The following is a 143,111-nucleotide window of genomic DNA, read 5'->3' as shown; positions in this document are numbered from 1 at the left end:
ATTATTTTTTTGGTAAATTAATGCAATTGATTGATAACTTGAATATTACATTAAACTTAACATTTGCTTCTCCAATTTTTGAAGCAAATAATTTTAGAATATATGTTGCTCATTAGTTTGGCATGTCAGCCACGTAAAATGATCGAAAATAATTTTAATTTAATAATTATTGATGCCTAGTTTGGAATTGCTTGTATTTTATGTTATCTGCGCAATGTAGATAATGTTGGATAAGACAAATCTATGTGTTGATCAAGATCAATTCATTGATGTTGATTGTGAACATCAGAAATGACACTCTATTTTCATAAATTTTCTATATAAACAACCTTATACTAAAGCTTCTGGACAGTAAAGAAACTAACTTACACTAATGATTTGTATATGAAAATAATGTACATTAGTCGTATTTGTGCACAAAACTTGAATTGCATTCCTAAGTTATAATATCAATCTATCAAAATCACACTAAACTAGATTTGATAATCTTGTCTTTAAAGAAATTTTTTTCACTATTGGAAGTTAAATTGACAAGGATATGTAACTAATATGTGTATTTTTGTTATTACGGTTCATCAAATGATAAGGTATCATAGAAAAAGAAACCAAAATTTTATATTTTGCTATATTATGTCTTACTCTTAATTTATTAGACATAAGTTTCAACTTTTTGATTAAAATTTAGATCACTAATCCAGTTACCCTGGCGTTCTATCTGTTGAATATTCTTGTAACCAAATTTTGAATAATTAAAAAATTATTTCTGATATTTAAAAATAATAACTAGCTTAACTTTGTTTTAACTATGTTTTGAGAGTAGGATTTCAGTGTTGGGAAAATTTATTTAACATCTTGTATCTTTTATCAATGGATATTGAAAACATTTGAACAACCGTCATCTCTTATTAGTTATTACCATAAGTTTTTGATAGCTTATATTTCTATTATATTGTTATTTTATTCATTTCTTTTTATTTATTAATTACATGATATAAGTAAGAGTTTATCTAACCAAAGAATATCTGGTAAATTAGATTATTGAACTAATCATTGTCTAATAAAAAAAATTATTTATTACATAATATAGCAAAATATAAAATTATTTTCATGTTTTTTTTCCTTCTAAGTTATCAATTTTTTTACCTTAGGAAATTTATCTTAGTTCCAACTTAAGACGTGACGGTCAAGATTCATTTATTTTTATATATTTAGGTATATTATTAACAATCTTGTGATACCAGTACACTAATTTGACTAATTAGTAACCACAAATTAAAAGATGTATAATATATTAATATTTATATTTTTTATAACAACTGTTGGTAAATGAATTGTAGTTGTACGTACGTCATGACAAACAATGTAATTGTTCCTATCTGCTGTATTAAAATTCAAGATAGTCTATTGTTTATTATTCTTTAGACAATTTTTGGAATTAAAAACAAAATGTTTTTACAACCTTGATGCAGTCCTGTAAAGTATTTGAATAACAGTATTCAAATACTTTTCTAAGTACTGAATAACTTTAAATACTTTCAGCATAAAGTATTTTCAATTCCTTTTATTTGTATTGAATACTTTGATTTTATTTTTATTTGAAATATTTAATTGGAAAAATATTGCCAAGTGCCAACTACAATTTTTTGATAATAATTTTATTTAAAATTCTGTATTTGTGTTAGCAGATTTTCTAAAAATAGATATTCAATAACAGTATTTCCTTTTGTATTATTAGATAGGTAAGTGTTGATCTATGATATGCTGATTATGCAGGATTACGGGGATAATATATATTGTTCCGTTATAAAACTTAAAACGTTTTATTAAATTTATTAATTTAATGACTTGTAGTTGGTAGTTCCTAAATAAGAAAGTATTATTTTTAAGTTTTTACAGTTAATTCATTTCATAAATAAAAATTAATTATCTACTTTGAGTTTTAATATGATTAATTCTAATCATAATACTGAATTTTAAAAACATGTTTCTAAAATAAATATTTAATTAATAAATAAAATATAATGATCAGACCTTTTTTTTTTTTTTAGGGTTAGGGCTTCGACAACTGAGGTCATTAAACACGTGGGTTATTGGCAGAATTTTGAATGGTCACCCGTAGGTTTCTGCCATGCCCGGTTGGGGGGTGGCGACCTCCTCTCTCCAGACACCGCGAAATGCTCAAAGAGCATGCCGCCCGTGACCGAGATTTGAATTGGCGACTGCGTGCATCATAACCGACGCCTTAGTCCGCTTGGCCACTCCACCCCTAATTACAGACCTTTGATTGATTGTAATACCTTCGTTAATTAAAAACCTAAAGTATTTGAAATACTATACAAATTGAGTAGTATCTTAAATACTTTTTAACAATATTCTTTACAGGTCTGCCTATATGGTTGGTATTCTCAAAATACCTGTTGGCTACATAAGAGTGAATCTTTAAATAATTTATATATAAATGTATTTCTTTACATAAATATATTTCATATAAAATAATATTAGCATTAGATAAACCATAAAAAAAATATACTTTACAGAGTCATCAAACAATAAAAATAACAGGTTGATCTACATCATATTATCAAACTTGACAGTAAATTTTATTTTCTGGAAGTCAATAGGACAGATTTTTTTTTTAATGACTTAATATGATTATTTTTTAATAGATATGTGTATCCTCCCTGCATATTTGTTGAATATAACAACTTAGTTCTAAAATGTAAAGACTATTAATAAATTTCAAATAATTATTTACTGTGCTTGAGAAAAAAAGTAAAAACCCAACACAGTTTATAAATCAATAAATTAAAAAAAAAAAAACAAATTAACTTTTAATTACACATAAATTAATTTATATTGTATTTCATGAACGAAAAAAAAAATTCTAACATATTAACAACATTGAAAAAAGAAAAATATATATTAATTCAAAGACATTTTTATAAATTGTGTGGAATACTTTAGTAATTTAAAGATTTCAGTGATCAATGTTATATATACAGACAAGTTATTTTATTTAAAAAACATTACCGTAGAAAAACATCAAATATAGGCACACATGCATACTTATATTTTAGACTAATTAAGATAATTAATTATCATATAAAAGGATAATAATATCAAAGTTAATGTTATGAGTTTTTATCAATATTCCAAAGAATCATAACATACTTTATTTGTTACTTGAAGTTATTTACAATACAATTTCTAGACTAAATATAGAAGAAATCTACAACGATCTTTTTTGTTTTCATTTCATAAAATGTATCGAGCAATTTTAAATTATGGAGACTGGATATAAATATATATATTATATTAATTTAATTTACATTAAAAAGAAAAAAACCTAAAATCTGTACAAATGTATTGTGGAAAAGTAATGCATATTAATACATGTTCCCATTACCAATGCCGGCATTGTAGCTAAGTGGCAGTGGAAACAAACCAACATTTGTATGGCGATAACTAGCCCTATCTTGGTGCATAGCACCAATTGTAGGTCTTTCAACATGCTGCAACATTGGATTGGGATACTTGTCAATAACATGATTAGCTCTGACTAATTGGTACATGATTTGTGGATTTTTAGCCCCTAAACATACAAAAGAGAAAAATATTAGTAAACAAATGAGTGTTAACAGATTATTGACAAATAACAAATATTAAATCATAAAAAACAAAAAAACCTTTAAACCGAAATCCAAAAAACTATAAAGCAATTGAAAATAAGGTTGGGTATAGGGAATATAACGAGATATGGGTTGACAGTACTTGAAGACATGATATTAAACAAATCTAAATGATTTGTATTCATTATGCAAAGTTGCAAGCAAAATTTTACTTCAATTACCTCAATAACCTTCATAACCTGATAAATAATACAAACAAAAAATATCCATTCAAATATAAACATTATAATATATTATTAATACAATAACACAAACATGGCAATAAGAAAAAACGCAACCAATTTGTTTTTTAAATATTACGATTGAAAAACATATATGGTTGATTTAATCAAACACAATATAAAACAATATTTTTATATCTTAGAGAACAGAGTTCGTCTCAGGAGTGAAAAACAGCATAATGGTTATTTTGTGGTTCAACCCATCCCACTAAAACAACCACCTCTTCAATAACTCAAAATGTTGAATGAACATTAAATAACTCTACTAATTAAAGAATGCATAAAACTAATATCAAGCTGAATAAATTAATGTAACAATGTAGTTAATTATTAAGCTATAAATACAATACTGGAAGTTGCAGCCAAAGAAACAAAAATTCAATGCCAATTATTATGCACTGTTCAATTAAGAAAAACTATTTTAAAAATATAAACAATGGTTCAGTTGCGCACAGTAGATTTTTCACAAGGGTGTTGAAAATATATATCTCACGGTACCCACCCACCCCACGAGTAAAATCTGAGTTTATACTCTTTATACAATTAATATTAAATTAAACAAATATTTATCAAAATAACATCCGAATTCACTCAGAACCAGTCACACTCACCCACCCATTCTCTGAGGGGTGTCAGTCGACACCCCTGACCCCCCAGTGGGCGCCATTGCAATGGTTGAGACCAATCTAATTTTTAATAAGGTTTTTGTTATTAGGTACAAGTCACAGCATCATTAACGACGATATTATCTTATTTTACAATTATTAAATTTATGTTTTATATTGTAATTAATCAATTAAATGTTGACTAATCACATGTTTTAACATTTTAAAGAAATCACCTATTTTATTTTATTACTATGGCCCGGATTTATATGCAATAAAATCTATAAAATATACAGATTCATATCATAAACATTCAAGATCATTTTTATTACAAATTACAAATTAAACTATACAATATTGAGTAAAACTATTACACAATCTAAATATATGTAAAAAAGTTAATTAAAAAATAATAATACAAAATACATTTTTTTAATGACATGTTAAGAATGTGTACATAATATACTGTTATTTAATAATCATAATCAGTGCTGTAGTGGAGGGTATACGGCACTAAACTCTGTATACTTTCTGGTTATATCTAATAAAATCCGTAAACTTTCTGATTAAGGTCATATACTCTCTGTAGTAGTAAAATTACCAAAATAATATAAAGATAAAAGTCATTAGATTATTATTAATATTTTTGATAGAAAAACTAAGAATGTTAAGAATCATTTAAGATAGACAATTTGTATAAAACATAATTTATATAGTTTTAATTTTAATTTGTACAATTAATGTATGTGTGTTGTGTTATTTACCCTCTACTAAAGTGATACCTAATAATAGTATAAATGTTTAATATTATAACTCATAGTATACCCTCTGCTTTTTTTAGGACTACAGCACTGGTCACAATATAATAAATTTACCACAAGAAAATCCAATATTTTTTGTTGAACATCAATAACTTACCAGTGTACATTATCATAGGTTATTTACAATCAAAAGTAGGTATTTGTACAGACGTAAATATGATTATTTATTAATAAACAAAGATGGAATTAAAATGATTATAATTTTTTTTTTTTTTAAGGCTTCAGTAACAAGTTTTATTAGCCTAATATAGTTTACATAACATTGTCTTGGGTTTACATTGACTTAGGGGTAGTTAATTTTTTTACATGATGGTTTATAATTTTTATTTTTTATATTAATAGCTAGTGGTATTGTTGATTTGTTGTCTTATATACTTGTTGTGAGATCCGCAATTTCGATAAAGTTGGTTATGGTTTTTTCTTGACCTGGTCAGAATGCTCCTTTGAGTGAGATGGTGTTTATGTTAGATTTTGTTGAGACGTTTTTTAAATGGAGCATTCTAGGACGTTATGTTTATCAGTAATTATTTTACTGATAAACACAACGTCATAGAACGTCCCACTCATTATTATAGTTGTAGAATATGCGATGCTTATGTAACTATCAATAAATATGCAAAAACAAATTAACTATAATATCTAGTGTCTAAAACTCTAAACATTATGAAACGTTGACATATCAAAATTATTCTAGGTGAATTGTAGAAGAATATGCATTTGCATATAAATCCGGGTTCTATTCATTAGTTATATCTAATAATTATCTATATTACATTTTTAAATTATCTTCTCCAAGATTTTTAAAATATATCCTCGCCCTAATAAAACTTTAGTTTATTATAACTTTTAAATGTAAAATTTAGGGAAATAGAAAAGTATTTTGAACTATTTTTAATTTAATATTTTCCAATAAATTATTTATTAACTTTTAAACCACCACCATTTATAATTTATGTTTTGCACATTTACAAGATATACAGTATCTAGACAAATATTTTAAATATTATTACAGGTTTAACTCCCTAACCTCACTATGCTATTATCAAACAACAGTTGTTAGATGTGTTATAAGTGATAACTATCTTGATATAACTAAATTTTTAATAATTTGTATTTCAATAATTTTATAAATATTAAACATGAAACATTAATAGAATATTGAATAGGTACACGATTATTAAGTTAATCAACTATATTACATAAATATTTAAATACCTGAGACAACTAAAAATATAATTTAAATAATTAACCAATAATAAACATAGAATAAAAACTAAATCGACTTAAAAGTTAGCTACACTTGCATGTGTTGTTTCTGTCTTACAAACATAAAACATTGCAAAAAGTGTTTTGAAAAGAGCACTCAAGTTGTAATCCAACTAAGCAACCAAATTTTCACAATATTAAGAGGGAAATATTTATTGTTTAACATTGTTTTTTATTTTTTGATATCACAAATACAAAAAAAGTTTTAACTGTTTAAGAATTCATTATTTTTTAGTTTTTCAAACTTGAATAACGTTTTTTTAGTTCTGATATTGAAAAAATAAAACAATGTTGCACTGTAAATATTCTCTTAATAGTGTGAAAATTTAGCTGCTAGCTTGGATTACAGCTTGAGTGGTTCTTTCCCGCACAAAACAGTTTTCACAATGTATTACATTTGTGCGACAGAAACAACACATGCAGGTGTAGTGTTTACTTATATAAAAAGGTTTTATTGATTGTCAAGAAATGTCTAAAAAAGCTTGATATTATAAAAAAATAGTATATGAAATTCTTAATACCTTTTCATATAGTAAGTATATTGTTTTATAATGTAACTGTTTATTAATCACATAAAACACTGTAATACCATTGATTATAAATACTAGTATTTATAATCAATGGTAATATGAATGATATAAATATTAAATAGATGATAGAAAACAAATGTACATATTGGGTAAGAATGTAAGATTATCAATATTTTATTTAATTCAAATCATCAATTAAAAATCAGAGAAACAGAAAACTTACAATTACATTATGAACTTTTGCTAATCAATGCAATATATATAATAATAAAATAACAAATACGCAAATATTTAAAATAAGTATAACTTAAAAATTCTTCTTAATTATATAAAGTTACATAATAGTTCATTAGTAATAATTTATATTGTATATATTATATTCTTGTTCAATACAAAATTTACTCGTTAGATATTAAAGGACTATGTTTTAAATTATTCATGAATATTTTTACGACATTTACATGTCAACTATTATTTGTATTTCATAGATAAATTACCTATAGATATCCAAATATAAATAATTACCATACAATTTAATGTATCATAATAGGCCTATGTTTAGATACAATTGATGATACTTACAGAAAACCGATGAGCCAGAATTCAATGTATTACATTTTGTTTCTGATCTATGACATGTAACTTCGAAGACATTGAAACAGATTATTGATAGGGGGGAAATGTTAGGTTTTTTTCTTTTTTCTTTTGTTATCTAGTAGCTTAAGTATGTGAGGGTGTCATTTGTACCTCTGTGCGCTAAACCGGTTTGCAGACCAGCCAAATAAGCTGCTTTCTGTTTGCCGTGTTCCTCTGCTATTTTTACTGATAGATGCTCTGTGCATCCTTCCAATAAAACACCATTTAGTTGAATAATTGCTTTCTGGGCATCTTCTTTTTTGTTGTAACTATAATATGACATAAATAAATATATATAACGTACATTTAATGGCATCACCCTAAATATTTTATAATACATATATTATCTAACTATGAATAGTAAAAATGGATAGTATTTACTAGACATAAAATTAATTTACCTTAACTATTTGTACATTGATTTTAATTGTTAATTCTGTCATAAGATTTGTTTATTTAAGAAGAGTTTTCTTAAACTATCGGTAAAATATTAAAAACCATGTCATAATACAATATAATCTTATATTTAAAAAAATATCGATTTGTATAACAAAATGTAAATTGTAAATATGTAAAAATTTTGTATTAAGCTAATAACCTGTGTAGTTGATGTTTAACTAATAAAAAAAAAATAATAATAATCTGTATTAAATTTTCTTTTTCAATCAATTATAAAAATAAAAATAAAAAATATTCATTGATGTTCATTTGGTTAAAATAAATATAACTAATATTCCAGTAAAGGATAAATAGACTAACACAAAGAGTAACTATATATTATCCAATTTTTTTTTTTTATTAGATTAATACTTTTAATACATATAAAACACGAATTTAATATCTTACCGAACAAAAGCTACTCCTCTGGGAAGTCCACTGTATTTATCTTTAAGTATATTTTTTTGAACAATTTGACCATAAGGAGCAAATAAATCTTCAAGTTCTCTCTCTGTTATTGATCTAAAATAATTTTAAAAATATTTTTTTAAAGTATTACATTTAAGTTTAGAACATTATTTCTATTTTACCTTGGTAAATTTTGAACATAAAGGTTTGTATCTTTGATATCTTCTCCAGCAGGTCGAGCATAAGATACTTTTAAACGTTTATTTTCAACTTGGAGACCGTTCATCACTTCAATAGCTCTAGAAGCATCTTCAGGACGAACAAAGTTGACAAAGCCAAAACCAAAACTATAACCAGTCTAAAAAACAATACAATATTAATTTAATAGGAATGAAGTTAGTAGTCATTACTATTCGAATCTACACTGAAATTGTAGTAGATATATCAGTATTTAAATTAAAATAATAAACTTAGTTATTAGCAATTTTAATACATGTCTAGTTTTTAAATTTTTTTTCTTTAAAAGGTACCTTATTAGGTACTAATCCAAATATTAATATAATTCATAAACAAATAAATAGAATTCTATTCATACCTATATTATTTGTCAATAGAAAATTCCACCTAAAATGTACAATTTAATTAGGTATCAAGCATTTTAGAAAAATAAAAATAATATAAAATAATCAAACTCCTAATTAATTAGCTGTAAAATAGTTCAAACAGTAGGTAACAATTCAAATATTTAAATAATTTTGAACATAGGTCCCTTAATGGATTAAGTATATAGAATACATAGTTTATATATTATGTTAATATTAGGTTGATAAATAAATAATAATAGGTAACCCTACCGTACCACCCCACACACAATGGCCTATGTTGCCGTGAGTTCTCCTTACAAAAAAAATAAAAAATAAAAATAGGTAACTATAAATTGAGTATAAAGGAAGTTTCACAAGAATTTACCCGTTGCGATATCTCACGAAATAATTATTTCATTTTTTAATTTATTTTAATGTTTGGTAATAAAGTTAAAAAATATATATTTTTATTTAATTATATCCGAAAAATTGATTACCTATAGCCATTTTGTAGGGTTTAATTTTCTGAAAATATTGACGTTTTAAATCAAAAATCAGGAAATTAATGAAAATAAAATTTTGAAACTTCAATATTTTTATAAAAATAAACTCTAAAAAATGGATATAGTAATTTTTTTTAGAAATAATAAAATAAAAAAATAGATTTTTTACTAATAATTTAAAATAAAATATTGTAGTTCTTATCCCGTCGAGTCTTATTACAAAACCAAAACTCAGATATCTCCATTATTTTGGGAGATATCATTATGGGTAAATCCTCGTGGGATATCCTGAATATTATTATGAAATTGGCAGGAATATTAGATCAAATAGTATCAGCGTTATCACTGAAAACTATTGCAATCATAAAGAACATTTTCCACAGTTCATACTCTGTAATTTATGTGTAGGTACCATAGAAAGGTACTTTAAAAAATTAAGTTTTTTATTTAAATTATTTACATCTACCAGGCTTCTAACTCAACATTATCATGTAGAATTGAATGATAGTATTTAATTTTTACTTCTTAAGAAACATAGGTAGGTTATATGTAATCAAAAATCAAATTAAAAAGCATTCAACCCAGACAACTGCTTTAATAAGTATAAACTGAAATATTTATTTTAAACTGAAACAATGATCATTTTCAACAAAAACAATATATTCATAATTCATATTTAGGCAAAGCTATACCTAGCAATACCTAATTAAATTTAATTAGGTATTATCGTGTTGGAAACATTAATTCCATATTATTGTGATAGATATATTTAGCCAGTTATTACCTAAACAATGAAAAAATGATTTCTAGAACAAGTAACAAATGTGGTTTAGCTCACAAACAATTTTTTTCAAAATATACATCTATTGCATACACAAATTAAACGTCCAAATCTCGATTCAAATAGAAACAGTCAGGTCAAGCAAAACCTTGAGCGCTAATCTATATCCAATTGAATGATGAAAGTATATCTAGATACTTAGTTTTTAGACTAAATTGAGGAAAAAAGTTTGGTAAAGTTTACAATGCTGATCCGCTACAAATTTCACTTACCTAATCAAACAATCTTAAACGAACGTAATTCCCCGTGGAATTCTTAAGAAAAACGCTTGTGGGACATGTCCATTAAAAAAATTGATATACCAACCAATATAATTTTATGACTTAGTTAACGCCTTGTTTTTGAAGTTATAATATTAAAAAAAGACCCAAAACCCCCAAACTACCGGCTCAGCTTTTGGTGGCATCTGAGACCACTCCTACGATTGTAGGACTTTGACGTCAACTCACTTTGACGTCTTTCATCACCCGACACGCTTCGATTTGTCCGATCTGGGTGAACATTTGGTGTAGTTTTTTGTCGGTCATCGACTGCGGTAGGTAGTTGATTATCAAGTTCGTCATGCTGGTGTCTTGTGGCTCCATTTTGGCGTTCGTTGAGGGGACTGTTTTAGTTGTTACTGTTGCTGATGCCGCTGCTGAGGTCGGCACCGCGTTAATCGCGTAAGGCGTACGGAGGAGGAGGCGGCGGTGTCGACGGCTACTGGTGGTGCTGTTGTTGTTGTTGTTGTTGTTGTTACAGCCACTGCTACTGCCGCTACTACTGCTGCTATTGCTATGGTCCTGTTTCACAGGCGGTGGTTGCGGCGGCGGCGGCGACGACAACGACGACGACGACGACGACGACGACGACAACAACAGACCTTTATCGGGGATGATTAGGGTGACGGCGTTGGTTGTCGTACGCGCGACGAAACGGTTTTGTTTTCGCGGGGCAATGGTTGGTGATTCACGCGGCGACGGCGGACACGACGAATTATGACGGTAGGAAGTGCATGAGGGGGGAATCGCCTGTGGAAAAAAAATTGGGGAAAAAAAAATAAGAAGAAACGCACACGGGAAAACTGCCTATAGATCAACTACGATCAAAAGTGAAGTAGTGAGCTTGGCTACACGAACCGGGTGGTGATGACGGGGAGCGCGGGTCCGTCCGGTTGGGAAAGCGGGGGCGGGGCACGGATCGATAGAGCTACGCGAGCGCAGTGGTGCCAACGACGCGACGACCAGCAGCCACCACGAACTACAATATAAAGAAAAAGAATAAAGATCCACGGTCGTGAACGGGGGCATGGGGCACGACTAGTGCAGTATTGACGTATACCTGTTCCGTCTGGTCTCCCTGGTATACCAGACTACTGTACTGTTCCACTGTGCACTGACCACCTTTCCATCTTTGGCAACTTTCAAATTTACAAGTATCCTTGTTCATTCTTGAGCTGCTGCTCTTCAGTCTGAACTCACTCGATCCGTAAAAAAATGGCTAAACTTGTCTCGGATGTCGACGGCTGACCGGCCGAGTAGCATTTACTACAAGTGCCGGACGGCAGACAGCGCGCGATGGTGAAAGCCAAGAAGCCAAGAAGTGATTCACTGAACAGCGGACACTGCTCTAGTGTTTCAGTTCATATTTCATAGAAAAGAGATAAGATCTATTTGATTATGACTAGGGCTCGGATTTTGTAGCAAAATAAAGCATTTTAAGTAGCTAAAAAAAGCATTAAAAAATTTAATTCTAAAAAGCAAATTTCAATTATACCTACATAAAATTAAATATTAAAAAAGGAATTTACAACCATATATTTAGTCAAGTGACTTTCATTAAAACTCATTCTATTGGATAATTTATTGGATTTAATTTAGATAATTTTCCCTTTCCTTGAGTCTTAAATACAACTATAGATAATTGTAGATAAAACATTTCGACACAATAACGACAGTTATTTTATCAGTCATGTTTTTACTACTGGTTTTTTCACTGGTTTTATAATTTCTGGTAATAATAATATTGTCCAAGACGTATAATATACATAGAAATAAGCTGTTTTCAAGAAAAATATGTAACAATCAAGAAAAAATAATCAAATAGGGGGAAAGCAATAAAAAGCAGATTTTATGGAAAAAAGCAAAAAAAAGTTTACTTCATTAAAATCAGAACGATTCAAAACGTATTTATATATAAGAATTATCTTTCTATCACACTCCCCTCAAAAGAAGCATTTGCTACAAAATCCGAGACCTAATTATGACATAATCAGGCCCGGATTAAGGCGTAAGCAGTGTAGGCTTCAGCCTACACAACCACGGATTTAGGGGCACGGGCACCGCATACTATCCTGATGTTATTTTAAATTTTTATTTTAATATATCGGAAATTTGAAATAGTAATAATCAATCATATATAATATTGTTATAATATATATTAATATTATTAATATTTATTATCTATGTAATCAATAATAAAAAAAAGAAAAGTACCTATAAATTAATGGTTCGTTATTTTTTATAATATGATTATTTTATATTTTTATATTTAATTTTATGTTTTTAATTGTTTTCACATATTATATACATGTACATATTGTGGCTAATAAAACTAAAATAATATTTTATTATTCAATCAAATATCGAGTAGAGAAATGTGTACAATATTTTTTTTAAATAGGAGCACTAAATTTTTTACAGCCTATGGGCACTGTAGATCTTAATCCGGGCCTGGACTTATAGTACATTATTGGTACCACAGAAAACAATACGGTACTGACCACCGGGCTGCCCAGCGATCACGTCTGAATTATCACTTTTTGGCGTTGATTAGTTATAATAGGGTTGGGATTTAAATTCCCTAAAAAACCTCAAAAAATGCAGGGTAAAAATGCGTTTAAATTATAATAGCTTTAACATTAAAAAAAAATAATAATAATAAATGTAGTACGGTAGCGTATTTTTTTCGTTTTCTTATGTATATATGGAACTACATATGGTGTAATAAAATTAATAATACATAGGTATACAACGGCTATAATTTGAGTGGAATGAACTAGCTAAAGTAATAAAATTGTTATCGACGATAACTGTTGCCGTGCTGTATAATTTATTATTCGTTCCGTCGTATTTTTAAAAACTTTGAAAAATGCTCTAGAAACTAAGAAAATGCACTAAAATTGTCAAAAAATGCAAAAAAATAAATACTTTCTACCTAGGCTACGCGATAATAATATTTGATAAATGGTTGTTCTAAAACTTAGAGACATATTTCAGTGTCGTATCTAGGCATTGTCAAGGTGGGCGGTGGCCAAGGGCGTAGTTTAAAATGATCGAACTAGGGGCGCAATTTTTATACCATTTAAATACTAAAAATTTATTATAAATTTATAACATTGGTTGCCAAGGGCGCACATAAAAAGCTAGTTACGGCACTGCATATTGAAAAATGCTTGTTATAATGTCATTAGTAGGAACCTATTCAAATCGAATCGAATAAATTTTTTAATTAGCATAATAATTGACATATTATTGTGGGACAGCATTCAGGGCTAATCACAATAATGGAAGTAATAACTATTATATGCAGCTCAATTTTTCTCTTGACGGTCAAACTTAATGTGAAGAGGATTCCACCCACGATATTTTATCTTCATCTAACATAAGTGCGACATAGAATTTTAGAGGTGTTCTCTGTCAAACGAAAAAATCTATATAATGAAGAGATGAAAATTCTGAATTGGTCATCAAGTCTACTTGACTAATGGGTTTTCCCTAATTCTTAGTATTTATCCCAATTTTCTAGAAACATTGAATTGAAAAAGAGTAAAAAAATTTTGCCTATTTAAATTTTTAGATATGACAAATAAAATTACAAAAATATATCGATTTCATTTAGTAGTCCTGACGACAAATTCATATCGATTTTTAGAATTGTTATCGCTACTGGCTATAACCCACCTTTTTAAAATTTTAAGTTCATATAGTAAAATGTATTTTTGTGTATTTAGTGTTCTGTGTTCAGATATAGAAATCAATAACATTAGAACTTCAAATTTGAACAAATTTTTAATTAATTAAATACTAATATTGTACTTGATAAAAAACAACTTATTCTGATTTATAGTTATTTTAATGAAATTATTATTCAGAATTCACTAAATAAATTATTTTAAGCTTAAAATTAAAATACTTGAGATTAATTATTATTACATTTTATTACATTGTATAACTAAAAAATAATAATATCAAAACTAAAATAATTTATTCATAAAATTTGACAATACCTAATTATGACACAGTAATAATTATATATACAATATACATAAACATACCTATTATGGTTGTATACTTGTAGAACAATATTTATTGCAACATGCAAATAAAAGTAATATACAATAATGATACTATACTACTGCAGTATATATTACATATTACATTATATGCATAGGTAATCTTAACAATAATAAGTTTTCTATTTAACTAAAAAAAAATTATAAGAGTGATATCTACATTATTACTTCAAACTTAAATCAAGTAATTAAAATTTATAATGAAGTGATGATGATGATGGTGGTATCCAAGGTTTATTAACTGCATTTGGATTTTTTTTTTTACCTAAAGTTTTAAAAGGCAGTTAATTTTATAGAATATAAACATTATTTAAATTAAGTATACATTTGTTATACCTTCCTCTTATACCATATAACCAAAGGCACAATTACAATAAAAAAAAGTTAAGAGTGCAAACTAAGCATTTTATCATTTTAGTTTACTTTTTCTTAGGAAGAAGTTTTTGTTACACAAACAAGAACATTATTTGAGGGTGTTAATTTTGAAATTGGGTGTCCTCTAAGCGCCTATGTATATAACATACCATGGTTATTACTCAAGAGAACATCCCTGCTGCATTATGCAATATGCAATATGCAATATGCAATATGCAATATGCAGTATGTATTACAAACACTTACAGACATGCATAACTCTAAAATAAAGGTTCAGCTGTTCCAATTGTGTGTTGTTAGCTTTAAAGAGAACTATCTAATATTAGTATACTTAAAAGAAAGAATATTTTCTATATTGTATATACCTATACAAAAATATTATAATTTAAAAATTCTAATTTAGTCTAAAAATTTAAATATTATAAAAACTAAAAAAACACAGATAATGTTTAATTATAATAAATAAAAAGAACACAACATTGAAACGGCTGAACTATTATTTTTTGTGTAGTTAAATTTTATAACGGAGACCACATATGAGATTGGAGTGATTAACTCATAATTTAATATTCATAAAATCTTGATTAATTACCAGTACATTTAGAAACAGTAGTCTGGTTTCGTACATTTAGATGTTTTTTAACTGCAGCTTTATTTTCCAAATATACAAATGGATTTTCAATTCTTAATTCATTATCATGAGTAGAAGTTAATGATATTGAATTATTTAGAGGATAACAATTTGGTTTGTCTTCGTTAGAAATATCTGCAATCATAATTAAATTTAATCATATTTTTGAGAAAACAAATATTTTTATATTTTGCCATTAGGTGTTATGACAGTTACTGTAGGATATATTTTTGTGAATTTAAACTCAATTATAAATCATTTGATCTGAACGATAGGCTGACAAGCTACACTACTAACTATATTAAAATATTAAAATAAATGTAGCAATAAAAGAAAGCTATTCTAGTAAAAGTGATTCAGCAGATTCAGTAGTGTCTCAGCCAGACCGAGTTCGATCCTCGACCATCAGGCGGCATTTTTCTCCGGGCAAGTCACGGTGTCCGGAGAATAAGTGCCGCCATCCCCCACTCCGGGGCATGGCAGAAACCTACAGGGGTGCCCCAATAGAAATTCTGCCAAACAGGCGTCCGAACTAGGCCTTTGGGCCTACTTCCGGACATAGCGCCATACGAGAAAAAAAAAAGTAGATTTAGTTAATATTTTACAAAAATGTTACATTTGAAAATAGCATTGTGTGTATAAGATATAATAATATATTTAAAAAGTTTCAAGCACCAACAAGGCCACAAATAATATTATTAAATTATAACTAAAAACATTATTTTTTGCTAAAATAACTAATATAAACTGTGTTTATATATGTTTCACATATTTTTTGTAACAGTATGAAGATTAACTATTTTTGAGTAACCCTAAATTCAATTTTCTAATTGTTTGTCATTTGCAAAAATTTGATTTTTTGTATAAATCTCTGTTTATATAAACTACATAAAAATAGAAATATTTAAACAGCTTCAAAAATTTATGATTGAAAAACGAAATATTATCATAAAATCAATACATTTATCGCTCAGCTTTGAATCTAAAACTAGCCACTAAATTTTACACGGTAAAATTATATTGAATAGTAATAAAGTTACATATCAATAATATTATTATAAATAATGGTATAACATAATGCCTATTTGTTTAATATATTTTAAGTTAACAATTTGAGAAATGTAAAACCAATATACTTACTTAGAGGAATGATATTTTGATCACAAATTTCATCAATTAATGAATCAGCGTGACAATCAAACCAATTTAGACGCCTGAATTCAATTATTTCATGCAACCACTTTTCATTAATATCAGTCAGATGTGGTGTTTTAAAACGCTTCGAACATATTAATTTTGGAAAAGATTCATTTTTTTTTTGTTCCATATAATTACAGTAACATTCCCTAATCTTAGGACTTAACATATCAGTTGGTGCTAATTTAATATATTCACAATTTTTAGTTTTTACAGGAACACTGTTTTTTATATGTTTTTTATCAATCCAGGGTTTTGATGAACAATTTTCAATTGGAGTATCATTAATGATTTTTTTTTTACATACAGAGCAGCCCAGACGACTTTTTTTTGTGTTTAAGTCGGGTGCTGTTGAATATCCTTTGATTCTCATAACTCTAGTTAAACATATATCAACTTCAACAAACCTAAAAAATCTAAAAAATACAAATATATAGAATACATTAAATAAACTATTTTGACGTTTTAAAAATGTATGTTTGTAAGTAATTTGATATTTAACATTAAATTGTTCTAAAATATTATTATTATTAAATTAAAATGTACCAATTTTTTTTTTTTTACATTTTAATTAACTATTTGGTGTGTTTTAAAATATTATTTTGATTATTTTAAGTAACGCAAAATTATTATTATTCCTTTTATAATTTGGAAAAGGTCACATAACAGATTAGTAGACCTAGATTATATTCAGTAAATCTAAATTTACTTTACCTTAAATAGTTTTATTTTATAATGAATCAAATTTTTCATCAAGCATATTGTCTAATTTTTGATGTCTAGCCATATTTGATAAGACTGCATCTAAACTAGTAGTTTTCTTCTTAGCACTTCCTTTTAATTCTTTTTTACCATCCATACGATTTAAGTTCATGTGCGATATGTCTTCTTCAAAATCAAAATCGGATTGATCCAGTGATCTATAATAAATTGTATTTTTTGATTTTTAAATAAACGAATTTAAATATTTAACAAGTCTATCATACTCTGCAATATCACAAAGCTCATTAGTATTACTCTGAGATACTTGACTATCATCAGGTGTTAATTCTCTTCGTCCAGGACAAGTCCATTCTAGTTTTAAAGATGTAACATTAGCCGATTCCAAAGTTTTGTACAATGAATAAATTTCAGATGGTTCAGGATAACATTCATTCATCTACAAATTAAAAATATATTTAAATATAGAATTTAACAATACCTATTATAAAAGAAATGTAATCTAGTAAAAAAAAATAATAATTTTGAGTTTTGAATAAATATTTAAATTATGAGGTATAACTTTATGACTTCTAATTTCTACACATATCTTACAGTTTTTAGATATGTTGCCATAGGTACAGTTATCAATGCTAATGATAATACACAAATAATGATCAATAGTTTAATAATATTTTATAATTTTGCTATAATTAGGTACAGAGTTAAAATAAAGCTATACAATTAGATTATATTATTTGAAATTTCAAATTTGTCACAATAACAACTTACAAATCAAATAAAAAACAACTAAAAATTTTCAAAAAATTTTTTATTTCATGATTGTTAAATTAGTTTTTAATGTTCATATTGATAAGTATTTATTTCACTTCACTTTAAAATATATATAAGTCACCATAATTATTATTATTTATTACGGTTTTCATAAAAACTTAAACAATAAAACTAACATAAATTGTCTAGTCAAAATTAAACTATAAATATTTATTTTGTTTTATAAAAATTATTTAAATTTTCTAGTATAATTACCTGATTTTGTATAAAACCATAATTTTCATCATCAGAACATTCTATTATATCTTGGGTAGAAAAATTATCAGACATTATTTTTTTATAAATATCAAGAGTTATAGCTAAACGTAAAAGTGAAAATATATTAAATTGTTAACTCTTGACTTATCCACAAAACTTGAAGTATAAACCATAAAAATATATTAGATAACAACTAATTATTTATAATTTGAGTTAACCCAAGCATTTTAAATATATTTTAAAGTGAATTTGTTTTTGTAAAAATATAACATAATGTTATAATCATAACAAATGCTGTAAATGATAATACGGGAATTTCGGGAAACTCAAACCTAATCAATGAAGACCAACAAACCATGGCTTATCTTAGGCCATGCAACAATGCCTTAAACATCACCATTATTGCCTATATTAGCGCCTTAAAGTAAAATAGTATTTCCCGCCTAGATAATAATAATTTATACCACTTTTTATTATGATTCAAATAGTTAATAGACACCCTGTGGCCTGTAGTCCCTCGTTGATCGTTCTGATTTTGTAAACGTCCAAGTCAAAAATATACTACAGTACACCTTGTTACAAGTACTGTACAGCTTTAAGATGATGTTAATAAATATATCGTTCTGGTTTAAGTCTTAGTGAACCTTCGCCAGTCATCAATAGGCAATAAATTGTATTTATAGACTCATAGTATGTATTTTATTATGTAATTGTTTCTTTTTTTTCACAAATCAATTTAACTCACATTCTTTAAGTGTATTAGATATATATGTATATTTTTCAAATGGCATAAAAATATTGTGTTCGGTCAAGTATTGTCGAAACAGTGGAAATGATTTCCCACTTTTGGTATTCTACAGATTTCCTTGTAATGTAAAAATGTAAGTTTATAGCATAAGTAGGCATATTAGATACTATGATTCATTGGTTAGACAGTACCCAAGCGTTATACAGATTAATTCAGATCTAAATGACTAGATTTTAACTGTGACGGACTATGTAATTTAAATATAACATTCTAACACTACTTTAAAAAAAATTCCGGTTTGCCAGTCGATATAGTACAGATTAAAAATAATATTACCAATACCAATATTTTAATGAAATGGTATTTGGACGTTTCCCTCCTGAACCAATAAATATATTTTTACACATAATAATAGATAGGAAAATTGGTTCCTTGGTTCACCCGAAATAAAAGATTATCATATCGAAATCTATCGATTATCATTAACGATACCATAATCTAACGTTATGGTTTTATATACATTTGTTAGTTATTACCCTTTTTAATAGATAATGAATAGTGATTGGTAAATAAAAGTCACGTGAAAGTGTTACAGAATTATATTAATTACAATTTACATTAATTTATTTTTAACAATTTGTGTAACTGTTATTTGATGGAAAATTTCGTAAACAGTTGGTACATAATGTATTCATCTGCATTTGTAATTTGTATACGTATAAACGTATTGCATAATATTGCTTAATGCTTTTGTATTGGCATTCGGCAATAGTGTTATTATTACGTATTATTAAATTATATATTTATTTATTATTTTAATCTTTCGTTAAATTTATTGATTTGCACCGCATATTATTATTGTTGAAAATTTTGCGTGAGGGGAAACGTCCTGGATTTCAATATAATGGCGTGTTGCGTTTTGGCTTCACCGGCCAACGGGGATGTCCGATGTGGTGATTTCAATCGTTCGGGATGAAAACATTTAATTTAAATTACAGCCTTTAAAAGCCAATAACAATATTAAAAATTAAAAAGAAAGAATAATATGCCGAACCCAAACTTCGCGCTTCAGCGGTTCTACCGCAGTGTCACCGGCGCCAGCATTATTACGGCGCGCCAGTCGCAATTCGGCGGCGCCCGTACGGGCGGCACTGGGTCAAAATGTATTTTAGCGACCGGCGCTCTTGCGACTTGCGTATAGCACTGCTTTTACAATTTTACATATTATTTGTAATTTGTACATAAATACATAATACATACACACACGCAGCTGACACGGTAACAAAGTCACAAACACATTTCGTCTGGCGGCTTATCGTCGAAAGTTGCACGTTGACATTCATAATAATATAGTCAAAGTCAATACATTATATTATTATCATATTATCGCAATATCACACGTAGAATCGTGTCGCGTGACACTTTTTACCGCAGCCTTCTATTGCCTCAGTCCCTGTTATCTATACTCGTCCGACACTCACCCTCCGCTAGCACGTTTAAAAGTGTAACGTAAATATAAATAAAAATATATTATAATAAATATTATCTGCTCGCTGACGGTGTGCCGACGTCGCGTCTCTCACGCAAAGGGTTGCAGCTCGCTCGGGCCAACGCGTCTCACGTCGAACGTTTTCTAATTTCGTAAATTTTGTTTCCTGGGAGCTGTTCCCCACCTCACATCCAAAAAACTAACATCGTGAGTCGGTTGGCGCGCGCGCGGGTCAACGTAGTCGTCGACGTCTGTTTTTGTGCGAGTTTCGCGGCGCGCGCACACGCGGCTCGCGGTTGTGAGTGTGCGTGTGGATGTGTGGGACGTGTTAAGTGTTTTGGTGTGTGTGTGTGTGTTGGTGTGTTTTGCGCCATAGCCGGTGGACAGGCGCGAGAGTGCGCGTGCCGCGTGTGAGAGCGCGTATCTGTGTGTTTTAGCGACTACGTTGTGCGAGTGCGTGCGTACGGACGACCCAAAGGAACCAACCGACGGGACCACACGAACTCGAACGTCCACTCATTAGTGCATACAACTCACTGACGGTTTAGTTCAGTGGAATTGGGTCGGTCTTCGAAAATTCGTCTGCAATAATATATTCGCGCGGTGAACGATATTGTAATATAGACAAGTACACACACCGGAGGAACGACCCAATCGAGTATCCGTTAAATGGCTTTTCTGAAAATATCTACATCCCGTAAGTGCAGTCAAATATTATTGCAAGATCCGTTCAGGAACGACGTGTACGCTCGACTAGTGCGGTCGCTAACAACCAATGCTAATGGACCCGCTGAACAGCATCAGCAGCGCAGGAACAGCAGCGTGGTGTCCAGCTCGTCAGCTGCCACCTACGAAGCGAGGCCCAAATTCGATCCACTGGACACGTCGTTTGCAAACCCGGAGGCCACGTTCAAGAGCAAGACCACCTGGGAGATATTTAGAGCTTACATAGTTTACCAGCTATGCTCGTCCAGTTATCTCGTCGAGAACAACATGCAGGTAAACATGTCTCTTCGATTCAATCCGTAACAATACCTACTGTCAATCTAAACACGGTTAGGTTCATCGTCATTCTTGGAGTCTTATGTGCTTGGGCTGCTCGCTCACGTAACACTGTGCAGTGGCTGGTGGCTTATGCAATCTATAGGTACCCACTTGATGTATTAAGCTACACACTTGTCACTTGAGTACAGTTAAGTGTTCTCATATCTTTTGACGTTATGGTTTTTAACTTCAATATTGTTGAGTCTATTTATATGGATTATTTTATTAAGTATTTTAGTGGACAACACATGCATAGAATATTCAATGTGATGAGACAAAATTTATGTATTTATGTATATTAATGTTTTGGTACCCAGGAACCCACATATTGTTTAGAAATTACCATACACTACTTTGCAGTTTGCACATATTTTAATTACATTAAACATGCTTGTAATTGTTATATTCTTAGGTATCTAATCAATTCTAACATTAAACTTAAGTATTTATGTTTATCTACATATTAATTATTCAATACAGATTTCCAATGTTACTTATTTGTTTTTAAAGTTGCAAAATCAAAGTGATTTTTCTCAGATTTTTGTTCAGTTATTAATTTATTTGAAGTTAACAGGCCTGTTTTCTACCTCTTTCAACTAAATTTTTTCTTATGTTTCTAATCTATTATTGATATTAAAAAGGTACAATTTATGAAGTCTACATTTTTATTGATTTAATTTATGGTAGAGGTTATCTGTAAAATAATTAAAAACATTAAAAAAATAATAAGTTATAGGTCAATTGGTCAATTATTATGTGTTATATTAATTACATATTAATTTTTGTTCTCATATAATAGATTTTAATTTAAAAAAAATTGATAATATTATTATTATTATGAGTCATTATATTTAAAAATATGTTCTCTGTATTTATTAATATTATGAACAATATGGCTGGTTGGCTGAGTATAGACAGAACCCATGTATCAAATTCATGAAAAATAAAAGATAGGTCTGTACGCCTCATTTGGCATATGTCAGAACATATATTTTAGATGCTTTGTCACTTATTGTTTAAAATTGTTTAGGTACCTATTGAAGATTATAGAATAGATAAGACATAGTTGAAGAAAAGTAAAAGCTTTTTTATTCCCGTTATTAATGGGCTTATTATTCCAATTGTACCTAGGTACATCATTTATTTTAATTTTAAAATGTAAGTTAAGTAGTTTATTTACCTCAACTATTCTAAACACACTATGTCATGTTGATTCAATACTCAGTTTAATCTGGGATCTAGATCATTTCTTCGCCGATCACAATATTTATTAAGTAATAGGTACCTACTAGTTTTATGCTTAAATTTGTATTTTCTATATTTAAGATATTTTTGAAAATTATAATAATTTTCAATGTATTATATAATAAAAATTAAATTTATAGATATGAAACCCAAAAGCTTAAAACTTCAAAATGATGATTAAAATTATAGATCTTAGTGAAATAATTGTTTTCACCTTATTATTATTAACCCGTAACTAAAATGTTTTTAAAATGCCAACCCTATATTATATTCATTGCTAATAATCTATTGTATGATAAGTTAAAATATTCAATATAATAATCAAATAATTATATAAATTAAAAAAGATATTTAAATAGGAGTATAATGAATTAAAAAATAAATTACGTTTTTAAAATGTACTAATATTGATTTAAGATAAGTGGTAGGTTATTTAATTCTATATCATAATTTGTTTATTTAATTACCTATAGGTACCTCTTGACTTTATTTTTTTCTTTCTAAAGAATTAGAATAGATCAAGAAATAGAGATCTACTTAACTCTACAACTAAAAAATTATTTATATTAAAAATACCTATACTTAGGTACCTAATAATAAAATTGAAATTGAATAATTTATTATTTTCTATATTTTAGTTTATATTTATTTGAAATTGATTAAAAGTAATATGTCTAATATATTCAATTTTCTTAGAAATTTAAAATTATAGGCAATGATATTTACGAATGTGACCTTGAAAATGCTATGATTATTATCAAATTAAAATAGAATTATGATGAAACAAATTTTGTAACATACCTAAGTACTATCTCTATATTAATCTCAATTTTAATGCAAAAAATTCAATTGATGAATAGTTAGGTCCATAATAATACAGATAATAATATATTTAGGTATTATAAATTTTTACCATTACAATTTAATAAGTACCTACATTGTTTAATACTTTGATTACCTTAATAAATTAATGATTTTTATGTAGTAACTATAAACATTCATATTTATATTTTATATTATAAAAAAATCTCAATATTTATGTTTTATATATTTATCAACATCTTATAACCATTATTTTAGTTTTAATAAAAATCAGTGTTGGCCTGGCCAGGGCTGTAAACAATATAACCGTGGCTTTGAGCTTAATTTTATGTTATATCATTTATTGGTTGACAATGTGCTTCAAGACATTTTGTCAACTACCTGGGACTAGAATTTGTATAGAACCATATTTAACTATTTATTCAAACGAAAATTTTTAAGAAACTAAATAATTTTAAATTTCAACTCTCAATGAATATACACTAGAGATAACTATGATAGTTAGCTGAGAAGGCAAAACTATATTGCTGCATAACTTCATGCGAATGTGACATTACATTACTATTTAATATTTTTATGTCAATGACAACTGGAATGTTGTCATATCCATTTAATTGACCCAAAAGTTTGTCCATTTAATGTTGCTAGAATAATTTTTACTATAGTATATACTTATTATGTATTTTATAACTTTTTTTAGCTAATGAAACTTTGCAAAGCAGTTTTTGGTGAAAAATTATTCACATTAATGATGAAAATGACATTTTATGGTCATTTTGTTGCGGGAGAAGATCAATATCGTATTGTTCCTACTTTGAAACGTTTAAGATCTTTTGGTGTTAAACCAATTTTAGATTATTCTGTTGAAGAAGATCTTAGTCAAGAAGAAGCTGAAAAACGTGAAGTTGAGTAAGTATGGATTTATTACATATTCATTTTATTAGATTAGATAAATAAGATATTTACAAGGATGATAGAATTAAATATTAATTACAATTTATACTTATAGCTATTTAGCCTGAATCATTGATTTATAAAAGTTGAAAGATTATCACGGAAAATATTATTAAGATATCAGATCTTTTATTTACTTCATCATATTTTGTTAAGCTTATCTACTTTATAGAATACAAATATTTCTTAAACCAGTAATATAAAAAAAAACAATAGATAGCAATTATGTTTTAGTATAATTCAACAAAAGATCAATATAATAATATTCCATTTTAGACTCTTTGTTATCCAATTTCCTAAAAATTCCTTAGGCACCTACATTTTTTTTTTACGACCTATATGAAACTTAATACTTATCTAAAACTAAAAGATCTTTTTAAGTTTTAACTGTGTTAACATTAAATTCTACTTATATAATTTAGCATATTATTAACTATTTTATATCATAAAACTAAGTTTTAAGTTAATTCAGATTTTACATTAAATTGATCTACGCCTAAAAGCAAGTTATGATAATTTTTAAATTTTAATATCATACTCTTATAACTAAATACAAATATAAAAAAAAAAAAAAAATGAGGTAATTTAATTTATTTAAAATTGTATAATGAACTTGTCAAATAAAACTATTCAACTATTCTATGCACTGTAAGGCAGGGACAACAATTACAATTTGTGCAATCTAAAGAACATATAAGAATCAAGTTTTATAGACATGACACCAATTATGAATTAGTGAACTCAGTTTCATTAAGTATTTATTCCATAAGGAAAAATATTTTGTTAATTTTTTTTTCCTTTATATACAATTAATTAATGCCAAGGACAAAATTTTATGTATTGTGTATATGGGTTACCTTTTTACTATACCTTTTATATTATCTACTTTTTTTTTTATCTTAGGTAAATTAATATGTTAGGTAATTAAATCTATTAATATGTAGATAATTATTTCACGGACATTGTTGTGTGTTTAAACGTAAATACATTGGTTATGTACAAGGTGTCCCTCGAGGATTTACCAATTGCGATATTCCACTAAATAATGGAGATATCAAAATTCTGATTTTGTAATAAGACTCTCAGGGATAAGAACTATAATTATTTCATTTTTAAATTTATTTTAATGTTTTGGTAAAAAACTTAAAAAGTATATTTTTTAGTTTAATTATTTCAAAAAATTAAAAATAACCATTTTGTGGTTTATTTTTCTGAAAATATTGACGTTTCAAAATTGTATTTTCATTAATTTCCTGATTTTTAATATTTTTTATAATTTTGAAAAAAATAAAATATGATTTTAATTTGGTACACTGAAAGTGTTCGGCCGGCGCGTCACATGTTTGACTAACACTCCGGTGTTAAATAATTAACAATTTTTCTCAAAATTAAAAATCAGGAAAATGATGAAAATACAATTTTGAAATGTTATTATTTCCAGAAAAATAAACTACAAAATGGCTATAAATGTTTGTTTTGGAAATAATTAGATAAAAAAAATAATATAATATTTTTAACTTTTCTACTAAGAAATAAAAATAAAATATGAAGTAATTGTAGTCTTATCGCTGTGAGTTTTATTACAAAACCAACATTTTGATATCTCCACTATTTCGGGAGATATCGCAATGGGTAAATCCTCTTGGCCCAAAAGAATCTTGGGACACCTGTATCAGAATCCATTACTTAAACATTCGTTCATATATTCGTTAACTATATTCGTTCGTGCATTTGAATTCTGAATATTATACCCTGTTCAACTTAAGAAACGTAGTCAGCTACGACAGGTTTTCGTCGGACCACAGTTAGGCGACATCCGCTTGTCATCCCCACAATTATTTGTATACCTAGCGTTTAGTATTGCCACGCCCCTGGGCACAAGTCTGCTGCTGTTACGTTTCTTAACTTGACAGAGTCGAGATGCTGCTGTACTGTAGTCCTGTAGTGGGTATTTTTTATCAAACTGCCATAGAACCGAACTACGCAACCCATATTAGCGTCATACTCGTAGCCTTAAACGTGCTTTTGTTATATGATAAAAAATATTTTTGGCCCCTTTCTTATAACTCGTATTATATATTCGTATTAAAATAATATATCCAAGTTAAAACGTTACTCGTAATATAATAGGTACTTAAAAGTTAAAAGATATAATTTTAATATTTTTTGACCATTAACGGTGATAAATGATAATAATATATTATGCAAAATATAAATTACAAGATATGGAACATTTATTTGTTTCCTCATATTTTTATACAATAATTTCGATAACTTTTCAACCTTATTTAAAAATGTTTATATTTAAATCTAGACACACGCCACAAGGTTATTTTTACATACATTATCTTACGGCTATGGTTCTTCGTTCTCTGAAGATAGGTTGGATAGTAAAAAATTATACTTTTCAGGAATTATTCCTTTCCAGTTAATGCGTTTAAAATATTGAAATAGTAGGTCATTTGTTGATCTTCCCACATTGGCCAACCCCAAACGTCAGCCCCCCATAAAAATAATTTGAATAGCAATTATTATTACGCAAATTTCATAAATCTATTTCTGTCCCACCAATACAATCTTATATCTACGTTGCACAAAATTGCATTGTCGTATATTTTATTTTATTTATTAGGGTTTTAACTTGAAATTCACTATATATTTTTAAACATAGTACCTACACTCCACAGCATACACTTTACAACAACTTAAGTGTCATATAAAATTATGGGTTACGAGAGTACATGGTGTTCGAATTGTATTATTAGAGCTAGGTACGTACATTACTTCCCATTGTTAAGCGTAAAGTAGAAATTGGGCTCACAATTCACTTGGGACGAATGGGCTGGCTTACAGTTACTTTAATGACCACGGATATATGCATAAAACTGTAAATCATCAGTTTCACTTCATACTCAATCTGTATAATCTACGAGACGTTTTAAAGTCAAATAAAAATACGTGGTTCCACCAAAATTTTTGCAACATCTCAAATGATGGATAAATAGTGACTCTAACTCAATGCCTCTAAGAACCTTTTCGAACAATTCTTTGATGACATGAAAAGATTTTCTTTGATGAAAAAATACTCAGATGACCTATTGTGGGGTGGAATAATTTTGATAACACACAACGCCAAAAACTGTTGCAGTAGATCGATCCATTTTCCATGTAATTAACACACGACGCGAATATCATAAAAAACGCATGTGAAATCACAGACAATATTCTTACCTTTAGGTTTAAATATAGGTCAGTTAATTATTTTATTAAAGGATACTAGGTACTCACAAATTTAATTGTTGGCTAGTGGTTCAAATTTGTAAGACGGACACTCACGGGTGTGGCCTCATTTTTTAATTTTATTAGGTACTTACATTTCTGAAATTTAACACTGACAGTTAGTATTTAAATGAATCTATATGTTACATTTCTTATTTTTTTTTTTTGAAAATGTGAATTTCTTTAATAATAAATATAGAAGACCTAAATTCATTTTTTATAAATTTATAGCCTATGTTTTTGTATAATATATAAACTATCTGTACATACTGTTTTAGTGTTTTAGTTATAAAATGATTTAAAATCGAATTACTAATGAGTTTCAAAAGGCCTAGTTAAAAAAAGTATTTTTTTTAAATACCATTTTATTAATTTATCTCAAATTATATTTTACTTCAATATTAATTGGTATGCTCTTATTAATAATTACTCTATTATATTTATAAGTTTTATAGAAGGTTAATAATATGTAATTAATTCTGTTCTAGTACATAAAATTTGTTTTTCTAAATTTACTTAATTAGGTATATACTGGCCGTCTGATCACCTGTATATTATATAACATATTATGTTAAATGTGCTTGCAGACAATTTGCGTGTAATATACACATTCCAGTAAACTATGTTATACACAATATTTCAATTTAGTCAATAATAATGGTTATGCTATTTATTTATTTAATTAACAGCGTAACTAAGAGTATACGTATAAAACATATATAACGTCATAACGTTATAATTTATTATAAAATTGAATCTTAATGTTGTTAGTAATAGTTTTTAAAATATATTTATTATTAGATAATGCTATCTTAGAATGTATGTATCAAGGTATAGTTTATATTATTTTATTTCAATGAAAACTGTATTATGTAGGTATTTATAAGTAGAATTATATATATATATATAAGTATATAACTTTATGACATTACAATAACTATTTTAGACCTATTGTATGGGATTTATTAACATTTAATATTTATTTTTAGATCAAGCATGTCAGAAATTGAAAAAAGAGACCAAAATGCTGCTAAAAAAGAAGGTAAACTTTTATTAACCATCTTAAAGTTGTAATTCAAACATCAGTTATTTGAATTTTATTTAACTGCTCGGTTAATGTGTTGTCAACAAATGGACAAATTTGTGTTTAATAAGTCTGTGTTCATTTTTTAATCTACTAAACAAGCATAAGATAATATTATTTTGAATTTTCTTTCCATGAGAAATCTTGGCCAGATGCGATTAAAATAGATTTTTTCTTTCATAATTTTTTGTCACTTATACAATTAGAATCAACTATAAATTATAATTATTTAATAATGATATTAATACTTAATTTCTTAAATGGAGTAATCGGTCCGGGTGTAAAACTCCATTACCTGGTGTATAAGATATCTCACGTAATTTCACTATAGTTAGTAAAGTATATTATGTTCAATTAAGGTAGGTCAATTGAGTTTTGATAATTGGGTGTGTTGTCTATTTAAATTGATGCATAAAAAATACATAATATGTTGCAAACTTATATTATTATTTAATAAAAATATTATAATATCTCTAGCAGAAAATAAAGCTTCTAGCAAAGTTTATATTATTGTCTATAGATTATTTTCATGTTTTGTTTTCTTTTAATAAATATCAGTTAAAATAAGAAAATTGATTTTTAAATACAGGTTACTCAAAAAAAGTATTTAAAGAACGCATTTGAATGTTTACTTAAGAAGTATATTAATACTTTTGAATTATTTTATGCATGTACTTTACAAAACTGAAGACTAGAAAAAAAATGACAATTTTTTTTTTTTGATTTCTTAATATCTACAATATTATTTTAACTAAAATAATTTTGTAAAATATTTGATAACCGTCTTATGCCTAAAATAACTGTATAGTACTGTAAAATTAAATCTGTAAAAGTGTCTATTACACTATTAATAATTTTGAGTACATCTGATAACAAGTAATCTGAAATACTGATTTACCATACCTGCATTTTTCCATGGTTATCCGTTTGTTATACAGAGAAAAAACTTGCTGGTCCTACTATTAAGTGTTTTCCATTTTAATTAATTTTATGTTTGATTTGATTAACGCATGCATTTTTGTTTTTGGGTGGTTCCTATTTGACAGGTTCTGTTTTAGCGGAAACAGTTGGAGGTTCTCTACCACAGTACCACGTGGATAAACAGTTCGCGGATAGAAGGTACAAGGTGCAGAGTGCTCGAACATATTTCTATCTGAATGAAGCTACTTGTGAACGTAACATGGAAGTATTCACCAACTGCCTACACGCAGTAGCCGGTAAGATTGATTAAACATTTTAATTATTAATGAATGAATAAACATAAAATAAAACCTTGTAAAATGTGTTAGATAAGTAGAAAATATTCAATTAATATACGTAATGGATACAATTGAGCACGCATACTCTTAATTTATCAGATTACTTAAACGATGATGATTTCTAAATATTATGTTGCTATTTGTATATAGTGTTATATAACGGTTAAAACTGACACTAAATAAAAAAAAACAAAAATGACACTTATAACAATTTAAAACTGCAATATTCTTAAAGATAATAAATATTTTGGAAGTATACCAAACATACGTATTCTGTTTTACTTTAAAAACTTATCGAATAGAAATGTCAAAAGTTGTATTAACACAACGTAGTCGTACTTACACTAAGTTTTGTTTTGTGACCAAACCAATGCCTAATAATAGAATAAGTCATTAGTCGTTGGTCAGTGCTTTATTGCGGGTCAAGGAGTAATCTAGAAAACATTTTTCTTTTCAATTTACTGACCTATTTTGTGATCTTTAGACAATTTTTTTGATATTTTGGAAGGACATGTTTTTCTTTTCATATAAATCTATCTAAAAAAAATATATTCTATGATATTAGTGATATTACATATAACCACAGATTAAACTGATGTATGGATTAATTATTAATCTATGATATAACTATTATAAGTTATTAGCATTGCATTGTTCATTTTCAATCACTTGAAAACAGATTTATGTAATATAATATAAAATTATATTTATTTTTAACCCGATAACACTTAGTTTTTAATTACAAAATTAGTTATCTGATATGTTACATAAATTCCTTATAGTACAGACAGTACAGTAAAATTATTGTTTTTAATGCAAATTGTCTATTTTGATTAATAAAATGTTAAAGGGAAATATTGCAGGTATTAGTTGATAATTTATCACTGTATAATATTATATACCATTTAAACGTATTTATATTTAATTTTTTTGAGAATGGGTTTTTTTTCTCCGTAAATAAATAAAAAATAAATACCGCTATAAAAATAAAATAGATTCAGAGATTCTTTTACTTGTTCTAAATATAAAATGCTTGCTGTTCATTTTGTATAACTAAGTATATGCTATAATTAAAATTACAAACAAATCAAAAATCCTTATAATGGAATTATCGTAAACTTGTTCTAATCCAATTGAAGTTTAATTGAGTATAGTAAACAGATATACAATTGATAATTAATCATTATCAAAAAATATGTCTGTCAATATTATAGGTATCCGTATCACATTTACAAACGTTTAAACTTAAATGGGTACTAAATTACTTGAATTTATGGTTTTGACCTGTATGCCTGACTGACATATTGTGTTATACAATTCCGTTTTCATAATATTTCTCTGCAAGTTTTACACTTTTCACGAAATTACTAAAATCTTTTGATGGCCATCTCCAACAATATTGTTTGTTCTATGTAAATAATAATTAATTTTAAATGCTTATAACAATAATGTTTATATTATATCATGTTGACAGTGCCGCGTTAATCTATGTTGCCGACTCGAGGCAAATAAAAATATGCTGCCTTTATGAAAATTATAACTTAGATTATATATTTATTTTATGTCGATCCTCAAAAATTTGCCGCTCCTGCACAATTGTCTCCCGTTTAACGCGGCTCTGCATGTTGATCGTTTTAAACTATTTTACTTTGATTTAAATTATAAAGTTAAATTTTGTATTCTATAGTATATTTTTTTAAATCATATTTGTAAGAATTTAAAAGGTTATAAGTGGCCAGCGTTCCACTTGTTTTTCCTCTGTTATCTATACTCATGATAAAGCAAATTGGGGCTCGACGGAACCAACCTTGTGTTGAGGTGTTTTTACTTATTAGTTATTACCTTAGACTTTAGAGTGAATTATTTATCATAAAACTAAGTTAAGAAATAAGAACATTACTTGCCTTTGCATATTGAATTTCTTATGATATTTAAATATAACTGTAAAAATCAATTATGGGTAATTTTTGATACATTGACTGCCGTGAGGGTCATTTTTGTCCCTCAGTAAAATTTTTAAGTGGGCCATGAGGGGTCAATTTGTCCCTCAAGGCTATGTTGTCTTTGTCGACTCGTGGGATCAAATAGCCTCTCAGTAACCGTAAAAATAACGCACTATCAGATTCTCTGTTATCTATAGAACAAAATGCTCCATTTAGCATTTAAATATTTGTATATCTAATAAAGTTATAAATAATAAATAAATTAAAGGAGGTTGTACCTAATTAATCATTACATGTTAATTATAAACCTTCAATTTTTAATTGTTTTTACCGTTTTTAGTATCAAATATAATAAATAATATTTTAGATAAACGCAATTTATCAGCTATTTCTTATCACTACATTTACTATAAAAAATACATGTAATCATTAATTAATGTTAAAACTATGTTTTAAATTTGTAAAGTTCCTACAAGTTTGTCATGCGTTTTTGATTCTCATTCACTTAAAAATAAAACATAAATATTTCCTTATATTAGGTACCTATATGTTTTTATTGTTTTCACGAAGGTTAATAATTGTTAAAGTGCCAAAGTTGTTAAGTTTTTAAACTTCTTTTGTTGTAGGTTGAGATAAAAATTGTATTATTAAAAAAAGGGGCTGATTATTTTATTATGTTTTACAAATTTATAAAACTTAATTAATTTCTTTTGTTATAACAATTGTACTATTTATATTTTGGTTTTGTTATTGGTTGAATAAACAAGATTAAATTCTAATAATTATGTCATATATTTATACATTATGTTATATTTCAATATGTCTTACTAATTAAAAATGCAGATATATTTTTTTTTTCATACTGAAATAGGCATGGTATTTAATGTGTTTTAAAATCTTAACCTTCTAGTTTAATAATAAATCAATTTACTCAAATATTAAAGATAACAACAGTAAATTGTTTTGCTGGACTCATAATGATGGGTACCAAATTTCCTATTTCAGGGAAGGGGTGCGGTAGAGTATGAAAACATTTAATGGTGTAACAAATTGGTCTCTTACATTCTTTTATTTATAACATTTATAAATATATTCTACTATATAAAACAAAATTGAAAATATGCTTTGTAATTTAAATGAAAGTAAAATTTTAAGATTACCTTCTTCGTTTTAGATTACCTAGTGGTATTATGCTGAGTGCGACAGCAGTATAAAGTGTTGATGTTGGATAGTGCATTGGTAATCATAAATCATACGTAGAAAATAACTAGGGGGTTGATTAAGCTTTAATGTTCATTTAAACCTATGGCCACTAAAGCTGCTCCTCATTATTAATTCCAACAACATAATTTACGTTTTAAAACTACACAATTGATATAAGTTCAAAAATAATTAGGGGCCTACTTTAAAAAATTATTAAGTCATTAAATGAATTAAATTAGAGCTAATTTAATATCTGCTCAAATATTTGTTAATAACTTTAATTAGTTAAAAATAGCGTGTTAAATGTTTTTGTTAAAACTGGAAGATGGTACGGTGCGATGTGGATGACGGGTGATAAAAACTGTTAAAGGTTAATGTCAAATTTATGAGCGTTTCTGGTTGAAAATTTTATAATAATTACAATTATTAGATATATTTAGACACTTTTTAAATTGTAATAGAAAGGTGTCGCTAAAACCTATATCATATTATCTAAGTTGATATTTACACTCAGTATTATTATTTATAACATATAACTAATAAATAATAGTCAACTGTCCATTATCCACGGAATAGGGGGTTGCACCCTGTTAATTTGTTAAATACAAATTGAAACAATTATGTTACTAGTTATCTAAATGTTAAAATAAATATATTATGAGGATGTCAACATTGTGTTGTGTTGTCTTTGTCTTTTGCAAACTTACAACTTAGCAAAAACTGTTTGGCGCAGTACAGCTTTACTCCTGTATTTTTAGAAGAATTGCCATAATTTCAGAATGCATAGAGAAAAGCTTAATCTGCCTTTTGGCGTTTTTATAATTTTGATAACATGAATACAATTAAAGCAATCAGTTTGAGAATGTAAGTTGTTTTTTGTTTTTTTCATTTAATTATTATATACAATGTATGTAATATTGGTTAGTGCTATCAAAAATATTAAAACGCTACAATACAAATAAAGTTATTCCTATACATTGAAAAATTATGGTAAATCTACTCTAAATACAGTGGTAGTAAACTTATTCAGCGCAAAACAATTTTTGCTATGTTGTACTTTTGTTACATATAGACCACACATGCGGGTGTAGGGTCCTCTTAAAGATAATTAGATGAGTTCACATTGTATTTTATTTAAACAATATAAAATATACTAAATATAAAACATTTACATTTATTTTTTCACAAAAAAACACTATTTTTAATACTGTACAGTGAGCTAAATAGTTTGGTAAAGTAAATAATTAATATTAATAATTATTCATATGATTAAATATTATAATTTTATATTTAGTATTTTGATAATAAACAGGTTTGAAACCCTTTTGAAAATGTTAACAAATTACATAATTTTAATAATTAGATACAATAACACTCATAACAGATTATTAAATTAAATTAAATTAAAATTATTTATATTATTGTTTAGGTGCTACCTATGGAACAGGAATTACAGCAATCAAATTAACAGCTCTTGGACGTCCTCAACTTTTGGTAAATTTTAAATTATAAATCATTATAATATTATTTATTTGCTACTACTTACTACAAATTTAATGTGTTTTTTCTTACTGACATCCCAACACATTTTAATAATTCTACATTCCTACCCCGTATTTCCAATTTTTGGAATGGATTCATAACTGGAAACGATAAATACTTACAAAATTAATAAGCTAAAGTAATCCATATTATTATAATCAAAATAAAATTAGTAAATTCCTATTCATTATTATCGACAGTTTTGAACATCTAATAACATTTCTTAAAATTTGAATCAATTTTCACTACTTTCAAAGAAATACTTAGATTTGAAATAGAGTTTTTGGGTAAGTTTTTATGTGTAATCTTGTCTTAGTAATACAACATGGCAAATTTTACATTAACAATAATCAATTTTACTCTGTTAGTGTTTAAATGTTAGTGAATTGGCCTATTACAAAGTTTAAATGTAAGATTATTATTTAGGACATCTCGGAGGCTTTTATTTATATTTTAATTTACAAAAAAATTAGTTTTATAATGCACATAACTTAGGTTATAATTTAAATAAATTAATGAAAACTTCTGCCCAGATTATTGTTAACTAAAATTTTACTTTATTGTATGTTTCCGGGATGGAGGGCAATTACACATGCAGGGTTACATAGTGCTTAAAACAATATAATTTCAATTATTATTAAATGTTAATACACATCAAACTAAAAATACTAATTTTATATTACAGTTGCAATTGTCAGAAGTAATTATGAGGGCTCGTACATTAGCTAGTGAAATTATGGGTGGCAAAGGTAATGTGATTGGTCAGCATCTCACTCTTGAGGAGTTAGACAAACGTTTGTTCCAAGCTGGAATCAAGGATACTAAAAAATTTTTGGAAAAAGTCACCAAAGACAGTGAAGGGTAAAATTTAGAGATTTAAAACATTTGTTTTTATTTAAAACATTGACATTATTATTTTTTGTTAAGTGTTATTCATTTATTCCCTTGGAGTGGTTTGTTAGATGAAAATTCTGAACTAAGTGATTCGTTCCGTGTCCCTTGCTTAAAAGAAGGCCGTATGGTCAGACTATTATCTCAATTGTCTAAAAAAGAAGAGGAAATGTTCCGTAATATGGTTCATCGACTCAATACATTAGTTCAGGTAATAAATACAATTTTAGTTAATTTATTAATTATATCATAAGTTATACCAAATAGACATAAATTATATTTTTGTATAACACTTTTAAATAGACTGCTAAAGATCTAGATGTTCGTATAATGATTGATGCTGAACAAACATATTTTCAACCAGCTATATCTAGATTGACTCTTGAATTGATGCAAAAGTATAATACGGAAAAAGCTATTGTGTTTAATACATACCAATGTTACCTTAAAGAAACACTTAACGAAGTCAAGACTGATTTAAATCAAGCTAAGAGACAAAAATTCTATTTTGGAGCCAAACTTGTGCGGGGTGCATATATTGATCAGGTAATCAAATTTTTAAATTGTAATGTCACAATCTTGTATTTTTTAATTTAATAAATATTAATGATGTTTTAATTTTTAATAGTACTTATTTATATCTTAAGGGGATTCGATACCGTGATTTTCTGTCTTTGTCTAGCACATGCGCATTATAAGATTTTAGCCGTATTTTTTGCCAAACATACCGATGGAAATAGTGAAGAAGCAACAAGAATTATAAAAACAGATTTAAATTTGTCGTCAAGACTACTTGAGTTTGACTTTTCAACATTTTTGATATTATCTTCCAAATTCTAATTAATGTTATGCTTATGTTATATTAAAAATTGTAATTTTTAAATTTTTGTTGAAGTTAAAATCAAAAATGCGGGAAAGTCGATTTCAAGTAGATTTGATGACAAATTCAAATATGTTTTTATAATTTTTATCGCTTCGCTATAGCCATCAGTATGTTTGGCAAAAAATACGGCTAAAATCCTATGACGCGCATGTGCTAGACAATGACAGAAAATTACGGTATTGAATCCCCTTAATAAATGTGAATAAGCAGGTTGGCATATTTTAACAGTGATAAAAAATAATAATCTAGAGGGGTTTATATTTTTTTGATAATTGTTAATGTTATTTATTGGCTTGGTTAATATTAAATTATTTCAGTAGCATAAAAAATATGAATTATTTTAAAGGAGAGGGCAAGAGCTGCTGCACTGGGCTATGCTGATCCAACCAATCCATCATATGAAGCTACGACAGAAACCTATCACCAAACGCTGACTGAGTGTTTAACACGTATTAAGGAACTGAAAGATAAAGGTGATGTGTGCAGCAAGATTGGTATAATGGTTGCATCACATAACGAAGATACAGTCCGCTTCGCATTATCACAGTGAGTAAAATTAACATATTCCTAATATTCATATTAATATATTTATTTATGTCATTTTGACATTATTTCCAATACTAAAAGTGAACCTTTCAATGTTATACCTAAAATGTAATGCGGTAGGTAAAAATCAAAACGGGGTTAGAAATGGTTAGGCTACGTTTGTTAATTTGATAAATTTTGCAGAGACACATAGAATAGTGTCTAAAAAAACATTTCCAACGCCAACCAATACAAGTGCGATTACTGGAATAAAATGCAGAAATGGATATTACACAAAACAATAAAACAAAACAACAGTACTCATCATTTATGAAAACCACCACCAACTTAATAATTTAAAATTTGTTTCATAAAACATTTTTCGTTTTTGTTTTCCTCGCTTATCAGAATGAAAGAAATCGGAATCTCACCTGAAGACAAAGTTATCTGCTTCGGACAGCTGCTTGGCATGTGTGACTTCATCACGTTCCCCTTGGGTATGTTACATAAAAAATATTTTCATAATAAACATTACTCTGTTGAGCATTAAAGTAGTAAAATGTTTGTTGAAATTTACAGGCCAAGCAGGATATTCGGCGTACAAGTATATACCATATGGCCCAGTCAACGAAGTTCTACCATATCTGTCTCGCCGAGCAATGGAGAATAAGGGTGTGCTAAAGAAGTTGGTCAAGGAAAAACAATTACTGAGAAAAGAACTTTTCAGACGTATACTGCGTGGACAGTTCTTTTACAAACCTTCTGGAAATTATACGCCAGTTTAAAAAACAACATATAAGCCTTAATATCATATAGTAAGCGCAAGTCTCTCTAATGGTATGCCGATTAGTCTTATGTTTTTACTATTCTCCCTCCAATATAAACTTAACTTTACTTAATTGTATGACTGATTATATCTGAATAGACAGTGATTTTCAGCATTACGAGCAATAATAGTTTGATTTTATTTCAGAACCACATGTTGTTACCTAAACATGTAAACTTGTACTTAAAAGTAATGAAACAATATGTTTATAAAATTCCATTTTCCTTTTTTTCATACCAAATGAAATTTAAACTACCAATATGTTCATATAATTTTAAAATCGGTTGACATTGAACTGCGCTTTTAAATTTATGCTGGCCTTTATTCGTAGAAGACAGTTTATTACTATAAATTATTACTATTATAAATAAATAAATGAATTGTATAAGTATAAAATAATATAAACATAAAAAAATAGTTAAATTACACGTTTTTGTAAAAAAAAAATTTTTATGTAATTTTATTTTATAAAAAAAAAAAAACTAGTTCTACGCTAATAATGATAATAATATTGAGCTACTGAAATATAAAGTCGTAATGAGTTGTGCCTATATAAGTGAGAATATGTTTTGTTAAATATTAATATTTATAAAAAAATATTGTTGTCTTTTTTTCAGCCATAGTAATTATCATTAACTATGATAATAGTATTAATAGTGTTAAATATTATTCAGTATTTGTCTGAAAATTGGACTATAAATGGTCATAAATTTGATATAACTTTTTTTCTTATTAGTACAATTATCAAAATAGATGGAAAATATTCAGTCACTATTTTAAATTATAATACATGTATTATGACACAGGTCATCATGTTTAGTATAAAATAGTTGAAAACTTGAAATTTACTTATTGAACAAGCTCATTATAACTTAATCACTATCATAGACAATTATTATAATATGAATTGTATGACTTATGATTTACAAATGATGAATCAATAATAAAATAAGATCATTATAATTCTATAGATCAGAGGTATTCAAACTGTGCGTCGCGGCTCCCAAGGGCGTCGCGAGAGTTTGCAAGGGAGCCATGTCAAAGCACCGACAACCAACATCATACCTAGGTCTTGTATAATTATTATAAATATTATTTGAAATCATTATGGAAATGAAAACAACACACCTTACGATTCGACCATTTGAAGTCTTATTTCTAATCACTATTATTATAACCCATATAGCATATTTCCCATTTTGTATCCGTGTGTTGTTTTAATTTTTTTTAAATAATTTGGGAGCCGTAAAAATATTTTGAAAACCCAAAGGAGCCGCGCGCTGAAAAAGTTTGAATACCTCTGCTATAGATCTATTCATTATACCATCGTTTCTTAAACTGTGTTCCGCATACATCACTTCAGGGTTTTGCGAAGCTTAAGTAATTTTTAAAAAAATTTCAAGAAAATTACTTTAAAATATCCATTGTGGAAAAAAATACTTGTACATTAAATAATAATGTATAAGCCATATGGAATAATCTATAGTTCTACTTAATAATATAATTAATTTACAAATAATCCTAAAAAAAGTAGGAGTACCACAAATAAAAAAGTTTAAGAAATTTACTTATACCAATAAAAGAAAATACAGGTGCATTATACAAGTTAATTTTTTCATTTACAAATGTATCTAAGGCTTAACTCTTTCCGGAATAATAGTCAGTACAGCATAATTTTTCCAGTTAATACCTAAAAAAAAGTACATTTTTATTTTTTTCAATTGTGGTTAGTTTTGCTGATCACCATAGCTAGTTAGTTAATAAACCACCTGATGTCATGAATTTATTAAAATTGACTACTATTATGGTTCAGTGCTATTTAAAAATATTTTTTATTTAATGATTTAAAAAATTTAAAAAATTTAACCAAAAATATGCCACATATCTAAGGCACCATTTTTATTTGCCACCCTGTTCTGAATGAGTTAACTGAATACTAGACTTTAGTTTGCAAGATAATAGAGTAATCTGATATTAAATTTTTAAACAAACCAAAAAATACCTACCAGAGATTCTGGTTTAAAGACTATGACTAAAGCTAATTGTGTAGGTAACTTACATATTATATTTAAACATCAACACTTCCATTTTTTTAGTTATTTATGCTTAATTTAGATATCAGCTTGCTACATCATATAAATATGATTGATTAAGTTAAGCATTCAAACAATGACCAAATAAATTATCATTCACTTTATTTAAATTTAAATTTTTTTCATATAAAAAATTCAATAGATTTAATATAGAACAAACCATTACAATTACTTACACACTGTTATAGTAGTACTTACAATTACTTAAATGTATTTTCCAAATTGAAACTTAATATATAAATCACATTACGTTATAATAACAGAATAGTCTTTATTTGGCACAATTACATGTACTGACATTTTATTATACATATTTTTTTAAAATTATATTTCCATGATTATGAAGATACAGATTATTCTTCATAATAATGGAAATATAATTTTATTATACATATTTTTTTTAAATTATATTTCCATGATTATGAAGAATAATCTGTATCTTCTGATGGGTCATCATGATCAGTGTCTGTATCAGTACAACTCAAGTCGCTGATAGTGGTAACAACAGGGCGATTTGTATTTGCTTCGATATCACAATTGTCGTCCTTCTTCCACCCTTTTTGTTTCATTAGTTTCATGTCATCTTTAGTCAGCACACGTACAATTTCACCACGTACCTTATCTCCTTCAGCTATTGGTTCAATAACAACATAATCATTACGTTTCACCCACACATTTCGTCGGAATTTAGCTGGCATTGAAACAAGAAATGTTTCATTGTCTTCTACTGAGAATACTTCATGAAGATTGTTGCCACGACCAGCAACTATGCGAACAATGCGCTGATCATCTATTGGACCATTCCATTCAGCAGTGAGCATTTCTTTCTGCACATGTTTACGTTTAGTTGCCCTAGACATTCTGTAAAAAATAACACCTAATAAACAAAATATTTACAAAATCATTTTTTATATTAACATAAATCTTAAATATAAATTTATTATTTTAGTTCAGTCTTTCATCTTATCAGTTTTCCTTTTTTTCTTTTTAAACATGCCAATGTTTCCACCAGACAACTCAATAGCTTTTATAATGTCTAATGATTCTCCAATTGGCACTCCATAGCCTTTTAATAATCCATGTGGGTTAGATGGTGTAACACAATCACTTAGAGCATCTTTTCTAAGAGCTGTATCAACTTCAACGGAGCTGAAAAATGCTACTGACTGTGGCAAATCAGTCATACCTAATTTTTTAACACAAAATGCTCTTACTAGTAAGTTTGTTACGTGTAAAGCTAATGCAGTCTGATAACGATGTTCATCTGGTACTAAATAACGTATTTCATCATGAAAGCTTAGGCAAAACCGTACATTAGGATGGATTAACCAACGCATGCAGACCAACATCAAATGAAGGAAATCAACAGCACCACTTTGCACGACCCAATTTATTCTGGTAGGTATAAATTTATCTATATCTACTCCATTCATTTCTAAAGCTCGACTAAGTCTAGATTCTAAAAATGGTGTTTTTGGTTGTTTTGAACATGCGATTTGTTCAAGACTGTTGAACATTGCTGATTCTGAACCTCCACTCCATATAGGTTTTTTAAACAATTCATCAACACTCTTATTATAAATGGTACACAACTCTTGAGCACCTAGTCGGGAATGCTCTCTTTTTTTAACTTCTGGTAAGACAGTGTCATGAAGTTTGTATATTCTGTTTCCTTTTGTCATATTAAACATGGCTATTGCTTTTTGCTTTGCTTGTGCAGGACTTAAGTCGGGATTGAACTGCTTTAATAATCGTTCTGAAAATGGTTTTCCTGCCCCATAAATTCTAGCATAATTTAATACTTTTGCATTATCTCTTGTAATTCCAATAGCTTTAGCAGTTGTACTGTGCATATCAGTTCCATCACTTTTCCTACCAGAGAGTGTCATCCACCCAAAAGCTGTAGCACCGTGCTCTTTTGCATAATAAGAATCTCCAATAACAGATGCTATCCACAGTTCTTGAGAATCGACATCTGCTCCAACTAATGAATAACCTGGAGGTGATTGAATCATACTACGTAATTCTGATCCAACACGTTCATCGATAGCATTAGCAGCAGTCATCCATGTTCTTTCAACTGCTCTACGAGTTAACGTTCCACAAACAACAACCTGTGGTATGATGGCACCATATCCTTGTGATTTATCAGTCCAAACAACAATTTGTCCTTCAACTCGTTCTCTGTTGTTCCTCCAATAAGATAGCATACGTGATATTTCTATAATGTGCTCAGCATTACTGTCCTTTCCAGATAGTCCATTTTGAGAAAATTTATTTAAGAAATCTCGTGCAAGTGGATTTCCGACATTTAAATGATTTCCATCTTTATGTGGAAGTTTCAACATACCACAGCCTGTTGATAAATTTTCTTTGCAAGGTTTATTCCTTATAGTTCTTAGGTTTTTTTTTTTGAAAATACATTCATACTTAACTAAATTAGTTTGAACGGTTTCATGAAGTTCAGTATTATTAATTTTTATTTGACAGTCACAAGATACATTACTTTTAATATAGTGGTCTTTTAATTCTTTAAGTGGTACCAATTCAGCATCTGGAAGTTTTATATCAGTCTCATATGGTACAAGTTGGCCCCAACCATGTCCCCTTACATAATGTAAAGGGAGGGATTTCCACATAAGAGAAAGCAGTTTAGGAACAAGGTGCATACCAGAGCTTATAAGTATTGGACCAGGAACCCAATGTGGGTCTTTGGGAGGCGCACACAATTTTCTATACCATTCTGGATAGCCAGCTAGATGAGGTGTTTTAAGTGGCAATCGTTCACTTGTTGCCATCAATGGTTTGAACATTTTTTCTAATTCAAAGAATCTCTTTTCATAAATGTCTTCGGGTTCTATAGGTTTATTTTCTACTGTAATCTCGGGTTTCTTTATTTTTTCTTTTTTTAGTTTCAACACCTTAGATGTCCAATTTTGGTCCCAGAGCCACAAATCTCTCTTATAGTTGTCATTATACATTAATTGACAAGCTTGATTTGCTTGTTGTGAAAGTAAAAATTTGGATTCAATGTCTAGATCTTCATATATTTCATTTGAAGTGTCCAGATACCTTTTCCAATTTGAATTTACTGGCAAATACGATGTACCCAATTCTAAAATACCCGCTAACGTAACAGGATGAGGAAAACGTTCTAAAAATAAAGGCCAGAGTTTTCTCAAAACTTCAGTGGTAGCTCTAACATCATTTGCACAGTAGGTCATTAAATTTTGAAAATCATTATTAATATCTTGTAATGAACCTTTAACAAATGTATCACGATCACTCTTGGACAACTGAGTCTTACAATATAATTTATACACTTCATTTAAACTATTTAATGAGCTGTGTTGTTGCCAAGATTCATCTTCAATAACATCTTTTGATTTTAATAATGTTTTCTGATAACTAGTGATTCCACTTATGGCAATATGCAGAGACATAGTGTCTATAAATCTAAGAGCTGTACGATTTAGCCAATATTGTTCCATAATTCTAGCTCTATCATAAGCAACATGATGGCCTACACACAACTTGGGAGTGTTCGACCATTCGGTGATTTTCTCTTTGGATCTAATTGATGTCTCTAATGGAATGAGATCTTTACACGAATAACCAAGATATCTACCTGACCTGGTATTGCAGCTGATCAAGTCTTTACTAACCCAACTATACCAAGCTTCTGATGTAACAGCAGTGGCTAAGGTAGGTAATTCACCTTCTTTACAACATACTTCAACATCAAAAATCATTACTTTCTCTTTAGGATAATCACATGGTTCAATTTCTTTTCCATACCTAGTCCAGCCTTCTCTGAACACCCATTCTTTAGGCATTTCTGGAATTCTATGTTTTAAAAATTCATTCATCAAAATTGAATACGGTTCACTTTGCATTTTACCAATTTCATAAAAGTGATCAACTATGTTTCCCTCCAATGGAGGCAATTGGAGTTCAATATCGGGCACCTTGTGCAATGCCGATGGCAAATCATATTTGGACAGCTCATTTAGGGCCATCTTCAGAACATTTTCATCAGTGGTATGAGACTCGTTGAAAAGCTGTTCGTACAAGTTGGCCGACAACATTTGAATGTTCAACGGGTTTTTACGAAATTCGGTCTTCTCCATTGGTTTCAAACGCGGTATTTTAGTCAACGAGTCCGACACAACAATTTCTTCTTCTCGAGATTTCTCAGCCAACAGCTCGTTTATTATGCCAGGTCGATGGAATTTAGATACGGTACAGTATTTTCCTCGGCCGCGCACACATTGCGAATAATAAACGTTAGCACGTTTCCAATACATTCCAATGCACTATATAATTTAAATTATCAAAACACGTGCGTTACATGTACATAGAACCTATAATTTCAAGGTTTTTAATTCCGATTAACAGCACTTACCTTTGCAGATCAATCAATAATCCTGAAACATTTATAACATGTAATTAATATTATTACAAAAAATATTTGAATGACTATGATATATTTACATTCTTATTTATTTATTTTCGTCAACTTGAATTCAAAGTGGTTAAAGGTTAAACGATGAAAATAATAAATTAATAAATAACATTATTACAGATATCAAATATCAATATACAATATCCATTAAAATTCTTGGAACTACGAATAATATAGCCAATGACGATTGGCGAAAAACACGACAAAACTCTCAAGTCCGTTCCTAAGTTCAAGTTAGTTTACTATTAGACTATAATGATAGTGATACTAAGATAAGGATCGGGATGATACATTTTAGACTTAATTAGTCTTTTACGGTTTAGTAGTTTACATTTAAGTAGTGAACTTTAAAATCATCACGTTTTGGTATTAAATAAATTATTTTTTAAACCTAAGTCGGTATTTTTACAATTTTAATTTTGCTTTCATCAAATCTTTGTATTTATTGTACAAATGTGATATTTTAAAACCGTTCTTGGCCAATCATTGTACCTATGATATAGTATTCAAGTGGAATCATATAATATAATATTACACGGTAATATTATTTACACCATTGTATTTTTTTCTACAAAATGACCGGTAAGCCTATTTGATTGTTTTCTTTAGATTTTTTTGATCGATACATTTTAATAATCGCGTTAATAATCATTATGTTTGAACATAATTACAAATTACAATATCACAAGAAATTAACAATAGATAGCTATTTACCTAAACTTTTATGTTTTATAAATAAAAAATGTATCTTTGCTTACAATATTTATTATCACATTAAAAAAGTATTCATTCTGACATGATTATTTTAATTTAAATTTTTTTAGATAATACGTTATTAGATTTGTCTAGTCAAGAATTGCGAAAGTTGCCAAAAAATGAAAACAGTCATATTATTAAAGTCTTAGATGTACGAAAAAACTGCTTACAGAAACTGGAAAATGTTGAACAATTTACTGAACTTAATGAAGTAAATAGTTTTAAAAATAATATTTAACATTATTTTATAAAAGCTTTTAACTAAATATAAATACATTTTTAAAGTTGATTGCAAGCCATAATCAGATGATGAGAATGTATACAGTTGCAAAATTATCAAAACTTGTAAAATTAGATTTATCTAATAATCATTTGATGAGTATTGAAGGGCTCAGAGATCTAGTAAATCTTTCATCGCTTAATTTATCCAATAATAAAATCAAAGTATGTGTTATTCTTCAATCAAATTTATAATTTTTATTATCGTGGTTTTTTTTTTTTAGATTATTGAACATTTATCAACCAATGTCAACTTAGTGCACATTGACTTGTCTTTCAACAGCATATCATACATTACCAATTTAAGTCATCTTTTAAAACTTGAAGTATGTTGAATAAATTTTAAATAGATCATTGTCAATGTTATGCATATGATATGCACTATAATTATGTATTACACCTATGAAATATTTAAACTAACATTTTATCATACTTACAGAGGCTTTTCTTGCATTCAAATAATATTTGTCATTTAACCAACTGTCAACATTTCCTTCCAGTCAACCTGCTAACTCTTACTTTAGCCAATAACAAACTTAATGATTTGAATGAAATATCCCAGCTTTGTCGTCTTGGTTTGTTAAGAGAAATAACTTTAACTGGTAATAGTTGTCTAGAAGGATACACATTTAACTACAGACCATTTATAGTTAATTGGTGCCCTAGTGTGAAAATAGTTGATGGTTATGCTGTGGATGATATTGAAAAGTAAGTATTTGAAAAGTCCATGCAAATTATACTTGGTAATCATTGTTAATGTGTGTTTCCAACCACAAAATAATGTATAAAAATTAAAATTGTTTTCTTGTATCTATATCTAATTTTTTGAAAATCTGCTGCTGATATAGAGACAACATTTGTAAAACTATTAAGTAAATCACATTAATTTTCAGTTTAAAAGCTGAGTGGCTGTATAGCCAAGGTCAAGGACGAAAATTTCATACTGGACAACATGCTGCTCTTATTCACTATTTAACAGAAACATGCCCAATTACTAGTCATACTTTAGAGACCGAGCAAGAAAGAAAACTAAGACTAGTTTTAAGCAAAGCTCAACAATATAGAGAGCAACTACATAGTATGTATAATATAACTTGAATTAGAGTAAATTGTTATTGTCATATATTATTTTACTTTGCCTTTAATAGGAACAAGTACACCAAATATTAAAGAATCAGGACAAGAATCATTGATGACCAGAAGTCTAGATCCTAGTGTATTGAAGTCTACAACACAAAGACTATCTACTGGATCAGAAAGCTGCCAAGGAACACCTAATAGTATGTCTCGCAGTGTCCATTTACCATTGACTGAAGCCAATTCTTTTGTCCAATCTCCACCTCTACCAGCTGCCAGCACTATGTTGCCGATAATAGACTCATTACCTAGTCCACTGACGCCAAGTGTACCTAAACAAAGACCTATAATTGGTCTTCAAACTCCGGCTGGTGAAGAGTCTCGGGCACCTACTATGGAAAAATTACGAATGATTAAAAATAAAGCATCACAAATGAACGGTATTGATAACAAAGGTAAATTAAAATATAAATAATTATTTTATACTGTTTATTTTATTTATTTGTATGGTATTAATATTTTATATAGATTTACACCAATCAGCCGTTGTAATACAAAAAATGTGGAGAGGATATCGTACTAGAAATTTGGATAAAAATGTATCTAATATATATCAACATGTACAAATGATACGTTTCAATCAATACATTAAGTAAGACATTTCATCTAAATGTTTTTTTCTTTTTTTTTTTAATTATATAAGTTTGGGATTTTTAGGCAAATGAGCAAAGATTTAGTAGATACCAAAAGTACTCTCGAAAAAGAACATAAATTAGTAGTATTACAAATGCAAGCTATAAACGAGTTATGGAAAAAGGTATTTATATTAATATAATTTATTTGATATAATGACACATTCACTATATTTATAATTACATTAAATGGTTCTAAAAATATGGTGTGTGGACGTGTGGTAGGTCACTAGTAGCAATAGTTTAAAAAAAAACAAAAATACGATTTAAAACAGTATTAAACTAATACCAAAATAATGAACTCATTGTCCATCATTCACCATATTCTGATAATATTAATTTTTTTTTCACATACACATTATAAAAGTCTTCAGAGTATTGTGTTATTTAATTGATTTAGATTTATTTAAAAGCAAAATTAACATTTATTTTTTAAATGTTGTTTAAAATATAATTACTATTATTATTTAATTACAGCTAAGACCAATAACTTTTTTGAAAATTATTTCTAGGTCTACAAAAAACAAAATATTGTTGAAAATAATGTACTATTTTTAAATCTCTTTTATATTTTAATTGTTGAGTATGGCAACATTTATTTTTAATTTTATATTCTTGAACGGAATATTTTATGAAATCTTGTGATACACACAAATCTAATTTTAGATGAGTAGTTAAACAATACTTATAACTCATAAACTAGTAACTACTCTGCTATAATTAAATTGTTATAATCAGAAAAATAAAATAAGAAATTTAAATAGGTTAGGTTAATATAGAATATTTAAATTTTTTGTGAAACCTCCAATATAATTTTTTCATATATTTAAAAATTAATAAATTAATACTGTTGATGTTTAAAGGTTAACACAATGGACAACAAATTAGGCAGTGAAAATAATGGCAATTCCAAGTGTCTGACATGCTCTTCATTGGATATTAAGGTACTTAATATTGTGATTATTTTACGTTTTTAGAGTAAAAATAACTAATTGTTATGAGAGAAATGTATTACTATTGTGATTTTATAACAATGTTTATTTCATTTTTCATTATGAATAATTAACTAATCATACATTTTTACAAATCTAAGGTCTTAATAACCTTAGCTAAAAATTATTAATCATTTTTAGGTGGTATTTTGAAATATTATTTTTTTTTTAATTTTCTAAGTTTATAGAAATACCAAAAATCAGCAAAAAAAATTAAAACAAAGTTGAAAACCTTATGTTTTCTTTTAGATTTCTAACTTAATAACTATTAAACATTTTACTTTAAGATAACTAAATTTATCCTTCTATTTGTTTAAAAAATTTAAGTATGATAAAGTATATTAATATTGTGGATTTTTTCTTATTAAAACACAGTTAAAGAAAAAAAAAACATTTACATATTTTTTAAGGTTCAACAGCTGCAGGAGTCAATGGATCATGTATTACGGTGTGTAAGCCCTTTATCGCAGAGTGTTGCAGAAACACAAACAGATATCACTGCTGTACAGACACCAGTTGAAGAAAGTTGTCCGAACACCAACATAATAACTAGGCCCAATTTCCTTCCCCTCTCTAAATCGTGTACAAATCAAGTTGTAAAAACTACTAACGCAACTGCAATACCTTCAGATATCTAAATTATTAATCTATAAAATCAGAACTGTCCAAAATATCTATTGTATAATAATTTTGTACTCATTGTTGAAAAACCATGAATACTGTTTCAATGATCTAGTCAAAACTGATTAAACTTAATTATTCCTTTAAATAAAATATATTTATTATATCTATTTTAAATTTAAGAAATTTATTATTATAATACATAATAATAATAATAATAATGTATAATACATAATCTATGTTATAATGTATTCTTATAGGTTTTTTACGATGATAATATATAATGAAAATAATTTTATAAGCGTTCTGTTGATTTATCTATAACGGAGTTCAGTGTTTATTCACGTCCACAAGTTGCTATACAAGTCGAATTTTTGATTACCCAAAGGAATACCTTGGCCCCTGTGTACCTTACATGATATGTGTGAACTTCCGTAACTTGAATTTTCAATAACTTGAATTTTTTTTTTGTCCCCAACTGATTCGAGTTCTCTAGGTTCCGCTGTCTATATATGGCATGTGTTATTAATAATTATTGCTCTCTGATAAATATATACTTCGTTATTGCCCAATTTATACTGTGATCAACTACATTTTTAATAGATTTTGTTTGAGGATATACAAGATTTTATTTTCAATAATATTAGGTAAAAAAATACAACACTTTTTTAAGAAACAGGAGACTTATGTTAAGTATAGAATAATTTAATTACTGATAATTAATTGGAAGGTGATGCTCAATTTTATCACCAAAAAATGTTTTTTACTTAAATTTATCACAATTTTCCCTTTATATGTATACATTATGTTTAAAATAAACACTGAATTATACTAAAACTAATTCAATAAATAATCTATAACTTACAAAACATAAACAAGTTACATAATCTTAAATAATACATGTATAAATATAAATTTTTAACATAATACCTACTACTACAATAATATGTGATACATCAAGACTACATTCTATTTCAAGACTTGATCGTTTAAGTTGAAAAGGAAACCTATTACCTTGAATCACTCAGATTGTGAATTAAAACTACAAATAAAATAAAATTATTTTTGGATGGGGTATTTGACATAAAATACCAACTGAGTACAGAATAATAAAATATTATAAATTAATAATTATAATTCATTATTTCACTACATATTGTTATTGTATCACTATTCTTACTCTGTATCAATTCTGGATGCCTCTAGATTTTCCCGACATTATGTATAATTTCACACAATCACATTGCACTAGAAATAATCATTGCCTATTTAAAATGCTCATCATCACACTTTCTATGGGTATAACCTAGTGCTGAGCATTATTTTGACCAATCTGGAATATGGATTACAATTATTTAATCCGAATTTCGGATTGTTTCTGCAGTTGAGTGTATACCACAACACAATGAGCTATATATATAATATATAATATGTGGCATATACCAACACTACCTCATAGAAGTCCTATACAAAAAAATTCAGTATAGCCTTAAATCTCTGCTGCAATTATAAACAGAGTACTTTTGATTTAGGTTCAAGGCTAAAAAGTTACAACCAATTACACAACAGTCATTGTATGGAAAAAGAAGTAATAAAAAGTGTTATTTTATGTTATTTATAATGAAAAATAATATTTTATTGTACAAATAAAATTGATTTGATGTTAAAAATGATATACGACTATGACATATTCAAACAAATTATAATTTATTTGTACGATACTTATCGTACATAGTTAGATAATTAAAACTATTAAAATATAATTAAGTAATTGACAAAAGTATTTAGGCAAATATATCACTTTTATTATCATTCACTGTTTATATACTAAACATTGTTATACCTTATGGCAATAAATCTCATTAATAATACTTTATTTATACAAATATAACATATATATAGATCAATAATACAAAAATTAACCAATATTATTGAATTTTAAACTTGAATGAATGCATACACTAAAAAGAATAGTGAAATATAAATATCACAGATGAACTAAGTATGCTGAGTTCTGGAACTGGAGCATTTGCAATGGCCTTAATAGTTGTTATTCTTATGGCTATGTTTCTCCTTCGTTTGGATCAAACATTAGTGCAGTCACGGCAAACATTATAAATACAACACCACCAACAATAGTTACTATAAAAATACAAACACATAATTTATTATTTCATGTTTTTATTTATTACCTATTTATTCTACAATACTAACCAGTTCGAACAGATATTTTTTGAGCAATGAAACGACCACCAATAACAGCTAATCCTGTACATAAAGAATGTCCTAGGACTCCTCCAAGTGCAACACCATAAGCATCCTGAAAATGGTTTAAAAATTCAAATTCAAAATAATAAATTTGAAGTCTTGGTTTTAATATTTTATACTTCTCTAGCTGCCAAAATTATTGTGGCTAATTGACTACGGTCACCCCATTCTGCAAGAAATGTCATTGTAAAAGCTTGTATCAGAGTTTTTGACACAATCAACAAACTCTTACTGCCGAATCGCAATCGACATCTTTTTGGAGCCTGTTGTTCAATGTCTGCATCCTGTGGTATCAAAGTCAATTTCAGCATAAAACATACAATTTATTCAGCATTATAATAGTGAACATAATAATTTCAGATAATATTATATTTCACTTGAGTACTTTAGAGACACTGCGATTAGGTAATAATTATTACTAAAGTTAAACAATTAAATGTAATATAAATTACACCTAATTAAAAAGCCATTGAAAATCTACGAGCAGTTATTTTACTGGGAAAATATTTCATGCTGCAATGATTTGAAAAAAATTAATTATACCTACATTTTTATTTATTTGGTATAACTCACTACAGTATTATAGTAGTAATTAACAATAAATAATTTACGGTATCTAACAGTTTTTGTCATTATCATCACATTTTACAGTATTGTATATATTTTATACAGTTCTTCTTACCTTAAAGTCAGTACTATTGTCAACAGTCACGTTGATAGTTTCAACCACAGATGGCACAACCGCAGGCGATTTATCGTCTTTCTCGGTAACTGGCGACGCATCTTTATTATTCTTCTTGTTCTTTAGGTATTTAATAATTTATTCCCAAATAATAAACAGCCCAAAGAAGTGTAGAAGGATTATGTTAGAAAAAATGCCAAAATGAAAAAAAAAAATGGATTAACCTATAATATTAATTAATAATTTGAAGACTACAACAAAATAATAAATACAGTTTAAGACTAATATATTTAATACTTAAATTGTAATTATTGATCACAAATAAGCAATTGTTTTGAAATTCTGAATAGAGCAAAGCAGCCTATGATTTTTTAAATTTGCTAGTAACTTTTGAGAAAAAAAAAAGAAAGACAGAAACAATTTAAACAAGAATCAGTGTTTAGCAAAATGTTTATCATTTTAAGGTAAACCAAGCTCAGCTTACAATCTTTTTATATACAGTGATAGAGGAAATACATTTAAATTATAATTCAAATCACTAAAAATAATAATTAACGAATACCCAAGCAATTAGGAACCACAGATCAGATATTTGTCTTTTATCAATTATGGTAGCAAAATTAGTTATGTTTAAATTCAATACAGATACTATATATAATATAAAAATGCAGGTCATATATAGATAATTATGGATTTATAATTTTAAAATTACACACGTTCATATTATTAATGAAAATGACCATCAATTAAATGTTATATGTATAATTTATAGGATCTAACATTCAGCACCTTATCTTGTTTTTCAGATAGTTGTAGATTATAATAGACCCATTATGAATCATTTCATGAATGTTGTAACAATTCACAGCCTTACACTTGAGCAATTATGATTATAGTAGAAAATGATTTTTAAGGGAATCACAAACATACAGTTTTTTAAGATAAATAGGTTTATTTTTTTATAAAATCAGTCTTTTCTGATGTGATAAGCCATAACTCTATTGAAAATGCATTTAAATTCCTTATGTGATTTTATTTGAGAACGATATTCCAATTTTAATGAAAATAAGTTATATAAAAATATATTGACCTATCTTTCATTATTATTTTCTTATCAATCAAACTATGGTCCTCTGGAAATTAAAATAATTACTATTATAGCCTGACAAAAAGGTTCAGTAAAATAATACTTTGAATTGATATTATTATTTAGTTTTTTTTCGTCTACAATGGGTTACTTATGTAAGTATAATATAGGTACCTAATAATTTTATGTTTGACATCAGTGTAACTGATATAATAAAAATTGTTTAAATGAATATTAAATATTAATTAGGTATACCAAAGTATATCCAAAATATCTACATTTAAAAATGAGTACCTACTTAATATATTATTTCTTAAGTGAAAAAAAAAAGAATGATGAGAGAACTTGCTCAGATATTTTCATCTTTATTTTAAGTAATTGAAAATGTAGTCAAAATTAAAAACAAATCTCTATATTTTCACTATACCAATCATAAAATTATTTTTTTATGTTTATAAGATTGATATTCACATCTTTTTAAAGAATTAATAACAGGAAAACTTAGTAAATGTGAAGGTTATAAGTTATTTTACATTAAATATACATTCTATAAACATTTTATTTTATAATTGGTAAATATTAAGCAAAAACAAATTCATAAAAGGTATTACGTCTCATCAATAAAAAATAAAGTAAGAACAGATCTTATGATATAATGGGTACATGAGTTTAAGAAATTAAGGAGATTGAAAAGGGATACGATCATTATTTTATACCAAAACATAATACTTTATTCATCAGAAATTTGTATCAATCAAACTAATCAAATCCAATAAATAATTTAGCTGTAAGAAAATCTGAATTTATCATAGTTTACTTGAGAACAATCTTACAATACTTAAATTTTAACTTATCCTCAGATAAAAATTTGATTAAAAAATCTGAAAATGTCAGAAAAATTATTGACAAGTAAAAATTTGTTTATAGTAGTCTTTTAAAAAAATAGTTAATTTTGTATGATGTAGAGAATAAGTGGTGTTTTCTGAAGAAACAGAACATAATGGACATGGGGGAGGGGGCACCTTTAAATTTTTATATATAGTTATTACATAATATTATATAATATGTAAAATGTAAAACCAAACATGTTCATACAATATTAAGTACTTTTTATTGGCAATCCTCCACCTCTCATTCAAAATTCAGGCAATCCCATTGTACAGAAATTAGGCACATAGGTACTTTAAGTAAAAATAAAAAACACTCAAAATTGGAAGAGTAATGACTAATGACATATGTAGAAGGGATGAGTATGAAGTCCAAATATCGGAATATCTAAAACCGGATTGGAATAAAATTCTTATGCAGATTTATGGGTTTGATTGTATGTGACTTATGACTACCAATTATTTTTAATGTATGGTAAAATAAATTATTTTATTTTATTATAATGAAAATTGAACAGTAAATTACTATTTAAGTTTTATGATATCACTGGTACCTACCTACTTAAAATACATTCGAAATTTGGTATAATATTTTATATGTCTAAAAATTATGTTATAGAATTAAAATATTATTATTATATACAAATGAGTCATCAAACAGCAAAATCAAGTTGAATTCCCGATTTAATAAATCCGGATTCGACAAATCTGAATATGTCCACCACTAATATGTAGTGCATAGTTCTACATTGTCATGACACGTGCGTGTAAAAGTTATGTGTTATGACTAGGGTGCAAGATTTTAATATACAGTTGAAATCAAAAAAATAGACTAAAAAGGTAAAAACAATTTTAATTGATAATTATTAATTAAGTATCTAATTAATAAACTTATCTTTATTTCAATTACTATTTAGTGCCTAGAAATATTTTTTTTTGATTTTCAACTTGACGAAATTAAATTATTGCTTTTTTTTCTTAACTTTTTGCATAATTATGCAATAAATTTTGAATTTTGTAAAAATATGCACAAATTTAATATGCAGTAAACGTTATACAATATATGCAGTAATATGTAAACAAGAGATTTTACAAGTTTTTAAATTTTGAACTATATTTTTTTTTTGTAAAAATTACTAAAAAATATGAAGAGCAAAAAATATAGAATTGCATAAAAATCCACACTTTAGTTATGACTTATGAATTAACTATGATATATGTACACATACTAATAAAAAATGATCGACTATAAGGTTCACATGCACTATGCACATAGGTAATCTTCTTAACTACTACCATTAATTATAATTTATAAATATTATGTTATTAAATAATGACTATAATCAATGCTATTACAAACTCCTTAAATACAGATGCAATATACAATCCTTTAAAGTTGTAATTAGTGTCATAGAAAAAATTATATTACCTAATATAATTATTTAATTTACAAAAAATATTTTTAAATATGTTTGAAAACTAAACCTTTTTGTTTTAATAATGTTGATTATGCGGCTAAGGATATTCTAAATTCCTCAAATCTCAACTATTTTATCAAAACTTTATGCTTAAATAATATGTTTTAATTTTTAACTACATTACAAAATTGTAAGCAGTATAATATACCTATCCATATTTAAACTATATTGTTACTTAATTCAAATATATATCAGGTATTTAATAATATTAGAGAATACAAACAAAACAAAAGGCAAAGGAAATATATGAAGCATTAAGGATAAAAACATATAGTTCAATAACCATTATATACTTTCAAGTTATCAAAAAATGTATAAAAGGTAAGCCAAGCATAGATAACATAGATTTTACCCAAAAAATAAAAGTTATTAACACAGGCTAAAAGCAATTTGAACAAATAACAGAAATTTATATTATTCAAATTTTGAGTACCTATTCTTATAGTAATTAAAAATATTTATAGTACATAATATGATAATACATTTATTTTGAGTTTAATCGCGATTAACTCTCTAAAGTACTCAATAATATAACATAAATAGATATAGTATTTTATTTTCTTAGTCATAACTAATAAGTAAAATTAGAGTTGATTACTTGTGATATATTTAAATACTTATAGGTAAAAATATATTTTATGATATTAATAGTAGGCATTGATGAAAGAATTATATTTATACGAATGAGTAGATTTGATTTTTTTAAGGAATGTAAATACTATTAGTTATTAAAATAATAGATTAATTGGACAGAAGAAATTAATTTTTATTATCATCCAACTAATTGCCATAAATTAATGAAATTTTTAAAGAGAACAATAACCATTAATAGATAATAAAAAAGTAAGATGGCGTATAGGTTTCGGATATGGATAGATCATACACAAAATAAAGTACTTTAATTTAAATTTAATTTTAAATAATTGTGTTAAAATTGTGTTTGTTATAATTACATTTGCTAATTTTGAATACCAAATAAACAATTTCAAGTTAAATTTTAACATACCTACCGCTTTGGACTGTGGTACCACAAAAAAGGTGCTACTGATTTGATACTAGACTAATAATTTTTAAGTGTTTCCAAATACATTTTTTTAATAATTATCTGAAATAGGTCAATCTGTCAATTTTTTAAAGACTCTAAATAATTTATAATAACTAGTTATAGGTATTCCTATATTAAGCTAAGAAGATTAATAGTATGATTATTAAGAATTGTATTACAAAATTAACTACAATAGGTAAATGGTTCACTAAAAAAGTACTATTAACAGTTGTTGTTTTTATTTTTACTGATGTGTATATAGTTTGATTTAAATTTTTAAAATGTCATATATATATAATAATCTATACCTGTGTTGAATATAGTTTATAATTCTTTAAAGAAAAAAAAAATATTATGATAATCATTCTAAGAAATCTGGTAGTTAATACAATATCCTATAACTTCTTTTTAAATTATTTTGTTCTGGGAAACACTTATTAAAATAAATCGGTGTTTTACTAAAGTTTGGGTATTTTTGTTTAACATTTACTCATACATAATATATATTAAGGTAAATGTATAAGTAAACTGACTTATTAAATTATCTTTTAGTCTTAACATTTCAATAGGTAGATTAATTGTTTTTTAATTGCTTGATTGTAAAAACGTTTAATTGAGTAGTTTATTTTTTACACAATTTTTTAAATCTCCAATTCCCTCAGAGGGTGATTTATAGCACATTGGATCTAGTAGGAAAATGTAGAAATTTAGCGGAACAAAATCCAATCACTCAATAAAGTAGAAATTTTTTTAAATTTAACAAACAATAATCATAAACTTGAAATGTTTACCAAATATTTATATTAGTATATTCATGACAAAATTGAAACAAAAAATTACAATTTTAGGTAATTTTTTAAAACTCAACAATTAATATTATCCGTAGGGATTTATTTACATAATCATTATTAACTACACGCAAATATATAATATGTTCAAAATAAAAAAACGTCCGCGGCGGCAACCAATTTTCGTGTCCGACGGCCCGGTCACATCTATTGCTTGTACATGTAGTTAATCCACACCTATGCATAATAGCTGGCCACCGCAGACGTTTATTATTTTGAACAGAGTATAGTGACATTTACAAAATATTTAGATTTTAGCAATGCATATAAGTACCATGAACATATTATTCACACCATTAAACCGCATGCGATATGCCGGTATCAACATAATAATTATATGAAGTTAAGAACATTGAAATAATAATATCATACATGGTAAGTTAATTTTACTATTTATATTGTTTTTCCATTATTGATGGTGATTAAAAGACAGGTGACTATGATCTTAATATATAATATGACAATCCTGACTTTAGGGTTAGTAATTATTTTTTTAGCAAAAATTAGAATAAACTACCTTCTTTTTATAGAAAATATATAGAAATATAGGCTGACATGACTATCTAAGCACAGAATTGTTTTCTGTATACAGTGATTCATCATTGAGTTCAAATTTAACACATATATTACAGTGACCTACTCAATGACTAAGTATACTCAAAACCTACTAACGAGCCTACTAGCTATAGAACAAAGTACATTCTATGTTATTTTTTATTATTTAATTAAAATTACTTTATGTAAATGTTGATAATATTTTTTTTTTTTATTGTGTGTATGATATAACCGATTTAACCTAAGTATATATTTAATTTAGGTATAATACATTAACTGGTTAACACTGAGAAACCAAGCATTTAATATTGTATAGCACCACTTTCATTAACACATACTAATTTTTAAAATAACATACACATAAAATTAAATTGTTTGCCAAATTAAAGCTTTCTGCTTATTCATAGATAAAACTTAATCTTTACCTCATCGTCTTTTCGTCGTAAATCAGCTTGTACTTCTTCAAGCTCATCTTGTCCTTCATTGGGAGACATTTTGAAACCTTCTCTTAACATTTTAAGTCCAAACACAGCAAATAAAGCTGTTGATATGTAATATGTGTATGCACGAGGTATAACTGTTGCTGCATATCCAAATAAAACTGTATAAATAATAAAATATAATTAAATTGAAAATTTTCTTCAAAAGAGTATCTAATTTAAAATGTTTGGAAGGATTTTATATGATATAGGATGATTCAACAAGCATGCTCACTTCTATTTTGCTTATAATCATGCTTTTAATTAAATTCTGAGTTGTGGTTTTTTTATGTAGGATACAATTTTAAATTTTTTTAGTATCCTGGTGGTAATATAATCTTCTGTTGAGTATAATAAGTACCACTAAATATTCTAGTTAGGTATATATTTTATATTTGATGTAAATAGATAATAAATGTCTATCATTCTTGGTAGTTGGTACCTACAATGAATTTAACAACTCAAAATGTTCATTTGAATTTAAATTTAGAATATTTATATTTCAAATGCATCAACATTTTCTGAAAATGAGACTGATTACCTAAGTACCTACTTAAAAATTTTGATTCATATTAGAAAAACAGAAGTTTATATCACCATCAAAACACCTAATCACCTATTATATTTATGTAGGTTGGTGTACTAAAAAATTCCAAAATTCCAAATTTAAATAAAAGCATATTATATGGTTGAGCAAGTTTGACGTATGACCCTAAAGTATGTACAAATGATACATAAATAGTTTCAGACTTTTAAATACTGTATGTCATTACAAAACAACACAAACAATTGAATGTGTCAAAACTTTCAATGTTAGTGGTATTTCAACATATAGTTAGTAAGTAGTAACAAAGAGTAATAGCATTGAATATATATTTGTATGTTTATAGACACTCAATAGTCAATGGTAATAAGTAAATATAGTGTACATTTGTTGTTACTGCAGTATTGTACACAATACAAATATTACAACAATTTTAGGTAACAAAATATTTTTAATAGTTATGTAATTATATCCTTTCGTTATTTAATAACATAAGATTTTAATTATTTAAAAGTAATAATTATTTAGGTAATACAATATAGTTTAAAAGAAATAGAAATTAACTAGGCAGTAAAAATTCTCTATAGTTTTATAATTAGTTTTTTACTCGGGTTTTTATGTCTTTATTTGAAATAAACATTCTACATCTTAGCGGCACAATAGGTTTATGTGGTTAGTATAGAATACATACCTACAAATTTACTAAAAATATAGGTAAAGATGAACATTGAACTACATCATTTTTAATTTTAATACTGGGTAGGTTAGCTACCGGCTAAAGTATTGATATTTTTATTCTATTTTGTTTTAAATTAAAACACATAAGTAGTTATACCTACCTAACTAGAATTATTTAAGATTTTGTAGATGTAATAATCTTTACACTTATATAATATACTTACTAATTGGGAAACCAAATAGGAGTAGCACAAATAAGGGGATGTTATAAATGTATTTATTTTTATCATGCACGGAAATGAATATTCATATCATATTGACAATAATTGTGTATTTTGTGCATTATTGCATAATTATATTATACTCATTAAAATATATAAATCAAATTAAGTATTATAAGATTTACCTACAATTGATAATTGTACCATTTTGTGAAAAAAATTTCATTAGGTAAGTACTAAACTAAGGAGTTTAAAGCAACCCATTTAACGGTCAAATTTCTTAAAACATCTAAACAAATATTGAAGTGAGTTGTAAGTATTTTTAAATTTTAAAATAATTATAATTCGCTTTAAAATTAAAATATAGTAAAAAGCCCATGAGGTCATCTAAATAATATTCTTACCTTTAAATTTTATAAGAGGTCAATTCACTCTAATTTTTGAACTAACGGAGCTAAACGTAATTTGCTGAGTGTAAAATTAGCCATGTTACACAATACCCACTTGTAAGACAGAGACAACACATGAGGGTATCATATCCTCTAAAATACATATTTATTAAGGGAAAATTCCCAAAGTTAATGATATGAAAAGAATGTGTGAGATTTAATTAGATTTTAAGATCCAATTATTGACATAATTATTAAAAATTTTGCTGATTTAAAAAAAAAATCTTGAAATGGTTAGTGTTATTGAACATTTTATGAATTATATAATAATAGTCAAACCTTTGTTACAAATATAAAATGTAAGATAGGTACGCCATATTATATAAATAATCAATAAATATATTAAATACCTACACAAAATGTGTTTTGGTGATTTTCATTTTAAATTTTGACTCACATTTTGAAATACATTTATACTTGTTTTAAAATTGTATATTGTGATGTTATAAACATACAATTATAATATTGTCTACCTAATAGAAAACATTTTGCAAATACACATTGTTTCCGCATCTTTAATATCTATTTGAGATCTAGTCAAATAAAATAAATTTGAGATGGTCAAAAATTTGAAGCAAAATACCTACTACTTATTACAGATTTATCAATTTTACAACTATTAAGGAAGACTTAAGAATCAACGTATAAACTAAAACTAAAATTAATCAATTTAATGTCAAATGATAATTAGGTACATCTTTATTACGCAATAGACTATTGTGATTAATAGTTACTGATTAATAACTACCAGACATTTCTAGAGCTATGAAAAAACCTATGTAAATAATTGTTGTTATATTTTCGTGTCATTAAAGCTAATGAAGTAGGTACTTAGAATTATTTTAAGATATAAAACAAAACATGTAGGTATTACCTGATAAGATCGTCATAAGTGCAAGAGCAGATATAGCACCAGTGAATACTGTAATTCTCGAATGTCGCATGGCCATAATAGCAGCAATGAAAAATGTCTTGTCACCCAACTCAGAGACAACTATCACAGAAAGTGATGCAACAAAGGCATGCACCAGTCCTAGAGAAACGGTAGGTGTATGTTTTGTTGTTTGCTCAGAAGGCAGTGAATCGCCAATGTCCGCAGGTAGTAGATCATCATTTTCGTCCACTGGGAGTGAACTGACTATAGCCGTGCCTATCAGGACCACACACAGCACACCAAATCTTGCAAACATTGTTCTTGGAGTGAAACTTTACAAGCGCAGTCAAAAAATTACGGTAATGAATATACCCAAAAACGGATTGGGCACATGCATTAAGTGTCAACGATTAATAGGACACCAATTTCACATGATTAAAATAAAATAAAAATTAACTATTAGAGTTTTGGTAAGTAATGAAAAAACTAACTCAAAACTGTTTGAACAAAAAAGAAATATGTATATATAGTTATAACAATAAAATCAACGTAACTATCAAACAACAGTACGTAATGGTAATAATAATTTATTTTTAATTTATGATAACTGATTAGTTGAGTTATACTTCGGAAGAAAATAATTTACCGTAAAAAAACACAATTGAAATTACGGGCTCTACACGAAACACGTCCAACGGTTGTCCCGCCATGTCCGCAATTAACGAACGTTCGGCAATCGGCAGCCGGCAGGCCCGACGACGATAGGCGGTAAGTGGTTGCGTGAAGTGTTTACCGCACGAAACGCAAGATCGGCGCGTGTTACTGCGTACGTCCGTGGTTGTCGCCGACAACGTTGATGATTGGCGTTGGAGCGCGTGTACGTAGTAGGTTCGGTCGTTCGGCATTCACGTGTACACACAGGGAATACTGAACGTTAAACAGCGCACTAGCACTATAATTTAGTAGCACTACAACTTGAACTCACTCGCTGTCTACTATATAGCAGTTAACAGTACGTCAGTACGTCGTCCGTACAACCGAAAAGTGATTACTGATTAGTGATTAGCGAATACTGATCTCTAATGCAGTGATAAGTGATATACGCACAACATTTCGGTCGCGTTGCGGCGTGCACACTCGTGCAGTCGCGCGGTGCCGGTGCGTACAGTCGGCATTCCGAGCAGTGTCGATAAAAATTATTATTAAGAGGTGGACTTGGGTGGAGGTTGGTCGTCGGGTGGCCGCGGTTTGTACAGCACGGCGGCATAGCGATATCATCAGATTCTATCATCTGTAAAAATCGCACGATTAATATTATTGTAAATAATAAATATTGAATAATATTGAACTGTAATAAACTAATAATATATCTACACGTTGCATTATGTTCATGTACGTAAAATATAAAATTTTTAATCGTGAAATGTTTTGTGTAGTATTTACATAATATATTTTGCATTTTGTCACGTGGATTTAACATTTTAACGTATAATTTATAATAATGTCATTTGATGTTTGCATAACTGTTTTATTATAGCCATATTGACATTATAGGTACATAGCAATAGCAATAACTACAAAATTGCAAAATTTAGAGTTCAAATCTGGGGAGGGGGTTACCACAATTATTATTGAATTATGAATCACTCATACCACCGTGTAGCTCCCCACAGCATAACGTAATATTACCATTATTTGGATTATATTATTATTCAGTATTCACAATATGATACCATCATAAGAAAAGCAAATTTAATTTTGTTTTCTATATTAAAATTTCAAATCTATTGTAACAATAATTATTGTGTTGAATGTTTCGTCTAGAATAATGTCATAAACTCATAACAGTATAACACTCATAACTCATCATTAGCTAGATTTGGCAGTGGCTTGAAAATGTATTAAATTATAATCCGAATTTGAGGTTCTTTTGCTATATGTGGTCACCTGTGCCACCGCATCTCAAGGCTTACTCACCGCCGCAAAAATTAAACGCGAGCACAGCGTACGTCTTTCGTTTTCGGCTGATCTTCGTGGGCTGTTTACCGTGCAGTATTCGAGCGACTCGTCTGCAGTTACCTTTTTACGTCTATGATCTCATGCTCATCATACCGTTGTCCGTTACCGTAATTCAGTGTTGTGTGCAGTTGTGGCGTTGCGTTTCGAGAATAAAGACTTAAACGAGTTAGTTGACAAAAATGAGAACACAAAGTCGACGCATGAACAGGCGAAGGCGAGCGACACCAAAGAGATGTGTTTGTGCGAGAGCGCGCGCGGTAACAAAAGAGAAAGATCCGTGTGCGCCACCAACGGTCAAGAACGTCCGCGCGGTGCGACGTCCCGGCGGGCCGTGGAAGCGGCGAACGCGAGATCAGTCGTTGGTTGTGAAGTACATAAATAAAATTCGAGACTTGATGTTCGCATGAAAATTTGGTTGGAACAATTACTACCTAACCTAACCTAACCTTTTTTTATATTATAATAGTATAATGGCTAAATCTTACATTATTTTGGACGTAGACGGATTGTACTACGTACGTGAGGTCGGCTAGTGGATCCTCCCGTGCGATGAATGCTGGTATGGATCGATATCGATGGAAATCCACACCGTGGATAAGTTGCGTTGCGTATAACCCAGAATGTCTTCTTTAGGCGGTGGCCTGACCGCGTCGATCCGCGAACGTAGTACGCAGTGGCGCCGAAGTCTAGTTTTAATGAAAACAATAAATATTAAATACAAAGATTGCTATGAACATTTGTCCATAAAAATATTTATATTAAAATTATTTAATTAAAAATTAGGAAATATGAATAAATCATAATAAAATAAAATTTGTATAGTTTTTAGAGGTATTACAAAGCATACCTGCAAACCAAGGCCCACCCACCTACATTAGGTTGAGCGCCTGACCCTCAATTTTTTTCCACCCATCTATCTATAATTTTAATAACTAAGAGTTATAAGTACATTTAAAGATTGCCAGCAGGACCGTGTTAAGGGGGATAGTAGAGTATATAAACCGGTAGCATAGTGGGCCGAAACCCCCCCCCGCAAATTACTCAATTGTTAGCGTTTAGGTTTATGGTTTATCCTAATTCATAATGTTAGCTATGATAATGAATAAAATAATTTATAATTTCATACATTTTATTTAGTCGGTGTGTTTCGTAGGCTTATTACACCCACCCACCTTTAATGGGTATTGCAACTGCAATACCTGGACATAAGGATCGGCGCCGCTGCTAATGTGAATTATTTGTATACTGGCAGCACCAGTTTAAAGTTAGATGTAGCAAGCCTGCGCATTATAGAAACACATTCTGTATTTCTGTAATACTACTAATACTATGGCTGCTAATATTATTATTTATTCTGAAAATCTCCTATACTTTATCCACGAGAGAACTCAGAACGCAACAGACAAATTGTTCGTTTCGTACAGACAAAAAATGGTTCAGTTTCGGGCATAGTTATCTGAACAGAGTTTATATAGAGGACACAGAAACATGAATTTAAATAAATATATTAATCTATCGAAGAAATTAAATGCTAATTTTAATAATCAATCCAAAAATGTATTTCTTAGTGGACAATGATAATGTTTTTTAACTCATTATAAGTAGGGTTGCCATAATTTCATCAAACAAAACCGGGACAGACAAAAATATAGTTAATACATTTAGAAATAAATATCATTAAATTATATAAGCCATTGGGTATGTATTAAAAAAATGACACAATAGGTTATAGTGTTATAACTTATACACTTTACTGTAACAAATTAACAATGTAAACTTTTAATACAAATTCAAATATTGGGTCAATGTTTTATGTTTCTAAACACTAAATATTTTTATTAATATATAAAAAAAAATCTAAAATTGATTTACAGTCCACCGTTATTTTACGTGTGCATTTTTGATTTCGTAAAAATTAAAACTTTTGACGCGCGTAGAGAGGCTTTTAGATTCAGAACGGTCAACGGAGTAATGAATGTGTATATTATGTATTGATTTTACAATAATGTATTTTTTATCTTTTATTTTTGAGTTTACACGATAATTTGTCGAAATAATGCTTCGGTTTTCTACTTCAGTGATTACTAATAAATAATAGTAAATTATATATGTATGGTGCATTAAGAAGGACAAAAATAAAAATAATCGAGTAGTTTACAAAACACCATAAGAAAAACACCAAAACGTAACGAAAAACGCGAATTTTATGCAAAACCAGTTTTAGAAAAATATAATTTTTTTTATTTTACTGTACCACACACTCAAAAACGTATAGTGGTTATATAGTACTTAAAATTTTAAGCAATGTTCAGCGTTAATTATGCATCACCGTTAAATTAACAAAATATCTTGACTTTATGGGCTATTTATATAAACAACTCATAGTTGAAATTTTCGAATTTTCTAAGTGTTTTTTCTTTGAAATGTCGATATACAGGGTGACCCATTTAAGGGGTGTTGACCAGTTGCCCCCCACGGCTGTTATCGGAATTTTAATAATATACCAGTTGCCCTCAACCAAATATACCAGTTGCCCCCAACCGAATGTACCATTTGCCCTCACATGTTAATATATACACGAATACAATATATAGCATGTAAAATAGGGGAGGTGAATATACAAATAATAAATAAATTATGACAAAAGTTCATAATAAATAATTTAATTATAATACTAATTACTAACTCAATGTGATAATTTGTCAAAAAAAATAAAAAACAACTATAAAATGATACCTTTGTAAGTATTTAATTGTAACAGTGTTAATGCTGAGTGAACTTCAGAAATAGATTTTGGTAGTGTTAGAAGTGTTTTTCTTTTCGCACGATAAATGCTTCTGCGAATGGACTTTATACATCGTTTTATGTTATATCACTTATATCCACGACGTTTGATTGAACTTCTTCACGTATTAGTTTTAATGAGCGTTTGGAAATTTCATCCACAGCTTTGCACCAAGCAGGCTATTATTATTTAAAAAAAATTTTAATTTTATCCATATTATTTGTATAGTACTCGTATATTATATTTAATACAATATTATATGTAATTCCAATCATATGAATTTGATTCAATCATTTTATACTATTTTACTTTATTTTCATAAATAATTTTATATTTTATTTATTATTTGTATATTCACCTCCCCTATTTTACGGGTTATATATTGTAATCGTGTATATATTAACATGTGAGGGCAACTGGTACATTTAGTTGAGGGCAACTGATGCATTTTTCTCTAGGTAGTTTGAGGGGAATTGGTATAAAAAAGGTACTTTTGGGGGGCAACTGGTACATGCCCCATTCAAGTGGGTACACTAATTATTTCGAAAAGTATTAACTATTTTTATTTTTTGTTGATTGGTTTGCGAGATATAGCTCCTTAAAGTATTAAAAGTCAGACTATGATAATACTTAACTACTTAACGTAAGGTTAGGTAACGTAAAAACGATATTACATGTCAAAGCTCTGCCATTTTCGTAATCAAAAATTTATCTGTAAAAGGAAGATCATGGGTAACAACTAAGTGGTTGTTTTACCATCGCATAAGAAACGCAATTTTATATGCAAATTTCAGTCTAATAACTTCCCAATAATTTGTCTCGATATAATATATCATAAATATTTTAAAAGTAAAAATAAAAATCATTTTTGTCAAAAACCAAAATTTTTTAAATTTTAATTAAATCATTACCAAATAAAAATTATGATTAAGATGACTCCACGGGGTATGCCATGGCTACTCGGCATCCTCTTTGATCACGCACGCAATTAAGGAAACCACATTTAGTACTTATTGTTTTAATGTAAAATTAAAAAATAATTTAAGTTTGAAGGAATTGAAAAAACGATAAAAAATTAAAATAATTATTACACCATGTGGGATTCGAACCAACGACCACTAATTTATTCGACGCCTTACCCAGTCATATAACATTTTCGGATAAAATACGGTTCTGATGAAAATATATTCTTCAAATAAAATACAGTTCGGGTAAAATATTTTTCAACTAAAATATTGTCCGGATAAAATAGTTTTCTTTGGGAATATTTTCTTATAAAATACTTTTGGAGAAAATACGTTTCATAAAAAATATTGTCTGTGTTTTTATTTTCGACTAAAATAATTTTCGGATAAAATACGGTTCAGACTTTATATTTTTCTTATCAAATATGGTTCTGAAAAAATACTTTTCTTAAAATATATTTTTCGAATAAAATATTTTTCGGACAAAATATTTTCTATGATATTCTTATATCATAAATTTTCCAATTTTTTTTTTTTGCTACTTGAAAACACTTGCCTGCGGCCTGCGGGTGCCACACCCCCATTCCCATTTTTTTTCATATTTCAACTCTAGTTTATTTTTGTGTACACGAGTTTAAACTTTAAAATATAAGTAATCATTAAATCATGATTTTATTGCTATAAATATTTTTATTGATATATTTACCTGGAGATTACATACCTGCAGCAGTTTCCAGTGTGTATTCTTATATTATAACTTTTCAAAATATTTCATTCCTATATAGTTAATTTCATTTTATTTTCCTCGAGATTACTCGATACTACAATTTGTATTCTTATTTCATAGTTACATCAAAATTGGGTTTAATTTTTTTTTTTGCTTCTTGTAATGCTTTTGCCTGGGAGCGCCAATCTACCTACCCCTTGCGAGTAACACGAGTTTGTTGTTCGTTACGTTTCGCTTGACGATGATGACTTCGGACAACTGACAATCAAATCCATGAGGTTTGTGTGACTTGTCCTATGTGAAAAAACGTATAATTCCAAATGAGTCAAAATAATTGCATTTGCGATATCGTCGTAATATCGGGAGAAATACGAATTGGTTATACGTTACTTTTCGCGGGACGATGGCAGTGTCGGACCGCTGACAATCCAAACCATGTTTTAACGCTACATTATTGCGAGTAATTCGAATTTCTTGTTCATAACTTTAAGCGTGTAAACTCGTAATAGTACGTAGTGCCATTTGAGATTAACTATGTCATCGGTCTGACGTCGTCGTCGTCGTCGTCGTCGTCACGAGAAAAGTAACGTATAACAATTTCGAGTTACTCGTAATAAGTTGATGTGTGCGCTGAGTTTAATTATGTTTTTGGTCAGACGTAGTCGTCACCAGAAAAGTAACGTATGACAAACCCGAGTAACTCGCAATAGAACGGCGTGCGCGCTGAATTCAATTATGCCGTCGGTCCGACGTCGTCGTCGTCGTCACGAGAAAAGTAACGTATAGGTAACAATTTCGAGTTACTCGTAATAAGTTGATGTGTGCGCTGAGTTTAATTATGTCGATAGTTCAACATCTTTGACGTCACGATAAAAGTAATGTATAACAAGTTCTAATAACTCGCAATAGAATGGCGTGCGCGTTGAGAATAAGTATGTCGGCCGTCCGATGTCGTCGTCATCACAAGAAAAGTAACGTATAACAAACTCGAATAACTCGCAATAGAACGGCGTGCGTGTTGAGATTAATAATGTCGGCGGTCCAACTTCGTTGTCGTCACAAGAAAAGTAACGTATAACAACTTCGAGTTACTCGTAATAGTACGCTGTGCGCTATGAGATTAATTATATCGGCGGTCCGACGTCTTCTATGTCACGAGAAAAGTAATGTACCTACCTATAACAAATTCGAGTAACTCGTCGCGTGACGATGACGACGAATAAGCTAAGAAGCATTGCTGACATAATTAATAACATTGCGCACGCCATATTATTGGGTGTAACGCGAATATATTGTACGTTACTTTTCGTGTGACGATGATTACGTCGATATAGAAATTATAAAAGTTGTATAATAATATATAATATCTGTGGATTTATCGAATTGATTTAGTACAATATAATCCATGGCGATTGTCAAAGTCGTTGCGGAGGACACAGTCTATTAAAGATTCTAACATTTCAATTAGATAGGTAGCAAAGTAGACATGAACGAAAAACATCCTGTTTTCCGTTTAATCTTTTTTTTCATAAATCACATTATTTTTAGACTTCAATTCAGCAGTATCTGATGCGTTTCCATTTTAGCGTCGGAGTGCATACACGTCGCGGACTCTAACAAAGCCCAAAATAATTGATATTTAAGGTAAGTTTGTTTTAATACCAATTTTTTTGCAGCTTAATATTATAAAAGAATTTAGGTACACGTTCGTACACTTTTACAATGGTGATGTTTGCAAAGAGTTCTTCACCTATGCATTTGAAACTAAAAACTACAATAGGTACTTTAAACATACTTTAGGTATATTGTGACTTTTTCAAATATAATAAAATATTCCCTTGAACCCAAAAAGTCAGACTTATTATGGTCTTTTACAATTGTTTAAGTAAATGCAAGACTGTCATATTTTGATATGTGGCTGTATTGCATACAAAAATTGATTTTCAGACATAACAAAATATGGCAGTATTGAATTTAAGCTATGTTTATTTATTGTGTCATATATCCAACTATGGCAGTATTGAACTTTAAATTATTAATGAATAATTAAATATTATTAACTGTTTGTTTTTTTGAAATTTGATTAAAATTGATGTGTTATAATTTATAATTGTACAGGTAATATATATAAGGATGGAAATTAATCATTTAATAGTTGTAGGTATGTAATCAATATCTTTAAACATAATTTACTAAACAACACAAAATAAAAAATAAAATACTAGGTACTTGTCTTTAAGTCAATAAGCTTATTTTTATGTATCAAAGTAACAAATAATATGACAAATTAAAAAAAAAATATTCTAAACAGATAATGACTATAAAATTATCAAATGCTTTTGAACAACAAGATTATAACATTATGTACGAATTTGAATAATTTATTATTATTTAAATAATATAGGTAATACTTGTTTGAAATACAATGTAAAAAAAAAAGTTACTCATTATAATTATCATTATTATTAAGTTTAATAATATTATGCTACCTATGGCTTTGAAAATAAATAAATAATAAGTCTAATTTATTATATAAATTAATCACCATGTTCATTGTTTTTTTATTAGTATTTTTGTTATAAGTATTATCAATTTCAGATATTTTTAAGTTTTTATAAAAATGATAATAAGTAGGTATCTGGAATAAGTTTTGGTTTTCGTGATAAAATTAAATCTTTTTTATTTGTAAGATTCCAGGCTTTTCAATAAATGCAAATTTCATATGTAATGTATGTTTGATAATTTTATTTTTATTTAAAGCTATAATTTCTTGATAATTTGCTTGCCCATAAGTTGTTTAAATTGTTGTAAAAACAATTTAGCAGGGAATTATGTTTTAACTTTAATTAATTTAATATCTCTCTATAAAACCATTTGACCGATAGTATTTTTATTAATGTTGTCACAAAAATCTTTAATATGACACCTTTTTCTAGTTAAAATGTCATCAAATTCTGATTTTAGACATTTCTTATGATGGTCCTGAGCTTTTATTTTCCTTCCAGTCCTTGTCTTTAATACTATCATCAAAATCTTCATTATCTAAATCTGTAAACAGAATACAAACTGTGTTAAAACATAAAGTTCATATAAACACAAGATCAAGATAAAATTATTATTTACTATTAGATTCAATTATTTTATCACACTAAGTTTCCATTGGCACCTACAAGCTCAATGAAATTTTTTGAACATTCATTTGATTTGTTTGAATGTGTTATGTGTGGTTTTCAATGGTAAATCGTCTTAAAAAATATTATAATAATATAGCTTGTAAAAAATTGCAACTGTGTAGCTGCTAAGTACCTACTTACTGTTCTCATATTCATGTACTTATCACTGAAGGTGTAGTATTTAACCATCTAATATTATTTTATTTGTAATATTAAATTCAGCATTTTTAATAGCTGTTAATATTTTCATAGAATAATAACACAATTAAATTAAAATTTATGGTTGATAAGGTTTTGTACATTAGAAATTATCAGAACATGATTAATATAATGAATTACATTCGGTATTTATTAGGGTATATAATATTATACAAAATATATACAATAAGCCAACAACTGACATAGTATACTATATTATTCCTATTTATACATTATGTTTATAATTCATATTGCTTAAAAGTTAAACCATTTAAAATTAAATTAAATTTTTACAGATTTATAGCTAAACAATTTTATATAATTGTATGTATATATTTTTTTTTATTGAGCATATTCACATCGACAACAAAGGCCATTAGTTACACTTATTTACAATAATGATATAATATAATATGTAGGTACTGATACAATGGTAAGTTATTTAATTAGGATACAACATTTTTTTTTTATATAAGATTGAAAAATTTTGTTTTTCTTAAAAAATTAATTATGTCTAGGTTTTTTCATGAATAGGTCATTTTATATTTTACGTAGGTACCTAATTCAATAATTTATTAAAATTGCATTTATTATTTATTTTCTAAAAAAACACAATTTATCAAAAATTCATAAATAATAAATTGGAATAATATTTTTAAATACTATTGAAGTAAAATAAATAAACATTAATACAAGTAATAATAATTAATCTTTACGTTATTAAAATAAAAACGAACCGGTAGGTATCCGAGTTTTAGTAGATAACTTGTTGTGGTTAGTGAACTAGTTAAGAAATAATAAGGTCTTGAATAAAATATTCAAAAAAAATAAATTATAATGTGTTAATTTAGTTATTATAGTTAGGGAATATAAAAATTAAACATTAATCGGATTATTTTAGATATATAATACCTGTAATGCATAAATGAAGCATGATCGTAATCAATAATTAAACAAAAATAGGCTAAGAAAAATAATATATTGTATTAAAATTTAAATTTAAAATTACAAATATTTTTTGGTTATTGTCGTATCACATTTAATTATTTAAATGAACATTATTCATAAACGTGAACCTCCTTGGTAATAGAAGTTTTATTGAAATATTACATATCTTTGGATTTATTCTATTAGCGTAACATAATATAATCTGTGGCAATTGTCTTTTCAGAATTAGAAGTGGCAGTCGATTAAAGATTCTAAAATTATAATTTCAATGAGCACTAGATCAATCATGAACTAAAAATATTCTGTATTCCGTATAATTTTAATTTCATAATTAATAATATTTTCAGACTTCAATTAAGTATCTGATGCGTTCTTACGTCGGTATCGGAGTACACGTCTCGGATTTACCAAAACCCCGAAAAACAGTCGATGTTTGAGGTAAGTTTATTTTCATATTCTTTTGAGTCTCGAACCTTATGTTAGGCTTTAAATAAATATTTAACGTCACGAAAAATATATTCCCAAGTTCCAAGTATCGTTGACGCAGATAAATAGAAATGAAATACTAAGCGCGTAATTAAAAAAGCGGGTAAGTCGTGGATGTCGCTCTGCTGTACAGTAGGTTACTGTAATGGATGGGATTAAATTTGAATGCAATGATAGGTATCATTGTATACGAAAAACGATTTTGAACGGAGATGATTTGTCAGTCTAGGATATATTATATTTAAATATTGTCATATATTCTATTTTGAAACATATATTTTATTTTTAAATTAAGACGCATTTTGCAGAAGGCATGGTTAATCAATTTTTTCAAAAACATTGCATGTAGTTATCATAATTCATAATACCTTATATTATCATAGATATACGAATACCTGGTTTGAAGATAAATCGTTTTCATTACGTGATTTCATAAAAATTTAAAACTCAAACGCTCAAAACATTTTTCCTATAATGACGCTTCAAATTTTCTCTACAGCTATTTGAAGCAAAATTTATGGAAAACTTGGTGTTAAATTTTATAACCTTAGATATAAATACAAACAATATTATGAATTTGAACTACAAAATAATTTGCAAATATTCATGGTTTTGACGAATTACGCTATTTCGAAAAAATTTAAAATTCAAACGCACTTAAAATTTTTCCTATAATGATGCTTCGAGTTTTCTCTATAGCTACTTGAAGGAAAACTTATGGTAAACTTAGTGTTGTATTTTTAATCCTTAGTTATAAACGCAAAAAATTTTATGATTTTTCAACTTCAAAATTACTTGCAAATTTTCGCGTTTTCGACAGATTTCGTAAAATTTTGAACTGTAAACTCTTATTAAAAAAAATTATGATTTACGATTTTTAATTTTTTTTAGCTACAATAAGAACAACTCATAAGTAACCGTGTATTAAATTTTCAAATTTTTTAGTCGTTCAACATTTTTTTACCGACACTTTAAAAAAAATTCTCAAAAAATTGAAAATTTCAGTGGTCTATAAATAACTAAAAAAGTCAACAATTTTTGAAAATTAAACTATATATAGATAGCACTACCATAAACATTTGGTGAAAATTTCAAGTATTTACAGTGATTAGTTTTTGAATTACAACCATATAAAAAAATCGATTTGGTCGAAAACTGATTTTGCGTAAAAATTCCCGTTTTTCTGTCATTTTTTTTTTCTCGATTTTTTTGAAAAATGTTTACTTTTCACCTCTATAATGCACCAAGGATCTTCACTTTTACATCGGAAACCACCCCCAAAGTTTGATATCGAAGCATTATTTCGACTATTTATGCTGTACACAGACACAAAAAAAAAAAAAAACACATCATTGTAAAATCAATACATTCTTCACTTCGTTCAGAATCTAAAATACGTGAGATCGAATAATATAAACGAGCTGCGTCGTTTTTCAGGTAGCTAGGCGTATAATAATTATAATTTCATAATTATAACCTAGGTATGTGTTTGTAATCGACATTTTTCAATTTTTGTTTATTTAGTTAATTATAATATGATCCGTTTTAACTGATAACTCCAGTCTCCAAAACTCATAGGGATCAATTTTAATTCGTAAATGGTAATTTGTTCCATATCCAACGTTAGAAGTCAGGAATTTAGAATAAAATATATTTTATTTTGATAAATTATGTATATTATAGATATTTATAGTTATTTATAACCTTTATTCTTTATCTTACATCTAATAGCATAGGTACTTATTAAGTTATTACATTGTAGGTACACCTATAAAGCCTTATGACCTAAATACTAAAATAATTGATCACTGACTGGTGAACTAAGTGGTTATGAAACATATATTATAACTTAGTTATCATACATATAATAAATATCTGTTAAAATAGTGTATCTACCTAAGTACCTAATACATACACACAGGTGTTATTATTTTCTTCAAAATTGTACAGTCATTATTTATTACGAAGTTACGTAAGGTTAGGTAAATAAACAAACTATAATTGATTGCAATCGAATTTTTATTCATTTTATAAAACTCAATCTTTCAAAAATTATTATAGAATAATAATTATAATATTTATGAATTCTTTAAATAAAATAAATAAACAAACTAAAATTTGCAATAATAATTAAAGTTTGTATAAAAAATTATTAAAATAAAAATGATTCGGTACTAGAGTTTTAGTAGCCATACACTAGGTATAATGTTTTTATAGCCATAATTTTTCAAAAACATTGCATGTAGTTATCATAATAATTCATAATACCTTATATTATCTTATCATAGATATACATATACCTGGTTTAAGGATAAATCGTTATCATTACGCGATTTCATAAAAATTTAAAACTCAAACGCTCAAAACATTTTTCATATGATGACGCATCAAATTTTCTCTATAGCTATTTGAAACAAAACTTATGGAAAACTTAGTGTTAAATTGTATAACCTTAGATATAAATACAAACAATATTATGAATTTTGAACTACAAAATAATTTGCAAATATTCACGGTTTTGACGAATTATTGTCAATATTTGAAATTCAAATGCTAATAAAAAATTGAATTTGAATTTCCGGAAGACATTTCTTTTGTGATAAAAATTGGCAAATTTGTAAGGAATCTTGTATTAAATTTTCAAATCTTAAATTTAAAAAGAAAATTTTTATGAATTTCTAGCTTAAAACAATTTGCGAATTGTTGTAATTTTTACGTATTTTGTCAAAATTCAAAATTTGAATGCTTATTAAAAAAATTGTGACTATTAATTTATTTTATTTTTCAACTGCTATTGTAACAATAAGTTAAGAGCCTTGTATGAAATTTTCAAGATTTTCTACCCAACAAATAAATTTTTTTTCGATATTAATTTAAAAAAAAACCTAATAATTATCGAAAATTGCATATACCTATGAATAGTTCAACTAAAGACATTTTTAAAAATTTCATGGTGGATAGAATATACATATATAAACATTCGGTGAAAATTTCATGTATCAATGTATCAATGGTCTTTTGTTTTAAGGTACATCAAAAATCAAAATCGATTTTGTCGAAAACTATTTTATTTTTAAATTAAGATGCATTTTGCAGAAGGCATGGTTAATCAATTTTTCCAAAAACATTGCATGTAGTTATCATAATTCATAATACCTTATATTATCATAAATATACATATACCTAGTTTGAGGATAAATCGTTATCATTACGCGATTTCATAGAAATTTAAAACTCTAACGCTCAAAACATTTTTCCTATAATGACGTATCAAATTTTCTCTATATATATTTGAATCAAAACTTATGGAAAATTTAGTGTTAAATTTTATAACCTTAGATATAAATACAAACAATATTATGAATTTTGAACTACAAAATAATTTTCAAATATTCATGGTTTTGACGAATTTTTGTTAATATTTGAAATTCAAATGCTAAAAAAAATTAAATTGAATTTCCGGAAGACATATTTTTGTGATAAAGATTGACAAATTTGTAAGGAATCTTGTATTAAATTTTCAAATCTTAAATTTAAAAAGAAAATTTTTATGAATTTCTAGCTTAAAACAATTTGGGAATTGTTGTAATTTTTACGTATTTTATCAAAATTCAAAATTTGAATGCTTATTAAAAAAATTGTGACTATTAATTTATTTTATTTTTCAACTGCTATTGTAACAATATGTTAAGAGCCTTGTATTAAATTTTCAAGATTTTCTAGCCAAAAAATAAATTTTTATCGATATTAATTTAAAAAAAAAACTAATAATTATCGAAAATTGCATATACCTATGAATAGTTCAACTTAAGTCAAACATTTTTGAAAATTTCATGGTGGATAGAATATACATATATAAAAATTCGATGAAAATTTCATGTATCAATGGTTATTTGTTTTAAAGATACATCAAAAATCAAATTGATTTTTTAAAAAACTGATTGTGCGTAAAATTTCCAGTTTTTCCCTTAATTTTTAGTTTATTTAACCCGATTATTTAGAAAAATATTAAGAATACTTTTTTAACTCAATTGAAAATTAAACTGTATAATATATATATCACTAACATAAACATTTGGTGAAAATTCCAAGTATTTACATTGATCAGTTTTTGAATTACAACCATATAAAAAAATCGATTTGGTCGAAAACTGGTTTTGCGTAGAAATTCCCGTTTTTCCGTTATTTTTTTTTGTTTTTCTCGATTTTTTTGAAAACTGTTGGAAATGTTTACTTTTGACCTCTATAATGCACCAAGGATATTCACTTTTACATCGGAAACCACCCCCAACGTTTAAAGTTGAAGCATTATTTCGACTAGTTATGCTGTACAGACACAAAAAAAAAAACACACACACACATCATTGTAAAATCAATACATTCATCACTTCGTTCAGAATCTAAAATGAATAGGTCAGAAAATATTGTTGAATATTTAATTGAAATTTCAGAGATGGTATTCGTCAGTGAAGATTTGCCAACTAAATATCATATTCGTTGTGAAGCCTGAGTGAAATTTATTAACAATGTTTCGAAGATGAAGTTTTAAAGTAGATTCAGATATTGGGTAAGTGATTTTCTATTTTTCAGTAGGTTTATTTTTATTTTATTAATTTATTAATTGATCAGAGGATAGATTACTTGCAATTTTTAAATTATTCGTTTTGTATCCACTGGTATAACACTATTCAATTTATCAATAAAATCATGATAAAAATTAGGAAATTGGTCAGGTATAATATTAAAAATTTTCTTTTTAATAATTTCCTCAATGATATTTAAATATTTTTACAAATTATCAGGTACGATGACCTGTAGGTACTATAGGGACTGGGAGTGTGAGAGTGGGGGCAGTGAAGGATAAAGAGATAGGAGGGGGAGATTGAGAGAGAAAGAGAGAGAGAGAGAGAGAGAGTGAGAGAGTGTGTGAGAAGTTGTGTAGAGAGATGGTAGTGAAGCAGAAGAAAAATCGAGAGAAAAAGGGCGAGAAAGAAAAGGAGGGATAGTAAGAGAGATAGACAGTGTGAGGTTAGGTTAGGTAAGGTAGGTACTATAGTGAATTGTAAAGAGATGTGCGAGAGAAGGATAGTGTGAGAGGGAGCGAGAGAGGTAGAGAGGATGATGAAGGATAAGGAGATAAAGTGAATGAGAGGGTGCAAGTGTGAGAAAAACGGTTAGAGGGGGAATGTAAGACTAGTGTGTGTAAGAGAGATAGGTGAGGGGGATGGTGTGAAAGTGATAGGGTGAGAGAGAGTTAGTGTCAAAGGGAGATGATAAGGTTAGGTGGGGAAACAGAACAAAAAGAGAGAGAGAATTGTGAGAGGTTATGAGAGACAGTGAGATAAGAGTAGGGGAGGGTGTGATTGGGATAGGAAGAAAGAGAGGTAGTGGCAGAGAGAGAGGATTTGGTTATTAGGGGGGGTGGAGGGGAATAGTTAGGTAGGATAGTTATGTTAACAATTCTGAATATGTAGGAAAGGATCTTAAATTGCAAAGGTCACTCGACCCTTTGAGTGATACTACCAGGTTAGGTAAGGTTTACAACCTTCGACTATGGGATAGAATAAAAAGAGAAGGTTGGTTAGGCCGATTATGAGGATGTCAGTGGAATTTTTTTTCTCCGACTCATGCGCAATATATCAAATTTTATGTTCACAATAATCTTAATAATTTCTAAAATTAGAGAAAAATTAATGGTTAGATTTTTATCTAGGGCATATCATAGGCTTAATATACTTTAATTATTAATTGAGTTATGAGTATTTTAAAGTTTTCATATCTCGCTTCAAATAGAGCCTAAAAGATGCTCTAGGTATTAATAATAAGTATTTTTAAATTTTAAAAGAGGCCATTTCACTAATTTTAGAAATTATTATGATCATAGTGAACGTAATATTTGATATGTTGTGCGTGGGTCAGAGAGAAAAAAAGAAATGCACTGACATTCTCTTAAGTGTTAGCAAGTCAAAAAAGCTCTTGATTGTTGATTGTTTACATTATTATAAGTCTTGTAAAAAGTATGACTTTGTCATTACATAAGTATTTTATTAAAATATCATATCAATCAAATGAATATTATCTTATGGATTTATGTCGTACATTCGTACCTAATTAAGTGATTTGTCGATTCCAATGTTTGTACCGTTGGTATTTATGTTATTGTATTTTAACCAGTTCCGCAACTAGGCTTTGTGGGGCCCTAGTGCAAATTTTACTGTGGGGGCCCCCTCTTAAAGGGATTTTGTCATAACTTAATTTTATTACCGTAATAATTTATATTTATAATTTTTCTAAATATTCTTGTTTTTTAAACATTAAATCTTCATTATTGTAGAGTATGCATTTATAAATTACTTACTTTTATGATTTCAACTTAATTTTTAAGCATTAATACTGTAATCACTAATGAATGTCATAAATTGTTATCATAAAAATATTAAATATTTTAACAAGTAAATAAAATATTATAAAACTTCTTATAAGATGTGTCTTTTTACACACATTCACAATATAAGCTAAATATTAAATACTAAATATGAACAACCTTGCTGACAGAAAAAACATATTTAAAATTATTATTTATAAGAATTATAATTATTATTAATTCTTATTAGTTATTTATAGATTGGTAAATGACTACATAAATTTTGTTAAAACCGCTTAATTCTATACATTTTTATGTCCCTCAATGACAAACCAGGAATACTTATACAGTTATACCTTTCACAATCACTTGCACAGAACTAACTATATAAAAAATGTACCTTTAAATAGATCCACTAAATTAGCTAATGATATCCAGATTAATTTTTTTAAACTTTTACACTATTGAATCTTTTTGTGACTATATTACTAAATATTATCAATAGTCATTTTTTCTATTTCTCAAATTATTGTAAATAATATTGATATTAGTAAACATAAAAGTATAAAATAATTTAATACACAAAAAACAAAATTTACTTGAAAATATTATTCATTTGAAATTACAAATTAATAAATAATTGTTATTTTAAAAAGTTCTTTTTTCGAGCTTTTTTGTTGGCGAAATTGTCAATTACTTGATTTATATTCAAATCTTGAGTTCTGTTACGTTCAATATTTAGTATACTAATATTTGTAAGTCTTTCTTGTGCCATAGAGTTCCTCAAATAATTTTTAATAATTTTGAGCTTGGAAAAAGAACGTTCTGCTGATGCTACTGTTACGGGTAATGATGTAAAAATTACACAAGCAGTTAAAACATCTTTGTACAGAGATCCTAAATCATTTTCTAAAATGCATTTTGCTAGTTCTTTAATACTTTTGATTTTTGAGAGTGAATCAGTTAATATTTCTTTTATTGATAATACTTGTCTTGTAAAATCTGAACTTATATCTTTATACGAATATATAATATTCAGTGACCTCCAGTAAACTCGGTTATCGGTGTCTCCAATAATATAATTGATACTCATCATATAATATTATATTATTCTTGTAATTGTATTACTCTATGGGTTGATATAATTCCCACACATAAATATAATTATCAAACAAACATTTTTTTGTTTTTGGGGCCCCATTTAAATGGAAAGGAGGCCTATTTGGGGGTGCTACGCTCCCCTGGTCCCCCCGCTAGTTGCGGCACTGATTTTAACCCGTCTGATACTCTGTTTTCTTTACCATTTTTATGTGATATATCAAAGGTGAAATCTTATAGTTCGATATTATTTTTGAAAAAGAAACATTTGTTTGATAATATTATTGAAAAATTCATTTTGCCCATGATTATGAACACTTATGATAAGTAAACTTTGTTTGTTTCAGTTATTTGATCATTGTTGTTATCTCTGGATATTTATTATTTTTTTCTTTTGTATTTAAATCAGAATTATTTGTTAAAAGTGGACTATGAATTATATTCCCGATAATCTGATATGGATTATGTATTATTTATTATTAGTCATCGTTTGGACTATAATTTTAAATTTTTTGTTATTATATTAATTAGATCTTTTTTTATTATTAGTCATCATTTGGACTATAATATAGTTATAATACATTTTATTTTATTTGAATCTAAACATCTCTGTGTTTAATACATTTATAACAAAATGTTTAAGCCTCTTTGGATTATAATTTATTCATTATTAGTCGTAGTTTGGACCATAACTTTAATTTTATTTGAATCTAAACATCTCTGTGTTTAATTCATTACTAAAAAAATTTTTAATCTTCTTTGGATTATATTTTATTTATTTTTTTCGTCATAGTTTGGACTTTATATTTTAATTTTCTTTGAATATAAACATATTCTCTGTGTTTAATTCTTTTATAAAAATTTATTAATCTTCTTTGGATTATATTTTATTAATTATTAGTCATCGTTTGGACTATAATTTTAAGTTTATTTGTTATTAAATTAATATATTTATTTTATTTTTATTTATTATTAGTCATCATTTGGACTATAATATAGTTATAATATATTTTAATTTTATTTGAATCTAAACATCTCTGTGTTTAATTCATTTATAAATAATGTTTTAATCTTCTTTGGATTATATTTTATTTATTATTAGTCATCGTTTGGACTATAATTTTAATTTTTTTGTTATTATATTAATTAGATCTTTTTTTATTATTAGTCATCATTTGGACTATAATATAGTTATAATAAATTTTATTTTATTTGAATCTAAACATCTCTGTGTTTAATTCATTTATAAAAAAATTTTTAAGCTTCTTTGGATTATAATTTATTCATTATTAGTCGTAGTTTGGACCATAACTTTAATTTTATTTGAATCTAAACATCTCTGTGTTTAATTCTTTAATAAAAAATTTTTTAATCTTCTTTGGATTATATTTTATTTATTTTTTTCATCATAGTTTGGACTTTATATTTTAATTTTCTTTGAATATAAACATATTCTCTGTGTTTAATTCTTTTATAAAAATTTATTAATCTTCTTTGGATTATATTTTATTAATTATTAGTCATCGTTTGGACTATAATTTTAAGTTTATTTGTTATTAAATTAATATATTAATTTTATTTTTATTTATTATTAGTCATCATTTGGACTGTAATATAGTTATAATATATTTTAATTTTATTTGAATCTAAACATCTCTGTGTTTAATTCATTTATAAATAATGTTTTAATCTTCTTTGGATTATATTTTATTTATTATTAGTCATCGTTTGGACTATAATTTTAATTTTTTTGTTATTATATTAATTAGATCTTTTTTTATTATTAGTCATCATTTGGACTATAATATAGTTATAATAAATTTTATTTTATTTGAATCTAAACATCTCTGTGTTTAATTCATTTATAAAAAATTTTTTAAGCTTCTTTGGATTATATTTTATTTATTTTATTCCTCATAGTTTGGACTATATATTTTAATTTTCTTTGGATCTTAACAACGGTGTGTTTAATTATTTTATAAAAAATGTATTAATCTTCTTTGGATTATATTTTATTTATTATAAGTCATTATTTGGACTATATATTTTAATTTTATTTGAATATAAACATATTCTCTGTGTTTAATTCTTTTATAAAAAATGTAAAATTAATCTCCTTTGGATTATATTTTATTTATTATTAGTCATCGTTTGGACTATAACTTTAATTTTATTTGAATCTAAACATCTCTGTGTTTCATTCTTTTTTACAAAATGGGTTAATCATTGGATTATATTTTATTTATTATTAGTCATCATTTGGACAATAATATAGTTATAATATATTTTTATATTATTTGAATCTAAACGTCTCTGTGTTTAATTCTTTTATAAACAATGTATTAATCTTATTTGGATTATATATTTTTTTTTTATAAGTCATTGGACTATAATTTTAAACTTATTTGAATCCTAACAACTCTGTTTTTAATTATTTTATATAAAACATGTTAAACATTTCTGTATTTTATTTTATTCATTATTAGTCATCGTTTGTACTATAATTTTAAATTTATTTGTATCCTAACAACTCTGTGTTTAATTATTTTATATAAAACATGTTAAACATTTCTGGGTTTTATTTTATTCATTATTAGTTATCGTTTGGACTATAATTTTAAATTGATTTGAATCTTAACAACTCTGTGTTTAATTCTTCATTTAAAATATTCTTTTTAAAAATAATCTGATCAGGGATATTTTAGTGAAATGTATATGATCATTTAAATCTTTTATGAATAAGAGTCACTTTTTTGGACGCCACTTTGTGATGAATTAAATCCTTACATTTTAATAATATGTTATTGGTATGCTATAGTTTGCTATTTTAATTGATAATAATCAAAAGGATTTTGAATGACGGCTTTCTTTATCCTACCTTTTATTATTAATTAAAGCATATATTTATTATGATTATTATTATGATTTATGTTACACCTGAGCCTGTGTTTCTTTATTAATTTGTCATTAATTATAATTTTGTTGTTGAAGTTGTATGAATATATATATATTATATATGTTGATATAATTTCTTGCCTGTTCATAAGTGAATAAATTCGTTAAATACTTTTATTTAAATCTTATAAATATTATAGTTATAATTGTTTAGTATAACGATGTTGATTACAAATTTTGAGTTTTGATTAAATAGTTTTTTGGTTAATATAAGTATAATTGTTTAAATAATTTTTTGTAGGTGATTTAAATGGTGATTTAAATGGTGATTATTTATATTTTATTTATACTTCTTGGTTTTTTGGTTTGGTCTCCAGTAAATTTGGTTTGTTTTGTAATAATGGCATTATTTATTTTGTAAATTATTGAATTTTTTTTTTTGTAGCCCGACATACTAGGTTGGTATGATATCAGATGAGCCCTTCCTTGTATGAGAATTTCATGATATCCAAAAATGATATTTAAAATAGGGATTTCCATTTAAAAAGAATGAAGAACTACATGACTTAAAAGAATTTTAAGTGATATAGGAATTTATGATTTATTTGTCTAATTTGATGTCCAACAAACAGAATTGAAAGATATTTACAGGTTAATGAGAAATAAAGTGTACCCTGTTATTTGAGACACATGATATAATGTATATATTAAAAAAAAAAAATTAAAGAGCTAGTAAAAATTTCATTTTTCTTTCATATTTAATATAATTAAATTTTGATCCATAAAAATATTTACCTAAGTGCTTGATTTTCGATAAACTATCAAAAGATGCACTAAAAACATTTAGAATTTTATCAGATAAGTTTTTAAATATGCTGTGTACTATTACTAACCTAGAAATAAGCATACAATAAAGCTTACAAAAAAGAAAAAATATATAAAATGCATAAAAAGTCTTTGCTCTAGAAAACATAAAATGTTTTAAAATAAAAATTAGTAATAGTAATTTGTCCAGATAAAAGAAAAACAACTTTTGAAGGTGATTAATAGTTAAAAGAATTTCATTATGAAATTGAAAGCAACTTATATTACTAGTTTTTTAAAATTAATCCAAATCCCTAATACTGGAAAGAAGAAATAAGATCTGGTGATAGTTAATTTTTCTGAGACATACAATCATTATTAAATTAATATTTTAGTTGAGTGTTGGAATCTATACTAGTGTTAATCGTACCTATACTTTTTCGACTAATCTAATGGAATTTTTAAATTTAAGATTTTAGAAATAAAAAAAAAAATTTTTGTTGTTCACGAATGTATTTATTCCTAGGTATTCAATATTTTAAGTGACATACGTGTTGTTGTTATTATTAGCTATAAAAATAAAAAACATTCTTGAACTTGATGAAAAATAGACGTACACAAGTACTAATTATCTTATATAATAGATATGGTTTCTATATGTTAAAAAAATAAATTTTGGACCTAAAGGTCAACACATCGACTGTCGTTGCTAGCTCCCGGATGGGCAACCACCTGGGTTCTTAGTGACGAATCCTTGTCTTATTTACATGTATTTAAAACCAAACAGTAAAATCAGGCTATGCAGTTGATATCTTGAAAACAAAAAAATTGCCTCTGGCCTGGTATGTGCACTGCACACTAGTCGTATACTGTATTTTGGGGTATGGTGTGGCGCGGTGGTTTGCCGTGGTCAAACATCGCCTGGCGTCACTAGCTCCTGGATGGGTGACCACCTGGGTTCTTAGTGACGAATCCTTACCCCACAAACTCATGTGTTTCTAAACAAACACACGCAATATGGATATATAATTGCCAAAGGATTTGTTTAAAAAAAAAAGTATATTATGTAATAATAAAAATAATAAGAAACCAATTATACATTGTTTAAGTCTATATGAGATATTATACTTCATACTATAACTTTTTAATAATAATAATTAACAATAAGTATGTAATTTGAGATATTTTAGATGATTAAATTTTCTTCTGGACAATTGATCTTTGTCATAAAAAATGTACAGACACAGTTATGTAAAGATTACCAATCACACAGCAAAATGTTATGTTGAAATAGTAAATAATAATATTTTATTGTTGAAAAGATTGTGTAAACATTTTTTTAGATCGTTTCATTTAAAAAAATATTAAATATCGTAATAATTCAATTTCTGGTGTTTAGGGTCGTTTTTATTAGGTACCATATAAAAATAAAAATAAAATTACCAATATGGTACCACCCGACGTTTTTGGGCCCAAAAAAGCATTATAATTTTAATTTTAGTGTGTTGGAAGGGGAAATAATTTAGATATTACACCATTATGGTAATAATATTACAAAAGTTGTTTTGCTTTATTGAGGATGTCGCTCTCTCATTCTGTTCAACAGGACTTTTGTAAGTCAGAGACAATTCAAACACATAAATCTTTAATAATTATTAGTTATTACTTGTATAATTTACAACTAATCATACTTGCGAGTTTAGATGACAATTTTTGATTAGGACTTCATAAAATGTACTATGGATGTGTTAACAAGAGTTCCCCTCACGTATACTCATTTATGCACTCATCGCGGCCAGACACTCGTGGTCATATAAATATGTGCTTAAAGTTATGTACACCAAAAAAATGGGTCTGGCCCTATCCATAATATATTATCTAAGAGGCAGTTGCACTAAAGTCCTAAAAATCTAGTAGGGAGAAAAATATTTCAAGAGGCTCAGCATCTTATAATAAGAGCTATTTCTAAGAGGTTAACAATCAAGAGAACAACTTGATAAGTAAACACTTATATCGGAAATCAACTAAGGATCTTTTTATTCAAAGTATCCTAGTTAACCATCCGTTTGTCACGCGTTACCCAAATAGCATTTGTTTTTATACGATCATTCAGATTGATACTTATTAAACCCAGTGTCGTAGTCAGCCTTCCCGAGGGGTATTGAGTGTATAGTACTGTATACACTTTTTCCCTCCCCAAATCCTAACCCTGGCTACGGCACTGCCTTCCCCGCGGACATGCAGATGGTTAATTAAGTCATAAGGAGGTTGTTTAGGTTAGGTACCTATAGACAATGGTAAGTTGAGCTCAAGTGATGATAGATGACTATCATCACTGGTCGTGACCTTTGCATAGATCTTTTCTTACTAACTAACAAGGTATTCGAAATTGTCAACATAACAATGAAAAATATTTAAAAATTAACGAGGAAAATATTAATACTACATTTATATTAAAATATTTAGCTTTTATAATTATTTATTTAAATACTTATTACTTAAAATATTATATATACCTGATTAATATTGTCATAATTTGGATCACGGTTTTAAAGCTATACCAATATAAGTGTTATACCAGTATTTCATATGAGCTAATGTCAATCACAATAAATAAAACGTCCTCTGATCATAATTTGTTCAATAAACTATAAGAAATCGAGTTAATTTTTGTGTTCACAATTTTTAAACTATATATTAGCCATAAGCCAATAAAAAAAAATAATTTCATCATTTATTTATCCATCTTTTATTTTTCTTGAGAATACATAGTGCAGTTTTCATTGTGTATTCAAAGATTATAATTTTTTCCAAATTTTTTTTTTGATCCTTAAAAATCATTTGCCTGCAGGCGCCAATACCCCCCTTCCATTTTTATTTTCAAAATGTAGCTCTAGTTTAATTTTGTGGACACAACTTTTAAACTTTTCAACCACTTGCCACTAAAAAAAGATAACTTTATCATGATTTAATTATTCTTCTTTTATTTTTCTTGAGAATACATAGTGCAGTCTTCATTGTGTATTCAATAATATAATTTTTTCCAAATTTCTTTTTTGAACCTTAAAAATTATTAGCCTACGGGCGCCAATACACCTTTTCACTTTTATTTTCAAAATATAGCTCTAGTTTAATTTTGTGGACACAATTTTTAAACTTTTTTAACCACTTGCCACTAATAAACATAATTATATCATGATTTAATTATCCTTCATATTTTATTAAATTAATTTTTCTTGATAATATATATATTGAAGTCTTCATTGTGTATTCTATGTTCATATTTATTCCAAATTTCTTTTTTGATCCTTAAAAATCATTTGCCTGCGGGCGCCAATATCCCCCTTCCATTTTTATTTTTGTGACACAATTTTAAAACTTTTTTAACCACTTGTCACTAATAAACGTAATTATATCATGATTTAATTATCCTTCATATTTTATGTCATTAAATTTTCTTGAGAATACATACTGCAGTATTCATTGTGTATTCAATAATATATTTTTTTCCAAATTTCTTTTTTGATCCTTAAAAATCATTTGCCTGCGGGCGCCAATACCCCCCCTTCCATTTTTATTTTCAAAATATAGCTCTAGTTTAATTTTGTGGACACAACTTTTAAACTTTTTTAACCACTTGCCACTAAAAAAACATAACTTTATCATGATTTAATTATTCTTCTTTTATTTTTCTTGAGAATACATACTGCAGTCTTCATTGTGTATTCCAAGAATATATTTTTTTCCAAATTTCTTTTTTGATCCTTAAAAATCACTTGCCTGCGGGCGCCAATATCCCCCTTCCATTTTTATTTTAAAAATATAGCTCTAGTATATTTTTCGGACACAATTTTTAAACTTTATTAGCCACTTGCCACTAAAAAAACATAATTTTATCATGATTCAATTATCCTTCTTTTATTTTTCTTTAGAATACATAGTGCAGTCTTCATTGTGTATTTCCAAGACTATAATTTTTTCCAAATTTCTTTTTTTAACCTTAAAAATCATTTGCGTGCGGGCGCCAATACACCCCTTCCATTTTTATTTTCAAAATATAGCTCTAGTTAATTTTTGTGTTCACAATTTTTAAACTATATATTAGCCATAAGCCAATAAAAAAAAATAATTTCATCATTTATTTATCCATCTTTTATTTTTCTTGAGAATACATAGTGCAGTTTTCATTGTGTATTCAAAGATTATAATTTTTTCCAAATTTTTTTTTTGATCCTTAAAAATCATTTGCCTGCAGGCGCCAATACCCCCCTTCCATTTTTATTTTCAAAATGTAGCTCTAGTTTAATTTTGTGGACACAACTTTTAAACTTTTCAACCACTTGCCACAAAAAAAAGATAACTTTATCATGATTTAATTATTCTTCTTTTATTTTTCTTGAGAATACATAGTGCAGTCTTCATTGTGTATTCAATAATATAATTTTTTCCAAATTTCTTTTTTGAACCTTAAAAATTATTAGCCTACGGGCGCCAATACACCTTTTCACTTTTATTTTCAAAATATAGCTCTAGTTTAATTTTGTGGACACAATTTTTAAACTTTTTTAACCACTTGCCACTAATAAACATAATTATATCATGATTTAATTATCCTTCATATTTTATTAAATTAATATTTCTTGATAATATATATATTGAAGTCTTCATTGTGTATTCTATGTTCATATTTATTCCAAATTTCTTTTTTGATCCTTAAAAATCATTTGCCTGCGGGCGCCAATACCCCCATTCAATTTTTATTTTTGTGACACAATTTTAAAACTTTTTTTACCACTTGTCACTACTAAACGTAATTATATCAAGATTTAATTATCCTTCATATTTTATGTCATTAAATTATCTTGATAATACTTAGTGCAGTCTTCATTGTGTATTCTAAGACTATAATTTTTTCCAAATTTCTTTTTATAACCTTTAAAATCATAAGCCTGCGGGCGCCAATACCCCCCTTCCATTTTTATTTTAAAAATATAGCTCTAGTTTAATTTTGTGGACACAATTTTTAAACTTTATTAACCACTTTCCACTAATAAAACATAACTTTATCATGATTTAATTATTCTTCTTTTATGTTTCTTTAGAATACATTTTGCAGTCATCATTGTGTATTCTAAGTTCATATTTTTTTCAATATTTATTTTTTGATCCTTAAAAATCATTTGCCTGCTGGCGCCAATACCCCCATTCAATTTTTATTTTTGTGAAACAAATTTTAAACTTTATTAACCACATGCCACTAAAAAACATAATTTTATCATAATTTATTTATACAACTTTTATTTTTCTTGAGAATACATAGTTCAGTCTTCATTGTGTATTTCCAAGACTATAATTTTTTCCAAATTTCTTTTTTTAACCTTAAAAATCATTTGCCTGCGGGCACCAATACCCCCCTTCTATTTTTATTTTCAAAATATAGCTCTAGTTTAATTTTGTGGACACAACTTTTAAACTTTTTTAACCACTTGCCACTAATAAACATAAATTTATCATGATTTAATTATCCTTCATTTATTTTTCTTTAGAATACATAGTGCAGTCTTCATTGTGTATCCCAAGACTATAATTTTTTACAAACTTCTTTTTTTAACCTTAAAAATCATTTGCCTGCGGGCGCCAATATCCCCCTTCCATTTTTATTTTTGTGACACAATTTTAAAACTTTTTTAACCACTTGTCACTAATAAACGTAATTATATCATGATTTAATTATCCTTCATATTTTATGTCATTAAATTTTCTTGAGAATACATACTGCAGTATTCATTGTGTATTCAATAATATATTTTTTTCCAAATTTCTTTTTTGATCCTTAAAAATCATTTGCCTGCGGGCGCCAATACCCCCCTTCCATTTTTATTTTCAAAATATAGCTCTAGTTTAATTTTGTGGACACAACTTTTAAACTTTTTTAACCACTTGCCACTAAAAAAACATAACTTTATCATGATTTAATTATTCTTCTTTTATTTTTCTTGAGAATACATACTGCAGTCTTCATTGTGTATTCCAAGAATATATTTTTTTCCAAATTTCTTTTTTGATCCTTAAAAATCATTTGCCTGCGGGCGCCAATATCCCCCTTCCATTTTTATTTTAAAAATATAGCTCTAGTATATTTTTCGGACACAATTTTTAAACTTTATTAGCCACTTGCCACTAAAAAAACATAATTTTATCATGATTTAATTATCCTTCTTTTATTTTTCTTTAGAATACATAGTGCAGTCTTCATTGTGTATCCCAAGACTATAATTTTTTACAAACTTCTTTTTTTAACCTTAAAAATCATTTGCCTGCGGGCGCCAATATCCCCCTTCCATTTTTATTTTTGTGACACAATTTTAAAACTTTTTTAACCACTTGTCACTAATAAACGTAATTATATCATGATTTAATTATCCTTCATATTTTATGTCATTAAATTTTCTTGAGAATACATACTGCAGTATTCATTGTGTATTCAATAATATATTTTTTTCCAAATTTCTTTTTTGATCCTTTAAAATCATAAGCCTGCGGGCGCCAATACCCCCCTTCCATTTTTATTTTAAAAATATAGCTCTAGTTTATTTTTCGAACACAATTTTTAAACTTTATTAGCCACTTGCCACTAAAAAAACATAATTTTATCATGATTTAATTATCCTTCTTTTATTTTTCTTGAGAATACATACTGCAGTCTTCATTGTGTATTCCAAGAATATATTTTTTTCCAAATTTCTTTTTTGATCCTTAAAAATCATTTGCCTGCGGGCGCCAATATCCCCCTTCCATTTTTATTTTAAAAATATAGCTCTAGTATATTTTTCGGACACAATTTTTAAACTTTATTAGCCACTTGCCACTAAAAAAACGTAATTATATCAACATTTAATTATCCTTCATATTTTATGTCATTAAATTATCTTGAGAATACATACTGCAGTCTTCATTGTGTATTCCAAGAGTATATTTTTTTCCAAATTTCTTGTTTTAACCTTAAAAATCATTTGCCTGCGGGCGCCAATACCCCCCTTCCATTTTTATTTTAAAAATATAGCTCTAGTTTAATTTTGTGGACACAATTTTTAAACTTAATTAACCACATGCCACTAAAAAACATAATGATATCATGATTTAATTATCCTTCATATTTCATTTCATTAATTTATCTTGATAATACTTAGTGCAGTCTTCATTGTGTATTCCAAGAGTATATTTTTTTCCAAATTTCTTTTTGATCCTTAAAAATCATTTGCCTGCGGGCGCTAATAACCCCCTTCCATTTTTATTTTAAAAATATAGCTCTAGTTTAATTTTGTGGACACAACTTTTAAACATTTTTAACCACTTGCCATTAAAAAAACATAACTTTATCATGATTTAATTATCTTTTTTTTTTATTTTTCTATAGAATACATAGTGACGTCTTCATTGTTTATTCTATGTTCATATTTTTTTCCAAATTTCTTTTTTGATCCTTAAAAATCATTTGCCTGCGGGCGTCAATATCCCCCTTCCATTATTATTTTAAAAATATAGCTCTAGTATATTTTTCGGACACAATTTTTAAACTTTATTAGCCACTTGCCACTAAAAAAACATAATTATATCAACATTTAATTATCCTTCATATTTTATGTCATTAAATTATCTTGAGAATACATAGTGCAGTCTTCATTGTGTATTTCCAAGACTATAATTTTTTCCAAATTTCATTTTTTAACCTTAAAAATCATTTGCCTGCGGGCGCCAATACCCCCCTTCCATATTTATTTTCAAAATATAGCTCTAGTTTAATTTTGTGGACACAATTTTTAAACTTAATTAACCACATACCACTAAAAAACATAATTATATAAGGATCTAATTATCCTTCATATTTTATTTCATTAATTTATCTTGATAATACGTAGTGCAGTCTTCATTTTGTATTCTAAGACTATAATTTTTTCCAAATTTCTTTTTTTAACCTTAAAAATAATTTGCCTGCGGGCGCCAATAACGCTCTTCGATTTTTTTAAAAAAAAAATAACTCTTGTTTATTTATCGGACACAATTTTTTAACTTTATTAACCACTTGCCACGAAAAAAACATAACTTTATCATGATTTAATTAATTTTTTTTTAATTTTGCTATAGAATAAATAGTGACGTCTTCATTGTTTATTCTATGTTCATATTTTTTTCCAAATTTCTTTTTTGATCCTTAAAAAATATTTGCTTGCGGGCGCAGATACCCCCTTACATTTTTCTTTTCAAAATATAGCTATAGTTTAATTTTGTGAACACAATTTTTAAACTTTATTAACCACATGCCACTAAAAAACATAATTATATCAGGATCTAATTATCCTTCATATTTTATTTCATTAAATTATCTTGATAATACTTAGTGCAGTCTTCATTGTGTATTCTAAGACTATAATTTTTTCCAAATTTCTTTTTTTAACCTTTAAAATCATAAGCCTGCGGGCGCCAATACCCCCCTTCCATTTTTATTTTAAAAATATAGCTCTAGTATATTTTTCGGACACAATTTTTAAACTTTATTAGCCACTTGCCACTAAAAAAACATAATTTTATCATGATTTAATTATCCTTCTTTTATTTTTCTTTAGAATACATAGTGCAGTCTTCATTGTGTATTTCTAAGACTATAATTTTTTCCAAATTTCTTTTTTTAACCTTAAAAATCATTTGCCTGCGGGCGCCAATACTCCCCTTCCATTTTTATTTTCAAAATATAGCTCTAGTTTAATTTTGTGGACACAACTTTTAAACTTTTTTAACCACTTGCCACTAAAAAAACATAACTTTATCATGATTTAATTATTCTTCTTTTATTTTTCTTGAGAATACATACTGCAGTCTTCATTGTGTATTCCAAGAATATATTTTTTTCCAAATTTCTTTTTTGATCCTTAAAAATCATTTGCCTGCGGGCGCCAATATCCCCCTTCCATTTTTATTTTAAAAATATAGCTCTAGTATATTTTTCGGACACAATTTTTAAACTTTATTAGCCACTTGCCACTAAAAAAACATAATTTTATCATGATTTAATTATCCTTCTTTTATTTTTCTTTAGAATACATAGTGCAGTCTTCATTGTGTATTTCCAAGACTATAATTTTTTCCAAATTTCTTTTTTTAACCTTAAAAATCATTTGCCTTCGGGCGCCAATACACCCCTTCCATTTTTATTTTCAAAATATAGCTCTAGTTTAATTTTGTGGACACAATTTTTAAACTTTATTAACCACATACCACTAAAAAACAAAATTATATAAGGATCTAATTATCCTTCATATTTTTTTTAATTAATTTATCTTGATAATACGTAGTGCAGTCTTCATTTTGTATTCTAAGACTATAATTTTTTCCAAATTTCTTTTTTAATCTTAAACATCATTTGCCTGCGGGCACCAATAACCCTCTTCGATTTTTTTAAAAAAAAAATAGCTCTTGTTTATTTATCAGACACAATTTTTTAACTTTATTAACCACTTGCCACGAAAAAAACATAATTTTATCATGATTAAATTATCCTTCATTTATTTTTCTTTAGAATACATACTGCAGTTTTAATTGTGTATTCAAAGTCTATAATTTTTTCCAAATTTCTTTTTTTAACCTTAAAAATCATAAGCCTGCGGGCGCCAATGCCCCCATTCAATTTTTATTTTTGTGACACAATTTTAAAACTTTTTTAACCACTTGTGACTACTAAACGTAATTATATCATGATTTAATTATCCTTCATATTTTATGTCATTACATTTTCTTGAGAATACATAATGCAGTTTTCTTTGTGTAATCTAAGACAATAATTTTTTTCCAAATTTCTTTTTTGATCCTTAAAAATAATTTGCCTTAGGGCACCAATACCCCCTTTCCAATTTTATTTTCAAAATAAGCATTTGCCTGCAAACTCCAATACCCCATTTCCAATTTTATTTTCAAAATATATCTCTAGTTTATTTTTGTGAACACAATTTTTAAACTTTATTAGCCACTTGCTCAAAAAAACATAATTTAATCATGATTTAATTATCTTTCTTTTTTTTTTCTTAATAATACATATTGCATTCTTCATTGTGTATTACAAGACCATAATTTTTTCAAAATTTCTTTTTTGATCCTTCAAAATCACTTGACTGCGGCCGCCAATACCCCCTTTCCAATTTTATTTTCAAAATATAGCTCTATTTTATTTTTGTGGACACAATTTTAATAATTTATTAGCCCCTAAAAAACATCATTTTATCATTAATTAATTATTTTTCATATTTTATTTCGTTTATTTTTCTTGAAAATACATAGAGCAGTCTCCAATGTGTATTTAAAGACCATAATTTTTTCAAAATTTCTTTTTTGATCATTAAAAATAATTCGCCTTTGGTTGCCAATACCCCCTTTCCAATTTTATATTCAAAATTTAGCTCTAGTTTATTTTTGTGGACACAATTTATAAACTTCTTTAACCATATTCAACTAAAAAATATAATTTTATAATGATTTAATTATTATTCTTTTATTTTTCTTTGAAAATACATAGTGCAGTGTTCATTGTGTAGGTATTCTAAAACAATAATTTTTTCCAAATTTCTTATTTGTTCCTTAAAAATCATTTGCCTGCGGGTGCAAATACCCCCTTTCCATTTTTTTTTTCAAAATATAGTTCTAGTTTATTTTTGAGGACACAATTTTTAAACTTTACTAGCTACTTGCCACTTAAAAACATAATTATACCATGATTTAATTATCCTTCATATTTTATTACATAAATTTTTCTTGATAATATATAGTGGAGTCTTCATTGTGTATTCTATGATCATATTTTTTCCAAATTTATTTTTTTATCCTTAAAAATCATTTGCCTACGGGCGGCCATACCCTCTTTCAATTTTTATTTATGTGTACACAAATTTTAAACTTTATTAACCACCTGCCACTAAAAAACATAATTATATCATGATTTAATTATCCTTCATATTTAATGTCATTAATTTTTCTTGAGAATACATAGTGCAGTCTTCATTGTGTATTCTAAGACAATAATTTTTTTCCAAATTTCTTTTTTGATGCATAAAAATCATTTGCCTGCGGGCGCCAATACCCCCTTTCCATTTTTATTTTCAAAATATAGCTCTAGTATATTTTTGTGAAAACAACTTAAAACTTTATTAACCACTTGCCCCAAAAACACATAATTTAATCATGATTTAATTATCTTTCATTAATTTTTCTTGAGAATACATAGTGCAGTCTCCATTGTCTATTCCAAGACAATAATTTTTTCCAAATTTCTTTTTTGTTCCTTAAAAATCATTTGCCTGTGGGCGCCAATATTCCCTTTTCATTTTTATTTTTAAAATATTGACCTAGTTTATTTTTGTGGACACAATTTTCAAAGCCTATTAACCACTTGCAACTAAAAAATATATTTTTTCATGATTTAGTTATTCTTCATTAATTTTTCTTGAGAATACATAATGCAGTTTTCTTTGTGTATTCTAAGACAATAATTTTTTTCCAAATTTCTTTTTTGATCCTTAAAAATAATTTGCCTTAGGGTGCCAATACCCCCTTTCCAATTTTATTTTCAAAATAAGCATTTGCCTGCAAACTCCATTACCCCATTTCCAATTTTATTTTCAAAATATATCTCTAGTTTATTTTTGTGAACACAATTTTTAAACTTTATTAGCCACTTGCTCAAAAAAACATAATTTAATCATGATTTAATTATCTTTCTTTTATTTTTCTTGATAATACATATTGCAGTCTTCATTGTGTATTACAAGTCTATAATTATTTCCAGATTTCTTTTTTGATCCTTCAAAATCACTTGACTGCGGCCGCCAATACCCCCTTTCCAATTTTATTTTCAAAATATAGCTCTATTTTATTTTTGTGGACACAATTTTAATAATTTATTAGCCACTTGCCCCTAAAAAACATAATTTTATCATTAATTAATTAGTTTTCATATTTTATTTCGTTTATTTTTCTTAAAAATACATAGAGCAGTCTCCAATGTGTATTTAAAGACCATAATTTTTTCAAAATTTCTTTTTTGATCCTTAAAAATAATTCGCCTTTGGTCGCCAATACCCCCTTTTCAATTTTATTTTCAAAATTTAGCTCTAGTTTATTTTTGTGGACACAATTTATAAACTTTTTTAACCATGTTCAACTAAAAAACATAATTTTATCGTGATTTAATTATCCTTCTTTTATTTTTCTTGAGAATACATAGTGTCAAAAAACCGTTTCGATAATATAAAATGAATATTCCTAGAGAACTTTGAAACGTTTCTACGGAACTTCCATTAGAGTTCCAAAACCATTTCAATAACGCAATATTCCGTGTTGTTTGAAACAATGAATGAAACATAACCATACTATATATTACGTTTATATTCCATTTATGGTATTCTGGAACATAATATTAATATTACAACAAATAGTTTCAGTTATATTTTTTTTTTTTGGTTCTAGTAAATAGATAAAATATTATATTCACGTTATGTTTTTTTAAAGTTTCATAGACACATCTATAAAACTGAGTAGAATTTACTAAGGATTAATTAAAAAAATATATTAATAAATAAAAATATATAATATAAGATTTCTAAAAGTATATATTTATTAATCAACACAAATTATATAACTATTAAACATCATTATTTTTGTATACTTATCATCAGATAGAATTTATAAAAAAATGTAATATATCAAAAAGTATTATAATAAAAAACAATAAAACAAATATAGATACTTAGGTGCTAGTAGTATTTATTAATTGATACAAGAGATAATATTATGTTTGGTGTAATAAAATAATTGCCCGTCCTTCTTTATTAACAAATGGAATAAATAAACAAATTTAATATAACTTATAATAATTTCATAATGCTTAGATTCATTACAATAACAATAAAATAAATACTTATATACAAGCTAACTTGGCACTGGTTATTTAAACAAATCACTTATATTTAATAATTTAACAATAGATAAAGATAACTTAATTACATGATTTTTCTTTGTTTTATAAACTTTTTTATTTAAACATTATGACATAATGAAATAATAGCACCTTCATTATACGCAAATTGAACAAAAAAACACTTAAATTTAATATTATTTACAATTATTTCATAAGGATCAAATACATCACGAGTATTAATAAAAAAAACACCTACAAGCTAAATTGGTACTGGTAATTTAAACAAATCACTTATACTTAATAATTTTACAACAGATAATTTAATCACATCATCTCTATTATTTTTGTAATTTTTTTTTATCATAACTATATCATCATTTTCTAAAATAAAAAAACTGATTTTTAATATTTTTACAGAAAATAACATAGTTGTTAGATTGAAGAGTAATTTGATTGTAAAATGTAAACTCAAAGTTTGAAAGATTTTAATCTATTTTAAAATGCTTCAAAATAAATTTATTTATTGTGATAGTTTTCAATTCTTCGAGAGCTATTATTTTATTTTTTATTTCAGAAAGTGGGTATTTGCCACATTTCATTGAATTCTTTAGAGTTTGGAGGTAACTTTTGTATTTGAATGCACTGAAATTATTCAATGAACCATATAACCTAACAAAAAAAGGTAGATGAATTAAGCTGTGCACATTGTAGTTAATGAACTGAGGTCCATAAATAGATGAATAATTCTCAACAAATTCTCTTTATAATTTTGAGGCCAAATTATTATATTTATTACAAATTGCATTTGAACACAGAATTCTAATAGATATGAATAGAAGAAGAAAATGATTATATTTTTCTTTCGATAAATTTAATTTTAAGACAATAACTCCTGTGTAAAACAATAATTCAAGGAACTCAGTAGCCTTCCAAAATTCTAAGGTTGGACCTAACTTAACCTAATGATTTCGGCAAACGTGCAAACTCTGACAGTACAGATTTTCTCAAATTAAATAGGGCTAAAGAAATGGAATCTTTTTTTTCTTCCAACATACTTACTGGCTTTTTTTCTTTAACCCAGAATTCAAACAGTCTTTTCATCACACCTTGACATACATAATACATGTAATCCAAGACCACACAATTTATTATATCGATTGGAAGATCTACTAAAGGACTAAATCCATATTTATGGTACTCAGAGTTCAATTTTAATATAAATGAATTATTTGTTCTTAATGGCGCAGAAAAATCTATGAAGCAAACTTTATTTTTAACATAATCACCTTCAACTTCACAAGAAGTGCAAGCAAAATAGCTATTGTGGTTTTTAACATTTAATAAATAAGCCTTAGCTGGAGCGTCAGCTACAATATGAGCTACTTCAAAATATATTTGCTTATCATTAATTTTAATACCCGAAGTTAAAAGACTATTCAACTCATTAATAAATGGGCGTAAATACTCGTTCATATCACCTGGTTTACCTTTAAAGCTGTGATAAATAGCAATTGGAAATATTTTATTTGAAAAAATTGGTAATTAATAAATGATAGAAGAATAGGCCAAAACTGAGTCTTAGAGCTTTTAGCTAAGGGTAATATTATTAGGAATGCTATCTATTTCTTTAACCAAATGAGGTTTTATAATATTGTAAATACCTAAGTAGAGATATGATCCATTTTCTATTTCAAAAATAGGTCTAATAACCTTATATTCTTGTAGAATTGTTCTAATATCTTTAGGAACTTCTAGGACTGTACTTCTCAGAATTTTTAACATTTCATTAGCACACGAGTGAGATACGTTGAACTGCACAGTCCATTTTCGAAGATGTTGCACAAGATCTTTGTTTTTGTCATTGATCAAAATATTTGTGCACAACACTTCGTCAACATGCTGAATATCTTTAGAAAGATCCTAAAAAATTAAAATTAATACATTTTATAATTTAAAAAAAAATTATCAGGTACATATGTAAAAATACATAAATGTGACTAATGCTTACAGTGAAATTACAAAATTGACTAGTCTGCACATTATTAGTTAAATTAATGTTCGTAGAAGGACACGATTCAATACAATTAATTGAATTAATTTCTTCTTTGGAAGAAACTTTTGAAGGATCAAAAAAGAAATTTGGAACAAATATGAGCTTAGAATACACAATGAAGACTGCACTATGTATTCTAAATAAAAATAAAAGAAGGATAATTAAATCATGATAAAATTATGTTTTTTTAGCGGCAAAAGGTTTATAAAGTTTAAAAATTGGGCCCACAAAAATAAACTAGAGCTATATTTTGAAAACAAAAATGGAAAGGGGTATTGGCGCCCGCAGGCAAATGATTTTTAAGGATCAAAAAACAAATTTGAAATAAATTATAGTCTTGGAACTCACAATGAAAACTGTGTATTCTCAAGAAAAATTAAAGAAGAATAACTAAATCATGAAAAAATTAGGTTTTTGTTTAATTACGTTTTTTAGTGGCAAGTGGCTAATAAATTTTAAATATTTTGTCCATAAAAATAAACTAGATCAATATTTTTAAAATAAAAATGGAAAGGGGAGTCTTCGCCCGCAGGCAAATAATTTTTAAGGATCAAAAAATAAATTTGGAAAAAATATGAACATAGAATACACAATGAAGACTCCACTATATATTATCAAGAAAAATTAATGTAATAAATTATGAAGGATAATTAAATCATGGTATAATTATGTTTTTTAGTGGCAAGTGCCTAGTAAAGTTTAAAAATTGTGTCCTCAAAAATAAACTAGAGCTATATTTTGAAAATAAAAATGGAAGGGGGTTATTGGCGCCTGCAGTTAAATGAATTTTAAGGATCAAAAAAGAAATTTGAAAAAAATTATATTCTTGAATACACAATGAAGACTGCACTATGTATTCTCAAGAAAAATAAATGAAATAAAAAATGTAAGATAATTAATTTATGATAGAATTATGTTTTTTAGTGGCAAGTGCCTAGTAAAGTTTAAAAATTGTGTTCACAAAATTAAACTAGAGCTATATTTTGAAAATAAAAATGGAAACGTGGTATTGGCGGCCGCAGGTAAATGATTTTTAAGGATCAAAAAAGAAATTTTGAAAAAATTATGGTCTTTGAATACACATAGGAGACTCTACTATGTATTTTCAAGAAAAATAAACGAAATAAAATATGAAAGATAATAGATCATGATATAATTATGTTTTTTAAGGGTAAGTGGCTAATAAAGTTAAAAACTGTGTCCACAAAAATAAACTTTAACTATAGTTTGAAAAAAAAAAATGGAAAGTGGGTAATGGCGCCCGCAAGGCAAATGTGTTTTAAGGATCAAAAAATAAATTTGGAAAAATTATAGTCTTTGAATACACAATGAAAACTGCACTATGTATTCTGAAGAAAAATAAAAGAAGGATAATTAAATCACTATAAAATTATGTTTTTTAGTGGCAAGTGGTTAAAAAGTTTGAATTTTGTGTACGCAAAAATAAACTAGAGCTATATTTTGAAAACGAAAATGGAAAGGGGTATTGGCACCCGCAGGCAAATGATTTTTAAGGATCAAAAAACAAATTTGGAATAAATTATAGTCTTGGAACTCACAATGAAAACTGCACTATGTATTCTCAAGAAAAATTAATGAAGAATAACTATCAACTAAATCATGAAAAAATTATATTTTTTAGTTGCAAGTGGTTAATAGGTTTTGAAAATTGTGTCCACAAAAATAAACTAGAAGTATATTTTGAAAATAAAAATGGAAGGGGGTATTGGCGCCCACAGGCAAATGACTTATAAGGATCAAAAAAGAAATTTGGAAAAAATATGAACATAGAATAAACAATGAAGACTGCACTATGTATTCTCATGAAAAATTAATGACATCAAATATGAAAGATAATAATATCATGATTTAATTATGTTTTTTTAGTGGCATGTGGTTAATAATGTTTAAAATTTATGCCCACAAAAATAAAAATTGAAAGGGGGTATTGGCGCCCGCAGGCAAATGAGTTTTTAAGAGTAAAAAAGAAATTTGGAAAAAATATGAACTGAGAATACACAATGAAGACTGTACTATGTATTTTCAAGAAAAATTAATGGAATGAAATATGAAGGATAATTAAATCATGATATAATTATGTTTTTTAGTGGTATGTGGCTAATAAAGTTTAAAAATTGTGTCCGAAAATAAACTAGATCAATATTTTGAAAATAAAAATGGAAAGGGGTTATCTGCGCCCGCAGGCAAATGATTTTTAAGGATCAAAAAAGAAATTTGGAAAAAATATGAACATAGAATTAACAATGAAGACTGCACTATGTATTATTAAGAAAAATTAATGAAATAAAATATGAAAGATAATAATATCATGATTTAATTATGTTTTTTTAGTGGCATGTGGTTAATAATGTTTAAAATTTGTGTCCACAAAATAAAAATTGAAAGGGGGTATTGGCGCCCGCAGGCAAATGAGTTTTTAGGATTAAAAAAGAAATTTGGAAAAAATATGAACTGAGAATACACAATGAAGACTGCACTAAGTATTATCAAGAAAAATTAATGAAATAAAATATGAAGGATAATTAAATCATGATATAATTATGTTTTTTAGTGGTATGTGGCTAATAAAGTTTAAAAATTGTGTCCGAAAAATAAACTAGAGCTATATTTTTAAAATGAAAATGGAAGGGGGATATTGGCGCCCGTAGGCAAATTATTTTTAAGGATCAAAAAAGAAATTTGGAAAAAATTATAGTCTTGGAATACACAATGAAGACTGCACAATGTAGTCTCAAGAAAAATAAATGAAATAAAATATGAAAGATAATAATATCATGATTTAATTATGTTTTATAGTGGCAAGTGGCCAATAAAGTTTAAAAATTGTGTCCACAAAAATAAACTAGAAGTATATTTTGAAAATAAAAATGGAAGGGGGTATTGGCGCCCACAGGCAAATGACTTATAAGGATCAAAAAAGAAATTTGGAAAAAATATGAACATAGAATAAACAATGAAGACTGCACTATGTATTCTCATGAAAAATTAATGACATCAAATATGAAAGATAATAATATCATGATTTAATTATGTTTTTTTAGTGGCATGTGGTTAATAATGTTTAAAATTTATGTCCACAAAAATAAAAATTGAAAGGGGGTATTGGCGCCCGCAGGCAAATGAGTTTTTAGGAGTAAAAAAGAAATTTGGAAAAAATATGAACTGAGAATACACAATGAAGACTGTACTATGTATTTTCAAGAAAAATTAATGGAATGAAATATGAAGGATAATTAAATCATGATATAATTATGTTATTTAGTGGTATGTGGCTAATAAAGTTTAAAAATTGTGTCCGAAAAATAAACTAGAACAATATTTTGAAAATAAAAATGGAAAGGGGTTATCTGCGCCCGCAGGCAAATGATTTTTAAGGATCAAAAAAGAAATTTGGAAAAAATATGAACATAGAATTAACAATGAAGACTGCACTATGTATTATTAAGAAAAATTAATGAAATAAAATATGAAAGATAATAATATCATGATTTAATTATGTTTTTTTAGTGGCATGTGGTTAATGATGTTTAAAATTTGTGTCCACAAAATAAAAATTGAAAGGGGGTATTGGCGCCCGCAGGCAAATGAGTTTTTAGGATTAAAAAAGAAATTTGGAAAAAATATGAACTGAGAATACACAATGAAGACTGCACTAAGTATTATCAAGAAAAATTAATGAAATAAAATATGAAGGATAATTAAATCATGATATAATTATGTTTTTTAGTGGTATGTGGCTAATAAAGTTTAAAAATTGTGTTCGAAAAATAAACTAGAGCTATATTTTTAAAATGAAAATGGAAGGGGGATATTGGCGCCCGTAGGCAAATTATTTTTAAGGATCAAAAAAGAAATTTGGAAAAAATATGAACATAGAATAAACAATGAAGACTGCACTATGTATTAAGAAAAATTAAGGAAATAAAATATGAAAGATAATAATATCATGATTTAATTATGTTTTTTTAGTGGCATGTGGCTAATAATGTTTAAAATTTGTGTCCACAAAATAAAAATTGAAAGGGGGTATTGGCGCCCGCAGGCAAATGAGTTTTTAGAATTAAAAAAGAAATTTGGAAAAAATATGAACTGAGAATACACAATGAAGACTGTACTATGTATTTTCAAGAAAAATTAATGGAATGAAATATGAAGGATAATTAAATCATGATATAATTATGTTTTTTAGTGGTATGTGGCTAATAAAGTTTAAAAATTGTGTCCGAAAAATAAACTAGATCAATATTTTGAAAATAAAAATGGAAAGGGGTTATCTGCGCCCGCAGGCAAATGATTTTTAAGGATCAAAAAATAAATTTGGAAAAAATATGAACATAGAATTAACAATGAAGACTGCACTATGTATTATTAAGAAAAATTAATGAAATAAAATATGAAGGATAATTAAATCATGATATAATTATGTTTTTTAGTGGTATGTGGCTAATAAAGTTTAAAAATTGTGTCCGAAAAATAAACTACAGCTATATTTTTAAAATGAAAATGGAAGGGGGATATTGGCGCACGTAGGCAAATTATTTTTAAGGATCAAAAAACAAATTTGGAAAAAATTATAGTCTTGGAATACACAATGAAGACTGCACAATGTAGTCTCAAGAAAAATAAATGAAATAAAATATGGAAGATAATAATATCATGATTTAATTATATTTTTTTAGTGGCATGTGGTCAATAAAGTTTAAAATTTGTGTCCACAAAAATAAAAATTGAAAGTGGGTATTGGCGCCCGCAGGCAAATGAGTTTTTAGGATTAAAAAAGAAATTTGGAAAAAATATGAACTGCGAATACACAATGAAGACTGTACTATGTATTTTCAAGAAAAATTAATGAAATAAAATATGAAAGATAATTAAATCATTATATAATGATGTTTTTAAGTGGCAAGTGGCTAAAAAAGTTTAAACATTGTGTCAAAAAATAAAAATTGAAAGAGGGTATTGGCGCCCGCAGGCAAATGATTATTAAGGATCAAAAAAGAATTTTTGGAAACAATATGAACTGAGAATACACAATGAAGACTGCACTAAGTATTATCCAGAAAAATTAATGACATTGTGACTACAATAATAAACTAGATCTTTATTTTGAAAATAAAAATGAAAAGGGGGTATTGGCGCCCGCAGGCAAATGATTTTTAAGGATCAAAAAAGAAATTTGGAAAAATTATAGTCTTTGAATACACTATTAAATCTGCATTATGTATTCTAAAGAAAAATTAAGAAGGATAATTAAATCATGATAAAATTATGTTTTTTTAGTGGCAAGTGCTGAATAAAGTTTAAAAATTGTGTCCGAAAAATAAACTAGAGCTATAATTTTAAAATAAAAATGGAAGGGGGGTATTGGCGCCCGCAAGCAAACGATTTTTTAGGATTAAAAAAGAAATTTGGAATATATGAACTTAGAATACACAATGAAGACTGCAATTTTTATTCTCATGAAAAAAAAAAGAAGGATAATTAAATCATGATAAAATTATATTATTTTATTGGAATGTGGCTAATAAATTATAAATATTTTGTTCACAAAAATAAACTTAATCAATATTTTGAAAATAAAAATGGAAAGGGGGTATCTGCACCCGCAGGCAAATGATTATTAAGGATCAAAAAAGAAATTTGGAAAATAGTATATTCTTGAATACACAATGAAAACTACACTATGCATTCTAATGAAAAATAAAGAAGGATAATTAAATCATGATAAAATTATGTTTTTTTAATGGCAAGTGGTTGATAAAGTTTAAAATTTGTGTCCACAAATATAAACTAGAGCAATATTTTGAAAATAAAAATTGACAGGGGGTATTGGCGCCCACAGGCAAATGATTTATAAGGATCAAAAAAGAAATTTGGAAAAAATATGAACATAGAATAAACAATGAAGACTGCACTATATATACTCAAGAAAAATTAATGACATCAAATATGAAAGATAATTAAATCATGATATAATGATGTTTAAGTTGCAAGTGGCTAAAAAAGTTTAAAAATTGTGTCAAAAAATAAAAATTGAAAGAGGGTATTGGCACCTGCAGGCAAATGATTATTAAGGATCAAAAAAGAAATTTTGGACACAATATGAACTGAGAATACACAATGAAGACTGCACTAAGTATTATCCAGAAAAATTAATGACATCAAATATGAAGGGTAATTTGATCATGATTAAACTATGTTTTAGTGGCAAGTGGATAGTAAAGTTTATAAATTGTGGCCACAATAATAAACTAGATCTTTATTTTGAAAATAAAAATGAAAAGGGGGTATAGGCGCCCGCAGGCAAATGATTTTTATGGATCAAAAAGGAAATTTGGAAAAAATTATAGCCTTTGAATACACAATGAAGACTGCACTATGTATTCTCAAGAAAAATAAAAGATGGATAAATAAATGATGAAATTATTTTTTTTTATTGGCTTATGGCTAATATATAGTTTAAAAATTGTGAACACAAAAATTAACTCGATTTCTTATAGTTTATTGAACAAATTATGATCAGAGGACGTATTATTTATTGTGTTTGACATTAGTTCATATGAAATACTGGTATAACACTTATACTCATATGGTTTTAAAACCGTGATCCAAATTATGACAATATTAATCAGGTATATATAATATTTTAAGTATTAAGTATTCATTATAAAAGCTAAATATTTTAATATAAATGTAGTATTAATATTTTCCTCGTTAATTTTTAAATATTTTTCATTGTTATGTTGACAATTTCGAATACCTTGTTAGTTAGTAAGAAAAGATCTATGCAAAGGTCACGACCAGTGATGATAGTCATCTATCATCACTTGAGCTCAACATACCATTGTCTATAGGTACCTAACCTAAACAACCTCCTTATGACTTAATTAACCATCTGCATGTCCGCGGGGAAGGCAGTGCCGTAGCCAGGGTTAGGATTTGGGGAGGGAAAAAGTGTATACAGTACTATACACTCAATACCCCTCGGGAAGGCTGACTACGACACTGGGTTTAATAAGTATCAATCTGAATGATCGTACAAAAACAAATGCTATTTGGGTAACGCGTGACAAACGGATGGTTAACTAGGACACTTTGAATAAAAAGATCCTTAGTTGATTTCCGATATAAGTGTTTACTTATCAAGTTGTTCTCTTGATTGTTAACCTCTTAGAAATAGCTCTTATTATAAGATGCTGAGCCTCTTGAAATATTTTTCTCCCTACTAGATTTTTAGGACTTTAGTGCAACTGCCTCTTAGATAATATATTATGGATAGGGCCAGACCCATTTTTTTGGTGTACATAACTTTAAGCACATATTTATATGACCACGAGTGTCTGGCCGTGATGAGTGCATAAATGAGTATTCGTGAGGGGAACTTCTGTTAACTCATCCATAGTACATTTTATGGAGTCCTAATCAAAAATTTTCATCTAAACTCGCAAGTATGATTGGATGTAAATTATACAAGTAATAACTAATAATTATTAAAGATTTATGTGTTTGTATTGTCTGACTTACAAAAGTCCTGTTTAAGAGAAAGAAAGTGCGACATCCTCATTAAAGCAAAACAACTTTTGTAATATTATTACAATAATGGTGTACCTAATATCTAAATTATTTCCCCTTCCGACATACTAAAATTATAGTTATCATGCTTTTCTGGGCCCAAAAACGTCAGGTGGTACCATAATGGTAATTTTATTTTTATTTTTATATGGTACCTAATAAAAACGACCCTTAACACCAGAAATTGAATTATTACGATTTTGAATATTTTTTAAATGAAACGATCTAAAAAAATGTTTACACAATCTTTTCTACTATAAAATATTATTATTTATTATTTCAGCATAACATTTTGCTGTGTGATTGGTAATCTTTACATCACTGTGTCTGTACATTTTTTGTGACAAAGATCAATTGTCCAGAAGAAAATTTAATCATCTAAAATATCTCAAATTACATACTTATTGTTAATTATTATTATTAAAAAGTTAAAGTATGAAGTATAATATCTCATATAGACTTAAACAATGTACAATTGGTTTCTTATTATTTTAATTATTAGATAATACACTTTTTTTTTAAAACAAATCCTTTGGCAATTATACATCCATATTGCGTGTGTTTGTTTAGAAACACGTGAGTTTGTGGGGTAAGGATTCGTCACTAAGAACCCAGGTGGTCACCCATCCAGGAGCTAGTGACGCCAGGCGATGTTTGACCACGGCAAACCACCGCGCCACACCATACCCCAAATTACAGTATTCGACGTACTGTTTGGTTTTAAACACATGTAAATAAGACAAGGATTCGTCACTAAGAACCCAGGTGGTTGCCCATCCGGGAGCTAGCAACGACAGTCGATGTGTTGACCTTTTGGTCCAAAATTTATTTTTTTAACATATAGAAACCATATCTATTATATAAGATAATTAGTACTTGTGTACGTCTATTTTTCATCAAGTTCAAGACTGTTTTTTATTTTTATACCTAAGAATAAAAACAATACGTATGTCACTTAAAATATTGAATACCTAGGAATAAATACATTCGTGAACAACAAAAAAATTTTTTTTTATTTCTAAAATCTTAAATTTAAAAATTCATTTAGATTAGTCGAAAAAGTATAGGTACGATTAACACTAGTATAGATTCCAACACTCAACTAAAATAATAATTTAATAATGATTGTATGTCTCAGAAAAATTAACTATCACCAGATCTTATATCTTCTTTCCATTATTAGAGATTTGGATTAATTTTAAAAAACTAGTAATATAAGTTGCTTTCAATTTCATAATGAAACCTTCAAAAGTTGTTTTTCTTTTATCTGGACAAATTACTATTACAAATTTTTATTTTAAAACATTTTATGTTTTCTAGAGCAAAGACTTTTTATGCATTTTATATATTTTTTCTTTTTTGTAAGCTTTATTGTATGCTTATTTCTAGGTAAGTAATAGTACACAGCATATTTAAAAACTTATGTGATATAATTCTAAATGTTTTTAGTGCATCTTTTGATAGTTTATCGAAAATCAAGCACTTAGGTAAATATTTTTATGGATCAAAATTCAATTATATTAAATATGAAAGAAAAATGAAATTTTTACTATCTCTTTAATTTTTATTTTTTTAATATATACAATATATCATGTGTCTCAAATAACAGGGTACACTTTATTTCTCATTAACCTGTAAATATCTTTCAATTCTGTTTGTTGGACATCAAATTAGACAAATAAATCATAAATTCCTATATCACTTAAAATTCTTTTAAGTCATGTAGTTCTTCATTCTTTTTAAATGGATATCCCTATTTTAAATATCATTTTTGGATATCATAAAATTCTCATACAAGGAAGGGCTCATCTGATCATACCAACCTAGTATGTCGGGTTACAAAAAAAAAACAATTTTTCAATAATTTACAAAATAAATAATGCCATAATACACTATAAAAAAAACCAAATTTACTGGAGACCAAACCAAAAAACTAGGAAGTATAAAATAAAATATAAATAATCACCATTTAAATCATCTACAAAAAATTATTTAATCAATTATACTTATATTAAACAAAAAACTATTTAATCAAAAAACAAAATTTATAATCAACATCATTATACAAAACAATTATAACTATAATTTTTATAAGATTTAAATAAAAATATTTAACTGATTTAATCACTTATGAACAGGCAAGAAATTATAATAACATATATAACATATATATTCATACAACTTCAACAACAAAATTATCATTAACGACAAATTAATAAAGAAACACAGACACAAGTTTAACATAAATTAACTAAATTTTTTATATCTATACTCACGTTCCTATTCAATCATAATAAATATATGCTTTAATTAATAATAAAAGTTAGGATAAAGAAACCCGTCATTCAAAATCCTTTTGATTATTATCAATTAAAATAGCAAACTATAGCATACCAATTAACATATTATTAAAATGTAAGGATTAAATTCATCACAAAGTGGCGTCCAAAAAAATTGACTCTTATTCATAAAATATTTAAATAAACATTTCACTAAAATATCCCTGATCAGATTATTAAAAATGAATAATAATAAATAAAATATAATCCAGAAATGTTTAACACGTTTTATATAAAATAATTAAACACAGAGTTGTTAGGATTCAAATAAATTTGAAATTATAATCCAATGACTAATAATAAATAAAATATAATCAAAAGAAGATTAATACATTTTTTATAAAAGAATTAAACACAAGTTGTTAAGATTCAAAGAAAATTAAAATTGTAGTCCAAACGATGACTAATAATGAATAAAATATAATCCAGAAATGTTTAACACATTGTATATAAAAGAATTAAACACAGAGACGTTTAGATTAAAATAAAATAAAAATATATTATAACTATATTAATGTCCAAATGATGACTAATAACAAATAAAATATAATCCTAAGAAGATTAAAACATTTTTTATAAATGAATTAAACACAGAGATGTTTAAATTCAAATAAAATATAACCCAAAGAAGAGTAAAACATTTTTTATAAAAAAATAAAACACTCAGTTGTTAAGATTCGAAGAAAATTAAAATATATAGTCCATACTATGACAAATAAAATAAATAAAATATAATCCAAAGAAGATTAATACATTTTTATAAAAGAATTAAACACAGATAATATGTTTAGATTCAAATAAAATTAAAATATATAGTCCAAATAATGACTTATAATAAATAAAATATAATCCAAAGAAGATTAATACATTTTTTATAAAATAATTAAACACGGAGATTTTTAGAATTCAGATTTAAATTAAATTAAAATAAATAGTCCAAACGATGACTAATAATAAATAAAATATAATCCTAAGAAGATTAATACATTTTTATAAAAGAATTGAAAACAGAGTAGTTTAGATTCAAATAAAATAAAAATATATTATAACTATATGATTGTCCAAATGATGACTAATAATAAAAAAAGATCTAATGAATATAATAACAAAAAAATTAAAATTATGGTCCAAACGATGACTAATAATAAATAAAATATAATCCAAAGAAGATTAAAACATTATTTATAAATGAATTAAACACTGAGATGTTTAGATTCAAATAAAATAAAAATATATTATAACTATATTATAGTCCAAATGATGACTAATAATAAATAAAAATAAAGTAAATATATTAATTTAATAACAAATAAAATTAAAATTATAGTCCAAACGATGACGAAAAAAATAAATAAAATATAATCCAAAGAAGATTAAAAAATTTTTTATTAAAGAATTAAACACAGAGATGTTTAGATTCAAATAAAATTAAAGTTATGGTCCAAACTACGACTAATAATGAATAAATTATAATCCAAAGAAGCTTAAAAATTTTTTTATAAATGAATTAAACACAGAGATGCTGAGATTCAATTAAAATAAAAAAATATTATAACTATATTATAGTCCAAATGTCTAATAATAAATAAAGATCAAATAAATATATTAATATAATAACAAATAAAATTAAAATTATAGTCAAAGTGTTGAATAATAATAATTAATATATAATCCAAAGAAGATTAACACATTATTTATAAAAGAATTAAACACAGAGATTTTAGAATTTAGATTCAAATGAAATTAAAATAAATAGTCAAATAGTCCAAACGATGACTAATAATAAATAAAACATAATCCATAACAGATTATCGGGAATATAATTCATAGTCCACTTTTAACAAATAATTCTGATTTAAATACAAAAGAAAAAAAAAATTGTCCAGAGATAACAACAATGATCAAATAACTGAAACAAACAACAAAGTTTACTTAACATAAGTGTTCATAATCATGGGCAAAATGAATTTTTCAATAATATCAAACAAATGTTTCTTTTTCAAAAGTTATATCGAACTATAAGATTTCACCTTTGATATATCACATAAAAATGGTAAAGAAAACAGAGTATCAGACGGGTTATAATACAATAACATAAATACAAACCATAAAAACATTGGAATCGACAAATCACTTAATTAGGTACGAATATACGACATAAATCCATCAAATTCCAAAGATCAATTTTGCATTTTACAACAAAAGCGATTAATGAACCCAAAGAAAATTTAAATAAAATCATATTAAGGAAATCACTACAATTTGTCATAATAAATAACATACTATATTATCAACAATGCACACCATATTATACCAATTATTGCATTTTTTTTTCCTAATGGCATGATTTTGAACCTTATTTTCCAATACGTATTATACTAATACCAGAAAAAGCATGCCTTACAACATATAAACATTATTAAAGGAACTAAACGAAATAAGGAATGAAATTCCAAAAATAGTAAAAAAGGGCACAAATTAAACAAAAAACTTATTTAGGCAAAAGTCACGGAATAGTAAGCTTTAATCCAGTTGACCGTGGTCGGAGTGGATAGAGGACGGGCCAACTACTCGAGGACGTCGTCAATCCCACCCTGGAGGCGATCGATGCTTGGATGTACAGCATGGGCCTTGGGCTCGCGTACCACAAGAGCGAGGCGGTGCTTCTTACCAAATGGCGAGCGTTCGTCCCTCCTTGCCTCGTGGTTGGCGGGCACCACATCGAACTAGCCAGGAAACTGAGGTACCTCGGCGTCATATTGGACCAGAGGCTGACCTTCGCGCCCCACATCAAGACCGTAGCTGAGAGGACCTCCCGCTCGACAGTGTCCCTGGCGAGGATAACGCCAAACGTAAAGGGCCCGTGTCAGTGGAGGCAGAGACTCTTCTCCTCGGTGGTCGAGAGCCAATTGTTGTACGCGTCTCCGGTGTGGGCCTACCAAGTGTCTAAAACCGCAAGAACTACAGCAAATCTGATCCGGCCCCAGAGGGCAGCCGGCCTGAGGGTGATAAGTGCCTATCGCCCCGTCTCGGATGATGTATCCCTGCTCCTAGCGCGAATGCCACCAGCGGATCTAGGGTCGCTAGAAAAGAAGTAAATAAGCCGAAAATGAAGTCAAAGAAAAGTAAAAAGAAGAAGACGAAAGAGGGTCCGGCAATTGTGGATCTCGTGTCGGAATTGGAAGCCTCGACTTCGAAAGAAGTAAAGTCGGCGAAGAGGAAGAGAACCGGGACGACTGGGGCCTTTGAAAAACCACGACGATGGCGGTCATAAGGAGACAGGAGTGTGAGACAACACTGCGCGAATGGCAGGTGATTTGGGACCACACGACAAAAGCAGCGTGGACGATGAGGATGATTCCAGACATCAGAAGGTGGTTATATCAGTCAAGACTTGAAGCCATGACATTTCACATGGCCCAGGCATTGACGGTTCACGGATGATAACAGCACTATCTGTGGAAGAGGAGGAGGGCAGCTGACCCCAACTGCATGCACTGTGAAGAGCCGGAAGACACTGTGGAGCACACCTTATTTAACTGTCCATTCTGGGCAGAAGACAGACGGAGATGGAGCAATGCGTTGGCTGGCCACTACAACCCAATGATGTGCCAGATATCATCATGGGGCCGGAGCAGGAGCTCCTCCCAGATGATGCATTCAGGATGCGACGCATCAAGGCGATAGCGGAGGAACAGAGGTTGGCGTTTGGCAGAATGGTGGAGGCGATTCTCGGCGGAAGAAGAATGCAGAGCGGGCCAGGCAGGCGCGATTAGTATGGTGAGACGTTTGGCGCAATGAAAGTGAACCGTTTACGGTGCGGACGATGGCCTAGCGACCGAACCCACCGGCGTTCAAAGTCGCTGTGGTCCGCAGTCCGGGGGTGTCTCCGCCAGGTCGGCTTCGGCCGTCCGGGGGCGCATCCTTAGCGCACACGTTGGTACCCAAAAGATGGTAAACTATGCTTGGCCAGGATGAAGTCAGGGGAAATCCTGATGGAGGTCCGCAGCGATTCTGACGTGCAAATCGATCGTCTGAGCTGGGTATAGGGGCGAAGGACTAATCGAACCATCTAGTAGCTGGTTCCATCCGAAGTTTCCCTCAGGATAGCTGGCACCGATGTGTCCCCCCCGTTCGCGGGCGTACGGACGCCGGTGGGACTCCGCACTGTACGACGCGGTAACAACCCGCTCGTAACACGGAGGATGTCTCATACGGTAAAGAGAATGATTAGAGGACATTGGGGCCGAAACGACCTCAACCTATTCTCAAACTATAAATGGGTGAGATCGCCGGCTTTACCTGGTACACCGCGTGAACCGCGTGCGAAGCCGGCGACGGAACCCTAGGCGCTTAGTGGTAGAGGTGGATTGGTCGCGAACGAACGAATCAAAATGACCGAATCAGTCTAGTGACCGAATTGCGACCGAATCTAATATCTAAATAATTCGGTCATATGATTTTTAGATCTTTTGGTTCTCAGTACACTTTGACTCGGTCAAATTGACTGATTATAATGTTTTATGGTCTGGACTCTGGAAGGACTGGAACGTATAAAATCGTTTATATTTTGAGGTATATTTGAGGTATATTTTGAGATATTAAAATATCTATGGTGATTCGGTCACTTCTTTTTCTTTATTATTGTTCCGTGTTATTACATAATAATTGATAAGATAAAGAATTTTAAGAATTAAAACGAATTATTATAAAGGATAAAGGATAAACTATAAATAGTATAATATTCTTTTATTTATTCATTAGGAATCATAAATGTTATATTGTAAATTGTAATAGCATTTGCCATTTGGTAGTCATAGTATTTGGTAATAGTTAAATAGTTTTGTAATAGTTACATAGTACATATTTTAGTATGAACTACTTATATTAAGTTATACACATGGGTTAAAGTGAAGAATCAGGCACCCTACCTCTAAATGTGGTTAAAAAGCGTTAAAAATTTAAAATAATTTAAAAATAATAAATAAATATCAGAATTAAATTATAAAGTAAAATTAATCTTTGATAATAAACTAACTGAAAACATCATTCATGTTAGAAGAATAAAATCATATTATTACAAGTTAACCATGCAACAAAAATACAAATTCAACATAATAACCAATTAAAATGTCATAATTTACAGATTTCTACAAGACTATACGTACCTAAAATTAATACTAATAATCTAATTACAAATAAATGTTCAAAAACAATGAAATAAAAATAAAAATTTTTAATTTATAAAAATAAATAAATGTAAGCTACAAGAAATTAAATGGATTATCCATTCAGATTCCAGATCATAATCATGAAATCCTTATACAAGGCTCATCTGATCATACTAAACCACTGCATTGGACTACAAAAACAAAATTCTAATTTTCAATGTCTCATGAATAAACAACATAACAATATATTAAAAAAAAAAAATAAAAAATACTCATGGGAAACAAAAAGTAGAAGTCCATGCCAATCACAAAAACAACAAAACCAAGTTGTTTGGATACCACTAAAATATATGAGTTAAAAGAATCTTAAGTCATATAGGAATTTATGATTGATTACAGGGTAATGAGTGATAAAGTGTACCTACCCTGTTTTGTGGGACACTCGGTTTATATATAAACATATGATAAATGCATAAAATATTTGATTAAGTAATTTTTATAAAGTAATAAAAGAATGTAATTTTTTTTTAAGGCATATTTAACTGCGTATATTTAATGAATTTTTAGTAAGTACATAAAAGTCCTAGCTTTACAGTTATTAATTATAACTTTTACTTCCAATCATGCGCCTATTTACAAGTTTATTTTTTTAATCACTATCATAATACAATCTTGTAAAGTAATATTAAACAAAAGTATACAAATATTTTATTTTGAAATTGAAGTCCTAAAATGAATATTTTCAGAATAAGAATTTATAATATTTAAATTTTTTTACTTAACAATCCACAACTCTAATACTTTTTTTTATTGAGCATTACAATACTTTTCATAATAAGACTATTAACTATAATATGTTTAATGAAATTGTAAATTTGTATATAAAAATAAAATTTGTTATTTTAAAGATAATATTCATTTGATTGATGTGATATTTTAACAAAATATGTAATGACAAAGTCATACTTTTTACAAGACTTATAATAAGTAATGTAAACAATCAACAATCAAGAGCTTTTTTGACTTGCTAACACTTAAGAGGATGTCAGTGCATTTCTTTTTTTTCTCTCTGACCCACGCACAACATAGCAAATATTACGTTCACTATGATCATAATACTTTCTAAAATTAGAGTGAAATGGCCTCTTTTTAAATTTTTAGATACTTATAATTAATACTTAGGGCATCTCTTAGGCTATATTTGAAGCGAGTTATGAAAACTTTAAAATACTCTTAACTCAATTAATAATTAAAGTATATTAAGCTTATGATATGTCCTAGATAAAAATCAAACCATTAATTTTTCTCTAAATTTAGAATTTATTAAGATTATTGTGAACAAAAAATTTGATATATTGCGCAAGAGTCGGAGAAAAAAATTCCACTGACATCCTTATAATCGGCCTAACCAACCTTCTCTTTTTATTCTATCCCATAGTCGAAAGTTGTAAACCTTACCTAACCTGGTAGTATCACTCAAAGGGTCGAGTGACCTTTGCAATTTAAGATCCTTTCCTACATATTCAGAATTGTTAACATAACTATTCTACCTAACTATTCCCCTTCCCCTCACCTAACCTAATCCTCTCTCTCTGCCACTACCCCTCTTTCTTACTATCCCAATCGCACCCTCTCCATCACCTATCACACTGTCTCTCACAACCTCTCACAATTCTCTCTCTCTTTTTGTTCTGTTCCCCACCTAACCTTATCATCTCCCTTTGACACTACCTTCTCTCGCCCTATCACTTTCACACCATCCCCCTCACCTATCTCTCTCACACTCACTCGTCTTACATTCCCCCTCTACCCGTTTTTCTCACACTTGCACCCTTTCATTCACTTTATCTCCTTATCCTTCATCCTCTCTACCTCTCTCTCTCCCACTCACACTATCCTTCTCTCGCCCTCTCTTTACAAGTCACTATAGTACCTACCTTCCCTAACCTAACCTAACCTAATCTAACCTTACCTCACACTACCTATCTCTCTTACTATCCCTCCTTTTCTTTCTCACCCTTTTTCTCTCGATTTTTCTTTTGCTTCTCTACCATCTCTCTACGCTACTTCTCACTATCTCTCTGTACCTCTAACTCTCTCTCTCTCTCTCTTACAGCCAGTCCCTATACTACCTACAGGACATCGTACCTGTTAATTTGTAAAAATATTTAAATATCATTGAGGAAATTATTAAAAAAAAAAATTTTTTAAATATTATACCTGACCAATTTCCTAATTTTTATCACGATTTTATTGATAACTTGAATAGTGTTATACCAGTGGTTACAAAACGAATAATTTAAAAATTGCAAGTAATCTATCCCCTGATCAATTAATAAAATAATAAAATTAAAATAAACCTACTGAAAAGTAGAAAATCACTTACCCAATATCTGAATCTACTATAAAACTTCATCTTCGAAACATTGTTAATACATTTCACTCAGGCTTCTCAACGAATATGATATTTAGTTGGCAAATCTTCACTGACGAATACCATCTCTGAAATTTCAATTAAATATTCAACAATATTTTCTGACCTATTCATTATAGATTCTGAACGAAGTGATGAATGTATTGATTTTACAATGATGTGTGTGTGTTTTTTTTTTGTGTCTGTACAGCATAACTAGTCGAAATAATGCTTCAACTTCAAACGTTGGGGGTGGTTTCCGATGTAAAAGTGAATATCCTTGGTGCATTATAGAGGTCAAAAGTAAACATTTCCAACAGTTTTCAAAAAAATCGAGAAAAACAAAAAAAAAAAATAACGAAAAAACAGGAATTAGAAATTCGATTTTTTTATATGGTTGTAATTCAAAAACTAATCAATGTAAATACTTGGAATTTTCACCAAATGTTTATGTTAGTGATATACATATTATACAGTTTAATTTTCAATTGAGTTATTAATAGACAACTAAAATTTTCAATTTTACTGATAATTTTTTTTTTAAGTGTCGATAAAATTTTTTTGGCCCTATCAAAATACTTGAAATTTTAATAAACATTTTCTCATAGGTTATTCTTATAGTGCTTAAAAAATTATAAGAATACCTAGGCACAATTTTTTTTCTTAGCATTTGATAAATATTGACAAAAATTGGTCAAAACCATGAATTTATTTTTTTTTTGTCTGTCATCACGTTCTAGGGACCTAACCTATGAAATTTTCACCGAATGTTTTTATAAGTATTTTCTATCCACCACGAAATTTTCAAAAATGTTTGGCTTAAGTTGAACTATTCATAGGTATATGCAATTTTCGATTATTATTAGTTTTTTTAAAATTAATATCGATAAAAATTTATTTTTTTGGGTAAATAATCTAGAAAATTTAATACAAGGCTCTTAACATATTGTTACAATAGCAGTTGAAAAAATAAAATAAATTCATAGTTACAATTTGTTATATAAGCATTCAAATTTTGAATTTTGACAAAATACGTAAAAATCACGAAAATTCGTAAATTATTTTAAGCTAGAAATTCATAAAAAATTTTTTTTTTAAATCTAAGATTTGAAAATTTAATACAAGATTCCTTACAAATTTGTCAATCTTTATCACAAAAATATGTCTTCCGGAAAATCAAATTTAATTTTTTTTAGCATTTGAATTTCAAATATTAACAAAAACTCGTCAAAACCATGAATATTTGCAAATTATTTTGTAGTTCAAAATTCATAATATTGTTTGTATTTATATCTAAGGTTATAAAATTTAACACTAAATTTTCCATAAGTTTTGATTCAAATATATATAGAGAAAATTTGATACGTCATTATAGGAAAAATGTTTTGAGCGTTAGAGTTTTAAATTTTTATGAAATCGCGTAATGATAACGATTTATCCTCAAACTAGGTATATGTATATCTATGATAATATAAGGTATTATGAATTATGATAACTACATGCAATGTTTTTGGAAAAATTGATTAACCATGCCTTCTGCAAAATGCGTCTTAATTTAAAAATAAAATATTTGTTTCAAAATAGAATATATGACAATATTTAAATATAATATATCCTAGACTGACAAATCATCTCCGTTCAGAATCGTTTTTCGTATACAATGATACCTATCATTGCATTCAAATTTAACCTACACTTGTCAGAGGTCCAACCCCACCCACTAATGTACAGCAGAGCGACATCCACTTACCCGCTTTTTTTTATCATTACAGATAATATATAGCTAAACAATCCGTTTAATGCTATTATGTCTTTTGATTATTTTATTCAAGAACTTATTAATTTCATATGGCTATAAAAACATTATACCTACTGCATGGCTACTAAAACTCTAGTATCGATTGCATATTATTATAGTTTGTTTTTTTATTTTATTTAAAGAATTCATGAATATTATAATTATTATTCTATATTAATTTTTGAAATATTGAGTTTTAGAAAATGAATAAAAATTCGATTGCAATAAATTAGAGTTTGGTTATTTACATAAACTTACCTACGCAACTTCATAATAAATAATAACTGTACAATTTTGAAGAAAATAATAACTCCTATGTGTATGTATTAGGTAGATACACTATTTTAACAGATATTTGTTATATGTATGATAACTAAGTTATAATATATGTTTCATAACCGCTTAGTTCACCAGTCAGTGATCAATTCTTTTAGCCTTTAGGTCATAGGGCTTTATAGGTGTACCTACAATGTAATAACTTAATAAGTATCTATGCTATTAGATGTAAGATAAAGAATAAAGGTTATAAAGAACTATAAATATCTATAATATACATAATTTATCAAAATAAAATATATTTTATTCTAAATTCCTGACTTCTAACGTTGGATTTGGAACAAATTACCATTTAAGTACGAATTAAAATTGCTCCCTATGAGTTTTGGAGACTGGAGTTATCAGTTAAAACGGATCATATTATAATTAACTAAATAAACAAAAATTGAAAAATGTCGATTACAAACACATACCTAGGTTATTATTATAAAATTATAATTATTATACGTCTGGCAACCTGAAAAACGACGCAGCGCGTTTATATTAATCGATCTCGCGTATTTATTAATTTCGCGCTTAGAAATAAAATATGCGTCAACGATACTTGGAACTTGGGAATATATTATTCGTGACGTTAAATATTTATTTAAAGCCTAACATAAGATTCAAGCCTCAAAAGAATATGTAAATAAACTTACCTCAAACATCGACTCTTTTTCGGGGTTTTGGTGAAATCCGAGACGTGTATGGGTACACTCCGATACCGACGTAAGAACGCATCAAATACTTAATTGAAGTCTGAAAATATTATTAATTATGAAATTAAAATTATACGGAGTACAGAATATTTTTAGTTCATGTTTGATGATCTAGTGTTCATTGAAATTATAATTTTAGAATCTTTAATCGACTGCCACTTCTAATTCTGAAAAGACAATTGCCACAGATTATATTATGTTACACTAATAGGATAAATCCAAAGATATGTAATATTTCAATGAAACTTCTATTACCAAGGAGGTTCACGTTTATGAATAATGTTCTTTAAATAATTAAAAGTGATATAACAATAACCAAAAAATATTTGTAATTTTAAATTTAAATTACAATATAATATATTATTTTTCCTAGCCTATGTTTGTTTGATTATTGATTACGTTCATTCTTCTTTTATGAATTACATGTATTATAATATATCTTAAATGAGCCGATTAATGTTTAATTTTTATCTTTCCTACCTAGTTATAATGTGTTAATTTATTTTTTTTGAATATTTTATTCAAGACCTTATTATTTCTTCACTAGTTCACTAACCACAACAAGTTAACTACTAAAACTCGGATACCTACCGGTTCGTTTTTATTTTAATAACGTAAAGATTAATTGTAATTACTTGTATTAATGTTTATTTATTTTACTTCGATAATTTAAAAATATTATTCCAATTTATTATTTATGAATTTTTGATATATTGTGTTTTTTTTAGAAAATAAATAGTAAATGCAATTTTAATAACTTATTGAATTTGGTATCTACGTAAAATATAAAATAACCTATTCATGAAAAAAACCTAGACATAATTAATTTTTTAAGAAAAACAAAATTGTTCAATCTTATATAAAAAAAAAAAAAATGTTTTATACTAATTAAATAACTTACCATTGTATCAGTACCTACATATTACATTATATCATTATTGTAAATAAGTGTAACTAATGGCCTTTGTTGTCGATATGAATATGCTCAATAAAAAAAAGAAATATATAAAATAATTATAAAATTGTTTACCTATAAATCTGTAAAAATGTAATTTAATTTTAAATGGTTTAACTTTTAAGCAATATGAATTATAAATATAATGTATAAAAAGGTAATAATATATTAATCTCTGTTAGTTGTTGGCTTATTGTATATATTTTGTATAATACTGTATACCCTAATAAATACCAAATGTAATTCATTCTATTTATCATTTTCTGATAATTTCTAATGTACAAAACCTTATCAACCATACATTTTAATTTAATTGTGTTATTGTTCTATGAAAATATTAACAGCTATTAAAAATGCAGAATTTAATATTACAAATAAAGTAATATTAGATGGTTAAATACTACACCTTCAGTGATAAGTACATGAATATGAGAACTGTAAGTAGGTACTTAGCAGCTACACAGTTGCAATTTTTTACAAGCTATATTATAATAATATTTTTAAAGAAGATTTACCATTGAAAACCACACATAACACATTCAAACAAATCAAATGTAAGTTCAAAACATTTCATTGAGCTAGTAGGTGCCAATGGAAACCTAGTGTGATAAAATAACTGACTCTAATAGTAAATAATAATTTTATCTTGATCTCGTGTTTATATGAACTTTATGTTATAACACAGTTTGTATTCTGTTTACAGATTTAGATAATGAAGATTTTGATGATAGTATTAAAGATAAGGACTGAAAGGAAAATAAAAGCTCAGGAACTTCATAAGAATGGTCTAAAATCAGAATTTGATGACATTTTAACTAGAAAAAGGTGTCATATTAAAGATTTTTGTAACAACATTAATAAAAATATTATCAGTAAAATGGTTTTATAGAGAGATATTAAATTAATTAAAGTTAAAAAATAATTCCCTGCTAAATTGTTTTTACAACAATTTAAACAACTTATGTGCAAGTAAATACTATCAAGAAATTATAGTTTTAAATAAAAATAAAATTATCAAACATACATTACATATGAAATTTGCATTTATTGAAAAGCCTGGAATCTTACAAATAAAATAGATTTAATTTTATCGCGCAAAGCAAAACTTATTCCAGATACTTATTATCATTTTTATAAAAACTTAAAAATATGTCAAATTGATAATACTTATAACAAATACTAATAAAAAACTATGAAGATGGTGATTAATTTATATAGTAAATTAGACATGTTATTTATTTATTTTCAAAGCCATAGGTAGCAAAATATTATTAAACATGAGGCCATGGTAATTATAATGAGTAACTTTTTTTTTTTACATTGTATTTCAAACAAGTATTACCTATATTACTAAAATAATAATAAATTATTCAAATTCGTACATAATGTTATAGTCTTGTACTCTTGTTGTTCAAAAGCATTTGATTAATTTTATAGTCATTATCAGTTTAGAATATTTTTTTTTAATTTGTCATATTATTTGTTACTTTGATACATAAAAATAAGCTTATTGACTTAAAGACAAGTACCTAGTATTTTATTTTTTATTTTGTGTTTTATAGTAAATTATTTTTAAAGATATTGATTACATACCTACAACTATTAAATGATTAATTTTCATCCTTATATATATTACCTGTACAATTATAAATTATAATACAACAATTTTAATCAAATTTCAAAAAAACTAACAGTTAATAATATTTAATTATTCATTAATAATTTAAAGTTCAATACTGTCATAGTTGGATATATGACACAAAAATAAACATAGCTTAAATTCAATACTGCCATATTTTTGTATGTCTGAAAACCAATTTATGTGTGCAATACAGCCACATATCAAAATATGACAGTCGTGCATTTACTTAAAAAATTGTAAAAGACCATAATAAGTCAGACTTTTTGGGTTCATGGGAATATTTTATTATATTTGAAAAAGTTGCAATATACCTAAAGTATGTTTAAAGTACCTATTGTAGTTTTTAGTTTCAAATGCATAGGTGAAGAACTCTTTGCAAACATCACCATTGTAAAAGTGTACGAACGTATACCCCAATTATTTTATAATATTAAGCCGCAAAACAAACTTACCTTAAATATCAATTATTATGGGCTTTTTTAGAGTCCGCGACGTGTATGCACTCCGACGCTGAAATGGAAACGCATCAGATACTGCTGAATTGAAGTCTAAAAATAATGTGATTTATGAAAAAAAAGATTAAACGGAAACAGGATGTTTTTCGTTCATGTCTACTTTGCTACCTATCTAATTGAAATGTTAGAATCTTTAATAGACTGCGTCCTCCGCAACGACTTTGACAATCGCCATGGATTATATTGTACTAAATCAATCGTCGTCATGGTTATCAGGGATAGTAACGTATAACAAGTTCGAGTAACTCACAAATTCACAATAGAACGGTGTGCGCGTTGAGATTAATTATGTCGGCGGTGCAACGTTGTCGTCGTCACAAGAAAAGTAACTTTTAACAATTCGAGTTACTCGTAATTATTTGATATGCGCGAAGTGTTTAATTATGTTGGCGGTCCGACGTCGTCGTCGTCACCAGAAAAGTAACTTAAAACAATTTCGAGTTACAATAGAATGGCGTGCGTGCTGAGATTAATAATTATGTCGGCGGTCCGATGTTGTCGTTGTCACAAAAAAAGTAACTTATACAAATTTCGAGTAACTCACAATAGAATGGCGTGCGCGTTGAGATTAATTATGTTGGCGGTCCGACGTCGTCGTCGTCACGAGAAAAGTAACTATTATAACAATTTCGAGTTACTCGTAATCATAATATTACCTATGATGTGCACGCCGAGTTTCATTATTTAGTCATTCTGACGTCGTCATGGTTATCAGGAATAGTTAGAGTGTTTACATGTACAAAAATACATCCGACTTTATTTATTAAACCGATTTAATTTGGTTAAACCACATATTCGAGCGTCCTTAAAATAAAAGCGGTTTAAGTAATTAAGGTCGCTTTAACGCGTTTACATGATGCATGATTAAACCGCTTAAGTTTTTAAACCGACCTTAATTGTGCATGTAAACGTAGTAAGTAAGATATAACAAGTTCGAGTAACTCGTAATTATTTGATATAAGCGATGAGTTTAATTATGTTGGCGGTGTAACGTCGTCGTCGTCACAAGAAAAGTAACTTATAACGATTTCGAGTAACTCACAATAGAACGGCGTGTGCGTTGAGATTAATTATGTCGGTGGTCCGACGTCGTCATCGTAACAAGAAAAGTAACTCTTATAACAATTTCGAGTTACTTGTACTTAGTTGATTAAAAGACTGCAAGCTAAGTTTAATTTTATCTTTTATCTGACGTCATCATGACTATCAGGAATAGTAATATATCACATATTCGAGTAACTCGTAGTTAATTGATATGCATTTTGAGATTAATTATGTAGGCGGTTAGACTGAATGAATAATAGAAATGAAAGTTTAAAGTTTCTGTACATACAAATTAACAGGGTCTATATTTTGAAAAAAAAATGGAAGGGGGGATTGGTGCCCTCGGAGATATTCTTTAAAAAAGTCCTAAGTAATGGAAATTAAATAAATTGTTTATAATAAAAAAATCATGATGGACCGATGTTATTTAGTGTTACGTAGAGTTTAAAGATTATTGATGGTGTGCAGAATATACAACAATAGTTAAATTTAAAAAATATAAAATTGAAGAAATATTGAAACTTAACCTACGACTGCGGTCTACGATCTCCAAACTTATAAACCGTGTAAATTGTTTAATTGTTAGATCATTGAGGAATGAAGGTTTTATTGAAAATTAATTATTGTGATTACTTTGATCGAATGATGTAAATTTCATTAAATGGTTCTAGTTATAGACTGCAGTGTATTTTAAGTTTCCTGTCATATAGTATTTTATATATTAAAATTATAGAATAAATTAAAAAAAAAAAAAAAATGAATAACTGGTTTAACACGCATGTGGCTTTCAAAGTGCGTTAAAAATCACGGCAATCACATGGTATAAATAATATTATAATTATTAAGTACCTATAAAGTTTTCTTATAAAAGTATGTATTTTTTACTAATAGGTATATTAAGTATTGTATTAATATTGTCCTTGTTAATTTTTAAAGATTTTCTTTCATTGTTATGTTTACAATATCGAATGCCTACCTTGATAGTTAGTAGGAAAAGATCAATGCCAGTACTAAAATACAGTTCTATACACTCAATACCTCTCAGGAAGGCTGACTACGACACTGGGTTTAATGAGTATCAATCTGAATAATCGTAGAAAAATAAATAGTTTTTGGGTAACGCGTGACAAACGGATGGTTAACTAGGACACATTGAATAAAAATATCCTTAATTGATTGGTTCCGATATAAATGTTTACTTATCAAGTTGTTCTATTGATTGTTAACCTTTTAGAAACACCTTTAATTATAAAGATATGGGCCTCTTGAAATATTAGATTTTTAGGACTTCGGGGTCACCGTCTCTTAGATAATACGTATACTATGGATAGAGCCATGCCAAAATTTTTGTTCTAAATAATTTTAAGCACATTTTTATAAGACGAGTGTCTGGTCGTGATTAGTGCATATATGCGTGTACATCAGGGGAACTGTCGTGAATATAGGCGTATCCATAGTACATACCATCAATTTCTAACTCAATAATATGATTTAAACTCGGAAGTATGATTGGACGTAAACTGTAGAAGTAATAACTAATAAGATTTAAAGATTTATCTGTTTGTATTGTCCCCGACTTACAAAAGTCCTGTTGAAGAGAATTTACCTATTATTATTATTATTAAAAACTGATGATCCTATTGGAAACTGCTGAACATAAATTGTTAGAATAACTGAATACTTGGACAAGTGAGACATCCTGATTAAAGCAGCAAAACAACTTTTGTAATTTAATTATATAAATGGGGTATTATCTAAATTATGTCCCCTTCCAATACACGAAAATTATAGTTATTATGATTTTCTGACCCTAAAAACATCATGTGTTACCATGATAATTGTTATTTTTAATTTTTATATGATAGCTAAATAAAATGATCCTCGATATATAAAGTTGAATTATTACAATTCGGAATATTTTTTAAGTGAAAATGAATTATAAATTATTATTTTTTCTCATAAAAATGTTTATACAATTTTTTTACAATAAAATATTATTTATTACTTCCACATAAAATTTTGCTGGGTGGTAGGTAATCTTTACATCGCAGTGTCTGTATTATTTTAATTGTTAAAGATCAAGTATACAGAAGAAAATTTAATCATCTAAAATATCTCAAATTGCATACACATTGTTAATTATTATTATTGAAAAGTTATACTATGAACTATAATATCTTTTATAGACTTAAACAATATGTTTGTTTAGAAACACTTGAACATGTGGGGCAAGGATTCGACACTAAGAACCCAGGTGGTAACCCATCCAGGAGCTAGTGACGACATGCGATGTTTGACCATGGCAAACGACCGCGCCACACCACGCCCCAAAATACACTTTTGTGTATTGTAAATATCAATTTTATTTATTAGTATTCTTACATTAGTATCTACGACTAGTGAGTGTATATACCAGGCCAGAGACAATTTTTTTTTTTCAAGGGATCAACCGCATAACCTGATTTTACTGTTTGGTTTAAAACATATTATGTAAATAGGACGAGAATTCGTCACTAAGAACCCAGGTGGTCACCCATCCGGGAGCTAGCGACTCCGGTCGATGGGTTGACTTTAGAACAAGTAAGTGACTTCGGACAACCACCGTACCACACCTGCAGGTCCAAAATTTACTTTTTCAATAATATGTAGAAATCATAATCTTATCTATTAGGTATATGAGATAATTAGTATTTGTACGTCTATTATTATTCATCAAGTTCAAGAATATTTTTTTGTTTCTTTAGATAATAATAACAACACGTATGTCACTTAAAATATTGAATATAATTATTTCTTTTTTTTTAAATCTTAAATTTAAAATATCTATTAAACTAGTCAAAAAAGTAAACGGTTAAAACTAGTATATATTCAAACACTCAACTAAAATAATACTTTAAAAATTATTGTGTGTCTCAGAAAAATTACCTATCGCCAGATCTTATTTCTTTTCAGTATGAGGGGTTTGGATTCATTAAAAAAAAACTAGTAATAGAAGCTGCTTTCAATTTCATAACGAAATTCTTATTACTCTTAATCACCTTAAAAAGTTGTTTTATTCTTTAATCTGGACAAATTACTATTATGAATTTTTATTTTACAATATTTTATGTCTATATTAGAGCAAAGACATTTTATGCATTTTGTATATTTTTCTTTTTTGTAAGCTTTATTGTATGCTTATTTCTAGGTTAGTAGTAGTACACAACATATGTTTCAAAACGTATATGATCAAATTCTAAATGTTTTTAGTGCATATTTTTATAGTTTATCGAAAATCAAGCACTTAAGTAAATATTGTTATGAATCAAGGTATAACTATATTAATTAATATATTAAATATGAATAAAGAATGAAATTTGTAATAGCTCTTTAATTTTTATTTAAATATATTGAATGTGATTGTGATACACAATATATTACGTATTTTTAAATATATGTGTCCCAAAAAACAGTGTACCTACACTTAATTGCTCATTACCTTGTAAATAGGTATCTTTCAATTCTATTTGTGGGACATTAAACTATAGTAATCAATCATAAATTCCTATGTGACTTAATTTTTTTTTAACTTATGCATTTTGCACATGCCCAACAGAACTTCATTTTTTTTTAAATGGAAATCCCGATTTTAAATATAATTTTTGAATTGATCGATGTTTTTCAAGACATTTTGATAAATCAATTTGTGTGTTTTTTTTATTTTATCGATAATAATGCTTCAACAAGAAGGTCACCTTAGCCTGCGGTAGGCTTACATTATTATAAAAAATTATAATAATTAAGTTATAGTTGGGAATTACATGATTATGGATTAGTAGTTTTTACAGTTTTATATAATATTAGCGTTTTATACTATGAGATTTATCAACTTGTGTTATTTACTCAAAATCGGGTAAATATTAAATCAATATGTGTAATTTAAAAATCTCTAAGTTATTATATTATATTTAGAATAAATATGGTATTGCAGTTATATCCACTAACTAAATTTGGTACACAAAATCGAGCTTTCAATCATAAGCATTACAAAACATTGGCTTGAATATATTATATCAAAAGATTCAATTTTTTTCTTTGCTTGTAGACATTTTAGTACTGAAAATAGTGGCAATTTTGAAGATAAATTTCTAGTTGGTTTAAAAAATTGAAAAAAAGCAAGTTTTTTTTGTATTTATGCTTATTTATAATTTTTAAATTATAATTATTAATATGAATATATTATAATTTATAGTTGAGTGTTTGTAGTAGATCTAAAGGTGGGAATAAAAGTAAATTAACAATATAAAAAAAAGACCTAATGAAAAATAGAAAATTACTTTGGAAAGAAATTTGGAAAAAAAATATTGTCATGGAATACATAATAAAGACAGCACTAAGTAATCTCAAGAAAAATTATTGAAATAAAATATAAAGGATAATTAAATCATGATAAAATTATGTTTATTAGTGGCAAGCGGCTAATAAAGTTTAAAAATTGTGTCCACAAAAATAAAAATTGAAAGGGGGTGTTGGCGCCCGCAAGCAAATGATTTTTAAGGATCAAAAAAGAAATTTGGAAAAAATATAAACTTAGAATACAAAATGAAGGAACTATGTATTCTCAAGAAAACTAAAAGAAGGATAATTAAATTATGATAAAATTATGTTTTTTTAGTGGCAAGTGTTTAATAAAGTTTAAACATTGTGTCCACAAAAATAAACTAGAGCTATATTTTGAAAATAAAAATGGAAGGGGGATATTGGCGCTAGCAGGCTTATGATTTTTAAGGATAAAAAAAGAAATTTGGAAAGAATTATAGTCTTGGAATACACAATGAAGACGGCAGTATATGTATATTCAAAATAAAAATAAAAGAGGGATAATTAAATATTGATAAAATTATGTTTTTTTAGTGGCAAGTGGTTAATAAAGTTTAAAAATTGTGTCCACAAAATTAAACTAGAGCTATATTTTGAAAATAAAAATGGAAGGGGGGTGTTGGCATCCGCAGGTTTATGATTTTTAAGGATCAAAAAAGAAATTTGGATGAAATTATGGTCTTAAAATACACAATGAAGACTGCACTATGTATTATCAAGAAAAATTAATGAAATAAAATATGAAAGATAATAATATCATGATTTAATTATGTTTTATAGTGGCAAGTGGCCAATAAAGTTTAAAAATTGTGTCCACAAAAATAAAAATTGAAAGGGGGTATTGGCGCCCGCAGGCAAATGAGTTTTTAGGATTAAAAAAGAAATTTGGAAAAAATATGAACTGCGAATACACAATGAAGACTGTACTATGTATTTTCAAGAAAAATTAATGAAATAAAATATGAAAGATAATTAAATCATGATATAATGATGTTTTTAAGTGGCAAGTGGCTAAAAAAGTTTAAACATTGTGTCAAAAAATAAAAATTGAAAGAGGGTATTGGCGCCCGCAGGCAAATGATTATTAAGAATCAAAAAAGAAATTTTGGAAACATATGAACTGAGAACACACAATGAAGACTGCACTAAGTATTATCAAGAAAAATTAATGAAATAAAATATGAAGGATAATTAAATCATGATATAATTATGTTTTTTAGTGGCAAGTGGCTAATAAAGTTTAAAAATTGTGTCCAAAAAATAAAGTAGAGCTATATTTTTAAGATAAAAATGGAAGGGGGGTATTGGCGCCCGCAGGCAAATGATTTTTAAGGATAAAAAAAGAAATTTGGAAAATATATGAACTAAGCATACACGATGAAGACCTCACTATATATATCAAGAAAAATTAAAGAAATGAAATATGAAGGATAATTAAATCACGATAAAATTATGTTTTTTATTGGCAAGTAACAATTAATGTTTATAAATTGTGTCAACAAAAATAAACTAGATTTATATTTTGAAAATTAAAATGGAAGGGGGGTATTGGCGACCGCAGGCTTATGATTATTAAGGATCGAAAAAGAAATTTTGGAAAATATTATAGTCTTTTCATACACAATGAAAACTGCAGTATGTATTCTAAAGAAAAATAAAAGAAGGATAATTAAATCATTATAAAATTATGTTTTTTTAGGGGCAGGTGGTTGATAATGTTTAAATATTGTCTCCACAAAAATAAACTAGTGCTATATTTTGAAAATAAAAATGGAAGGCGGAATTGGCGCCCGCAGGCTTATGATTTTTAAGGATCAAAAAAGAAATTTGGAAAAAATTATAGTCTTGGTATACACAATGAATACAGCACTACCTATACTCAATAAAAATAAATGGAGGATAATTAATTCATGGTAAAGTTATGTTTTTTTAGTGGCAAATGGTTAATAAAGTTTAAAAATTGTGTCCAAAAAATAAACTAGAGCTGTATTTTTAAAATAAAACTGGAAAGGGGGTATTGGCGCCCGCAGGCAAATGATTTTTAAGGATCAAAAAAGAAATTTGGAAAAAATTATAGTCTTTGAATACCCAATTAAAACTGCAGTATGTATTCTAAAGTAAAATAAAAGAAGGATAATTAAATCATGATAAAGTTATGTTTTTTTAGTGGCAAATGGTTAATAAAGTTTAAAAATTGTGTTCACGAAAATAAACTAGATCAATATTTTGAAAAAAAAAATGGAAAGGGGTTATCTGTGCCCGCAGGCAAATGATTTTTAAGGATAAAAAAAGAAATTTGGAAAGAATTATAGTCTTGGAATACACAATGAAGACGGAAGTATATGTATATTCAAAATAAAAATAAAAGAGGGATAATTAAATATTGATAAAATTATGTTTTTTTAGTGGCAAGTGGTTAATAAAGTTTAAAAATTGTGTCCACAAAATTAAACTAGAGCTATATTTTGAAAATAAAAATGGAAGGGGGGTGTTGGCATCCGCAGGTTTATGATTTTTAAGGATCAAAAAAGAAATTTGGATGAAATTATAGTCTTGGAATACACAAAGAAGACTGCACAATGTAGTCTCAAGAAAAATAAATGAAATAAAATATGAAAGATAATAATATCATGATTTAATTATGTTTTATAGTGGCAAGTGGCCAATAAAGTTTAAAAATTGTGTCCACAAAAATAAACTAGAAGTATATTTTTAAAATAAAAATTGAAGGGGGGTATAGGTGCCCACAGGCAAATGATTTATAAGGATCAAAAAAGAAATTTGGAAAAAATATGAACATAGAACAAACAATGAAGACTGCACTATGTATTCTCATGAAAAATTAATGACATCAAATATGAAGGATGATTAAATCATGATATAATTATGTTTTTTAGTGGCATGTGGCTAATAAAGTTTAAAAATTGTGTCCGAAATATAAACTAGAGCTAGATTTTTAAAATAAAAATGGAAGGCGGAATTGGCGCCCGCAGGCTTATGATTTTTAAGGATCAAAAAAGAAATTTGGAAAAAATTATAGTCTTGGTATACACAATGAATACAGCACTACCTATACTCAATAAAAATAAATGGAGGATAATTAATTTATGGTAAAGTTATGTTATATTAGTGGCAAATGGTTAATAAAGTTTAAAAATTGTGTCCAAAAAATAAACTAGATCAATATTTTGAAAATAAAAATGGAAAGGGGTTATCTGCGCCCGCAGGCAAATGATTTTTAAGGATCAAAAAAGAAATTTGGAAAAAATATGAACATAGAATAAACAATGAAGACTCTACTATGTATTTTCAAGAAAAATTAATGAAATAAAATATGAAAGATAATTAAATCATGATATAATTATGTTTTTTAGTGGTATGTGGCTAATAAAGTTTAAAAATTGTGTCCGAAAAATAAACTAGAGCTATATTTTTAAAATAAAAATGGAAGGGGGATATTGGCGCCCGTAGGCAAATTATTTTTAAGGATCAAAAAAGAAATTTGGAAAAAATTATAGTCTTGGAATACACAATGAAGACTGCACAATGTAGTCTCAAGAAAAATAAATGAAATAAAATATGGAAGATAATAATATCATGATTTAATTTTGTTTTTTTAGTGGCATGTGGTTAATAAAGTTTAAAATTTGTGTCCACAAAAATAAAAATTGAAAGGGGGTATTGGCGCCCGCAGGCAAATGAGTTTTTAGGATTAAAAAAGAAATTTGGAAAAAATATGAACTGCGAATACACAATGAAGACTGTACTATGTATTTTCAAGAAAAATTAATGAAATAAAATATGAAAGATAATTAAATCATGATATAATGATATTTTTAAGTGGCAAGTGGCTAAAAAAGTTTAAACATTGTGTCAAAAAATAAAAATTGAAAGAGGGTATTGGCGCCCGCAGGCAAATGATTATTAAGGATCAAAAAAGAAATTTTGGAAACATATGAACTGAGAATACACAATGAAGACTGCACTAAGTATTATCAAGAAAAATTAATGAAATAAAATATAAAGGATAATTAAATCATGATATAATTATGTTTTTTAGTGGCAAGTGGCTAATAAAGTTTAAAAATTGTGTCCAAAAAATAAAGTAGAGCTATATTTTTAAGATAAAAATGGAAGGGGGGTATTGGCGCCCGCAGGCAAATGATTTTTAAGGATAAAAAAAGAAATTTGGAAAATATATGAACTAAGCATACACGATGAAGACCTCACTATATATATCAAGAAAAATTAAAGAAATGAAATATGAAGGATAATTAAATCACGATAAAATTATGTTTTTTATTGGCAAGTAACAATTAATGTTTATAAATTGTGTCAACAAAAATAAACTAGATTTATATTTTGAAAATTAAAATGGAAGGGGGGTATTGGCGCCCGCAGGCTTATGATTATTAAGGATTGAAAAAGAAATTTTGGAAAATATTATAGTCTTTGAATACCCAATTAAAACTGCAGTATGTATTCTAAAGTAAAATAAAAGAAGGATAATTAAATCATGATAAAGTTATGTTTTTTTAGTGGCAAATGGTTAATAAAGTTTAAAAATTGTGTGCAAGAAAATAAACAAGATCGATATTTTGAAAAAAAAAATGGAAGGGGGATATTGGCGCCCGTAGGCAAATTATTTTTAAGGATCAAAAAAGAAATTTGGAAAAAATTATAGTCTTGGAATACACAATGAAGACTGCACAATGTAGTCTCAAGAAAAATAAATGAAATAAAATATGGAAGATAATAATATCATGATTTAATTTTGTTTTTTTAGTGGCATGTGGTTAATAAAGTTTAAAATTTGTGTCCACAAAAATAAAAATTGAAAGGGGGTATTGGCGCCCTTATAAGACCTCACTATATATATCAAGAAAAATTAAAGAAATGAAATATGAAGGATAATTAAATCACGATAAAATTATGTTTTTTAAAGGCAAGTAACAATTAATGTTTATAAATTGTGTCCACAAAAATAAACTAGATTTATATTTTGAAAATTAAAATGGAAGGGGGGTATTGGCGCCCGCAGGCTTATGATTATTAAGGATCGAAAAAGAAATTTTGGAAAATATTATAGTCTTTTCATACACAATGAAAACTGCAGTATGTATTCTAAATAAAAATAAAAGAAAGATAATTAAATCATTATAAAATTATGTTTTTTTAGGGGCAAGTGGTTGATAACGTTTAAATATTGTCTCCACAAAAATAAACTAGAGCTATATTTTGAAAATAAAAATTGAAAGAGGGTATTGGCGCCCGCAGGCAAATGACTTATAAGGATCAAAAAAGAAATTTGGAAAAAATATGAACAAAGAATAAACAATGAAGACTGCACTATGTATTCTCATGAAAAATTAATGACATTAAATATGAAAGATAATAATATCATGATTTAATTATGTTTTTTTAGTGGCATGTGGTTAATAATGTTTAAAATTTATGTCCACAAAAATAAAAATTGAAAGGGGGTATTGGCGCCAGTAGGCAAATGAGTTTTTAGGAGTAAAAAAGAAATTTGGAAAAAATATGAACTGAGAATACACAATGAAGACTGTACTATGTATTTTCAAGAAAAATTAATGGAATGAAATATGAAGGATAATTAAATCATGATATAATTATGTTTTTTAGTGGTATGTGGCTAATAAAGTTTAAAAATTGTGTCCGAAAAATAAACTAGATCAATATTTTGAAAATAAAAATGGAAAGGGGTTATCTGCGCCCGCAGGCAAATGATTTTTAAGGATCAAAAAAGAAATTTGGAAAAAATATGAACATGGAATTAACAATGAAGACTGCACTATGTATTATTAAGAAAAATTAATGAAATAAAATATGAAAGATAATAATATCATGATTTAATTATGTTTTTTTAGTGGCATGTGGCTAATAATGTTTAAAATTTGTGTCCACAAAATAAAAATTGAAAGGGGGTATTGGCGCCCGCAGGCAAATGAGTTTTTAGTTTTAAAAATGAAATTTGGAAAAAATATGAACTGAGAATACACAATGAAGACTGCACTAAGTATTATCAAGAACAATTAATGAAAAAAAATATGAAGGATAATTAAATCATGATATAATTATGTTTTTTAGTGGTATGTGGCTCATAAAGTTTAAAAATTGTGTCCAAAAAATAAAGTAGAGCTATATTTTTAAGATAAAAATGGAAGGGGGGTATTGGCGCCCGCAGGCAAATGATTTTTAAGGATAAAAAAAGAAATTTGGAAAAAATTATAGTCTTGGAATACACAATGAAGACTGCACAATGTAGTCTCAAGAAAAATAAATGAAATAAAATATGAAAGATAATAATATCATGATTTAATTATGTTTTATAGTGGCAAGTGGCCAATAAAGTTTAAAAATTGTGTCCACAAAAATAAAAATTGAAAGGGGGTATTTGCGCCCGCAGGCAAATGAGTTTTTAGGATTAAAAAAGAAAATTGGAAAAAATATGAACTGCGAATACACAATGAAGACTGTACTATGTATTTTCAAGAAAAATTAATGAAATAAAATATGAAAGATAATTAAATCATGATATAATGATGTTTTTAAGTGGCAAGTGGCTAAAAAAGTTTAAACATTGTGTCAAAAAATAAAAATTGAAAGAGGGTATTAGCGCCCGCAGGCAAATGATTATTAAGGATCAAAAAAGAAATTTTGGAAAAAATTATAGTCTTGGTATACACAATGAATACAGCACTACCTATACTCAATAAAAATAAATGGAGGATAATTAATTCATGGTAAAGTTATGTTTTTTTAGTGGCAAATGGTTAATAAAGTTTAAAAATTGTGTTCAAGAAAATAAACTAGATCGATATTTTGAAAAAAAAAATGGAAGGGGGTTATCTGCGCCCGCAGGCAAATGATTTTTAAGGATCAAAAAAGGAATTTTGGAAACAATATGAACTGAGAATACACAATGAAGACTGAACTAAGTATTATCAAGAAAAATTAATGAAATAAAATATGAAGGATAATTAAATCATGATATAATTATGTTTTTTAGTGGTATGTGGCTAATAAAGTTTAAAATTTGTGTCCACAAAAACAAAAATTGAAAGGGGGTATTGGCGCCCGCAGGCAAATGAGTTTTTAGGATTAAAAAAGAAATTTGGAAAAAATATGAACTGCGAATACACAATGAAGACTGTACTATGTATTTGCAAGAAAAATTAATGAAATAAAATATGAAAGATAATTAAATCATGATAGAATGATGTTTTTAAGTGGCAAGTGGCTAAAAAAGTTTAAACATTGTGTCAAAAAATAAAAATTGAAAGAGGGTATTGGCGCCCGCATGCAAATGATTATTAAGGATCAAAAAAGAAATTTTGGAAAAAATTATAGTCTTGGAATACACAAAGAAGACTGCACAATGTAGTCTCAAGAAAAATAAATGAAATAAAATATGAAAGATAATAATATCATGATTTAGTTATGTTTTATAGTGGCAAGTGGCCAATAAAGTTTAAAAATTGAGTCCACAAAAATAAACTAGAAGTATATTTTGAAAATAAAAATGGAAGGCGGAATTGGCGCCCGCAGGCTTATGATTTTTAAGGATCAAAAAAGAAATTTGGAAAAAATTATAGTCTTGGTATACACAATGAATACAGCACTACCTATACTCAATAAAAATAAATGGAGGATAATTAATTCATGGTAAAGTTATGTTTTTTTAGTGGCAAATGGTTAATAAAGTTTAAAAATTGTGTCCAAAAAATAAACTAGAGCTGTATTTTTAAAATAAAACTGGAAAGGGGGTATTGGCGCCCGCAGGCAAATGATTTTTAAGGATCAAAAAAGAAATTTGGAAAAAATTATAGTCTTTGAATACCCAATTAAAACTGCAGTATGTATTCTAAAGTAAAATAAAAGAAGGATAATTAAATCATGATAAAGTTATGTTTTTTTAGTGGCAAATGGTTAATAAAGTTTAAAAATTGTGTTCAAGAAAATAAACTAGATCAATATTTTGAAAAAAAAAATGGAAAGGGGTTATCTGTGCCCGCAGGCAAATGATTTTTAAGGATCAAAAAAGAAATTTGGAAAAAATTATAGTCTTTGAATACCCAATTAAAACTGCAGTATGTATTCTAAAGTAAAATAAAAGAAGGATAATTAAATCATGATAAAGTTATGTTTTTTTAGTGGCAAATGGTTAATAAAGTTTAAAAATTGTGTTCAAGAAAATAAACTAGATCGATATTTTGAAAAAAAAAATGGAAGGGGGTTATCTGCGCCCGCAGGCAAATTATTTTTAAGGATCAAAAAAGAAATTTGGAAAAAATTATAGTCTTGGAATACACAATGAAGGCTGCACAATGTAGTCTCAAGAAAAATAAATGAAATAAAATATGAAAGATAATTAAATCATGATATAATGATGTTTTTAAGTGGCAAGTGGCTAAAAAAGTTTAAACATTGTGTCAAAAAATAAAAATTGAAAGAGGGTATTGGCGCCCGCAGGCAAATGATTATTAAGGATCAAAAAAGAAATTTTGGAAAAATTATAGTCTTGGAATACACAAAGAAGACTGCACAATGTAGTCTCAAGAAAAATAAATGAAATAAAATATGAAAGATTATAATATCATGATTTAATTATGTTTTATAGTGGCAAGTGGCCAATAAAGTTTAAAAATTGTGTCCACAAAAATAAACTAGAAGTATATTTTGAAAATAAAAATGGATGGGGGGTATTGGCGCCCACAGGCAAATGATTTATAAGGATCAAAAAAGAAATTTGGAAAAAATATGAACATAGAACAAACAATGAAGACTGCACTATGTATTATTAAGAAAAATTAATGAAATAAAATATGAAAGATAATAATATCATGATTTAATTATGTTTTTTTAGTGGCATGTGGTTAATAATGTTTAAAATTTGTGTCCACAAAAATAAAAATTGAAAGGGGGTATTGGCGCCCGCAGGCAAATGAGTTTTTAGGATTAAAAAAGAAATTTGGAAAAAATATGAACTGCGAATACACAATGAAGACTGTACTATGTATTTTCAAGAAAAATTAATGAAATAAAATATGAAAGATAATTAAATCATGATATAATTATGTTTTTTAGTGGTATGTGGCTAATAAAGTTTAAAAATTGTGTCCGAAAAATAAACTAGAGCTATATTTTTAAAATAAAAATGGAAGGGGGATATTGGCGCCCGTAGGCAAATTATTTTTAAGGATCAAAAAAGAAATTTGGAAAAAATTATAGTCTTGGAATACACAATGAAGACTGCACAATGTAGTCTCAAGAAAAATAAATGAAATAAAATATGGAAGATAATAATATCATGATTTAATTTTGTTTTTTTAGTGGCATGTGGTTAATAAAGTTTAAAATTTGTGTCCACAAAAATAAAAATTGAAAGGGGGTATTGGCGCCCGCAGGCAAATGAGTTTTTAGGATTAAAAAAGAAATTTGGAAAAAATATGAACTGCGAATACACAATGAAGACTGTACTATGTATTTTCAAGAAAAATTAATGAAATAAAATATGAAATATAATTAAATCATGATATAATGATATTTTTAAGTGGCAAGTGGCTAAAAAAGTTTAAACATTGTGTCAAAAAATAAAAATTGAAAGAGGGTATTGGCGCCCGCAGGCAAATGATTATTAAGGATCAAAAAAGAAATTTTGGAAACATATGAACTGAGAATACACAATGAAGACTGCACTAAGTATTATCAAGAAAAATTAATGAAATAAAATATGAAGGATAATTAAATCATGATATAATTATGTTTTTTAGTGGCAAGTGGCTAATAAAGTTTAAAAATTGTGTCCAAAAAATAAAGTAGAGCTATATTTTTAAGATAAAAATGGAAGGGGGGTATTGGCGTCCGCAGGCAAATGATTTTTAAGGATAAAAAAAGAAATTTGGAAAATATATGAACTAAGCATACACGATGAAGACCTCACTATATATATCAAGAAAAATTAAAGAAATGAAATAAGAAGGATAATTAAATCACGATAAAATTATGTTTTTTATTGGTAAGTAACAATTAATGTTTATAAATTGTGTCAACAAAAATAAACTAGATTTATATTTTGAAAATTAAAATGGAAGGGGGGTATTGGCACCCGCAGGCTTATGATTATTAAGGATCAAAAAAGAAATTTTGGAAAAAATTATAGTCTTGGAATACACAAAGAAGACTGCACAATGTAGTCTCAAGAAAAATAAATGAAATAAAATATGAAAGATAATAATATCATGATTTAATTATGTTTTATAGTGGCAAGTGGCCAATAAAGTTTAAAAATTGTGTCCACAAAAATAAACTAGAAGTATATTTTGAAAATAAAAATGGAAGGGGGGTATTGGCGCCCACAGGCAAATGATTTATAAGGATCAAAAAAGAAATTTGGAAAAAATATGAACATAGAACAAACAATGAAGACTGCACTATGTATTCTCATGAAAAATTAATGACATCAAATATGAAGGATGATTAAATCATGATATAATTATGTTTTTTAGTGGCATGTGGCTAATAAAGTTTAAAAATTGTGTCCGAAATATAAACTAGAGCTATATTTTTAAAATAAAAATGGAAGGCGGAATTGGCGCCCGCAGGCTTATGATTTTTAAGGATCAAAAAAGAAATTTGGAAAAAATTATAGTCTTGGTATACACAATGAATACAGCACTACCTATACTCAATAAAAATAAATGGAGGATAATTAATTTATGGTAAAGTTATGTTATATTAGTGGCAAATGGTTAATAAAGTTTAAAAATTGTGTCCAAAAAATAAACTAGATCAATATTTTGAAAATAAAAATGGAAAGGGGTTATCTGCGCCCGCAGGCAAATGATTTTTAAGGATCAAAAAAGAAATTTGGAAAAAATATGAACATAGAATAAACAATGAAGACTGCACTATGTATTATTAAGAAAAATTAATGAAATAAAATATGAAAGATAATAATATCATGATTTAATTATGTTTTTTTAGTGGCATGTGGTTAATAATGTTTAAAATTTGTGTCCACAAAAATAAAAATTGAAAGGGGGTATTGGCGCCCGCAGGCAAATGAGTTTTTAGGATTAAAAAAGAAATTTGGAAAAAATATGAACTGCGAATACACAATGAAGACTGTACTATGTATTTTCAAGAAAAATTAATGAAATAAAATATGAAAGATAATTAAATCATGATATAATTATGTTTTTTAGTGGTATGTGGCTAATAAAGTTTAAAAATTGTGTCCGAAAAATAAACTAGAGCTATATTTTTAAAATAAAAATGGAAGGGGGATAATGGCGCCCGTAGGCAAATTATTTTTAAGGATCAAAAAAGAAATTTGGAAAAAATTATAGTCTTGGAATACACAATGAAGACTGCACAATGTAGTCTCAAGAAAAATAAATGAAATAAAATATGGAAGATAATAATATCATGATTTAATTTTGTTTTTTTAGTGGCATGTGGTTAATAAAGTTTAAAATTTGTGTCCACAAAAATAAAAATTGAAAGGGGGTATTGGCGCCCGCAGGCAAATGAGTTTTTAGGATTAAAAAAGAAATTTGGAAAAAATATGAACTGCGAATACACAATGAAGACTGTACTATGTATTTTCAAGAAAAATTAATGATATAAAATATGAAAGATAATTAAATCATGATATAATGATATTTTTAAGTGGCAAGTGGCTAAAAAAGTTTAAACATTGTGTCAAAAAATAAAAATTGAAAGAGGGTATTGGCGCCCGCAGGCAAATGATTATTAAGGATCAAAAAAGAAATTTTGGAAACATATGAACTGAGAATACACAATGAAGACTGCACTAAGTATTATCAAGAAAAATTAATGAAATAAAATATGAAGGATAATTAAATCATGATATAATTATGTTTTTTAGTGGCAAGTGGCTAATAAAGTTTAAAAATTGTGTCCAAAAAATAAAGTAGAGCTATATTTTAAGATAAAAATGGAAGGGGGGTATTGGCGCCCGCAGGCAAATGATTTTTAAGGATAAAAAAAGAAATTTGGAAAATATATGAACTAAGCATACACGATGAAGACCTCACTATATATATCAAGAAAAATTAAAGAAATGAAATATGAAGGATAATTAAATCACGATAAAATTATGTTTTTTATTGGCAAGTAACAATTAATGTTTATAAATTGTGTCAACAAAAATAAACTAGATTTATATTTTGAAAATTAAAATGGAAGGGGGGTATTGGCGCCCGCAGGCTTATGATTATTAAGGATCGAAAAAGAAATTTTGGAAAATATTATAGTCTTTGAATACCCAATTAAAACTGCAGTATGTATTCTAAAGTAAAATAAAAGAAGGATAATTAAATCATGATAAAGTTATGTTTTTTTAGTGGCAAATGGTTAATAAAGTTTAAAAATTGTGTTCAAGAAAATAAACTAGATCGATATTTTGAAAAAAAAAATGGAAGGGGGTTATCTGCGCCCGCAGGCAAATGATTTTTAAGGATCAAAAAAGAAATTTTGGAAACAATATGAACTGAGAATACACAATGAAGACTGCACTAAGTATTATCAAGAAAAATTAATGAAATAAAATATGAAGGATTATTAAATCATGATATAATTATGCTTTTTAGTGGTATGTGGCCAATAAAGTTTAAAAATTGTGTCCGAAAAATAAACTAGAGCTATATTTTTAAAATAAAAATGGAAGGGGGATATTGGCGCCCGTAGGCAAATTATTTTTAAGGATCAAAAAAGAAATTTGGAAAAAATTATAGTCTTGGAATACACAATGAAGACTGCACAATGTAGTCTCAAGAAAAATAAATGAAATAAAATATGGAAGATAATAATATCATGATTTAATTTTGTTTTTTTAGTGGCATGTGGTTAATAAAGTTTAAAATTTGTGTCCACAAAAATAAAAATTGAAAGGGGGTATTGGCGCCCTTATAAGACCTCACTATATATATCAAGAAAAATTAAAGAAATGAAATATGAAGGATAATTAAATCACGTTAAAATTATGTTTTTTAAAGGCAAGTAACAATTAATGTTTATAAATTGTGTCCACAAAAATAAACTAGATTTATATTTTGAAAATTAAAATGGAAGGGGGGTATTGGCGCCCGCAGGCTTATGATTATTAAGGATCGAAAAAGAAATTTTGGAAAATATTATAGTCTTTTCATACACAATGAAAACTGCAGTATGTATTCTAAATAAAAATAAAAGAAAGATAATTAAATCATTATAAAATTATGTTTTTTTAGGGGCAAGTGGTTGATAACGTTTAAATATTGTCTCCACAAAAATAAACTAGAGCTATATTTTGAAAATAAAAATTGAAAGAGGGTATTGGCGCCCGCAGGCAAATGACTTATAAGGATCAAAAAAGAAATTTGGAAAAAATATGAACAAAGAATAAACAATGAAGACTGCACTATGTATTCTCATGAAAAATTAATGACATTAAATATGAAAGATAATAATATCATGATTTAATTATGTTTTTTTAGTGGCATGTGGTTAATAATGTTTAAAATTTATGTCCACAAAAATAAAAATTGAAAGGGGGTATTGGCGCCCGTAGGCAAATGAGTTTTTAGGAGTAAAAAAGAAATTTGGAAAAAATATGAACTGAGAATACACAATGAAGACTGTACTATGTATTTTCAAGAAAAATTAATGGAATGAAATATGAAGGATAATTAAATCATGATATAATTATGTTTTTTAGTGGTATGTGGCTAATAAAGTTTAAAAATTGTGTCCGAAAAATAAACTAGATCAATATTTTGAAAATAAAAATGGAAAGGGGTTATCTGCGCCCGCAGGCAAATGATTATTAAGGATCAAAAAAGAAATTTGGAAAAAATATGAACATAGAATTAACAATGAAGACTGCACTATGTATTATTAAGAAAAATTAATGAAATAAAATATGAAAGATAATAATATCATGATTTAATTATGTTTTTTTAGTGGCATGTGGCTAATAATGTTTAAAATTTGTGTCCACAAAATAAAAATTGAAAGGGGGTATTGGCGCCCGCAGGCAAATGAGTTTTTAGTTTTAAAAAAGAAATTTGGAAAAAATATGAACTGAGAATACACAATGAAGACTGCACTAAGTATTATCAAGAACAATTAATGAAATAAAATATGAAGGATAATTAAATCATGATATAATTATGTTTTTTAGTGGTATGTGGCCAATAAAGTTTAAAAATTGTGTCCACAAAAATAAAAATTGAAAGGGGGTATTTGCGCCCGCAGGCAAATGAGTTTTTAGGATTAAAAAAGAAAATTGGAAAAAATATGAACTGCGAATACACAATGAAGACTGTACTATGTATTTTCAAGAAAAATTAATGAAATAAAATATGAAAGATAATTAAATCATGATATAATGATGTTTTTAAGTGTCAAGTGGCTAAAAAAGTTTAAACATTGTGTCAAAAAATAAAAATTGAAAGAGGGTATTGGCGCCCGCATGCAAATGATTATTAAGGATCAAAAAAGAAATTTTGGAAAAAATTATAGTCTTGGAATACACAAAGAAGACTGCACAATGTAGTCTCAAGAAAAATAAATGAAATAAAATATGAAAGATAATAATATCATGATTTAGTTATGTTTTATAGTGGCAAGTGGCCAATAAAGTTTAAAAATTGAGTCCACAAAAATAAACTAGAAGTATATTTTGAAAATAAAAATGGAAGGCGGAATTGGCGCCCGCAGGCTTATGATTTTTAAGGATCAAAAAAGAAATTTGGAAAAAATATGAACATAGAACAAACAATGAAGACTGCACTATGTATTTTCAAGAAAAATTAATGAAATAAAATATGAAGGATAATTAAATCATGATATAATTATGTTTTTTAGTGGTATGTGGCTAATAAAGTTTAAAAATTGTGTCCGAAAAATAAACTAGAGCTATATTTTTAAAATAAAAATGGAAGGGGGATATTGGCGCCCGTAGGCAAATTATTTTTAAGGATCAAAAAAGAAATTTGGAAAAAATTATAGTCTTGGAATACACAATGAAGGCTGCACAATGTAGTCTCAAGAAAAATAAATGAAATAAAATATGAAAGATAATTAAATCATGATATAATGATG

At 27.3% G+C, this 143,111-nt stretch overlaps 10 protein-coding genes and 1 long non-coding RNA gene across 20 annotated transcripts; 3 read left to right on the top strand and 8 right to left on the bottom strand.

Moving 5' to 3' along the window:
- Positions 1–2,444: 2,444 nt before the first annotated feature.
- Positions 2,445–11,772, bottom strand: LOC107169320 (protein sex-lethal-like). The gene is made up of 5 exons (XM_015519037.2): positions 10,992–11,772; positions 8,797–8,972; positions 8,615–8,728; positions 7,880–8,037; positions 2,445–3,592 (listed from the first exon to the last, which is right to left on the bottom strand). The coding sequence occupies exons 1-5, from the start codon at positions 11,124–11,126 to the stop codon at positions 3,387–3,389; spliced, it is 789 nt and encodes a 262-aa protein (XP_015374523.1). The 5' UTR covers positions 11,127–11,772; the 3' UTR covers positions 2,445–3,386.
- Positions 11,773–14,762: 2,990 nt separating this feature from the next.
- LOC107169314 (uncharacterized) lies at positions 14,763–19,908 on the bottom strand. 3 transcript variants are annotated; one of them, XM_015519027.2, is made up of 4 exons: positions 17,793–17,957; positions 17,022–17,494; positions 15,843–16,016; positions 14,763–15,140 (listed from the first exon to the last, which is right to left on the bottom strand). In XM_015519027.2, the coding sequence occupies exons 2-4, from the start codon at positions 17,449–17,451 to the stop codon at positions 15,064–15,066; spliced, it is 681 nt and encodes a 226-aa protein (XP_015374513.2). In that variant the 5' UTR covers positions 17,452–17,494; positions 17,793–17,957; the 3' UTR covers positions 14,763–15,063. The 3 variants fall into 3 exon arrangements, with proteins under 3 accessions (XP_015374513.2, XP_015374514.2, XP_015374515.1); XM_015519028.2 differs by having other exon boundaries at positions 15,849–16,016; XM_015519029.2 differs by lacking the exons at positions 14,763–15,140; positions 15,843–16,016 and adding exons at positions 18,065–18,237; positions 18,828–19,908 and having other exon boundaries at positions 17,305–17,494; positions 17,793–17,998.
- Positions 19,909–21,064: 1,156 nt separating this feature from the next.
- On the top strand, positions 21,065–38,695 carry slgA (proline dehydrogenase slgA). 3 transcript variants are annotated; one of them, XM_015519039.2, is made up of 11 exons: positions 21,090–22,066; positions 24,879–25,087; positions 29,401–29,453; positions 30,554–30,712; positions 35,330–35,394; positions 36,128–36,303; positions 36,370–36,544; positions 36,637–36,879; positions 37,563–37,762; positions 38,150–38,238; positions 38,321–38,695. In XM_015519039.2, the coding sequence occupies exons 1-11, from the start codon at positions 21,737–21,739 to the stop codon at positions 38,524–38,526; spliced, it is 1,905 nt and encodes a 634-aa protein (XP_015374525.1). In that variant the 5' UTR covers positions 21,090–21,736; the 3' UTR covers positions 38,527–38,695. The 3 variants fall into 3 exon arrangements, with proteins under 3 accessions (XP_015374526.1, XP_015374525.1, XP_015374524.1); XM_015519038.2 differs by having other exon boundaries at positions 21,094–22,066; positions 30,542–30,712; XM_015519040.2 differs by lacking the exons at positions 38,150–38,238; positions 38,321–38,695 and adding an exon at positions 37,946–38,143 and having other exon boundaries at positions 21,065–22,066; positions 30,542–30,712.
- A 342-nt stretch (positions 38,696–39,037) lies between these two features.
- On the bottom strand, positions 39,038–45,292 carry LOC107169324 (putative RNA-binding protein EIF1AD). The gene is made up of 3 exons (XM_015519044.2): positions 45,155–45,292; positions 45,066–45,087; positions 39,038–41,521 (listed from the first exon to the last, which is right to left on the bottom strand). Exon 3 carries the CDS (start codon positions 41,518–41,520, stop codon positions 41,080–41,082), a length of 441 nt encoding a protein of 146 aa, XP_015374530.1. The 5' UTR covers position 41,521; positions 45,066–45,087; positions 45,155–45,292; the 3' UTR covers positions 39,038–41,079.
- On the bottom strand, positions 41,528–45,059 carry PolG1 (DNA polymerase gamma, catalytic subunit tam). Its single transcript, XM_015519043.2, has one exon. The coding sequence runs from the start codon at positions 44,965–44,967 to the stop codon at positions 41,611–41,613; it is 3,357 nt and encodes a 1,118-aa protein (XP_015374529.2). The 5' UTR covers positions 44,968–45,059; the 3' UTR covers positions 41,528–41,610.
- Positions 45,293–45,419: 127 nt separating the features above from the next.
- Cep97 (centrosomal protein 97kDa) lies at positions 45,420–49,843 on the top strand. Of its 2 annotated transcripts, XM_015519030.2 has the most exons (11): positions 45,420–45,707; positions 45,950–46,092; positions 46,167–46,325; positions 46,385–46,486; positions 46,600–46,868; positions 47,054–47,238; positions 47,309–47,692; positions 47,766–47,889; positions 47,955–48,054; positions 48,793–48,873; positions 49,332–49,843. In XM_015519030.2, the coding sequence occupies exons 1-11, from the start codon at positions 45,701–45,703 to the stop codon at positions 49,557–49,559; spliced, it is 1,782 nt and encodes a 593-aa protein (XP_015374516.1). In that variant the 5' UTR covers positions 45,420–45,700; the 3' UTR covers positions 49,560–49,843. The 2 variants fall into 2 exon arrangements, with proteins under 2 accessions (XP_015374516.1, XP_089085214.1); XM_089229088.1 differs by lacking the exon at positions 46,167–46,325.
- A 1,482-nt stretch (positions 49,844–51,325) lies between these two features.
- On the bottom strand, positions 51,326–62,768 carry LOC107169322 (putative divalent cation/proton antiporter TMEM165). Of its 2 annotated transcripts, XM_015519041.2 has the most exons (6): positions 61,638–62,768; positions 58,818–58,993; positions 52,493–52,612; positions 51,930–52,094; positions 51,757–51,862; positions 51,326–51,684 (listed from the first exon to the last, which is right to left on the bottom strand). In XM_015519041.2, the coding sequence occupies exons 1-6, from the start codon at positions 61,951–61,953 to the stop codon at positions 51,605–51,607; spliced, it is 963 nt and encodes a 320-aa protein (XP_015374527.1). In that variant the 5' UTR covers positions 61,954–62,768; the 3' UTR covers positions 51,326–51,604. The 2 variants fall into 2 exon arrangements, with proteins under 2 accessions (XP_015374527.1, XP_015374528.1); XM_015519042.2 differs by lacking the exon at positions 52,493–52,612 and having other exon boundaries at positions 61,638–62,767.
- A 5,354-nt stretch (positions 62,769–68,122) lies between these two features.
- Positions 68,123–107,672, top strand: LOC149054884 (uncharacterized). 3 transcript variants are annotated; one of them, XR_016191979.1, is made up of 6 exons: positions 68,123–69,200; positions 69,526–69,605; positions 69,682–69,777; positions 72,800–72,890; positions 77,390–77,505; positions 107,277–107,672. It is a non-coding gene; the product is annotated as an uncharacterized LOC149054884 (long non-coding RNA). The 3 variants fall into 3 exon arrangements; XR_016191978.1 differs by having other exon boundaries at positions 68,125–69,605; XR_016191977.1 differs by having other exon boundaries at positions 68,127–69,777.
- On the bottom strand, positions 79,946–80,395 carry LOC149054886 (uncharacterized). Its single transcript, XM_089228533.1, has one exon. It carries the CDS (start codon positions 80,393–80,395, stop codon positions 79,946–79,948), a length of 450 nt encoding a protein of 149 aa, XP_089084659.1.
- LOC149054883 (uncharacterized) lies at positions 97,219–123,227 on the bottom strand. Of its 2 annotated transcripts, none has more exons than XM_089228953.1 (5): positions 122,511–123,227; positions 119,402–119,501; positions 116,603–116,718; positions 98,722–98,980; positions 97,219–97,729 (listed from the first exon to the last, which is right to left on the bottom strand). In XM_089228953.1, the coding sequence occupies exons 3-5, from the start codon at positions 116,630–116,632 to the stop codon at positions 97,713–97,715; spliced, it is 306 nt and encodes a 101-aa protein (XP_089085079.1). In that variant the 5' UTR covers positions 116,633–116,718; positions 119,402–119,501; positions 122,511–123,227; the 3' UTR covers positions 97,219–97,712. The 2 variants fall into 2 exon arrangements, with proteins under 2 accessions (XP_089085079.1, XP_089085078.1); XM_089228952.1 differs by lacking the exon at positions 97,219–97,729 and having other exon boundaries at positions 98,648–98,980; positions 122,511–122,606; positions 122,682–123,227.
- Positions 97,711–98,533, bottom strand: LOC149054885 (uncharacterized). The gene has a single exon (XM_089228951.1). The coding sequence runs from the start codon at positions 98,531–98,533 to the stop codon at positions 98,015–98,017; it is 519 nt and encodes a 172-aa protein (XP_089085077.1). The 3' UTR covers positions 97,711–98,014.
- Positions 123,228–143,111: the final 19,884 nt, after the last annotated feature.

Source organism: Diuraphis noxia, unplaced genomic scaffold, assembly GCF_037042655.1.
Source record: "Diuraphis noxia isolate RWA-SAM2 unplaced genomic scaffold, SU_Dnox_SAM2 contig0005, whole genome shotgun sequence".
NCBI classification, from domain to species: domain Eukaryota; kingdom Metazoa; phylum Arthropoda; class Insecta; order Hemiptera; family Aphididae; genus Diuraphis; species Diuraphis noxia.
The sequence above is the reverse complement of the archived record's forward strand: the minus strand, read 5'-3'. Positions and strand labels throughout refer to the sequence as shown.

Excerpts from the sequence above, each read along its gene's own strand:
- LOC107169320 (XM_015519037.2), bottom strand. The coding sequence starts at position 11,126 with ATGGAGCCACAAGACACCAGCATGACGAACTTGATAATCAACTACCTA. Across the intron at positions 8,973-10,991 it reads GGGTGATGAAAGACGTCAAA|ACTGGTTATAGTTTTGGTTT; the intron begins GTGAGTTGACGT and ends ATTGTTTTTTAG. Across the intron at positions 8,729-8,796 it reads TATGTTCAAAATTTACCAAG|ATCAATAACAGAGAGAGAAC; the intron begins GTAAAATAGAAA and ends AAATTATTTTAG.
- LOC107169314 (XM_015519027.2), bottom strand. The coding sequence starts at position 17,451 with ATGAGAATCAAAGGATATTCAACAGCACCCGACTTAAACACAAAAAAA. Across the intron at positions 16,017-17,021 it reads TCAAAATATCATTCCTCTAA|ATATTTCTAACGAAGACAAA; the intron begins GTAAGTATATTG and ends TTATGATTGCAG. Across the intron at positions 15,141-15,842 it reads TACTGTTTCTAAATGTACTG|GTAAAAAAAAAAATCCAAAT; the intron begins GTAATTAATCAA and ends TTAAAACTTTAG.
- slgA (XM_015519038.2), top strand. The coding sequence starts at position 21,737 with ATGGCTTTTCTGAAAATATCTACATCCCGTAAGTGCAGTCAAATATTA. Across the intron at positions 29,454-30,541 it reads AAATGCTGCTAAAAAAGAAG|GTTCTGTTTTAGCGGAAACA; the intron begins GTAAACTTTTAT and ends CCTATTTGACAG. Across the intron at positions 37,763-38,149 it reads GTCCGCTTCGCATTATCACA|AATGAAAGAAATCGGAATCT; the intron begins GTGAGTAAAATT and ends CTCGCTTATCAG.
- LOC107169324 (XM_015519044.2), bottom strand. The coding sequence starts at position 41,520 with ATGTCTAGGGCAACTAAACGTAAACATGTGCAGAAAGAAATGCTCACT.
- PolG1 (XM_015519043.2), bottom strand. The coding sequence starts at position 44,967 with ATGTATTGGAAACGTGCTAACGTTTATTATTCGCAATGTGTGCGCGGC.
- Cep97 (XM_015519030.2), top strand. Across the intron at positions 48,055-48,792 it reads TAAACGAGTTATGGAAAAAG|GTTAACACAATGGACAACAA; the intron begins GTATTTATATTA and ends TGATGTTTAAAG. Across the intron at positions 48,874-49,331 it reads GCTCTTCATTGGATATTAAG|GTTCAACAGCTGCAGGAGTC; the intron begins GTACTTAATATT and ends ATATTTTTTAAG.
- LOC107169322 (XM_015519041.2), bottom strand. The coding sequence starts at position 61,953 with ATGTTTGCAAGATTTGGTGTGCTGTGTGTGGTCCTGATAGGCACGGCT. Across the intron at positions 52,095-52,492 it reads ACAATAGTACTGACTTTAAG|GATGCAGACATTGAACAACA; the intron begins GTAAGAAGAACT and ends TTGATACCACAG. Across the intron at positions 51,685-51,756 it reads AAAAATATCTGTTCGAACTG|TAACTATTGTTGGTGGTGTT; the intron begins GTTAGTATTGTA and ends GTATTTTTATAG.
- LOC149054886 (XM_089228533.1), bottom strand. The coding sequence starts at position 80,395 with ATGAGTATCAATTATATTATTGGAGACACCGATAACCGAGTTTACTGG.
- LOC149054885 (XM_089228951.1), bottom strand. The coding sequence starts at position 98,533 with ATGAACGAGTATTTACGCCCATTTATTAATGAGTTGAATAGTCTTTTA.
- LOC149054883 (XM_089228952.1), bottom strand. The coding sequence starts at position 116,632 with ATGAAGTTTTATAGTAGATTCAGATATTGG. Across the intron at positions 98,981-116,602 it reads ATAGTAGATTCAGATATTGG|GATCTTTCTAAAGATATTCA; the intron begins GTAAGTGATTTT and ends TTAATTTTTTAG.